The following is a 126,839-nucleotide window of genomic DNA, read 5'->3' on the forward strand; positions in this document are numbered from 1 at the left end:
ATGTGAGGGCACCAGCCCACTGTTTGGTAACCTAGCAACAATAAAGCTTTAGCTTGCGATAGCAAACTGAAAAACACATCATGTTCCTAAAGAATAATGACAGCTTGCAGAAATGGGGCCTGCAAGCATCACAACAGCAATGTTTTTTCTGACATGTCATGTCCTATAAACAAGTAACTTTTCAGGGCCCAGCTAGGGACATGTGTGAGGGCAGAGCGCCCTCTAGGGGACAAGGTTCTGAAAGGATTGGACAATGGGTGTCAAGTGACAAACTACTGACGTTAGTATGTGCAATTTTTAACAGCTCTAAAAAGTCATTTCTTCCCTCTCTGATATAAATTGCTTTTTCTTTGTATTGTTTACTGTAAGTGAGGAAAAAAAGATGCCTTTGAGGAGCCATATTTATACAAGTCAGCTGATTTGAGATAATACATGTAGATATGGTGTTACCCAAATGAAGGAACTCTTTTCAGAGGGCATTTTTGATTCAACATAGAGCACTTGCCAGCCTGTCAAATGTGGCGTGCAGACTTGAGTTCACCCTGCCCCGAGCCAAGCCGCACTGAGTCAGACTGCATTGAGGGAGATGCGCAGCCAGGAGGTCATGTAAGTTGGACTAGAAAGCTCATCACTTTTAGATGTCAACAGGAGTCACACTGAGTCGGATTTATAATAGAGCTGTACTTGCTTGCAATGTGTTTGTTTTCCATCAAGTGTTCATGGTGCTTCACTCCTGTCGGGATGTTTTCTTAGGGGTAGGGCCATGAAAAATGACTGACATCATTTTAGTGAAAGGACCATCAAATATGAATCCTCCCAAAGTAAGCTGATCTTGGTGCTAGTGGGTTACAGGAAATTGAATGGCTGGAAATGCCCATAACCCCTTATGTACAACATACACACTCAGATTCTGCTGATGGAATAATAATCCGGGTTTACTTCATTTTCAAAATGTTTAAAAATTAAGATTCAGAAACATTAAGCTACAGCGAAAGAGCAAAATGAACAAAATGCAGATTCATCCCATCTGCAGTGAGCTCACTTCAAGTGCCCATTTGGTTAATTAAATTTTATGAATCAACCAACTGAAAAGCTAAAAAGGTCATGTTCTCAAAGGGAAGGGTACCCTTGTTCCTCACTGCCACATGAGATATCAGATACCAATTACTGTGCCAACTTCAGTCAACAGGAGTCAATAGCATAATGAGCAAAGAAATTTGTTCATTTTATAAATTTGCTTCTAAATAAAAATGCAATGTGACTGCAATTAGATATTGAGCAGATGAAGTATCTGAAGTGTGCATCATCTCTGAGCAGCATCATTAACCTGCTTCTGCCAGACTGCCAACCAAGAATGTAAATGCTTTCTAAAACATCGCAATGTGTCAAGTTGTCAGCTAAAGCCCCCTTGTGGTATAAAATGGTCACTGCAAAAGTAGGAGTCAAACAAATGTCAACCTTCAGACGTTTTTTTCCCTTTTTTTTTTTTTTCTTCTTCTCGCAGACAGTGATTTTAATTTCAGAAAATCACAAGTTCATACACCTGCCATTTTCACTAGAAGTTATAAGCAAGGGTTTCAGAACAGAACAGGCTTCAACGTCTGTTACATGTCAAAGAGCTGCAGAACAGAAACATATTGGTATTGTGTCAAATACAGATATATATTTATATATATTTATAAAAAAAAAAAATCTCTTACCTTGTGACACTACTTTTAGACTACAGCCACAGTTCAATACTCAGCAATCTGCATGATATTTTAATGAACCTGCTAAACTTTACTAACAACTCAAAAATGTGGCTTCTCTTTGACTAGGTATTAGTTACAGAACATGCCTTCAGACACCCTTCTTTGCCATTTACTTCAGTGATCAGTCATTTGGACATTAAATTAATGGGACTCTGGTACAACCTGTGTGGTATCATGCTTCCCCCTTCAAGCCTACGCAAGCTGGAACAGGTCGAAAATAAAAGTCATTGTCAAACTAAGTTTATTAAAGGCAGATAACTGTGGTCTTGTAGTCAGGACTATCTATTCAGTGTTTAACTGCAGGGACATTTTTCATTTCAATGAGCTAAGTAATAAAGTCCAATCTTGCTCTTGTAGACAATATTGTTGATGTGCGAAGTGAGCCTCTTGATGATTTTACACAATATTTCTAAGAGAGTAAGGTTTAAGACAGAGGGTCGAAACAATCCATTACGATTAAGTGCTGTAGGTTTGTCCTTCTGGTGGTTGTGGAAGCTTCATATTTTCTTTGGACATCATTAGACGCCTTAACTCTTGAAGAACAATTTTAATGCTATAAGAATTCTGCCATTTTGCTAATATTGGTATGCTACGTGAATCCACCTGTGAGACAAAAAAAGGGGGAGAGGGAGAAAAAACAAAATATTGCGTAAGTCACAGAGACAGCACCCCTCAGTGTAGCATTATACTGCTTACATCCAAGCAATATTAAATGTAAAAACTAAATCACTTCTACATAACCTAAATTGTGACCAAACTTACCGTCCCGTTGGAATTATTTATCCCATTCATGCTAATTTTTGTTACAAATCTAACAGTCGGTGCCGTCTCTGGGTATCTAGGTCCACATTCCACTTTCAGACTGTATATCCTGTTCTCGTAATTGGTCTAGGAGTCGGAGAAAACAGCAAAGATAAATAAACGTGGGAGTACATGTGAATGGACATTATTGTCTGTATCAGAATAACATTCCTGATGCTACATTTGCTCTGCTTACTCTTGCTGGTCCAATGATCATGCCTGTCCACCGTGTGAGAGTCATGTCTTCATCATCCTCAAGGCCCCAGCTGACTGTGCCATCACCTTCGCCCTTCTGGCCCTCTTCAAGCTCCTCCAACAAGCGAAAATTGCGTGGAACTTTAACTCCTACAGCAAACAAAATAAAGATGTGCTATAAATGTACCAAATAAATGAGAAAACAAATTAAACCTTTTAAAACAGGCATGATTTGAGAACTCAAAGCTTGACATTTGTTACGGCAATGTGCAATGACATTTATGTGCGAGCAGCATATGGATAAAGCCCACATTTATGTGCCCTAAACAATTTAATATGCTGCTGCAAATACACACAATTAATCCACAATTTACTTCTCTGTGAGACCATCTGATAAAATCTTTATTTCTTATGTTTGTTTTTAAAGATTCATACCAATCAATCAATGACAGATGAAGGGTACAGTATTGATCAGTTCATTATAATGCAATCCTGTGTGAAAATCTCTAGCTCATTATTTAGTCCCTTTCTGATTCTGACATTCATCACTTATCCTACAAGCCTTAAAAATCAAATATGCCTTTTCTCTTTTATGCTCCAATAGACTGACAAAACACCAGGTAGCTCAATTTGATAAGTACATGAATCTGAAATCAAGAGCTCATAAAAAGTAAATCAGATATTATGGGAATCTTTTTATTCAATTATATCAATATCCAGAAAAGTAAAACTCGAGAAATAACTTGTTATTGCAGAGCTCTAACTGTGCAATTACAGAGTCAGAAACTCAATGCATTACCAGCTGTGTTTCCATTGTCAAGGACCAACTGTGCAAAACCTAAATATTGCAACAAACACCATTACACAAAAGTGTAATGGAAACACTTTTCTTGCATTTACGCATCACCGGATGTGATGTAGCTCATGCGACCATTTCATTTCAAGTAAAGATGGCGCCATATGGATGGATGAATGGAGTTCACAAATCTTTTCAAATAATTGGAAAAAAACATATCTGCCACCCTTGAGATAAAAAAAAAAACAGCTAAATGTGGGGTTTTACAATGAATAAGAAAATTAAATTAAGGAGAAAGTCTAAAAAAAAAATCTATGAGAATTTCTGTAGCAAGTACAAAACCTCAAAACAATAGTTTGTGGCAACCTGGCACACGCCGCAATTCTAACATCTCTTCCCACTTACAAAATCGTAGCACTGCGGCTAATGAGCTAAACCCCATTCAATAGAAACACCTGCAAATCGCAATTGTACTTTGTGGAAATGTTAGGAATATTGCTTTTATTTTGCAAAAAACTGTCACGGAAATGTAGATTATGAGAGCTCAAGAATGTCTAACATGTGAAAACAGGCCTGGTACAAGAAATTACATGACCGAATCCAGGAACAGACCACAGAACACATCTTGTATATGCTGCCAGCTGTGGGACCGCATCAAATTTGATACGTTATTCACAAGACAGTAACTTTATCTGTTGGTGTTTAACAGAGGAACTAGGCAGAAACCTGCACACTAACAACTGTTTGGAAACTATCTTGAGATTAGAAACATGTGAATCTGCACTGCTGATTTCTTACAAATGATTCAGTCACACACATTCAACTTGTAGCCAGTGTCGTAATAACCGATTTGGTAATGTTGTTCCAACCTACTCAAATGTTCAAGAACTGGGAAAAACTAAGTGAAAATAGTCGACACTGGCGTCAAAACAGAGGACATTGAAGAGTAAAATACTATAGTAAAACTAGCGCTATTAACAAGTATGATCCTGACAAACTCATAAAAAGGGAAATGAAAAATCTAAAAAAGTGTATAAGAAAAATTAAATTTACCATAACATTATTACCTATTACACATCATTAGACTTCAGTCAATCAGATTTCACAAATCAGTTCTTCATGTCTGCTTGTCATCGAAGGGCAAATTGCATACTATTTGCAATGACTACTTTAAAAGACTTCTCTGTTCTTGGTAAGCATTACAAACACCTTTAAAAAAAAAAAAAAAAAAAATATATATATATATATATATATATATATATATATATATATATATATATATATATATATATATATTAACGGTCAATTTAGCTCATTTCAGTAATGCTCCTTACAGCATATTTCAGATGCCAAGCCACAAGAGACTGCAGAAGAGAAAATGTTTCGGATAACAGGGCTGTAACTTCACAATTCCTCAGGTTGTACATTAATCTGCTCATAAGATTCTCTTCTCATCTACCAAACATTTCATGAGCTAAAAAGACAGTCTAAAAAGGCCTTTTTGAAGTGTAATTGTCAACAATCCAAATTTTCCACATAGTTACACTTACCTGACTTTTAGTTTGAGAACTGACAAAGTTAAGTGATAAATTAAGAAAAATTCTTATAATTAAAGTATTTTCTTCATGTTTTCAGCCTACATGTTAATCTAGGTCACAACTCAGCCTTCAGGAAAATGCCTCACTGATTTAGTTTGAGTGATAACAAGCAGACTGCTATTCTCCATGAGCACATTCAGTAGTCAAAATCCTTTGCCATTCTTTTTGTACATATTAAGTGGTTAAATTTTCCTCTTTCCCGCTGGTCTATACAGTTTTCTTCCATACCGTAGTTCTTTAACTGTGAGGAAAATAAGGCTACCCATTTTTAAGACAAACGTCTTTCAAGCTCCAGATGTGCAACACATTTTAGATCCCAGTGTAGTAACACAGAAGTTGCAACGGTTGGGTTAACTTATGTTTATATTTGATTTAAAGGTCAAATCAATAATCCATTTAACACAAATGCTTCACAGCCACACCTTGACAGAAAGATTTACAGAGCTATGCAGTAGACTGAAGTATTTCTGTTAAAACCGACTAGACTGGTCTCACTAACTTCAAGTATGGCTTGAAGTGGTTTCGGTTGAGGTAACTTCCTAGTTGTACTACTTTGCTGTAATATCCCCTGATCGTATGTGATTTTACAGATTTATGCAAAGTCAGCTCACATACTTTTAGATTAAAAAAAAAAAGAAAAAAAAAAGGGGGGAACCATTTTTAATCAACAATTTAAACACATTGCGAACAATTTTGCAAACCACGTTTCCTGTTAAGCGCTAAAGCAGATGTGGGTTCCGACTATATCCTGAAACGATACGTGCCATCTGCAGTAGCGCTAACATTTCAGCCATCTAAAGCGTTTCTACATCCCCCTTCCGCCCAACACCGGCAAACATCTGCCTCGTGGAAAGACGTGGCGGTGTCTCCATAATCTTTCCCTAGCGTTAAAGAATGAAAACCCTGATTATTGTTGTGGTAACACAAGCAAGAGAAGTGCTAATGAACGCAGGAGCGGGTCTCGTCTCTACATAAACATTTCCGTCAACGTTACGTTAATAGCAGCATGCGGTCGCAGAGAGAATATTTGAGTTTATATATTATATTGATAACTTTTATTTCCAGTTCAGTTAACCGATTATAATAGGTCGTGAAACGTTTAGCTGTTTATACTGCGCAACTTAGTCGGATAAAGGGAGTATCTGGTCGGACACGAGTTCGCCATTCACCGCCGCGCAGTGCTGGAATATTCTAGTCGCTATTAAGCTAAACTAGCCAGTGCAGTCTGCGGGTGTTTACTATGTTCATTAATAGAAATTTACACAAGTTCTTGACTACACATCACTAACCAAAGAGTTTTCTTGAGATAAAGCTATCCAGTATAAAAACTACACACGTCGATTGTTCACATCTGGTGCTCTTTGAGCAAACTCACGGGGATAGCTATTCACTGGCCTTTTAGCTAGTTTAGCACCACGACATAGACGGCTCCCGTAAAGATCAGCACTAAAGCATTAGGATACGTTAACCAGGAAAATATAGATAAAATGCCTTTATAATCGCTTCACGTCACCAAATCCTCTCGTTTACCACTTGTTAAAACAGCCCAGCCCAAGCTTTAGCCGCACTTAGCGCTTCTGTAGGCGTTAGTTTGAGAGCACACGAACCTGAGGAGGCCGCCATCTTCTTCAGCCGAGTCCAGAAGCACGGAGAGGTGTGACGTCACAGCGGTTAAAGCAGAGCGAGCAGAGGCGTCACGCCGGCGGACCGTCGCGCTGCAATGCAAGCTGCACTGCACTGCAAGCTGCACTTCATGCGCCTCACCACTCTCTAAAACATTTAGTCAGACTCCCAAGTTTCACAGAGCTATCTTTAAATTAATATTCAACCATCTTTAAGCTTAAAACAGATCAATGGGGATTGATGTATTCAGATCAGGAGCTGCATTGCGTTTAAAGTCTAAGTAAAAGAAAATAGCTAATTGTAATTCAAAACCACCCCTATTCTAAAACTTTATGCATTATGTATTTAGATGCCTAGTGGTAGAAAGAGCTCATTATTTGATACACGCTACTTTATCTAATACCTGCTACTTATATTCTCACTTTAAAACATTTAGGTATTTAACTTTCTTTGCAATATTACCATTTTGACAAACGTATAATATCTTTTGTGTTAATTTGCATTTACTTAAGACAGGGGTGTCCAGCTAGGGTTCTCAAAGGGCCACAACCTGCAGGTTTTCCATGCATCTCTGCTCCAACACACCTGATTCAAATTAATCAGTCATCATGCAGAACTTCATTGGCTGTTGGATCCATTTAATGTAAGCCAGGTGTGTTGGAACAGGGTTACATGGTAAACCTGCAGGACAGCGGCCCTTGAGTACAGACTTTGGACATCCCTGAGTAAGGATGGTATGTTGCCTGTTGCTCAGAAATGGGTCAATATAAAGCTTGTCATTAAACTTACTTTAACTGCTCAAGTCATATTTTGGCTAAATTGCGATACAAGTAGTTGTGCTCTCCTAATATTGCTGGTTGACTGTGCATCACTGCTGATCAAACCTTGAAACACGATTTCAGTTATTACACACCAGAATTCAAAAACTGAAAAAAAGTTACAAGTATTTTTCAGTGAACATTTTATTTTTCTTTTACCAGTCTATGCAAGCTACACTGCAGCAACAACAAAGACCGAAGAGGAACAACACACACCAAAGCAACATTAACAGAGCAAAATGATACTTAGGACATGGATAGCAAACAAAAGGAATATACTTTTAAATATCAGCTCAATTACTCGCCGCTTTGTGAGTTTACCCCACCTTTTCAAACAGACAGGACACAGACCAACTCTTTAGTGAGTCATTAAGTAATTCTTCATGTCTAAATCTGAGGATAATATACCTAAGGGAACATTTGCTTATTCAATTATACAAACTTTTTTTATTTATTTATCTGGCAAAAAGTAGATGGACCAAGGACTTAAAATGAAGAACTGTACATAATTGCAGGGCACGCCTCAAGCAAGCAGCCGAACAGTTTTTCCAGTCACTGTCAAGTAATCCTCATCGGCCAAGGCTCGCAGCGCTTCATCAAACAGCTCCTTAGTGATCGCCTGCAAACAGACATGAGTTATTACAATAAGAGAGACAAGTGTTTTAAAGACAACTATGACTGAATTTCATTATAATTGCCACTGCAGGAGTTAGTTTATAATTTGGTTCACATGAATCCATTTAAGTTCAAATTATTTGCGAAGTAATAAATGTATTCCTTTTCAGGTAATAGCATTCTACATTAAAGCATTTACTCTAATCTATCAATTAAAAGTGGTGAGTGTTCTACATATCTTACTACATATGGTAAGATTGTTCTACATATAGAAAATATTGGTTTAAAATTGAGGCACTAAAACCCAGTAAAACCCGTACAGTTTCAGACTGTCCTCTGAGATCATCAAGCAGCTGCTGGTATTTCATGGCTGGGGTCTTTCCTTTGGCCTGGATCAGCTTCTTCAGGGCTTGGGCAACTTCTTCCTTGCGCTTGCGAGCTGTGGCACTCATACCTGTAAACCAGCAAAATAATTGTGAAATACACTTTTCTTGTGATATAAAATATTTAAGATTGGCTTCATTTCTGCTCAGTTTTGATTTAGCAATATGAAAAAAAAAGAAAAATGTCATTCCATCATGGAGAATTAACCTACATTTCTTGTGTCCAATAAAAAGTCACAGTAGCAGAAAGTTAATATTTGACACTCAAAAGGAAAGTTGGAGAAATGTCCCTTTAATAGCTCAAGATGCTCAGTGCCTGTTGGAGAAAGAAAGTCTTCATGCTGCATGCATACCTGTTGTCAAAATAGAGATGTCAACAAATCCTGTCCTGGGGTCAGTGGCTGACTGTTTGAGGGCCTCTCGGTGCAGCCGCTTGGCCTCCTCCACGTCGATGGTCTCCACCTTCTCTGAAAAGCGGACTTTGGCGTGAGCTTCAGCCAAGCGGATCAGTGACTCGAGCTGTCTGGGATAGGCAGACACCATCCCATGGCCACTGCCGATCTTCCTCATGTCAACATAAGCCTGAGGAAAACAAGGACCAAGTTAGCTGCAGTCAAAAAAAAAAAAATATATATATATATATATATATATATATATATATATATATATATAAAGAAAAAAAAAGCCAAAGCTGGTTGGAATCTTTCCCAAACAAATATATAAAAAGATAAAACAAACCTCAATAAGGGCCTGGCTGGCTTCCTCGCTCAGTCTAGGATTAATGTATGTCCGTGCATACGCGATGTAGTCCTTCAACACGGCCATGTCAAGGAACTCTTCCTCCATCTGCTCCTCACTCTGGTAGTACAGAGACACCAGGTGGTGAGCCAGCCTGCGGTCATAGGCTTCATCCTGGGGATCCAGCATCAGGAAGATGAGGTCGAATCTGATGGAGTGAGATATGTATTGCTGAAAGTGGCGGCACCATTTTTTGCATCAGAAAAGCTATAAGCATTAAACTGTTAAGTACACCCTTTATATTTGCACCACACCACTCAGCACTAAATTAAGAAAAAATGCCAGATACTACAGGTGTGGGGTGCAAGGTCTTAGGGGGATCACGGGGAGAAGAGTGGGCGGGTCGTGAATGCAGGCAGAAATGGTAAAATGACATAACTCATTGGACACTAGCAAGATGGAGAGATATAGATCAAAAAAGCAGCTACACCACAGAGTGGTCTTTGAGGTGGCAGACTGTTTCCCTCTTCAATCCCTTCAGAAATACAACGCAGTGGTGGCAGAACAAAGGTGGTCCTGAATCATACAGGTCAGAACCATTAGCGCTGTTGGACTGGCATGGGACAGCAGCCCCAACAGGGTCTGGTGGGAAGTTCCACTGATATGACTTCACTTTGCTGTCCAACACCAGATGAGGATCAGCAGGTAAACAATAAAGTCCGGTTATATTTTTACACCCCTCAAAAGCACAAAACTAATCCCATTGCAGCAATATTTTAATAAAACGGTCTGTAAAAGTCAAAGTCTGAAACTGGTGAAGCTATTACAAGTTCCCATGCGTACAAATGCATGGGTGAGCATCATTTCTACACCTGCATGATGGAAAAATTGCCTTTTTTGCATCTAGAGGGAGCGGTCTGAGAGTTTTTTCAAATAATTTTGTGATGTAGAGGAGCACCAAGTTGACATCTACATCCTGAAAACAAACCTGGTTGTACCCTGTAGAGGGCCTTGAGTTATTTTTGCCCCAGAAAATTGACATCACAATTAATACGTTGTTTACAGCTCAAAACACACATTTTGAGCTCTTCACCTGGAAAGCAGTGTGTGAGGGAGCTGGATGTTCTCAATAGTTGTCTTTTTGGGGTTCCACTGAGATTCTACAGGGTTTGCAGCTGCCAGCACAGCGGTGCGAGCGTTCAGCTGGCAAATGATCCCGGCCTGCAGGAAAAGACAAAAAAAAGAGAGAGAACCCATAGCTAAATTCATTTTGTGGGTAAACCATACATGTTTGACTTGCATATGCTCCAAAAATTGATAAAAAAACGCATTTAAAAAAAAAAAATCTGTCAATCATACCTTGGCAATGGAGAGGGTCTGCTGCTCCATAACCTCGTGCAGCACCGAGCGCGTGTTGTCACTCATCTTGTCAAATTCATCGATGCAGCAGATGCCGTTGTCACTCAGCACCAGGGCTCCAGTCTGAAGGACCAGCTGCCTTGTTTCTGGATCCTTCATAACGTAGGCGGTGAGACCCACGGCACTGGAGCCCTTCCCTGAGGTGTACTGGCCGCGGGGCACCAGGTTGTACACATACTGCAGCAGCTGAGACTTGCTGGTGCCAGGATCGCCGCAGAGGAGGATGTTCACCTCTGCACGGAAGTTTCCCCGACCCGTCTGACTGAAGTCCTTGCGAGTGCCGCCAAACAACTGCAGCAGGATGCCCTGGAAACAGAGAGAGGAGGACATGTTTGAAACAACAAAGTAAAGCACGAACAAGAAGAATGTTTCCCCCCCCCCCCCCCCCCCCCCATGGTGGCACAGCCACGCTGAGATTATATATATATATATATATATATATATATAAATAAAATCTATCAAGGTCAAATTAATGTCTAACAAAATAAGCAAGGAGAAGCATTTATTTCAGTTTGGTTAATTTTTTTTTTTGTCTTGTCCTGTTGTTCTGGCTTCAACGTTGTAGTGCACAACTGTTATATAAAAAATAATATACCAAAAATAAGCAAGAATATGAAAGGATTTTGTGTTAAATTTGCTGAATAAAATCAGAATAAAATGCCAGAATTACAGGGAAAACAATAGAAGAGCTGAGAGCAAGGGTGCAGCTTATATTGCATATTCCAACCCATGTTTACACCTCTGTGGGGAGGGGATGGTCAGGCGGTACCGCCTTAACATTCTTCCATGGTGGAGGAGAAAAAGAAAAGCCTTCACAAATATAGACAGTCTATGTATATGTTTAGGGGAAGGGAATTTTTGAAAGTGGTTACAGAGCAAAAAGGAATAAAGGAGGGGAATGTTTTTTAAAAGGTTGAGGTTGGCTAGCAGGTTTATACCAGTATTCAACGTCCTGCAACTCAAAATAAGCTCCAACTGGCTGGACCGGTTTGCTGAGCGTTTTTTTTTAGTTGCAAAGTATACAACCTCAACCACAAAGCCACCAGTTTACCTCCATTTTTGGGAAAGCTAACATTTCTCCTTTTTAAATATAGACGAGCTAACGGTGACGAACTGCAGGGATATTATTAGATAATCCCTGACCAGCTGGTACGAACATATGTTAAAGTGGAGTGACCACGACCATTAACCGCAGATATACTTATACTCCCACCTTTATCTCCAGCATACCCGATTTAAAGGTTTTCAACTAGATCCCAACACACAACAGCAGAAAAACACAAGACAACAAGCAAAATAAATGAGACGTTAAATTGGGCCTCAGTATCGCAGGAATAACCCGACACACCTACTTCACCATGGTCACAAAGAAATGCAATCACAGTAGTGAACTGCTCCCATTCTCATCCCACCACCCACCTTTTTGATGTCCTCGTGTTCGTAGATACTTGGTGCGAGGGTGGAGGAGAGGCGTTCGTAGACATCTGGCTTGGCTGCCAGCTCCTTCAGAGTCTGCACTCGGTCCTCGGTGAACAGCTTCTGTTCGGCCTCTTCATCCAAGCCGTGCAGGCGCTTTTCGTCCGTCTTGCGGAAGTGGATGGCGTCAATATGGGTCTTGTAGACCGACTTCACATTGCTCTGACGGGGGTTAACGCGCATAGGGACAGCTCTGTAGATGCCTGTGTGGACAGGGTTAGGGTTACAAACCGGTGGAAATATGAAAAGGGAATGGCGGATTAATCTGGTTGCATTCTTTCAGGGAGGATTTAGGAGATCTTACCAGTGATGTTCACTCTGTCTCCTGGCTGCACTTTATCAACTAGATCATTATGAGCATACACAATAGTGGTGTGAGGTGTCTGGCCAGCTGGCATGTCTTCAGGAGACTCCTGAATTTTGACCTGTTTCAAAGAGACATCGATTTAAAAAATAAATAAATAAATAAATTTAAAAAAAAAAACAGATGCCACGACACGCCGCTAATTACCACCTGACACATTCTGAGATTAGGCGTCAATGAGAAGTAACGTGCCCCAAAAATCAGCCCCACCAAACTCTCACCATCTGTTTGTCTGAAAAGACCGAGCGGTTGTGAACCAGTGCCAGGCTGTGGGTGGTGTTACAGTGGCGACACACAGCCGGCTCAGCGATGCGGCCGCGATCCACCTCCACGCGGGTGCTGAAAGCGCACACCTGGCACTGGAAGAAAGCCTCCTGCATCTCTGGGATGAGTTGTGAGGTGCGGATCACCATGCCACTGATGGTGATCAGCTGATCGATGTCTGTGGACCCAGAAGGAACAGAAGCTTTAGCATCAAGCTGATACTTTGCCGTTCACAGGAATCCCACAGGAAATATGGGACGGAATATTTTTTCACATGCATTCATCTGGTGACACAGTCTGGATTGGCGAACAAACGCATGCACCTACCTTCTGGGTTCAAGCTCCTCATGTTTCTAGTTTTTAGGGCGTTGTAGGGGCGGACTTGGATCTGGTACTCAAGGATTGAGTCAGGGAAACGCTCAAAGAAAAGCTCATTGACAGCCATATCGAAGGTTGGAATGACTTCCTGCAAAGTAAACAAGGAACTTATTTATGACCATCACTATGCTGCAATTTGTTAGTTGGTCATGTTTTAATTGTAAAGAGTCTAATTACAGCTTTAGCATTTAGGTTTGTCTTTTTTTTTTTTTTATGTGAAATTTTACTTTGAGGTTGTGTGAAAACCAAAAGGAGATGAAGACCACTATAAAAATGAATAAATTATCACTTTATATCTTCGGTTAAAATTTGATTTTGGATGTGATTTTGGATGTGACAACTCATAACATATTTGATATTTCACCTGTGGGTAGCAGATGAGCTGCCTGTACAGCTCTGCATCAAAGGCCTGCACATGCTGACAGTTCACATTCAGCACTGGATCGCCGACAACACTGATCTGAGAGATGCAGAGAGAAACAGCAATAACGTTGAAGATATCTAAAATATAAAAATGTTCTACTATAAGAAGAATTTAAAAAAATTTAAAAAAGCATTAAAATTAGCATTTTGGTGTAAATCTACACGGACATTTAGAGCAACAGATCAGGAAGTGAATGAAGTGAAAACTACACTACCTCTTCCAGTTTCTGCATGTACAAAGGCTCGTTCAGGTCCAGACCGGCATTTTCATCCTCTGTGGAGGTTGGGTCAACGAACCTCTGCAGAAACCTCTGGAGGCACAGAATATAACGCTCTTACAAAACTAAGAGGAGACACCTAAAGACAGCAGACGTCATGACTTATTTCATACCTGGAACTTCTCTTTACAAGTCCCGACATTGACATCAGTCCCCCAGATCACCAGTCTCTGAGCTGCATTTGGTTCACTGGCAACAGCACCGTCTGCACTTGGCTGGGAGAAGATGGTGAACAGTTAACCTTGAGATTTAAGCTTCACCAAAGTAAAATAAAACAAAAAAAAAAAAAGAGAGACCAGCACCGTAGCGCCGACTCCTCCACTGACCGGCTCAGAATGAAGATCAACTTGTGGAGCTTTCCTGACTGATCCCAGATCAGGGCGTTGCCTGGCTGGTGTGCCACGCACTCCACTGCGGGGGGTCCCTTCAACCCTTGAGCTGGGGGTCCCATACATAAGAGGAGAGCTCATGTCCACTTCATTTGGCAGGACTGTAAGAGTTACATTAGAAAGATGAATACAACTGCCAATGAATTGTCTTCTCATACAGGCCGCAATTAAAGCAGAGGTACCTGAGGGACGAGGGCTGGAGAACAGGGAAGTGTCTTGTGGCGCTGCAGGACTGAGTATGTCAGTAGCCGGGGAGGTTGGCATTGGCATTAGGTCCCCAGTGGAGGAGTCCTGGCCTCTGCGTCGTTGAGAAGGAGGCGAGGTGGGATCCTCGCTACTTGCTGAGGTCACACAAGACAAAACCAACAAAATGAAAACCAGAGACAACAGCACATTTCATCAGGAGTATCGAAAGGGAGGAGAGTTAACTGAACGTACGTGTGGGCGGATTGGTGTTCCTTCCACGTTTGCGACCAGGAGTCGAACTTGGAGAAGACATTCTGCAGAGATTTCTGTCGAGAAAAGACATTTGAGTGACTTGGCTGTTTTAAAAGGTCACGTACAGAAAACTGAATGTGTATACATGCATTTTATCTTCATTTTCCTACCATCCCTGTTTACATTTATGTGCATTGAGTGCGTAAACACTCAAATGTGTATATACACACACAAACATAATGCTAAGTAATCGCAAATAGTGATAGAAGCGAAGGGGACAGGAATTCCACTTTTCCAGTATTTTACTCGTCTGACTACACTCTGGATGTGTGTAAGGAAATTAAATACTTAGCTAGTGTCATAATGTCATATCTCACTAGAGGGATGACAAAGACATCCATCCTAACAGATGTAAACTCTATGCTAAAGCGAACATGCGGACATGAAAATTGTCTATGTGCCCTGATTCTGTGAACAACTCCCTGTTCAGAACCTGTCACACAGTTTTATACTGATCAACTATGATCAAACTACAGGAAAATTAGTATGCTGAGGTTTAAGGTAGCCTACAATGATGCAATGATGTTGCAACTCTGCTGCTTGGTTACCAAGCTTATGATGTTTCTATTGTAAATGGGCATATAACAGGAGAGATTGTCTTCATCATGCTCCTTTTCACCCATGTAATACTCTAACTCCATGTAAGACTATACTTATTAAAGCATTAACATGGATTTATATGGAACCACTGCAGCCAAACTGCAGTTTTAGGTCAATTGGGAGTTGAATGGTTTTGTCAATAACTCAACTAAGTTATTTAGAAACTGAACAATCAAAATTAAACTTATACATGTTAACTGTGTAACTAAGACGTATTTTTTCTAATGTAAATAGTCTTAAATGTGTCTTCTTTAGTGAATTCAGTAATAAAATACACTCCGGTCCACCATTTGACATGTGGCTGCAGGGAGACAATGACATTTCACGCGCAGTTTTTAATCTACTTCGCCTGCTTTAAAGTGAGCAAATATAAAGCAAACCCGCCTCGTGCACGTTAAAGGAAACCCTTCCAACAAACCACAGTGTGTTTACATTTCAGGGGCAAGCCGTTTTTAATATTAGCGGAGAAAGAAACGTTTCCCTTACCTCTTCTTTACGACCTCGTCTGAGTTGTTGCAGAACTGGCGCGAAACTCGGCGTGACGCATTTTTCGCGGGGAACTTTACACCAATAAAAAGCCAGGACCCGCCAGGACTGTCCTCCTCTTTCCGGAAGACTCTTTGAATTAAAAGGGGACCACTGTTGCCGTTTTATTACTATAGCTGCCATTAAACGTACAAGACTGCTTTGAATCATATATAAATTAAACAAATATAGTAGTAAATCACTATATATTCATGTTTATGTACTTCGAATTATATTACAATTTTCAACACAAAGTCTTGTGCCAATCAACACCCACTCTGATTTTGGTTTGATCCAAAATTGTTTTTTCTTTCCTTCTTTTTCTTCTTGTTTGGTTTGATCCAACCATGCAGAATACAACCTCTTCAGTTTCAGTTCACAACGAAAATCAATGTTTAGATTGAGAAGACTTATCCGTGTGATTTCTGTTGCACACTTCAACTGGTAAAATGTGTTTTTCTGGTTACTCTAAAAACAATAATCGACCCATAATTCCACCCATAATCGATAATGTTTATTTATTTACCTTTATCATAATTTCCTCCTATATATTGTTAAAGTAAATTTTGTTTGTTCAGCGTAAGATCAGCCGTAAGTCAGCTGGACTCACCTGTTCTCTCATTATAGGAACCATTTCCCATAGTTTACTTAGAGGTTCAATGTGGTTAGGTGATGTTTTAGTCTTCCTCTACTGTCACATAGATAACCTCTCCCCACTCAAACCACTTGAGGGAGGGCAAGGGAAATTTATTTGAGCAGCATTTTTAATACATAAGGCAACTGTGTATCATTAAGATGACAGAAAAAAGCCTGATGAGTTTGCTCTCCTGTGATCCAGTTAGGGTTTCCTAATGAGGAGCTCATTCCAGGCCTTGTGGCACTAAGTAAGTGTGAAGTTGGATGGAACTTTAAGATGAAGCAGGACCTTTCTGGTAGTGTGTCTGTTTTGGAAAAATACAAGTGTTTGCTATTTGTTTAAACTGTTCCTGAGTTTCTCAGATGCCTCAGGCACATGAGATGACAACACATTCCCTTTTCTTTTACATACAGATCCTTTGAGGAGACTTCTCTATTTAAGATTTATTTTTTAACCCAGGTTTTACTGTGCTTGAGCATATTTTGTTTGTTTGGCACTTTTTCATGAGTGTTGGGAGAGGAAAGGCAGTTTGTGAAATTTGTTAAAATAAATCTGAAAATGAATGGATGCTTTGTAGTACATAAAACATACCAGTGAAACTCTCCAAGAGAGCCAGAAAATCTTCTGTTGACCATTTTAAAGGGCAAGTCTAAGTTTACAGAAAGCAGTTATGGGTGATAAATGGAGTGTTAAGCTGGATTTTAGAGCAAGTTAGATGACTTGACATTAGTTTGACACATCTCATGAACATGTATAGAAGATGGCGTGAAAGGGACAGATTTAAGGAATAAATGGAGAAATAAGTTTTAATCCAGCATCTACACATGTATATGGGAACATCTATACCACGTTCCTGTGTCCAGCTGGGAGAATAAAAAGGCTAGGATCCCGTGGGACGTCCTTATCCAGACTGATGCAGTGATAGATGTACCGATCCTGAACAGCAGCAACTTCAATAAGGGACACAAGAAGCTTTAAAATAACAAAGTTGAAGGAAGTTGGAAAAAAGATGAAGAGTGAATACAACTGTGGTGCCAGTGATAATCTGAGGACTCAGGGCTGTGAACTACAACTAGTAGAAACAATCCAACAGACCACTGAAAGGCCAGAAATGTCCTGCTGGCCAGGAGCACCATCAGAGATGTTTGTCCAGAAGAGCACAGTCCAGGTAGTAGTTAGGATACTGCAAAGAACCCTCACATTCTTGGGCCTCTGGTGGAGTATCCAATCTTGAAAGAATGGCAGCCATCCACTCGAAGAGTTTTTCTATTTTTATCAATCCATTAAAATATTTATATATCAGATGTTGTCTTATAGTGTATTGTAATAACCTTTATTAGCTCTTTTAAGATAATTATGGGAACCATAATAGGTCATTTCCCCAGATAAAACACAGTAGTCTTGAAAAAATAACGTGCAGATACGCACTCTGACCACCTTGTGGTGCAGTTTCCATGTCACAGGGGAGTATGAGAGGAAAAGTACTGTGAACTTCCAAGGTGGAAAATGCTGGAAACATTTCCAAGAAGTGTCAGTGCACATGTGTGATTTAAGGGAGCCTCTTAAAGACACCACCAGTAATAAAAGAACACTAGAAATATACCACTCATGTTCAATGTCTACTAGCATGCAAATATTTAAAACCAAATTGAACATCCTTATACTTTGTAATTCAACATACATGAGTTTTGTTGACACCACTATGACACAATTTATCTGGCAAATAAAGCTACTTTCTACTTTAAAAACTACTTTGACAAAAAGGTGATTGATTTTCAAATTTCTAAAGGCAAAAGTAATAATGTACCACATGGAATATTTTTAGATGACATCCACAGTTTTCTAAATTTGTGGGCTATTTCTTCACATTCTTTCCCCAAATGCTCTCATTTTAAACTTTTAGCTTTAGTGCTACTTTTTCAGCAACGTCCGCGTCAGACGCTCAAGTCTCATGGATAAATTAATGATCATCCCGAAAACGCTGGAGCACATCCTGCTCCATGTAAACAACTCTGAACCATTCATACAATCATAGTAAAAAGTTGGTGGCATGAGCGCCACGCCCCCTTTCCCCCAAATGGGAAGTTAAGCCACACCACGTGACCTCCTTTCACACTTGGACTGGTTCGTGAGAGGGCGGCGTGTGTGACGTCTGCGGGGAAACGATACAAAACACTGCGCGAAATTAGTGCTGCTTCAGAGAAGTGACAACCCTCAGTGTTTTCTGTGACAGCCACCTGACAGGTAAAGCCCAAAAGGACATTTTAAAAAGGAAGAAAGGCGCCTGCGCAGGAGCGGGGAAATTAACCTGCGGGCTTACGGTGCAATAGTTGCAACACCTGTGGGTTGTTTGTTTTTTTTTTTGTTTGTTTTCTTTTTAAAAAGGTAATTTTCTTTCTCTACCACGTGGAAAAATCAGCAGGGTTCATGTGTGACATATACAGCCTGGACTCTCATTGCGTGTCTCCACAATGCAACATGAGTTGGGCGATGGAGCCTGCTAACTTCTACGAGAGCACCAAGCTGGGCGGCCCACAGCAGGGGCTCTGCAAGCCGGGCGGCAGGATCGACGGCGCGGTTGAGGACAGCACCATGGTGGAGCTGAGCACCACATCTGCCATATACGACGATGAGAGTGCCATCGACTTCAGCCAGTACATAGAGTCCATGACAGCCGTGCCAAACCTGGAGCTGTGCAACGACGAGCTCTTCCTCGACCTGTTCAATACTGTGAAGCAGGAGAAAGCGGATTTCTTCAATATGCAGACATCCGTGCCTCCCGGTGGCATGCAACAGCCGTCAGCCTCGTACACATCAGAGAGGAAGCTGGAGGGCTCGCTGGAAAAGGGGGCGTTCAGTGCGCCCATCAAGCAGGAGCCCGACTGGAGTGACAGCGACATGTCTTCATCCTTACCGTCTCAGATTGAGACCTGCGCACAGACCTCTGTCAGCCTTCCAACGGGACAACCCACTCCCCCGACAACCCCGGAGCCCGTCTCTGCTGTCAGCTCCGCCAAATCCTCTCCGAGGAAGATGAGCAGGGAAAAGGGGAAGAAAATCGTCGACAGGTTCAGCGTGGAGTATCGACAGAGGCGAGAGAGGAATAACATTGCAGTGAGGAAAAGCAGGGACAAAGCCAAAAGGCGCAACTTGGAGATGCAGCAAAAGATGATAGAACTGAGTGCTGAAAACGACAAGCTTCACAAAACCATCGAGCAGCTAACCAGAGAGCTCACTGGGCTCAGAGATTTCTTCAAGCAGATGCCCAACTCCTCCTTTGTGGGCTCCACGAGCGCAAATAGTCGGTGACAAAAATCAATCTTCTGTGAACTGAGCGTTTAGCAGACATACCTCAACAGACACTTTTAACCATCTGTAACAGATGTATTAAGCTTACCATAATGGCACTGGAAAATATGTTGTTGTTGCTGCCATATTTTTGTGGGATTTTTTTTCTCAATTTAAATTATTTTACCACTGCATTTACATGATATACCTGATATGGTACGTTTTTATAATTCCAAACTTTGTATAAGAGCCAGAGCATGATCTTTTTATATAGTTTGTATGAAACCTTGAAAACATCTTGTTCATTGAATCTCTAATAAAGTTGCTGAAAAAGTGCAGAGCTATCTGGTCTTATGAGTAGTCTTTGCATGTGTCATGATTCATGTTGAGGGAACAACTTCACACAAGAAGTGCAACAGGAAATGGAAAGCAAAGTCAGCAAAAAATAAACTTTTTATTCACAGCATCAGTAATGTCAAATACAGAATCAAATGGGTTGGAAAACAAGTTTTTCTTTAAAATAACCCCAAAAAGTGTGGGCCAGGTCAGAGTCACATCTAAGTTAATAAACCACGTGGGTTGATGTGACTGACTGCATGCCACTGGCCTACCCTTGGGTTGTCAGCTCTTGCTGCACAGGATCACATATTAACATAAACAAGACCTTGTCTTCTTCAGCGCAGCCTCAAGCTGTCAGTGAGGCCTTCAGAGGGGGAAGAGAAGGATAAACTGGCTCAGACCAAGGTCCAGTATGCAGATCTTTAGGGGCAGCTGGAGCCTCACAGACATACTTCTTCCAGGCCAATCCAGAGGGCTGGCTTTCTGGTGACGACTCGAACATAAACAGGGATGGGACCCACCTCTTTTCCCAGGACACTCTCCACATCGCAGCCTTGGAACTGAACCAGGCATTTAACAAAGACAATCATATGTGTTGCAGAGTTTCGCACTACATCTCTTATTTAGATCATTTCTGCTTACAAATTGAAGATTACTTTTCTAATTTCAAAAGCAAGAAGTGTTGGCCTGCAGTCTGACATTTTATCTGAATGCAGCTAACACCCTGACCTTCGCCCTGTTCACACTGACCAGCAGTAATTCTGGTGATTAAGAATTATCCTGCACCCATGGGGGAGCAAAAGAAAACATTAATGCTGCACTAAAACTACAATGCATTTGATTGATTAAGAAAAACTCCACCACCTGCAGATTATGTAAGCCATGAACAAGAACAACCCAGCATAAACACTGCATGCAAAATTTAAACACACACAACCACTTAATACAAGAGAGGGTGGAGAATTATGTCATGATTCTGGCAGCACATTTTCAGCATATTTTTTTTTTATTTTAGTTTTATTTATTTTTCTCTCTCTCTTTTGTGTTGAGAAAGGACTTTATCACAGCGACATGAAACAAAAGGCAGGACATATTGACAGATCAATGCAACTTTAGAGTTGAGCCCCGAACTTACGTAACAATGTGATAAAAGTAAAAAAAACGTACCTCATCACCTTGCAGTGCTGTGGTGTTAAGGACAGACATGATCGTCTTTTGCTGCAGCTGTCGGGAAGATTAAAAGATGTAGAGTCAGTAATGCCTTTTTAATTATCACCTTGGTGTTGTAAATGAAAACCCAATGCCGCACCAAGAGATTCTCCTCTCTACTGAGTAACATCTGGAGAGGGTTCAAATATGAGCAGGCAGATAAGAACACAGATAAACTTTATCAGTTTGGCTCACTTCGATTTGTAATTACAGCCAGAGAAGGTTTTCTGGAATCAAATACCTTCATGCAGCCATGCGTTATCATTTCTTCACCCTTTAACAGTGCAGAATATAAACTCTATCTTTATGAGTGCCCTTTACAAAGAAGCATCCAGGAAACATGAGATAACTCAGTATAACACTCATGGATCCTTCTATAGGTCTTTGTCTTCAAGCAGGCTTGAGGGAACTGATTACTCCCCCTCCCACCCCCTTCTCCTTTTAGTATGATCATACACTAAAACTAAAACCACTTATATGCGGTTTTTTGAGCTTTACAGGAGATGATTGATACCATTGTCATGTTTATTTTACAATATGAAACAAAAAACTCAGTTTGCCTAGCTTAGCATAAATGCTACAAACAGATGGTAACAGTGAGCAGACTTTTCCAGAGTAACACTGAATGTTACTGCCTGAATGTTTAAGTCTGACTGCTCAACACATCTTTACATATTGTTTGTTTATTCTGTGCACACACCAAAATGCAAAATGAGCTTTTTAAGCACATTTAAAGTGGCCGAATGATGAAGAGAGACAATGATGTTTGCAGGATATCTTTCTAACTTCCTTGCTGCATTTCATAATTAGTTCTGAAAATATAATTATCAATTGTTCAACTTGATTTGGACAAATCATTGGCATTGCACTTTTTTTGTTTTAAATGCCATCATAAAACAATGTAATGTCTAATTGTAAAATTACACATGGAAGTCACTGAGGAGGTACAGAAGTTAGATTTAAAGCTCAATAGTTTAATATTCACAATTAAAATCAGTATAGTTGATAAAATAGTGAGTAAAGTCGATGCTTTATGGGGGCTGAACAAAACAACCTAAACAGAGTCTTCATGGTCGTAACACTCAACAGACATTGATAACATATTTTCTATTTTAATAAGTGGGTTAACATCTGTACAAACATAACTGCTTATCTGCTATTTCCTGCCATGTTCCTTGAAGACTTGCAGATACACTGTGTTGAACAACTTGCAGGTAGTTAGAAACATTTTTTTTTATTGGTCCTGGCTAAGAAATGGTCCACACAGGACTGTATGCACAATGTAATTTCTATTTTTCCACAAATCCTGTTTATATAGGGTAAAATATTTTGGGTATAATACTGATTTAGTTTCCTTTTGGATTAAGTAAGAATCACATTTTTTCTGTCTTTAAGCTAAGCCAAGCTGTTTGCCTGCTACATCTGGTCTTGCAGAAAATAAGTGGAATTGATCCTGTTTATTTCTCGGTATTTTTAACTGAACACAAAGTAATACTTGAATAAATCTAAACCATTTAGGATTAGTGAAATTCAGGTGATGCATAGCCTGATATGTTCTCACCTTGACCTTTATGGTGCAGCTGCTTAATGAGGAAGATGTGAGGAACACCTCTAGCTGGACCTTTGTGTCTGGTTTGTCCACCACTGATTTACAAGAAGCACAGTGGAAGTTTTGACTGAAAAGAACAAGTAAACATATAAGTATTTACACTCACATGATGCTTTTACTTTTTTTTTTTTTTTAAATAAATAATAACCATACTGGTAACTTACAGCCATTCATTTGACAATTCTAAGTTGTCACTTCCACAAAAACTGCAGGCAGGCCAAGAATATGCGGTGTTCTCATCCACACCAACTATAACTCCTACAGACAGAAAAAAAGTTACAAAATAAAAAAAAAATTAGCCTAACAAGAAGGAACACTGATAAATGATCTACACACTGGTTTCAGAGTATGTTTCTCAGAGGGTGTCAGAGATAAATGGATCCCCTTCCTTTTTATCTGAGATTGGAGTGATAAATGCAGCAGAGATGAACTCCCTACCAAAACATCTCAATTCATCTAATCTCACTTGACAATCACAGTTGCTGCCCTACAAATGGAAACACTGCACCAACAACAACATACTGAATCCCTAACCTAACTTTTTGGTAATTTTAGGTTCGAGTCTTTCTTTCTACACTGATGATTTGCAGGGAGTACTGTTGGTGCGCACGTGCAAAAGAGTTTGGCTGTGCATGTTTGGTCAGGTGGCTGAATGAAAATAAAACAGAGGACAGAGCCAACGGGGTTCACAGTTTGATCTTCACCCTCAAATATGATGTGAAGTCAGCAGATGCAGATTATTATGTTTAAGCTGCTATACTACATCGGCATAATAAGAAAGAATCAACAAAAGCTTCACAACAAGGAATTTGAACTAAATCTTGAAGCAAATGTGGTTAATAATTGCAGAAAGTTAGTTTACCATAGTTTCAAACAAACCTACTTGAGAGGGTTTTTTTCCCCATGTTGAAGCAATTGCAGTAAGGGGTAACCATGACTGATTTTTGTAAACATTTAAATAAAAAAAAAAAAGAAAAAGAAAAGAGAAGATTAAAGGGATAATGAAAAAGTGCCCTATTAACAGTTCATGTCATTAAATCGTCCTCAACAGAAAGCCTCATGGGGAGGAATCCTGTTTCATTGTGCTGCAAAATGACATGACAGTGGACATAAATCCAAGAAAAGTTCATGTGTTTTTATTTCATAGTCCCAAACAATGACAGCCTGATGACACAAGGCTGAACAACAAACAGCAGAACCCAGTTTCTGGAAGCAACATCAAAGTGTTTTGTTGTGCTGTAAACTTTTATAAAGAAAAATCAAGTGGTTTTCTTCCCCTGAGACAAAGAAAAGATTTGGCCTGTTCTGCAGGAGTCTGAGCAGAAGAATCGCATGAAAGGCCACAGGACTCAGTGAAAGACAATGAGACAAACCTGTGAGAGTGCAGAGTGAGTTGGGTGTGGTCTCCAGACTCAGGGGATCCAGTCTCACTGGTCGTGGCATGGTCTCTTCCTGGGGCTCCGTCACAGGCAGCAAGAGTAAGTCTGGCCTTGTTGTGGACTCTGAGCTTTTAGTTTCCTCTGGATGAATGGAGCACACCTCGACAACAGACTGTTCCACACAGAGCAGAAGCTCTAGAAGGGGGGGGGGGGGGGGGGGGGGGGGGAGGATAATAAAAATGAAAGTTTGGTTACAATGTGACGAACAGTTTAACTTAACAAATGTACCAGTAACAACAAAAGCACCTAATCAGATTTACCACAGCTTCCTTTGGAGTAAGAAAAGGCATTCTTTAGCTTTTAAAGAGATGCGGGGAACTCTCCCAAAAACCTGAATAACACTGATATGGTCAACTGTTAATTTCTCAGAGATGTGCGAGACAGGCACAGGTTGAAAATATGTCGAAATTACTGGTTATTTCTTCATTTTATAAGCTTACCATATGTTTTCTGCTACATAATTTAGTTAAGTCCTAAAAAATATTTTAACTTCACTCAGTTGTACAAAATTGGGGTAATGTGGAATTGCACAGGTTGGTTTATTAGCCGGCAGTAGTCACAGCTCCCTGAAGCTTGACACCATGAAACACACGATGTGAAGTTTAGCACTGACAATGATCAAAATGCACACAAAAATTAGCCACTTGGAAAAACCACTGTGAAAACTGCATTATGGCTCTCCATAAGTTACTAACTAAACCTATTGCTCTGAAATCCATTTGTGCATGACTGGCTTTATGTGCTAGTACTATGTACCTTTGCATTGTGCATGGGTTTGTTATGGGGCTTCCGGGCAGTAAGTCTAAAAGGTCAAGAAAACTTTGTGCTCTGACAGACATGGTGGCATTGATGTGAGCAAGAAGTTGCAAGTTAAAAACAAAATGTTTTACAGAAAGTCACAGAGAGCCAACATTGTTTTTAAGTGACTTCAACTGACAGACAATGTGTTGGATTTAGTTTTCTGTATGTCCAGTTTAAACTTTTCCATCCTTTGTAGCATGCAAGTGCTTTGAGTCTCTTGTAAAACACATCAATATGTGAAAGAACCCCCCCCCCCCCCCCACCAGATCAATCATCCAAGAAGCACTTTACTATGCAGCCCTTGGGTGGGGCTCCGTCCTTCGGTCGGGAACAATTGGACTCAAGTACCTGACCTGATATAAAGTACAAACTCCACCTCAACCAGCTACAGCAGTGAAAATCTTCTTACACATTCCTGCTGCAGCTTAAACACAGAGCACATCTTACTAGTCTGATACTGATATAAAGCTGATCATTCTGATGCAGGAATCTAAACGCACAACTTTAACTTTCCCTCGGGGGCTGCAGAGTCACTGATAAACACAATTCTACCGGATAAAACGCAGATAACGATTCAGTGGTCACTGCAAAGCTCTACCATGTTCTTTGATGGCATCTCTGAAAGACATGTGACAGACAGCAGGGGAATTCAGTGCTTCGAGGACGGAGGAAGTGAGCACACAGGAAGTGTTCACACACACAGTCACTGTTCGCTTGCATGGCCTCTCGAGCTGCTCCTGTTGAAGGCTGGAGTCTGTAAGCACCAACCACATCTCACCCAGGCCTACATCAGTACTCTGAAGTCAGAAGAGACACACAAAGTGAATGCAGAGTGAGAATTACTTAAAAATTAACCTAAAAAGCAGAGATCATTTACATTTAAATATCACATCAACAGAATTTTACAAAGAATATATAAGATTGCTTCTGCTATGCATCAAAGAATCTGTCATAAAGTGCTTTAACTAGATTACCTATTCAAAATGCTCCACACAATGCTGGTTTACAAGTACCATAATATTTAAAAGTGGTGTGAGTGTGTGGCAAAGTCCACCCCTGTGATCTAAGCTGCTATCTCATCTTTGTCAAAGTTTAAAGGTCTCGCCAATCAATGACGAGAAACAGCAGGGCACAGATTGTCATACACAGAGCAGCAAGCGTACTGATCGCTACGTCAAAGCTCAGGCTTATCAGCTTTGTTGGTTTAAATGATCTCGCAAGATGAATGAGGAGCTCTAGAGGCCTAATATTTACCGTGTTCTGTCACTGAAGAGATTAAATCAATGTTAAAAGTGGCAAGAAACTGAAGACTGAAATACCTGCATTCTCTTGTATAAAACAGTGGCAACAAAACTGCAGCGGCAAGTTTTCGTCTCACTCTGAAAAAAAGAAAAAAAAAAGACATTCAAATGGAACTGTAGAATGAAAATGACTCTGTGTGTGCGCACTGTGAGAAACAGCTCACCTCCAGTATGTCTCGTAAGGTTTGGTTTGTGGGGTGCAGGTAGAGCCCTGACACAGTTTGACCCTCAATTGGCTCAACTGAACTCTGCAGACCTGACAGCAGGTAACAGAAACTTGGAGCTGGACCTGGAGGTCTGCTTTCCTGTAAACCCAGGATACACTTGAGTTTTGCATGTTAAAGAGAAAATCCACATTCTTATTTTATTTAGATTAATCTCACACTATTCCCTAAAATCTGTTATGTTCGGCTTTTTGAGTGATTTTATATTTGCTTCTGTTTAGTCTGCAGCATGTCTTGAGAACTTCTGCACGTTCCAAATGAGTCAAAGCACATTTATTTTTTATGAAAGCTATGTACAAACTTTACAGACTTTACAGCAGACTTTTTTTTTTTGCCTCTGAATGCTCAGTTAAGGTTTATTTAAACCAAATAAACATTTCTGAGGTACAAGGGTATTTTAGGGCAGAGATTCTCAAGGTATTTTCTTTGAGGACCCCTTTAATGCAACTATCATTTATGCTTTCTTTATAGCAATGTGACCGACACATTGCCAGTTACCGTAACCATTGGTTGAAGGTAATGTTACTGCAGGGGGCACAACCAGTTCTTAGGTTCAGCATTAAATCATCATTTGAAAACTGCATCTTGTTTTTACTTGGGTTATGTTTAATATTAAAATTTGTGTGATGTCTGACACATTTAAGTGTGATAAATTTGCTAAATAGTAAGAAATCAGGAAGTGGGAAAACACTTTTTCACAGCCCTATATGTGTCAACCCCAACACAGGACTGTCAAAGCCCATCACACACAGACAAACATGATCCACTGGCAGACTGGACTTTAACGTTAAATCAGAAGATAAACAACCTTCCAACAGAGCTGTCAAAAGCTGTAAATGTATTTATTTTAGTTTTAGACTTTGGGTTATAGCAGGACCAGACCGTATAATTAGACTACTGCCCTTCAAACTAATTATTTAACAAAATTGTTGCAGAAGAAGTCATTAGAACTCCTTGTTTTCCAAACACATGTACCTTTAGTTGTCCCAGGCAATAAAAATTAACATGAAATTTTGGTAAAGAAGGGTGGTTCAATATTTTTTTTTTACAACTTTATGCCCAACTCCACTATGATAGTTGCCAGTTCACCCTTTTATGGATATAGATCAAAACAGTTGGATGCAGACTGGAACCACGTTGAGCGGAGAACTAGACATTTTGGAAGTGTTGTACGCCTTATATTTTCCCTTCTTTTTTCTTCAGTAAGATGATTATTTTCCCTTTATATGATTCTACTTCTTGTTCAAGAAGGTTTATTTTGTCACTTCTGGGTCAAAACTTGGGATTTTAACTTCCAGGCCCAGTTTGAGTCCAATCCCACATACATGCAGGAGAAACCTCACTTCCGACCAGACCACCCAGTGAAGGTCTTAGTATAACTGTGGAAATTTGATTTAGTTTGATTTAATTTGAATTAGATTTTTTTTTCTCGACTTTCATGAAAATAAACAGTCTAATGGCCTTTTACTCTGACACATTATTCTAACACATGACAGATTAAAAAAACCCAAAAACAAATAAGCAGGTTAACTGATAATTAAATCAAGAGGTAGTTTCATCACCAGTTAATTCAGTTTCATTAGCTGGGAGTGTTGCACTATTAACACTATGGCGAGAACTTACACTGGGAATACTGAGTGAGTTTCCATGAACTTGAAGAGGCACTGCTGGGGGCCACAAGCTGTCTATCAAGCTGAAAAGCCTGGAGCGCCTGAAAGTGAGACAAAAAAAAAAAGGGGGGGGGAAGATAGAGTGAGGAGGGGCACTGTAGAGGGGGAAATGAGGAGAAACCACTGAATAAAGGACTTAAATGAGGAGACTGAGAGCTTTCACAGCCGGTTTCACTTCCAATGACATGTGAATTTGTAAAGACAGAACTTGTTTTTGCATCACCTACAATCAACAGAAAGCGTGCTGGGGCTGGCAGAGCAGAGGTGCTACAGGAATAGCTTTGACAAGTGGGTCTTAAAAGACTGAAAAGTTCACACCCAATGTAAATTATTTTATCACTGTGATACAAAAACAACAAGGTTTAAAAAAAACAAAAAAAAAACAAGTGATTTTAGATGTCTCTAATCACTGATGTGGACATCAGCCTTCCTTCAACATATTACTCATCCCACTTATGACAAACCGATATTAGATTGAAGTTCCTGTACTTTCATGTTTCACTGACGTCAAACTAATCCTGAAAATACGGATTAAAATGAAAAGGGGAAACATCAGGTAGCAATTTAACAGTGATTCAGTCCCTTTTCTAAGAATGTGTTCTGTTCAAGTCACGGCTGCTCATTCATCTGTAGGTGTGCATTCATGTCAGCTAGTGGTTAACAACCTGTTAGTCAGCCTCTAATCACAGTGTTTCTTTGTATGGAACTGGTTCTACAGCTCAGTCGAGTCCAGTAAGGTCTGCTCATGGATGAGCAATGTCAAACAAACATGGCTAAAACAACACACTGAGATTTTAACCCTCAATTTATATCATTTATGTTTAGGGTAAATCTCTTGTGACCGCTTTAAGGTGCGCCTAGAGTTTGTAGTTTCTTTATATACGCTGTACATTTGTCGTATCGAGCTGCACGGTTTATCACCGTCTCCAAGTAGAACTTTTTTTTTTTTTTTTTTTTTTTAAACTGGCTCACACCCAGAAATGTGCTTCTTACTTCCTGTGAAGATCATGGTGATGATTTAAGCCAAAATAATCAAATCTGTTGTGCCAACCTCACACCTCTCACAGGCTTATGATGTTACAAAGTATTTCAACATTTGGGGAAATTTTAGTAGATTAATTAGCCTGCTCTCAGAAGGCTTTAAGGTTTCTCTGAGCTGTAAGTTCAGTTTCTTCAGTGTTCGTTTTAAATGATTTCAGTCTTTTTTCCTTACTTCAAACAAGTTTTCTTAACTGCAGCCTTGATGCCAAGTTAAATTAAACTCAACATCTCATGTCTGAAGCTTTTATATTTTCCAGACAGATATTTATCTGGAAAAAGTGCTTTAGACTTTTTTTTATACGACTTTAAAGAAAAAAGTGATAAAGAAAAATGACTTCTTCACAATGAAGATTTCTCAAATCTAAATCCTGTAGAAATAGATTTGCTCCTAATTTAACCACAAAACCCCATGTGTATTTCCACATGAGCTAATAAGATGGTCCATGTTGAAAGCACTACATATAGACCATCCCTCGCAGTTTGACCACAGGCAACTACCAAAAAAAAAATCATAGGCAGTGGTAGCAGTGAAAATATTAAGGACATAAACATACCACAGACCAGTCTCTGAATGTTCCCATGTCAATTCTCCTAACTGCTGCTAATCTGGGATCTTGACTATGGAAACTCATGAGGAACACAGAGCATGCGCCTCAGTATCACTTTACATGTAAACACAGTTGCACTGCTGGCAGGACAGCATAATCGGGTTCATGTGAACGGCAAACATAAAATTCTCATTGTGTTATAAATGCAGGCGTTTATGTTAGGCGGGATTTGTGCTCTGGGGGAAGAATTAGCACTAAAACCTATATGAATGTGTGTAATGTGTAGGATTATTTCATGCTTATCAGGTTGTCCCAGTCTCCCACCAATCTAACAACAGAAACACACTTCCCAAATTGTTGCTATTTCTTATTCAAAAGATGTTTTATGTGGTCCTACCTTTCTCGAGTGACCCGCTGCACCACTTTGATGCTTTTCAGCACACATGTCCTCCCCTGCCACATCTGGCAGCACTGGTGGAGCTCGTCACTGCAGGGCAGGGGATGGAGCTGGACCACGCTGAACGTCCCGTAGGCATCCTGGACTAGCACACATAACCTGAGAGAAAAGAACACAAAACAAACACGCTGTATATGTTTCCTTACATACAGAAAACGGATTCTTTTTATGTGAATAAAAAAGCTTTTCTTTGCTGGGTTTCTTGATATTTTGTCAATTACATTATTTCTATACATTTATTTGTTCTCATTTCAATAGGCACATCAACTTGATTTATCAGAATAAATTAATTTATTAAATAATTTGTACAAATGTACTGTGAAGGTAAACACTTTTGGTAAGGAAAGTCATGTTCTGCACATCTTATTCAGGCAAAGCTGTCCGTTTTAAGTCAAAATGGAAAAAATTCTCAAAAATCTTAATAAATAATAGAAGATTTACACATTTATGGGTAGGAAAGTCAGAGGAAATAAATGTTTTTAATGCGTTGAAGGTGGACACAATAAAATTAATCACACTCAGTAAATAAAGGAACTACTGAACTAAAAGAATTCATGCTTAGTCATTATCTTTGTTTTACAGTGTCAGATGATCTGCTTCCGCTTAAATAAAACGCATTATTATCTCATTAAATGAAACTAACATTTTTATTTAAGGCAACGTGTTGCTGCTTGCAGAGGCACCCTAACAGCATACAGCTGAAGCTTAATCCTGACATTTGTGAGTATTACTGTCAGTGGCTGGTTTGACAGGCTGCCGATGACAGAAAGGACCTTTGGCCTACAAACTTGCGAGGCAGTTAACTGCTGCGTATTCCTGCACTCTGCTGCTCCCAGTGAGTTAAAAGCCACTGCTAAAGGCTCCAGTATCAGTGAGTCAAGCCCAGACACAGCCCTGTACAAGCCCTAAGAGTAAACAGCAGAGTTCATGTCCCCTAGTTAGGACAAGCAACGGCCAGAAATTAAGAAGAGGAGGAAGAAGGGGAAAAAAAAAAAAAAAACAGCAGAGGGAGGAGGACTGTCCACCATGCATGTGCATGCATACACATATCCCAGACATACAGGAACGTTTTGAGGTTGTTTCCAACCACCTGATTGGGGCTCTGAATGTTTTCTGTTGCTAAAGTGGGGTTTTGTTTGACTTGAGAGATGTGGAAATAAATATCTAAACAAGATTCCTGACATGACTTTTAGTGGTGTAAAACCAACATTTTACCCAAGTTTATACTCAGTTTAACTAATACACAAGTCAGTCATACACATTTTGTCATAGACATGTGTTATGTTTGACATAAATCCTCTGCAGGTTTAATGCTTATGAAGATGAAAATATAAGCACAGAAGTTTAAGGTGCAAAGTGGAACAAACTGGTCTCTGCCTCTTTTACAAGGCTGGTATCTCTCTCTCTGGAAGAACCAACAAACAAGACAAACATACCTGACAAAGTGACAAACTGGACACAATATCCAGTCAAATGAGAATATGCATCTAAAGTGTTAATTACTTACAACTGTATTGACTTTAATTCAGAATTTCAATGCAATACTAACTAACGGTCGTCCCCCATCAAGACAGTTTTGGCGTGAAAACATTGACTATGAAACTATAAACTTGTGTAGAGTGCAGTCAGCTTTGCAGCCATCTGCTGGGGTAGTAGCATCAGAACCAGTGAGTTGAAGAGAATCAACAAACTGATCAAGAAAGCTGGTTCTGTGCTTGGAGTACCTCTGGACCCTCTCCACAACACAGTGAAGAAACAACAGCGTGTTCAGTGAGAGGCTTCTTCAGGTCCACTGTAAGACTGAAAGATACAGAAGATCTTTCCTGCCAGCAACCATCAGCCTCCGGAACAAGACCTCCTCAAGTTAATTATATACTACAATATTGAATTTCCCTTTGGGGATTAATAAAGTATTTTAATTTCATTTCATAAAATCGTTTTTGTCTTGGAATGAGGAAACTGTGCATGCAGTGGATCAATAAATGTCTAATTTCCCAAATTAGGATTTAGTTGTGCTTCATACTAGGCTAACAAGAAGAGATTGTACAGTGGTGAGGGTTGGGACTTTCCATAGATGTTGCACCCTTGAACCAGACGACTACATCTTTGTGTTGGCAACTTAATTCTCCCAGTCCCAGTGGTGAAAATGCCAATACAATTATCCCAGTAGAAGAAATTATCCTTGACAAGAAGAACTGAAATGTATTTGCTTGCCCAAAATAATTTTCAAAAAATCTATTTTGCTGCAATATTTCTAGGCCACAACATTTGCATACATGTAAATATAAATAATATAAAAACATGAAAATATTTACTATAAAAATATAAATTTTTATAGTAAAAAGTATGACGTTATAATGTTATACGTTTCACTTTTTTTTTTTTTTTTTTTAAACCATAAAACTGTGATAACATCCCTTTTTTTTTTTTTTAAAAATTTGGTTGACACCTCCATGCTTCCATACACTGCATATGCTCTCTTTTCACTGGGAACAACTGGAAAATGTAACAATAGATCATGAGTCATGATCTATGATTTCATGGTTTTATAACTTGTTGTTTAGTTTAGAAATGCTTTTCTAAAAGACGTAAAAAGACGTAGAGAAGAAAGAAGATATCCAGATTTAAACAGCTGAAACCAGCAATTTGTGTAAAAAGATTAATTGTATTTCATAATAATCTGTTCTATTTAATCTCTTACTGTATGCTTTTTCCAAAAGGGAGTTCAAATTGGTGGGAAAAAGGAGATGTTTCAAATCAACCAGCTCACTTGGATTTTAAGATATTTTAGCATTATAATAATGTTGTAAAGAACAAAATGACCTAGATGAAATTTAAAAATGGCCGGATGTGAGTGATACATATTTATTTTTGGTTATGAAACTCAAGAAACTTCCAAGAGACATCCTATAAAACTTCATCTTTAAATCTGAAACACAAATGAGAACATATGTTACTCAAATGGGAGTAATTTTTTTTTTTCAAACTTCAGATTATAGACATTTTGTGTTTTGAGAGTATTTCATTAAGCGCATGTGTTACTGACCAAAAAAAGAAAATAAAAAGAAAAATGTCACCCAGCTGGACATAGTTTATGTAAAACAACAAGGGTTTAATGTCTAAATGGAATAAGCCATGTCAGACTCCAACATGTTGGGTTGGATTTTTCATAGTTACTTATGGAGGATGTTCAGAGTATCAATTTTTACATTGACAATAAACAGTGCAACTTAATTAAAATAAACAATAAAAAACAGTTAAGCTGTGTGTTAAAATGTTTGACTCTTCCAAAAATGGGAAATTGTCACAGAATGAAAGCCAACAGCCAAAAGCAATAATACCAAAACCTTCAAACATGTAAAACAAAGCCGAATTATGCCTAACATGATGCCAACAAACAGTATCAGAACTCTGTATCAAAAGACTGCAGGGCAGTGAGACACTACATGTCCAGAAATCACAGACAGAAGAAACTAAATAACCTGTTGGATTCACCTGAATAGGTGATTATTTGTCAAATTAACCAGCCACTGCTGTAGGTCTGTCCCTTAATGTCACTGTAGTGGTTCGGACTTGTGCTGTGTTGAAACTACTTCTAGGTGGCCACGACCTCCTGGATGTATGGCTGCCTGACAAACAGACCATAGTTTGTGAGACTGAAAAGTTTTCTGTGTGAGAAGGTGGTCAGCAGTAGAGGGGGACCACAAGGAACTGCACTCTCACCATTTACTGTTTACCTTAGACCTTCAGTTCGACTCATGAGTTTTGTCATCTGCAGAAATGCTCTTCTAATTCTGCGGTTCTCTTAATAAAGCAGCGGATTTGTCTGCTGTGATATCACTGAAGCTCAGATGTAAGTAATACAAAACACAATTACAAACAAAACAATTACTTTGAAATTGCATGCTGTTTAACAAAAGCTAAATTATATAAATGATAACAGTATAAAGGTGAAAATATTTTAATATTTTCACACCTTTATTTGTCCCTTTAAAATGTACAATAAAAAAGTAGAAAACATTTTAGAGATATTTACCATTTATTACCATGTGACATGTTCAAATTATTATAGTGCTATCTTCTGCTTTCTGGTATCCATTAAGGGGCAGAAGACAAAACTCGGGTTGTGTTCCACAGGAGCAAAGTTTGTACCATAATACAATGCCAAATGTCTCAGTAACTGTATGTATCATATATGTCACACTGGGTTCTAATGGGTTAAAGTCAGATGAAACAGGCTGCAATGAAACCAGTTGCTCACGTTTAACAAAATGTCATCAAATGTACTTGTATGCATCAATTTGTATGAGATCAATCAAGTGTTACCTCTACTGTTGTGATCACAAGGAATTATGGGACAGAATTACCTTCTTTAAAAAAGTCTCTTATGTTTACAAAGCTAAAGGAAATCAGAAAAAATGCAATGGATCTTGTTTCCTTCCATTTAAAGAATTCCAGCAGCTCTTATTATGGTTAGCTCTGATACTTCAAGCAAATTTTACAGCAGCAAAATAAATAAATATAACAAGAAATAAATTAATTAGTTTTGTCAAAAGTAATTTAACCATACTTATATTAGCACTGTGTAGTAGGGTTACATGTAAGAGCTGTTTGTCAGAGCTGGCTGACCATTTCCCATTAGACAATATATGCACCGTTTTACAATAAGACAGTTAAAAACTGCAGGACAGCAGTAATATGGACCGCTTGGACTGGCCCACATTACCAGGTCTTGATCTAACATCTGTGGAGTATTGTGGAGCAACAAATAAAAAACTGCTTCCCAACCCTTCTGCTATTATCTCTGAAAGAGCTGGAACTGATCAACATTTCTAAAGCCACTGTCCAAAACTTGTTTAACTAGGTTCTTTTTTTTTTTACTACTTAAAAAAAGCAAGCATTGCTGTCCACAGATGACCAACATAATATTTAATAGTTATTCAATATGATAGACATTTTTTTGTCAAAACCCCTGCTTAATCAGGAAATCAATATTTGATCTTTCCTAAAACACAAATAGAGCTGCTTGAGTTTTTCTTTTGGATTTTTGGGAATATATACTGTATATATACAGAGACTTTCACTTTTAGTGCAATATGTGGCAAGTTGAATCCCCCCTGCATGATATGCAAGGGGGGATTCAAGTCTGACAGACAGCAAAAAAAAAAACAGGTTATGAGGCTTGTCATGTACCAGCTTGACATAAACATCTAGCTCCCTGTTTAGTCCCTCCTTTGAAGCACTCGCAGCCCCACTTCCTCAAACACCGACCCCACACTCCCAGAAAGTCCCTCCCATTGGCTGCCCTCAGTCACTGCGCCGTTGTCAGGAATTTGTTATTGTGAACGATCACAGAATTCTCAGCAACTCCAGTTTTCTTCCAGGAAGTACGATACACTGAGTCTGTGCAAACACATGGTCTTTAACACACACAGTCACTGTGTAAGCGCATGTAAGCCAGGACACATTCACAAGACTTGGCAACACACTAAGTCAGCGACCCACACATTAAGACTACAGCAGAGAGGCCTCATTGGTGGGGGGGCAGACAGGCGGGATTCCTTCCTATGTGTTGTCCACCAATCGTTGCAGGCAGAGTGATAAACACGGTTGTAACAGGATCCCTGCAGCACATTGTGTTCCTTCTCCACCAGAAAAAAAAATCCTTGCCTCTCCACACTTCCTGCAAACAGTTAATCTTACTGTTTATACTTTTCCAAAGTTACGGGAACTTCACATCTTCTTCAGGCATAAATATCATACTGGCTTGACTCCCCTGTGTGTTAACATGCAGGCTAAACAACAAAAGGACCAAACAAGTACCCTGACCAGGGAATGAGTCAGAGGCTGGGGACACAACATGAGGGGTACAAAGTGTCCCTGCCTTTAAACAGAACGGGGCCACTAGGCTGCAAAGTAAACTACTAAGAGAGCCGACAAGGATCCTGGAAAAGTACAAATGCTATCTTTGTTTTTAATATATATATATATTAAAAACAAAGAAAGCATTTGTACTTTTCCAGGATCCTTTCCAGGTGTGTGTGTGTGTGTGTGTGTGTGTGTGTGTGTGTGTGTGTGTGTGTGTGTGTGTGTATACAAAACAAAGTTATTAAACATCTGAAAACTTTGAATTTGGCATTATCCAAGCTAATTTTGGGGATATAAGCACTTTATTCATGTAAATTCCAACAGTTTTCCAGCTTTATGTATAGAGGATGGCTGCAAGGAGGTCCATTTGACATATACATTTTATCAGTCAATCATCACATGGGTGTGGGGGTGGTGAAATCTACTGTATGTAATCTTGGGGGTTGTGGCTCAGTAAAACCACTGCTTTAACTAACAGCTCTGGGTTTTCTCTGAGAGTCCACAACATTACAGTTACAGTACTGTTAACTTTTTCTTTTTTTTTTACAGTGTGCGTCCACACTCTTCAGTAAATGAGCATTAATGTCTGACAGATGGAATCATCAAGTGACAACAATGTGTGTTGCTTACACCTCTAGAAGAGGTGATCATCTCCTGCTCTGAGTGCAGCTGTGAGCGCTTTAACAGAAGGGGTGCCTGTGTCAGCACCCACTGCTCACTGAGAAGAGAAAACTATGTGCACTGTCATGTCAGTCGTTATTTAGCAGATGCTTTTATCCAAAGGGACTTATATATAAGAGTAAGAACAACATAAGCAAGAAATCAACAGTAAAGGACATCATAGGTTGGTAGGCTAGTTCAGTTGGGTGCAGGTGTTGCCATGTAGTGCTATAGGCTTGTTTTTGTATTTTTCCCCCTCCCCACAGTTTTCCCTATGTTAAAATATAAAGCATGAATCCCAACTAAATTTGTTGCAAAGAACGGGGCCAAGTTCTCCAACTCCTCTGTCAAACAGAGTTAAACTAAGCTCTGAAGAGCTCCTTGAAGAGCTGAGTCTTCAGCTTGCTCCCAAAAGTTCATAAAACTTTCAGAAAATACTTGAGTGCAGAAATTGCCTCAAAGCATCCTTCTACAACATCTTTGTTTAGAAGTAACATAAGCTATAATAGTTTAGTATATGTTTGCTTTTTATTTTTTAAATATTTTTATTGAACCGTATTTAGAAGCAATGTCAGAATTCTTATGCCATTTTTATTTATTGCTTTTGTCAATTTAAACTTATTTCAGTGTAAGCTGTTTTGTCCTTTAATGGGAGGGATCATCATATATATATATATATATATATATATATATATATATATATATATATATATACATATACACACACACACACACACACACACACACACACACACATATATGTATGTATTAAAAAACTCCTCTCTCACCAACCCCTCCCATCTCCCAATCTCCCAGGGTAGGGTGGCTGGCTGTTCGCTTGGGTTCTCTATCAGAGTCCTGGGAGCTTGAGGGTCCTACACGGTATCTTAGCTGTTCCTAGGACTGCACCTTTCTGGATGGAGATGTCTGATGTTTCACCAGGTATCTGTTGGAGCAACTTCTCCAGTGTGGGGGACATGGCCCCCAATGCTCTGATCACTATGGGTACTTCCACAACTCCAGCTCTTCTCCAGTTCTTCCTTGAGGCCTTGGTACTGCTCCAGTTTTTCATGCTCCTTTTTCCTGGTATTTCCATCATTGGGGATGGATACATCGATCAATACGGCTTTCCTCTGCTGCTTATCCATGATCACTATGTCCAGTTGGTTGGCCACCACCATTTTATCTGTCTGGATCTGGAAGTCCCAGAGGATCTTAGCCCTCTCATTCTCCACCACCTTGGGGGGAGTTTCCCACTGGGACTTAGGGGTCTCCAGTCTATATTCTGCACAGATGTTTCTGTACACTATGCCGGCTACTTGGTTATGGCGCCCCATGTATTCTTTGCCTGCCAGTATCTTGCACCCTGCTATGAGGTGCTGGAATGTTTCAGGGGCTTCTTTGCGTAGTCTGCACCTGGGATCCTGCCTGGTATGGTAGATCTTGGTCTCGATCGCTCTGATGCTCAGGGCCTGCTCCTGTGCTGTCATGGTTAGTGCCTATGTGCTGTCCTTCAGTCCAGCCCAGTCCAGCCATTGATCGGACTTGTTTATATCGGCCACTTCAGCGATATGCCAGTGGTACATCCCATGCAGGGGCTTTTCCTCCCATGATGGTTCTTCCATCTCTTGTTCCTCCAGACTCCATTGTCTGAGACATTCACGAAGTGCTTCATCCCTGGGTAAATGTGTTATATATGATTCTGGAGGGGCTAGATGGAAAAGATGGGCAAATGGGCAACGTTGCCACTTGATAAATCCATCTTGGCTTTCTGTCAGACATTATTACTGATTATTCATTCATTCATTCATTTTCTGAACCGCTTAATCCAATTCAGGGTCGCGGGGAAGCTGGAGCCTATCCCAGCTGGCTTTGGGCGACAGGCAGGATACACCCTGGAAAAGCTTGCCAGTCCATTGCAGTTATTACTGATTATGGAAAACAAAACTCTTAGAAAACAGCTATAGCTGTTATTTGAAATACTAAAATTAACACTTAAACTTTAGATTGTTCAAATAATTGCAAAAAGGAAAAAAGTTGAAAGTGGGCTTGTTGTTGGCAACTTTTCACTCCCTCAAAACAAGTACCAACAACAATCCAGATACCCTGAACCTACAGACTTACAGTCACCTCCTAACCTCTGCCCCACCTATCCCTTCACAACACAGAGGCAGCTGAATCTGGCTGAGCTAGAAAGAAACAGAGGGAAGGGTAGGAGTGTTTGTCGGTCAGAAGGCGGTGTTTGTTTACCAGCCACAGAAGCAGCATGGCAAGCGCGTCATATTACAACCGCTGCTGGTTTAGTCAGTTTGTCAGCTGACCGGAGCTCTCCTCCCTACACCACAGAATGCCCCTTGAGCAACTCCACTTTTAGAGAAACCAATACTTTTATTTTATTACTCAGCAAAGTACAAAAACAAAAAGCCTGGGGAGGGCCAGGCAACCATAGGTCATGGATTTGCTTCAAAAAGCACATTCACATATCAAGTATAAGACCAGATGTAATCCTGAGATGAAGATTTGCAACACAAGAATTTTTTTCTTACATGAAACTGATAAATTGTGATAACTGAAGATACACTAAAATAGTTTAATATAATTCTAAAATAATTCCATGTCATGTGTCAAACATCTCTTGCAGCGGGAAAATCCATATTTATGACACAAGTCTACAGAGTTCAACATCATAAGTGCGAAAATTTTGCCATTACAAAACCAACAACTTAACTGTTTTGGTTGACGTTTGTTGCTTTTATCTGTGTTGTTGCTGCAACCCACTTGCAAGCCACGTGCATTACGCAGTTTCAGAACTAAATATTTACAGTAGATGTTTTTAGAACCAAAAAGTATCATGGCATGTCCGGGCCAATGTATAAAAGACAAAATAAACTGATGAAAACAAAAAAAATCTCCACATAGATTACAATTTCACAACAAAAGCACTTAAAAAAATTGTGATATGTGTCAAGATAATTTTGTCACTTCACTTTAGAAGGCTGGATCTATGTCTTCAATAGTATTATGCCTGTTACGCCATCGCAATGACTGAAAAGTCTTACAGGTTCAGAGAAAGCAAAGACTTCTGGCCAAAATAGGAGCTTTCATTTCATTAACCATTATTAAGAACTTCCAAACATGTGATCAGACCATTTTAGATAAATAAGTAATTTTTTTGTCAGCTAACTGAATGAACAGAACAAGACAATTGACCTGATAAAGCAGCTACTGCCAAAGTCCAGGATAAAACATGCTGGGGTTGTCATTAATGAAGAAATATTGAGGTCTTTGCAACTTTAGCTGCTTTTGACCAATTATGGACTACTTGTTAACTGATTTAATTTTGTATTGAGAGTTAAATCAGCAATTTGATGTTCGTCAAACATCTTCAAAGCATAATTAAAACAGGATAAAATCTGCCAACAAGCAAGTGATACAAACCAGAGCTCAATAATAAAAACATTACTAAATTTGCTTTCTGCTTCTCATCTTTTCAGTTGTAAGATGGAAAACTACATAATAAGTACCAGCTTTGCCATTATTTTGTTATAATTTTGAAGTACCAGCTTGACACAAGCATACTGCTTCACTTTTTTCAGCAACGGAGAAGGAGAAAGAAAATAGACTACCGAAGACAGGAGGCAAAACAACGCAGGGAATATGTGTGTCATCGGTACAGGACAAGGTAACAAGCATGTGCAGAACAATCAGAATTAGCTTAGACCAATAACTAAGATTTTCATGACAGAGGAAAATAATCACTTTGGCTCTAAAATGCGAATAAACCAGTTTACTTACAATTAAGTTTAATTCTGAGCTGACTTTTGTATTTGGAATTAGGTGTTTACATGGTCATTTTTTGTCAGTTTAAAGCAGAGTTAACTTTTATTCAAAATTAAAACGTCCATGTAAACGTGACTATTGTCCTTTTTAATCACATATCAACACATGAACTTTAATCAACAAACGGCCGAAGCACAAAAATGACTGTTTCCAACATTTCTCATATATATTTACTGTTTTTACTTTACTTTGTACTGATGTATTTTATTTGACCAATTATGTGCATTTTACTTTTTGCCATCTGAAGAATTTGAGGTAAGTAGGATTTCAAATGTTACACATATATTAAACCTTTAAAAAATATATATTTATATAAATATATTATATATATCTTTTTGCTCTACTCTGAGAACAATAAAAAAAAAAAGAAAAAAAAAAGAAAGAACTATGACTTGGGACTTAAGGTTCCACAGGAAGTGTAAACTCATGATAAGAGAGGGTCAGATTCTTTCAATTCTGAGGGAAGGAACATCAGCTCTTCCTTTGTAATCTCAACACAGGATACGCTGGACCATCCTTTTCCAAAGGAAAAAAGATATCACCATCCCACAACATTCAAGTCAACTTACTTTCGTGGAGACTTACTGATTGATGTTGACATGACGATGAAGAATTCTTGATTTAACAGAGTTTTTTGTGAGCTGTACTTATTTCTTTTTGGTTTGACAGCTTTTTTTTTTTTAAATGGGGCATGTTTACATCGCCAGCATGAAACAAATAGGATAAACTATCCGTCATTCCTGTAGCTGATCTGTAGTTTCACATCACATGTATACACAGCTCGGTAAATGTGTCATCACGCCATCTTTGCGGTGGGGGGTTGTCTTCTACTCAGTTCCTATGAATTCTACTTTGCCTCTATGCTGCCTCTGTGAACTGATTCAGATAAGGGGATGGAATGATCAGTTTGTTACTTGATTTGCAAAATAAAGTGTTGAAAACATCTGATACAGTTCGTGTAGTTGTTTGTGTGAATGTAATTATTCAGGGCTCAAGAGTCCAAAACCAAAAACTTAAATAAACAGAGTTCAGTTTATGGTCCTAAATGATATGTAAAAGCTCTGAGCTGTGAACACGGAAGGAGGTGAAATTTAGGAAATATTTCCCCATTTTCACTAATTTCTACTTTAACAACCAAAAAGGCAACTCCATCTACATTCTACGGTTGTACATTTTTTTAAAAACTAAAGATGTCCTCTACATTCCCACAGAAAACACTTGTAGTTTTCTTTAGAGGACACTTAAAGGAAAAAAAAAACTGCTGCTGCGGTTTGAGTGGGCACTGATTCAACTCTGGCTTGCTGGTGCACAAACATCACGCTGTCTTTCTTGAGAATTGGCCACGATCACTCGCAGAGGGGCTGGATTCAATTAGAAATGTTTGTGTCCTTTGTCAAGCAATGCCATATGGCTGGAGACAGTGTGAGCACTCTGTGGGGCCTGTTGCTCTGTGAACAATAGAACGACCACTGGGACACATCATGCCACCAAGGAGAAGCATACAAGGCCAGAGACCCAGGAAAACAGCATGCAACTCCAACAAAAAGAATAACTTATATTGTGGCAGAGTATGCACAGAAGATAAAACATGAATTATTTTCCCAGTCTTTTTTTGGCATCAAGTGATAAACCAAAAGCCCCATTGGGCCACAAATTATCTGCCTGTCCAACAGTACCTGGTTTTGCCTTTCTCTGCAGGAGGAGGAGCTGTGGAGGATGGCTGGGGAATTTTATGTTTGAGGATGGACACAGGAGAGCAGTCAGTCAAAGGGATGGAGTAAACTCTCTGGACAACCACTTCCACATCCTGTTCCACGGAGCCAGCCTGGCCAAGTCCTTCAATAGCTTCCAGCAGAGAGATACAGTGTCTCGTCAAAACCCCCGAACCTCCAAATCTGCACTGACCATCAGAGGCAGCAACCTGTAGAAAAATAGCAGCAAAATCACACAAATGCTTACTAATATGTACTGCTCCTATGAGATGAGTTATCAGTTCAGGCTGTTGATCACCAGAAGGCTAATCAGAAGCATCTTTAAAAGCAAATCATCCTTTTAGAGCTCATTTTAAAGTAAAAACACTCAGTTTAAACTTACCGTATATTCTCTGACACAAATAGCTTATTATTTCTCATATTAATTAAAAACAGAAGACTAATTTTGAGGTTAGAACAATTAGCTGGACAGGATAATACATTTCAATATGGCAACCCCAATCTATGAATTAGTGTTTTTCTTTCGTATGATGTCTTTTCGGGCAATGTTCTACAGATCAGCAGTGATAGCTACATTCTCATAGTTCACACTGAAAGTAGACTCAGCTCTGTTGAGACCGATTCGTGACTGAACAACCTTATCTCTCATAGTATGCAAGTCAAGACAGAGCTGCAACGTTCAATGCTAAAAATAGTTACTGTTTTTGAATAAACTGCCATTATGATGGTTTTTATACGTAAAAAGGGCAAATTAGTTTGATTTTCAGATGGAATACAACAGAAATACAGTAGTTCCACACAAACAATTTCATTTATTAATCACATTATTTGATAAAAATGTTATAATCTAAAGGCAATAACACTTCAATTTCCATGTTGTTTAATAGCAGTAAGCAACCACATTGGCCAATAATCAATCTCTTTTGAATCAATAATTAAAGCCTGTTTTAAAGAGTGTCAGTGAGAATTCTTTCAAGTTTCTTGACAGCCGTCATGTCATATTTCTTTAAAAAAATTAAACAATCATGCATACACCGACACCTATGGAGCTCTAAAGAGGGGACTGAAAGATTGAACACAACTAATTACTGTTGGTTAGACCTTCTTCTGAAACTGTTTATTGTTCTTTGAGCCTATGATTAATATCAAGTTACCGAGATTAACCCTGTGGCAAAACCTGCTGTCAGCAAAGCTGCACCTGTGATTTAATAAACGCAATCACAGAATGAACACTGACAAGACTGTTCTGAAGCTTTGTTGTTCTACGCGTTAACTAAACTGGAGCAGAACTTCATGGCTCACAGCCAAACCCCACAACATACTGGTGCTGTTATTACACGCTTATCTGCTGATCTTTTGGACTCATGACATCTATCTGTTTCACTGACTGAAAAGGAGTTAAAGCTGAACTGGCAAATGAGTGTAAAATTTCCATTTCTGAGAAAATAAAAACACAAAAAATAAAAGCAATGATTTCTAAATCACATAAAAATATGTTAAGCAGATATTAAAATTTAAAAAAAAAAATGAAATGTCAAAAGTAAATAGAAAAATTACAAATCACATTCAAAAACACCTAACCCTAAATTTGGTGGCAGCACTTTGTTTCACAAAAGCTGTGACAGAAGCAATAAAGGGCGAGAAAAGTAAATGGCGCTAAGCAAGAAACAGCTGGAAGAATGTGGCAATTAATTAGGTTGCTTGGCAACAGGCTAGTAATATAAATGTGTACTTCAAAAAAAGAGCACCTAAGAGAGGTAGTCTATTAAAAGTAAAGCTGCCCAGAGGTTGAACAATCCAATAAAAAGTTGTGAAGCAAATTTCAGAACAATGTCAACATAAAACTGCAAAGACTTTAAGAATTCTATAGTCTACATCAGACCTACATAATATCAACAAAAGGCAATCAACTATGCAAGCAACATGGTCAAAAATCATATTGCATACCTGTGATCTGTAGGCCCCCAGGAGACACTGCATTCAAAACCAGCATAGAAATGATTGGAGTCAAACACTGAGCACACTGTACCAGCCACTAAAGTAGCTTAAAACTATTTCATAATAAGAAAACACTTCCATCATGTCAGGACTAAAGTTCTTTAAAATGGTCTGAGGCAAAAGGGAAAACTGCTCTGTTGTTGAAAATAGATTAGGAAATTGTGAATTTTATACCCTCTGGATAAAGAGAAAGAACAGGCTGTCACATCTGGAAAGCCAAAGCTAAAAACTGTATTCAGACTTTAGAGGACCATAAGCCTCTATCCAGATTACGTCCTGGGTGTCTTGGACTCCTGCATTGGTCGGTTTGCCCTCCAGACCTTTTATATGGCAAATACAACAAAAAATACCCAATACTGTGGAGCAGCTAGCATCATGTATCACTAATGATTTGTACATTTCTTTCTTGAAAATCCAGCTGTTAGACTTCTCACCTACCTCCCACGTGTAGATAGACAGTCATTCATGTGAGATTTTACTAAGTACTAAACACACAGCCTACTTGTTCCCACATTTTTTTTTACACTTGTTGATGCCATAAAATTCAAGAGAAGTCAATATATAGAAACTGTCATGTGTCTCATTTAAAACGTTCTGCTTCTATGTTCAATTGTGAACCAACTTTTCATTTTTTTCACTTAAAATTCGGTTTATAGGACTCTTAATCCGACTTACGCTAATTATACACACCTGCTTGGCCGTGCAATCAGCTTTGGTCCTGGACTCATCAAGCAGTCCAAATATTTTAGCCAAATGATACGGCATGCACCTCTCCAGAGAGAGCCGGACTCTTGGAAAAGATGCGTTGGCTGGTTTGGAAACAGAGTGGACTTTCTGACTGAAGTGTGTGTTCAGTATGACAGGGTATCTGAAGCCCTCTATAGACAGACTTTGCCTAAAAAAAGAGAAGAAGTGTATTATTATACATAAAATTGCATTCGGATGAAGAATCTGTTTAATTCTCATTTTTAACTCTGCAAGTTTTTAATTCACAACTTAAAAATGAGAAAGTTTGTGAACTGAATCCAACATAAATTCAAAGACCTTCTGTATCAATTATGACAATATGACAAAAGCTTTTGTCATAATCATTCAAATTAATTATGCAAGGCAAAACGCATCAATCAAATTAGAAAGGTTGTTGTATAAATTGAAGAGTTGCTGATATCTAAAGACTATTTGAATATCAAATACAGATAAGACACCAGCTGCTGCCACAAGTCAGTTCACCATATGTCAGTCCCATTCAACTCCAAACATTAAACTCATCAAAAGGCACATAGCAAACACAACAAATCGATATATCCTTTCCTGGTAAGACAGCTGATAAATGCATATGTAACTGAGGTTTTAAACAGTCAATAATTCACAGTGCTTTAAAGCAAAATTTTAAAACAGTTTGCAAATGTGATGCCATCTGTGGAAAAATACTTCAACACTTGTCACAATACACATGCTGAGTTTGTGGATGAAAACAATAAATCAATCGAGGCCCTCAAAAAAATCAAAGTGCTCTGGTGCTAATCCTTACTTTTCTTTAACTAGCTTAAATTTCAGTCAGTTATACAATGTGACGTAGGGAAAGCTAAGCCTCTCCTTATTCCAGTCCACCAAGGTAATAAGACACCTGGGTGGCACGGAGCATAAAAGAAACTCAATAACAACCAGACAATTTCACAGCAAGCTGTGTGTGCCAAGTTTGAATAATGGCTTGATTTCTCCCACATGTAAAAATGGCTGAAACGTGGGATGATGGCTTATAACTGACTCAGTTCCTAGTGCACTCTTTGACTGGAACTGTCGTACATGTCACAGCTCGTTTCAGACCTGCTCCCACAACAGAGATGAGAAGATAGCAGATAATTGAGGAAAAATTCTACATTAATCTAAAACATGATGAGAACTGTTTCAATGACACACTTGCCAGGTTGAGAAACATATTTATTACTTATTACTTAGTCAATCATTTTATTTTGAAGATAGCATGTTAGACTGTACCTTTTGTCCACCCAATCAATACATCTCTTTTCTGGACGATAATATGAAAGAGGCATTTCTAATAATTGATTCAATATCATAAAAATAAATAAAAGTGAAAATACTGTATCCATTTCACAAATTCGCGCATATAGTTATCAAATGTAATCATTTTACATAATACAATCTTGCATTACAATTTAAAACAAATATTTGGACTGATGGCAAGAAAAACTTAATATCCTTTGGGTTTTTTTTACAATGTCAATAAAAACATTTAATTTTACTTAATTATTTTGATGTTATGGATCCTGACCACATTATATAGTACCAACAGTAACCAGCCTAACTTCCATCACAGTATACATTCAAGCAAGCTCATTAATTACAACAACCATCATAATTATTCACAATGTAACACACCAAAGGTTTAGACAGTGGCCTTTATGTGTGATGTTTGCATGTTCTCCCCATATATGTGTGGGTTCTCTCCGGGTACTCCGGCTTCCTCCCACCGTCCAAAGACATGCATGTTAGGTTAATTGGTTACTCTAAATTGCCCATAGGAGTGAGTGTGAGTGGTTTTGTCTCTGTGTGGCCCTGCGATGGACTGGCGACCTGTCCAGGGTGTACCCTGCCTCTCACCCAAAGACTGCTGGGATAGGTACTCAAGCTTCCCTGCAAGCCTTCATGGGCCTAAGCGATTGGATAATGAATGAATGTATATTATATTATACGTATTCACCGCTATATTATATTATATATATATATATATATATATATATATATATATATATATATATATATATATATATATATATATATATATATGTATACACTGTTACTTGTTGCTCCTACTGTCATTTAGCATTTGTTGAGAAACACTTTAACCACTGTATTGTTTTATCAGAGACTTTCTTTTGCCCATATAAATGCCCAAAACACACACTTATGCTCCAATGAATCCTAAAAGTGATGTTTATCAGGCCAAGATCTGCACAAGAGATCAGTCATCATAAAAGCCTATAATCTTTTCAGTGCAGAACATGCTGTTCATGAGAACCAGCACATCACTCACACAGGAAGTGTGGCCCCGTTGTCAACAGGTGAATGGGCAGCTGTCATCAGACAGGTAGCCAGGTTAAGGAGTGGCGCTGGCTGCTGCCGTCACTGTTTGTAAGTGAATAGTCCCTAAAGGTATTTCCGCTCAGGCTTCGGCACATTCACAACAAGGCGTGGGAGGTGGGAGGAGACAACCTACTCTGCAGAAATTACGTGGGAGGTTAACACCCCCCCCCCCCTCAGTGTCACACAGGAAACTGATAAGAGGAATTTTACCAGACGTGCTGAATTCTGTGTTTTTCCACTAAGACTTGTAAGGTAACTGTCTAAGTTAGATAAACCATACCTCGTCAGGGGACACCAAACTTGTCAGTTTTTTTTTTAACATGATTGTGATGCTAAAAAACAACTATTTTCCAAATAAGGTTGAATATTTATTTATTCAAATTTCTTGTGACAGAAAGGATGTTTTTTTCCTTTTATAAACACAGATTTTAGGAGAAATTAATATCAATGTATTTTGCTGCCAGAACTTTTTCACATGAACAGAATATAACAGCTCAGTTGGGGCGGTAAAGCTACAGTTTCTCTCAAACTGCCAGATGTTTTCAATCTAAGTCCTCTGGCTCCCTCCACTCTCTACTCCCAAATGCTCCAGAAAATAATCCTACTGTGTTTTTTCCTCAGTTTTCTGGAAATGACCTAACCACTGCCAGGAAGAGGAATGCGAAGCATTCCCTGGAGCTGTCCGTGACGTCAGAGAACTGAAGAGGCCCCTGCGTTTCCGCCAGCCTGGATGTTCCAGCACATACTTAACCAAAACTTCCAACAGCTGGAATTAACTGCTGTCTTAATTCTAAGGCGGTCACAACACGTACATACCCCCCACCTCATGTGAGGAACTCATCCTTGCACGTGAATATTTAGTGTATGCTGAACCTTAAAGCATCATCTTGTTACACTTCCAACATACAGTTAAGAGTTAACATGAACAGCATTCTTTTCTGAGCATTTTCTCTTTTTTTCTACATGCCGTGCATCAGCCTTTTTTATGCAACTGGCTCAAACAATGTCTTCTCTTGTATATTTTTTTTTATTACCAACCAAACCACGATATAAACAGAAAAAAAAACAATACAAAAAAAAACAAAAACCAAGCAACAATAATAACAAAAAAAGCCAAACAAAACAAGAACAGAGAAATCTTGATAACATTTTCATTAAACAACTTGGGTTGTTAAACTTGTCAGTCAGGCCATTTACACGGTTGAAATAAGTATCTATCAAGTATGGGTAAACATGTTTGGAAAAAAAATTACCGGTAACTGCAATTTTTCAGACCAATATTGTGGTTTGGTTGGTGCTACACTTAACAATTGAAAAATGCAAATTGTTTCCAAAATACTGAAGCCTGGGACCTCATTTATCAACCGTGCATACACACAGAAGTGTGTGTAATGTGTGTGTGCGAACATTCCAGCTTGTACTTGTGCATCATGTGTAAATTTAGGCACATTTCCTCATAAACCTAGTGGTGGAAAACAGGAACTCCATCCTTTTGCACGGGTCAGCGATCTATTCTTTATTTCGTCACAACATCACAGGACAGAAATACAACAGGTGGAAGTTCTGATCTCCTCCAGCTGCAGACACAACCCGCCTGTGTGCTCTGACACTTTCTACAACGGTTTTAGTTCACTGTTTTTATAGTTTGATATTAGATGAATGAATAATTTCTCCTTGTAAAAGAAAATGACAAAGATACCTCCTAGATCACGAATTATTTACTGTTCTTGTTTCTTTCTACAGCATTTATTTATTAGTTCAACCTTTTCACAGAATATATTGTTAACTGAACTAAACAGATGTTTGGTTGGCTTCCAACTCAGCAGAAATGTATTCGCTTTCTGTCTCTTCATCACTGAGGCGAAACGCAGGCAATTTTCGCACGACTTCAAAACAGGATGTGTTATTTCTATATATGCTTAATTAAGGCCTTTCTGAATGCAAATGACCATTAACATGCATGAGCTAAGTTATGTAGAAAACGTGGGATTTATTAACTTACTGGTGTGTGTGTATACAAGTTTGATAAATCAGGATATTTTCTGTACTTAACAAATTTCGTTCCTACACAAGAATTAGGAACATTTTCCACACACTGTTGATAAATGAGAACCCTTGTTATTTCAGGTTACATTTCCTCTATTAGCACAAACTGTTTGATGTTAAGAATCCCTGTGTACTTTTAAGAGCAAGCTGAAGACTCAGCTCTTCAAGGAGCACTTCAACACCTAGTACAGCTATATTTATTGGAAAGTCCGAAAACTTAGCTCAGTTCTTTGCAATAAACTCTATGGTATTAATTCTTTGAATTATAACATAGGTGGTATTATGGGGTGGGAAGGGAGTAAACAAAAAAAAAAAAAGACAAAAACAAACAAAAGAAAAAAAAAAAAGGCTGTAGCACTTCAAGGAAGGACCTGCGTCTAACTGGACAGTCCACTAGTACCTTCCTATGATGCCCTATACTGTTTGATTTCGTGCTTGTGTCGTTCTCACTCATATGCAAGTCGCTTTGGATAAAGTGTCTGCTAAATGACTGTAGAATAGAATAGAATAATTAATTTAACATTGTTGTTTATTTATACCACAGCATGTTATTTCTCTTTACATGCTTTCTGTATTGCACACAGAGAAGTGAATTACAGAATACAATGCACACACGCAGACCTCCACCAGCTCAGTTTAGCTCAGTTGGGCCACATTGTGGTGATCTTATAGCAAAGCCAACCAATGCCAGTCCACATTGGTCTCCTTTTCCATCTTCAGTATTTAAACTTTGCTGCAGACTAGAGAAAGAGTTTGCTTTGTTTTTTCCCCCCATACTTTGTAACTCCACATGATTGTTTGAGGTTAACGGTTTTGTTTCACTCCTATTTTTCACATCATATCATAGCCCAAGCTTTGTTGATCACAAATATGGCTGCAGCGTAACTTTGTCAACAGTGATGTTAATGATTTCTGCTACTGTTTCCAAGCACTTAACACCTCCCACCGTCAAAGCCACAGGTCGCTTTTACTGTACAGATGTCACACAAACTTTTGCAAGTTTATCGCAGAGTTACCAAGTATGATTAGTAGCACGGGTGTGCTATGACTTTATCTTTTTAAGTTGTGTAGTGGAAAACACAGTGAGGGAGAGTGACTTGACTACTAAAAGTTGTCCATAGTCAAACACATCACAATTAACTCCCCAACAACGGAAAACAACCTAAAAAAAATAATTTTCATAAAGCATTGACACAGATTTTCTAAAACAAATGTAAATCTTCTTGACCAACACATTTCGAACACTGAAGGCCAAAACAATATGTATGTGGAAAGTTTAAAGTGTGACACAAGCTGCATCCCCTCACCATGGTGGATATATATGGATAATATCTCCAGGGGCAGCAATCAGCTGGGCTGCTGTCTCTCTGTTGAATAACACCAACATAAGAGTTCTCTCCGTGGAGACAGGGTTGCTGTGCTGGTGGTCGTCTCCGGGGGGCTGATGGTGCTCACAGTGCGCCAGTTGCAAGCTGCACTCTTCATGGACCTCCAGCACCTCCAGCACCAGCACCCCAGGTTTATCCACTGGAGAGCAAAACAACAACACAGATGTTGAGAGTCTGGCGAGTGGCCTGCATGTGCTTGTGTTTCTGTGTCCTGAGTGTACTTGTGCTCTAATGGACTACTGCTCTCTGTGAAAGTCATTATTCCTCACAAGACTAATTCACTTTTTGAATTCAAAGCTGTGCAGGCTATAAAACTTTATATATCCAACTGGGTGACAATGCAAATGTCTGGATATTCACCATAATACTGAGTGTGCTTTTAACCTTAAACATAGCTTACAGAGATAATAAAACAAAGGAAACTGTGATGATGCTCACCAGATATAAATCAATCTGATAGAAGAGAGCAATGCAGCAGCATGTAAAATTGATGTGTAAACTTGACAGCACTAAGTTTTTAAAATTACAGCATAAGAAGGCAGAATCAATGCATTTCATTGTCTGTTTATATTACTGGCCAGAGGGTACATTTCAATGTGATAAGAGTAAATCATATCCAGTGGATCACTAAGGGAGCTATTAAGTTTTAACTTGCATTTGTCCAAACATGACTTTCAAGTGCTTCTTTTCTGTTCTGTGTATTCATGTCTCACATTGCAAAATTCTACCAACAATAATATATTTGAGTCCTTTTCTTCAGCATTAATGACAAGATGCGGACAACAAAATATGTCAAGAAACTATTCAGTTTCATACACGTGCATATGTGAGCGTTCTTACATCACACAAGAAAATGTGTAAAAATGAAAAGAGCAAGTGCCTTCTTGCAACATGACCTAGTCAGGCAACACTGTTATTGTTCAGCACGTCAGGCAGTGTGACAGAAGAAAATAAACAAGCTTATATGGATTTTATTATACATTCAAAAATTGTGATGTTATCTAGGTCTGCAACTGTCTTGTGGAAGAATCCATGACACAAAAAAAAAACAATCATATGTTGACAAGATTTAAAAATGAGGTCAGGTTAGTATAAACCTCCAAACCATCACCCTCCATTTAGGTCTTGACTTATGCTGATCAAACCATTGACTGCCCACAAGCTGAGCAGAGTTGGGTGGGCGTTTTTTTTTTTTTTTTCCGTCATCAACTGTCACCTTTTGAGTATGCTCATGTCCTATAGTAAGGAGATACTTAACAACCAGAGAGCATAAGTGGTTTAGTACACCGCAGAAAGGAAAAAGGAAAAAGAAAAAAAAAGTTCTAGGCAAGCAATCTAGTTCCTGTCACCTAGATTGTGAGTTCACAGTTCAGTCACAGTGATCAAACTGCAGCCAATACTGCGTCAGTACAGCCCCTCCATATTATCACTTTTGTTAGAAGGGAAAAAAAAGAAAAAAAAAGAAGCGTGCTTCATCCCACACATACGTATCAAAGTATGCTTTTAAGCCAGAGATATATGTGATCAAGATCCCGATTAAATCCGAAATATGCAACTTTGTGTGATGCAGTTCACCTGCTGGGGTTGTAGCTGCCGAGGTCTCAGAGATGGACTCATGTCTCCAGAAACTTATGGCTGACCTCTGTCTGCATTGGAGTCGACTCAGCCTCTCTGCAAGACCTCCACTGTGGAACAAATACACACCCAGAGGGAGATGATGTAATGTGATAAACTCACAGAGCACATATGACCTAACACTTGAGCAGAACAGTTTCAAAGGAAAATAAAAAGATTTTCTGATGCAGAAAAAAAGGAGTCGGAGACTGCAGACTGCCATCTGTCAGATTTGGTGGGCTTAAATGACATTTAGCAGCCACATTATGACACCAGGTGTCTCTTTTATCATCACTTCTTGTGTGGAAACATTGCAATCAAAATCACAAAGATTGTCACCTGGAAGAAAGCTATATTGTCTCATGTTTCTAAGTTGACTTTGCTCGTTCTCATCATGATGCAATCCACTATAACACATTCTGCATAATGTGCCATTTTATGAGACATGTCTACTATATGCAACAGCTGTGTAAAAGGTTCTTTCTACATGAAAAGTGTTAACTTTATGAAAAGTCTACTATTTATTTATTTTTTAAAACCTACTCAGAAGCAGAGGTGTATAAAGTAGAAAGTAGAAGTCCTGTCCGGCAGCTCTTTCCAACCAGTCACTAAACCAGATGAATTTAATTATCTCAGCTCCACTGCAGGTAGATGACCTTGTTAGTGAAAACACCTGTTCTGAACGCATCAGTAAATCCAAAAACATGGCAGGACTTCTGCTTTATTTTTACTTCTACTTCCACTTTATAAACCTCTGCTCAGAAGTTACCAGCAACTGGTAGAGTTGTGGCATTAAACTAAAACTATTTTGGTGTATTGCAGATAACTGGTTGGTGGATGCCTAAAGCTGGATTTATACTGGTGCAGAGCCTGCGTACGGTAGAGCCGGCATTGCTGACGAGCTCTTATCGTACATTCAAGCATATGGTTATGTCTTGTTGCAGTTTTTCTTCTGTGTTAACGGCTTCAGCAAGAAGCTTCAAAAATCTGGAGACACATAATCACAAACTAACCAATCACAAGTGCTTCTACCTAACTGCACTGCAAGCAGAGGTGCACGACAGGTCTGGAAGAGGTGCGAAGACCTATGTGGAGCATACGGCGGTGACACTGTAACCAACCTTACGCAGACGCTGCAGGAGTATAAATCCAGCCTAACAAAGCTTATCAATGACATGATTCAAACCTCTGAAACTTTCTTTTCTTTTTGGCGGAGTCTTCTGGGGTCTTGGCTTGTCTATCAACCAGTTTTTGAGGGGTCTGAAGCATCGCCTGAGCAGACTTCACCCAGTCACTAAGTGACCTTTTGCTGCCCTCACCAGTTTGAAGAGGAAAGCTATCAGAGTCCAGTTTGTGTGTGGTTAGTGTGCTGCCAATATCCTCTCCATCAGACACATAACCTGAGATCTCTAACTCTTTCACCTAGAAGAAAAGTAAAAATTATTATTTATACACAGTGGAGGGGTGGTGGGATGCTCTGTTAATGAAATTTGTCTTTTTAAAACCAACATATTAAAGTGTTGAAAGACTGTTAAATGTGATTTTAACACCTAAAATGACACATTAATCAGGAATAATTCAATTAAAATAAACAAATTCAATAATAATGGGTGGATATGGTACACAGACAGTGTGTAGAATGATTAATCTACAAAGCATGGTAACAAAACAAACTTTTTTTTTTTTTTTTGCTGTATCATTGCTCACTACACCTGAGGGAAATCTGTTCACATGGAAAAATCCACAAGAAACTTGAGTGTCTGTCATGTGCAGACAAGACCAGCATACCAGGCCTCGTCAGCCAATCTGCTCTCTTATTTGAATCAACTTGACCCTGCAAGGCAGGCTGCCAGGAGACGTCACACTCTAACCAGCTACAGAGAAAAAGGAACACTATGTTCCTGGCTTGGACTCAAAAATGTTTTCACCCAGCACTGAAAGCATTGTAAGTACACAGCCCTATGCAGGCTGATCCATTCTCAGGTTTTCCTGAGCAAACAGTAGTAAAACTGTGTTTATATTCTCTCCTTCCACTCTGATGAGCAAAGGTCACTGACCCCTTTAAGCACGTATGTTACGGGAGTTAGACAGAGCAACACACTGCATCTGGAAACCGGCCATCCTCTTTGGCCTTGAAATGCAAAGTTGCCTTCATAGCTCCGCCCGTCCACTTTCACCAGCTAGTACAAAAACACAGAAATCTGGCAGACGAACAGCTATTGAGTCAGCCACACATTTATCAGGAGTAATAAACTTTGCCTTGTATTAGGATCTTCCCCTTCTGTGTCCTGCTAGATCCGGTTTGATTTACAGCCGCCAATGTGTAAGCACTCTTTCCGAGCATCAAATAAAAAGTCCACCTAGGCTAGTACATTCGCCTGACGTTAAAATCCATATTTAGTGAACGCAAAATAAAGCGATGTGCCGAAGCATAATAATAAAGAGCTTCAGCTAATAACTTGACTTTATCTTTATAGTTTGTAATATACATTGAAAAACTCTATATTTGAAAGCTAGGACCCCTAAAGCGCCATCAATTCATGAGTTCTGACCAAAAGCCCTAAATGTAAAAGATCGTCAGACCCCAGAAAGCTGATGGTAGCAAATTAAGTTGTGACAAAAGGAAGTAGCTGGGTCTGCCAGAGTGATGTTGATCTGTTGACAGACTTCCTCTAAACATGAAGACTCCAAGCTCAAACAGTTTCATCACAAGTCACTGGTCACATGTATTCATCTTGAGGTTTACAGTATGTAGAATGGAGTTTAACAAGCAGATACTTGAAGGAGGACACAAGTGCCTGCTGGGACTTTTTAATCAAATGCCATTTAAACAAAAAAAAAAACAAAAAAAAACAAAACACATGAACTCAGCAATAATTGATTCATTTAGCCACATCTGGCTGATAAATTATGTGTATGTCCTGTCAAGTCTAGATGCTGTGTGTGGGCTTGAAGATGAGCAAAGCACTTTCACCACTCCCTGTACATTCTCTCCATGCCAGCCCTGCCTTTAACAAACACTGCTGGGGAATGATTTCCGAGTACGAAAGTCAGTCAAGATCTTATTCTAGATACATGAGGTTGCAAAAATTATTCATTCTAGTGTTAACTGGGTCTAGGAGATTTGAGAGAATATTTGTCTAACCACAGATTAAGTACTGGACTACGTTATCATTTTTGATTAATTGCCTTATGATTTTTCTCTTAAAAATTACCCACAAAAATGCTGTCTTTAAGGAAGTACACATACACATGCAAAAAAAAAAAAAGCATCACCAAAATGGAAGATAAGATAAAATAAAAAGAACCTGCACATCTGTAAGCTGACACATCTTTTACTAAAAATGTTGCTCTAAAAAGATGCAACATAGCATCTACTAAGGACAGACATTTTAGGTGATTTTTGAAGTTGATTAGTCAGGCTTGTCAAAAAATCAAATAGTTGTGATGTCATTATGACATTGTCAATTATTAAATAAAAATGATATCTCCAAAAGAAAATTGTAGAACATGTGTGAGATGTTATTTGGATGTGTATACCACACGTGTCTTTGTTTTGTTGTGGTTTTGTCATGTTTTGTTGTTTTTTTTCCCTTTTTTTTTACATTCTGTGAGTAGGGTTAGTAGTACTAGTGCCCTTGAGTGGGAAAAAGCAAGTCAGGGAGACGTCAGGATTGAATCTAGGCTGGGAGTATTTATGTTGCAGCTGCTATGCTAGATGAACTAGACACAACTAGACATGAATCAACAGGCGCTTTCAGCAACAACAAAACCAGTTTTTTTCCCCTCATTTTTCTGTCCGGTGTTTTTGCAGCTGAAGAACAACATTTCTGTGTGGACTTTCTAACTGCTGCTCTGATTTGTTGCCATCACCATGTGTAAAAACTCAAACAGAAAACAACTGTTAAACTTTTTTGTTTTTGCCTCTAAAGCGAGGCTGGGAGGCGGGAGGTGAGGTGAATACTCCTAGCTGAAGCTGCAGCTAGCTTCACGATGAATTCTCTTTATTTTACCCAGCAGTGGTGAAGCAGACATGGGACTCTGTTGTAACTAGAGGAGCTGTGTGGTGATTTTTTTTTTTAAAGCTTGTAGCAAAATATTCACGGTTAAACAGGCAGTTCTCACAACTGACTTTCTCTGCTCCAACATCACAACGCACTGCCTGTGTTTCAAGTCAGCTGACATGCTGTACCTTTCTCTCTACTCCGCTACCTTAAAAAGGGGCTACAATGTTCTTTTAACACAGCACTGCAAACAGCACAATGTCTCTGCGTAATTAGACAAAATTGTTATCCAAACAAAACCGCTGAATTTTTAAAAACCTTTTGACTATTCAATTTGCCGTGCACATCCCTCGTATCTAGAATGTTTGGAGTTCTATACAGACCTGTCACTGGCCTGTCACTGTAGCAAATTTTTCCATGCAACTCTCACAAATTATTGTGATAGACGGTAATATTGCGCTAAGCGATTATTGTTGTCTTTTTGAGACCATTTTCAACTAAAATAATAATGCCATAGTAATGCAAGTACACCCTTTCAAAGATCAACATACTTTAATTTCGAAAGAAGATTTAGTGCGATGTGAAGATTAGTTCATCCTTATCCAGACCCCAGTCTGCTAAAACAGATCAGAATTTCCCTTGGGGTTTTGGCAACGTGGTTATCTGGAACATATTGTCTCTAAACACTATGTAACGCAGTTTATTAGTCCTTTGGTCAAGCTCATATAAGAGGATGTGTTTGGACTTGACCATAGGTGGAATGGTAAAATTGAATGTCTTTGACTGCCTTCAGTATGTCATTTTTCATGTCATTATAAAGTTGTGGAATTGCTGTTTGTAACATGTATGTTCATCCAGGCAATTCATACTGGCTGTGAAATGTTTGCAACATTTTTCAAAATGTTGCCTTTTTAACAACATTAAAGGGTAGCATGGCTTTACCAACCACGCTGTCTGAGTGCACACCATTTTGCACTGCCCTGTTTGTATTTAATCTGTCGGTTAAACACCCCAGTGATCGTGGACTGTCGGGAAAATGGAGAAAGCCTGTTTGTTCAGGACTTTTTTTCCCAGTTGGGAAAACTGCAGTTGATTGTGTTTTAATTGCAGATGGAAGCTTGTTGTATTGCCATGTTTAGTTAATATTGTCTTAAATATTATAGAGGGTAAAATCAACTACTTGAATCTTTACAACAGAAAAAGTTGAATTTCATACACATTAAGCATGAAAATAAAATCTGCTTAGACAACTTAGTTGCCAGCATATCTTTTCCATTTAAACTAAAAGTTTTACTGCTACCTCATACAATGAAACCTCATAACAGAGAGGGCTTTTTGCAATACCTGCCAGGGCCTCTAAGGATTTCAATGCATGACTGCTTTGCACTCCGCCTAGTGGTTACCAGATAAACATAAAATCACAGCCAATTTAAACCACAATAACTAAAGTAGCACTGGTCTAACTACAACACTGAAGCAAAACTAGTGTACAAACTCAAATGCAAGTTTTCATGCAGTGCGCCCTGCTGACAAAACCGAGATTTTGGTTTAACTATTTAACTCTTTAATCTCAATTAATCATGCAGCAATATAATTATGATTCATAATAATTAACTTACATAAAAGCAGCTGTATAGTGTGACAGGAAGCTAAAAGTTCATGTCACGTTGACGCATCGGTTTGTCTCAACAAAGATTCCAGTAAGCTAGCAGCTAGCCTTGCAGCTACTATTACAGATTGTGAGACTTACTCATCGAGTTAGAAGGCTAGCTATGAAAACATTTTATTTTTAATGCACATGAGAACAGACAAGACCTGGACAATGTTGACTCCATATGTAAGTTTGTTTTGGTTTTTTTTTTTTTTTTTTTACAATCAAAATAAAAATCTAATAGTAATACTGCAAACAAGGGAATAGAGCTCCATTCCCAGCTCAGGTTAGACAGAATGTTGTTGTTCTGAGGTATTGCCAACACATTTTTTCCTGAAGAGTCCTGGGAAACATTTAAAGAAAACATCAAAAATATGTTTTATGTGTTGGATTCATTTATGGTTCCACATAAATAGAATGAGCTGCAAGGTTGCGTGGTGGTTAACACTGCAGCCTTGCTGGTTCAAGCCTTGGCTGGGGGGAGATTTGAACAGTGTCCTTTCTGTGTCTGCATGTACTACAGGTACTCCAGCTTCCTCCCACCATCCAAAGACACTCACGTTAGGTTAACAGATCACCCTTTTTTTTCAACTAGGAATGAATGTGAGTGTGAGTGGTTGTTTGTCTCCATGTGGGACCATGTGTTGGCCCTGTGATGGACTGGCGACCTGTTCATTGCTGGGATAGGCTGCAAATTCCCCGCAACCCTTAACTCAACTAAGCGGTTCAGAAAATGACATAAATGAAAGACAGCAGAGATACATTTGTTTGGTTAATTGAATTATTGAATGAAGTATAAAGCAGTATAAATGTAGCCACGGAATGAGAAAAAAAAAAAAAAACATTCAATCTGGAAAAAAGATTGAAGAAAAATACTGATAATTGTTTAATGATCTAATTATTGCATCTTGAATCTAAATTGAATCGTAATGGACATATAAGAATAAATGTGCAAATCTGTAACTGAAATAGCCAACAACTAATATCAGCATCTAATTATTTCATCTAAAAAATTAAATCCAACAACAATCGTGGGTATACTGCAACATAGAAATGCCAATCTGTCAACAACTTGTCATGTGTTAGAAGTCACATAGGTCTTGAGATATATCAAAATATGATCACGATGAACAGAGTTGTTTAAATCCAAGCTACCATTCATTGGTTTATTCATGCTTCAGATAATTATTGTGGTTTTTAAGTTTTTTTTGTTTAGCTTTTTTGCAGGAGGAGGGTAGATCACCTTAATAGACAACAGCATATTCTATAATAATTACTTAAACTCTGAACAACAATTACTAATTTTCAGTGATTTTTTTTTTATCAATTTTGTTGGTGCGGACAATATAATCAAAGCAAAATGTGGATAGATTGGAGTTATAGCTCCACCTAGTGACCTTTTACATTAATTACACCCTTGTTTACAACAATTTCTTTTCAGTGAACTTCAACCAGAAGTATTACAGACTAGTATATTTTTGAATCGGTATAAAAAACCATCTAGATTCATGAGTACAAATTTATGTTACTCTGGTAATAGTTTTTCTCTAAATGCAGTTCACTTACCTCTGCAGATTTAGGAGGGAAGACTTTGGGTTTTTCATCAGAAGAGTCTGACTCACAGTCTGAGATTTGTTGCCCACTGTCCTTTTCAACATCCTTCCCAGATTCATCCAGATCACTGTCTGTGTCTATTACAGGAAGTTCATCTAACAAAGAAAAGAAGGGAGTAAAAAGTTAGTAAATGTAATCTATAGCACAAGTGTTTTTTTTATTGTTTTGGTTTGGTTTTTTTTTTAAATTGGATACACTTATCACTTGGGGCGTTTGGAGAAAGCAAGGTAGAAGCAGAGAAAGAGGGATAACTTATTCTGTCTTTTTATCATTCTGACATAATGGATTTGACTTCAGTTGTAATATGAGGCAAGTTAGTCCACCTATGTGGAAATCCACTCATATGTAGATTTAGGATAACTTACAGATCTTAAGAGGTTAGACTAACCACAATGTGAAATGCTGAATTTTTCCACTTTCCGAAACCTGGGTTTCTAGATTCATTGCAATCTGGAAGCTGTAATGAATAGTAAATATATAAAAATGTAAAAGTATGCCCAAAAAAAGTTTTAAAAATTAGACAGATAAAATATAAAATAGAAATGTAAATGTGTATAACTGAGTATATTTAATATTTAAAGCTAATAAAATTTATTAAATATTTTAGACATGGACTTTTCATTACAAATAGGTTATTATGCTGTAATTTTACTGGTCTGACCCATTGGAAATCAGACTGAACTACATGTGGCCTGTTAAGCAAAATATAAATTGATAACCCTGGTTTAAGGGGGTGCTTTGTTGAAAAATGATTTTACATGAGGTATATTGTTGAAATAAAGTTGAGAACCATTGTTGTAGCGTATTGATCTAAGACAAAAAATGTTAACACAGTGATGCTTTCAAGAAACTTTGGTGCGTTCAGTTCTAACCCTAACCCAGTAGTTCAAGAGAATATTTGGACAAGAAGAGGAACAATTCGTCTCACATTTTCCATTTCTAGTTGATCAGTTAATAAATTATATCTCATTTAATTGTTGTGTGTAAAACAAAAAAAAACCTTGAAAAAAAAAAAAACCAATCACATAAGTAAAAGGCTTCAGAAAAGCAGAATTATGCCCTGACACAGTGAGCCAGATCATACATGAATTTTACCTGCAGTAGGGATGAGCATGCTCAGTGCACTGGTGTAAGACTGAATGGGAGCTGTGGGTTTCCCCATTTTTTGAGGATGCTGTGATACAGCTTTGGATGGATGCTGTTCCTGGGTGTCATTGTCAGATTGTTCACCGTCACTGGAACTCCATGCAATATGTACTGGGTCATCATTACGGCAAGGACCACTGCTCTGCTCTGAAAAACACAAACAGAAGGGGAAAGAGACCCAAATCCAAAAAGATTTAGTAGTCTCACCAATTTTCAGAAAAACATGACCATCATTCTGAAATCCAGGACCTTAATATTTCATCACATTCATTCGTTCATTCATAGTGAGGGAGGGAGGGAGGGAGGGACAGAGGGATGGATGGTTGGATGGATGGATTGTTCATTTCAGCACTAGAAATACATTGCTCAAAGCTAGTTAAAATACATAATATTAATAAATTACCTAAAGCAGGTGACTGAGTCAGCTTCCTAATGGCAGACAGCTTTCTCCCTGATGACTGGAGATTCTAAAACAAAACCAAATGTACCAACGTCAATGTATTATTGATCAAAGAGGTAACAACACCATTATATGAATGTCCATCACTTCATAATGTTTTGACTGAACCTTTATCACAGGAGCGACCAAAAAACCATCTCCACACTTCTCCCAGCACCTGGCTGAAGAAATAGATGAACGTGATAAAGACTCCCTCCGCCCTTTCTGGAGACTGTTTTGGACGCCATCCGGGAAAATTACACACTTTATATCCTTAGAGTGTCTTTTACGCTAACAAAGATTGAAAAAAAAGAAGTCAGCAACACAACCTGTACGTTCATTACGTAGGCTAAATGTTTGTTTTTTTTTAAATCTATTTGGGTTTACATGTAGAGCTCAGTCACAGTGTTAAAAGTGTATTTGTGCAATTAACCATTACAGATGTCCTGAACTAGACAAGCAGGTGAAGTCCACTCATGTGGGCGGGCAAAGGTGGCTAACATGGTTTGCTAAAGCGAATTAGCTTGTGTAGTTAGCTTTCATTGATTAGCAATGTCAGCTTTCTTACCTTTCTAGAAGACATAGAGAAAACCGGTTAAAGTTGCTGTAAGGATTGTAGTGAATGGGCGCGCTTTCCCAGCGTCATGTAAAAAAGAGAATTGTTTTAACTCATTTTGGAAAGTTTACCGGTGTTTGCTGCTCTGTGGTTTTGCAAAGTAGCTAACAGGAGGTGGAGATTAAAATAGAAAAAAAAAAACTTGTTGCGTTCACTGTTACTAAATAAGGGCGTGTTTCATTTAACAATAGCGCGTGTCCGAGGCGGGCGGGGTGGGTTGTGTATGCAATTGTTACAAAATCACACAGTTGGAAATATACCATGTTCCCTTTTTAGTGTTGTATATAAACGTTAGGTTTATGCCTCTTTAAATGTCATCTTATATGTTTTTGAGCTGAAACGACAAAAGTTATTGTGGTACAGTGAAATTACAGATATCCAGCAGTATAAAAGCGGAATTTCACCATTGTTTAGCTACAAAAAGAAGTGTAATTAAGATGTTAAACATCTACATAAAAACGACTTGTTTAAGTAATTACAACTAATTCCAAGAATGAAAAAGAAACCTGAATTATATACTATCATTTAGATGACCATGTATCAAAGTGGACCAGTGGCAGATCAAGAAAATTTTATATGGGTAAAGGTTGTCTAGACAGGGTGGCATTAGTGTTGTTCAGATGGAAAAACTTTTGAACATTTACGCTGCATAAAATGTATCATATAAAGTCATCAATCAGATCAGCTTCTATCAGAATTTATTTTCTATCCAAACCTGTGTGATGGTTTAAAAACGCTCCATGATCTGGTCAACAATCCAGTGGCTGGATTCCTGCATTTCATTCCAGTCTGCAGAGGCCTGATAACAGGCAATTCATTTTGACTCAGGCATGATGGAGAAGGGTTGCATCTAAAATTTACAGGCAGCTGAAATGAGTTTCCTCTGCAGGGTAGCCTGGCTCTCCCTTAGAGATAGGGTGAGGAGTTCGGCCATCCGGGAGGGGCTCAGAGTAGAGCCGCTGCTCCTCCGCATCGAGAGGAGCCAGTTGAGGTGGCTCAGGTATCTGGTCAGGATGCCTCCTGATGAGGTGTTCCGGGCACGTCTCTCCGGAAGGAGACCCAGGACATGCTGGAGGGATTATATGTCTAGGCTGGGAACATCTTGGGATGTAGAGTTGGCAAATGTGACCGGGGAGACGGAAGTCTGGACTTCCCTGCTTAGGCTGCTACCCCCGTGAGTTGACCCCGGATAAGCGGCAGAAAATGGATGGATGTATGGGTGGATGATTAGATGAAGTTGAAAGGATGTTGATCCCTTTATAGATGCTGTCTGCACACTGTTATTGAATACCCTATTTCACACTTTAGTCATCAGGTAGAGATATCACACCTATTGTTTTGAATATTGTTGTGACATCGCAAAACTTGGATCACTTCATAGATGAGTTTCTCAGAACAAAACACCTACTGAGTTAGATCAGTGTGCAGATACCTCTGAGTTTTGAGCAGTTGTGGTATAAGTATAAAAACGCAGGATGACAGGACTAGCCAGGTAGTTGGTCATACTGATGATTATCTTTAAGATCACCATTTGATTTATCAGAGAGATATGCCTTTAGCGTGTTTAGGCCGATGTTATGTTTTATGCAACATGTAACAATGTTCAGTTGATTTATTTTATTTTTAAAAAATAAAGATTTTAAATAATTTCTGAGCATCCCACAGGCTGGTACAGAAGACATAATGGGTCCATCACTTCATCTGCCTGTCTTTTTTACCCTGACACTCCCATCTCTCTGAAACAGGATAAATCTGACCTCATCAGACAACAGAATCTTCCATTGCTCCAGACCAGTCCAATCTTTATGCTCTCTAGTAAACTGGAGCATTTTTTCCCCAGTTAACCTCACTGATTAGGCCCTGCAGTGGACTGATGACCTGTCCAGGGTGTACCCTGCTCCTCACATTCGGTTCACATCTTCTTGTCTTCTGTATTTGTACTGAAAGTGAACTCTTTGCAAGATAAATTTACTCTACCAACATTATGTTGGTCTGTCGTTCCCATGTTTAATTTTTTTTTTTTTTTTTTAAATTCAACACCACTGTTGTCTTTGATTTGATTTGATCTGATGTTTAAGTTTTCACCCATCACACTCAATGAAAATGTTTTTTCAACTACATTTATTTGAAGATGATGATTCCCCACTATCCATCCACTTTTTTAATAATGTGCCGGGACACTTCTAACCCCAATCTTAGCAGTTTCTGCAATCTCCACAGATGTTTTCTCTCATCTTTTTGACTCTCGCTTGATGTGTGCTGATGATTTCATCCTTTCTGAACAGACCACAACCATTAGATGCGTCTTTCCAATAGTTAACTGAGAAGCTAGCTGAAGATAAATCATCCATGCAAAAATTATCCAACAGTATAAAAAAAAAAACCTATGAACTCAAAATGTAATTTTATTACATCAAATTCTCCTAACCTCAACATTTTTTTCCCCAAAAAGCTTAAACATACAAAAGCTCACTTAACATGTCTGGTTTTTTTTTTTTTTTTTTGTTTTTTTTTTATTAAATATGTAAAAAGCAGGTCAAGTTATTCACAAATAAAATGCAAACATGCAACACGATTTTTTGGGGAATGCATGAGTGGGACAAGAAAAAAAACACTTACCATTCATTAATTATTTGACAGTACATGTTTACATTCCTTTTTCATTTACACAATAATATATAACTAAAGCATTGTGGTGCACTGCCCAGTTCAATATTAGTAAATGCAATATTAAGAATAGGTATACAATGTACGTACTGGAATATAGTGAGGCAACTGCTCAGTGAACTGACTCATCTCCCTAAGACCTGTGGTTTAAAACATAAAATGCGCTTCAAGGGAAAAAGAAAAGGTACAAAATTGAACAGAGCACAAGTTCCAGCAGAAGTTTAAAAATTAAAATGCTGTTTGTCATAAAACTAGACTAGCCCACAATAATCATTTGTCCTTTCCTATGCTTTATGGCAAGTAAACCTCTACCACTAAACCAAGTAGTATGGAGCAATACACTGATCAATATACTGGTTTTCTATAATCTTGTATTTGTTAGGACTCGTGTAAACTAGTCATAAGTTGGCATTTTACTAAATTTCATTCAAAATTTCTTGACTGTATTGTCCAAATTCCCAAGGATGTGTAGATTTCCACACTACTTGTAAGGCTTAATAACAATAATAAATATGATAAGAATCAGTGGACAGATTGTCCAATACAGAGTCAATGTCAGTGCAACATATGGAAGGAGGTTAAATAAGAGCTACTGTGAGCCCTTTCAGGGCTTTTGCTTATTGCCTTCATGGGATTACTACTGATTTGCCAAAAAAAAAAAAAAAAGACAAAAGCTTGAAGATTAACACTTGCGCTGACAGGTAACAGATACCTCTCTTAACTTCAGCATTTCACCACGTCTGCTGTGGGATTTGATTTGACTTTCCAGCTACACAGTCCTTGGAAACTTCATGATGGTCTGAGCTCATCTGCCAGTGGTGGTCATCACCACAAACCTGCCACAGCAGTTCACCAAAAGTCACAAAAAACATTGAACGGTGAGCAGAGCAGAGGGATTCAAAGGAGAAAAAAAAAAGCTTGCGGCGGTATTTCTATTCAGGAGGCTGCTTCGTGTGCTCAGTCTTAGAGAGAATAATAATAAAAAAACATGAGGAAAAAATAAAAAAAGTCCTTCCAAAGTTCTCACAGATTAAAAAGAGGGGTGTAACTGCAGTGAGGGATGATGGCAGTCAGTATTCATCCTGTTCCTCCTGCTGATCATCTGGAGCCTCCTCGTGGGCTTGTTGGTCCACTTCCTGTCCGTCACCCTCCGCCAGTTCAGCGCGATCCTTATTAAAAAAAAAAAAAAAAAAAAAAGACTTTATAGCATGTGATTTAAAACACACAAAGAAATTCTTATCTCCATCAACCACACAATGAATCCCACAAATCCCACCAGCAAAAATTCCAACAAGAATCTGAGTCACAGGCTGACCTGTTCGTCTGAGGCATAAAGAACTTCCATTAGCCGCTCAACAAATGGGGCATTTTCTTCACCCTGTTCTTGGCACAGCAGCTCCACTTCCCGCAGCTTGCTGAAGTAGTAGTCTCGCTCCTTCTCCACTCCTTCCAGTGCCAACTTTAATGTGTTCACCTAAAAAGAAGAGCAGAGAACCACTTGAAGCATCAAACATGCAAAGCACTTTGAATGTTGGTCACAGTCAGAAAACATTTGCTAAGTCGCCATAAGATCAGTTGGACAACAGGTGAACAAGAAGCACAGATTGGCTCTTCTTCTGTCAGTTTATCCAAAGTCATGAAGGACCAAAAAGTTGACTTTGTAGTTAATAGACTAGAGATTTGGAAAAAGAGGAAAAACAGTCCAAATAATCTGTTTATTCTGTTGTAAAACTATCCCATATTGCTGCTCCACAAAAAGTTAGAATCATTATAAAATGTAAAACTGCTGATTAGCATTATGTTTTCTGACTGGTGATGTCGCTGCACAACAAACTCCGGCTGACCTTGTTTAGTCCTTGGTTAGGATTTTAGGCGATCTGCTCTAATTAAATGCAGTCAGGAATACAGTTAAACATCTCTACGGTGGACTTAAGGATGTATGTGCATTTTTAAATCTAACCAAACATATAGTACAACTTACAGGCTTGAAATATATATTTATACACATTAGAGCCATCCATATTGAATTACAGTGCATATTTGCAAGGCTTTCTCACAATCAAAAGCAAAAAAAAGAAACAAAAATATGTGAATAAAAGGTTTATTATAAACCTTGCTGTATGGATTTCTCATGGTTTCCAGTTAAAAGATGGAAATCTGGATTGCATCTGAATCATTTCATTACAAGAAGGAATAATTTCAGCCCCAACAGAAAGATCTAGATATCCGATCCAGCTTTATAATAACTTCAAATCTGTATGATTTCAGTCAGACGAATATGTTCACCTCCTCATTTTCTTCAGATATGTGTGATTGTAACACATCTTGGCATCGTTCAAAACCATCTAAATGATTGGTTTTGGAACTGTTTTTTCCTGATGTCACAGCTTTCATCTCTTTTCTACTAAAAATAACAAACAGGAAAAAACTAGTATAATGCAATGAAACCAACTTGAATAATTTATGTCACATGAGTTCTGATAATCAAGCAGTGGTTAGCTTTGTTTTTGTTTTGTTTTTTTTGTTCGAGAAAACTTTTTGAATTCAGCCAAATTATGTTGAATTCCACATTTTGAAAGCTCCTTTTGTTGTTTTTTGTATTCATTTGTTTCTATAGTTTCGATTTTGTGATACGATCATTTAACTGTGATCAGACAACACATCACCGGTGCTGCGAGTTCAGCAGGTTTGCAGTGAAATGTTTCAGACCAGCTCCCTCTGTTTCTGGAAGAATCACTCCACCTCCTGTGCTTTGAAAGCTAAATCCATAATATAGAGTGGAGAGATAATCATGTACTCACGAGGGTTATTAATGCATTAAGCATTTTTTTAAACATACCTGCTCAGTAAGATGTGTGACCTGTGCTTCCAGTTCTTTCTCTCCTTTAGCAGGAGTTGATACAGGGATCTTTTTGGCTGATGAGGGTCTTGATGTTGGTGTTGAAGACTTAGGAGTAACAGAGCTTGACCTCGATGCCCCTGTAAGACATGAAAAGTTTGTTTTATTTATTTGAGCCAAATAACATTTAGATATTTTCAGGATTTGATATAAACTTACATTAAAGTTAAAAATGTGCCAAAAGAAATTCCAATTATCAACATATTTCAGTGGCAAACCTCCTTTTCTAGCAACTGAAGCTTACCTGCAGTAGGGGAGCTGGCTGCATGGTGAGACTTTTTTGGCAGATTGAAGATTTGCTCACCAGGGTCAGGTGGAGGAATGGCATCCTGACCCTGTCTGGCTTCAACAGGATCATACTCTTTACCATCATAATTGGCATCAAAGAATTTCTTAAACCATTGAATGAAATCAAGATTGTCTTGAAATCTGCCTTTAACCAGTTTCTCCACAGGAATAATCTGAGCAAAAAAGACGAAGAAAAGAAAAATAAATATAAAATCCACAAGAAGCAAGCATCAGTTCAGATAAAAGTTACATTAAGGAGACTCACCTTGTCCACATTCATCCTTTTAAAAGATGCCTGCAACAATTTGAAATTGTGAATGTACTCATGCTCCAATTTAGCTTGAAACTTGACCTTTTTGAGACTGATGCAGCCTGGGAAGAGCAAATCCATGAACTGGCAGTAGGCAGCTCCTGGAGAAATAATAATAAGTACCTGAGTCTGGCTGTAGTCTGATATTTATCATGCCTGCTTATAAAATGACACAAAGACTTTTTTCCACATCTACTCATCAACTTGCCTAGAAAAATATTCATGGACAATTTTTGCACACCTAATATTAAGTGAGGCCAAGTTCCACATTTATCTGTTTTCAAAAGAACAAAGCGATCCAATTTAAGACAAATCCCATGTAAACCCAACAAAGGAGCACTTAAGAAGTGATCAAACAATTAGCACGCATGTTAAGAAAAGGAAGGCCGTGTGCATGTGTGTGTGATTATGCAGGCAACGAGAGATTGAAATTGGATTACTTGGTCACAGCAGAGGAACACGGCAGGCTAGGAGTTTATTTATAGACACCACTCTGCCAAGGAGAGGTAAGCATGTTTCCACAGGTTGCTTTTACTGCCAGCTTACACAGAAAATAATTTGCAACACTTTACAGGGTAGAAATGTCATCTAATGCAAGATTTTCATCTCAACAGATGAAGCAAAGGAAGAAGAAACTGAGAGAGACTAGAGCAGCGGTTTTTTTTTCCCTCTTAAAGGGTCAATCTGTTCTCACCTGAAGAGAGCTGCTCCACTTTCGTATAGTTTAGACAGAGAATATCGTTAACCCAGGCAGTTATGTCATGCCTGCTCATAGTTTCCTGGGTTATTGAGGTAGAATATACGTTGACCGCCATCCCCCAACTGTAACAGAAAAAAACATCATTCAGTAACAAAAACAATACAGCTACAACAAATGTCATATTTCCTACTCTTGAAGGTAGTTGCTACAAAGCAGCCTACAACTGAGATAAAGTAAGATGTCTGAGAGCAGCAACTATTCTTTCAGGAAAAAATTATCTATCCATTCCAAGTAGTCATTAATAGCAGTGTCACAATAGATCTGCAAAGTCCATGTGCAAAAGTTAAAGGCCATCCCTGCTGTATGGAAGTAGTACAGACCACCATTGTAAGTCACCAGGTTCCGCTCGTTGTGTTTACAGAAGTTAATTAAAAAAATTTTCACGAGTGCAAACAGAGTAAAGCAAAAGTTTTATTCGTTCAAATTCATTTAAATATTAGAAATACAGTTTTAAGGCATCTGATAAAACGAACATTTCACAGCATGTTCAACACTGTTAAATTATCATTGTAACAAATTACCTTTATTAACTATATTTGGTTCAAATCATACACCCACAGCACAAAACTATGGTCTAATGGTAAAGAAATTACCAAGACCAAATACCATTTTTGAACTGTTACAAGCAAATCACTTTTAAAGCAATAACTACAAATACCTGAAATAAATAATAAAATAAATAAAATACTGAAATAAATAATAAAGTGAGCCATTTTTACGTCTGAGAAAAAACTATTTCAAAACCATCTTTGCAGCTTGTATTATTTTGTTTCTCTCATATGCTAAACAGAAACTGTTGATAGTTTAAGGGATAAACTCCAATCTTCAAATGGGCCTCAGCAACCCCTCCCAACGTTTAAACCTCCATACTGAAAGCATGTAATGTGCCAATAATATATTAAGAAACTCAAACTTTGCTCCTTAAGCCACTGATTAGCCAGTTACACAAAATGTCCACATAACCCAACAAATACCCAACAAATGCTTCAAAATTAATATTTCATCATAGAAACTAGTGAATGGGGGCTTTATTCAAAAGCGTGTTCAACACATTTTCCAAGATAACTTAAATAACAAAAACGAAACATTTAAACAACTTGATATTTGACAAAAACAAACCCTTGGACTCTGTTTTAAAAAGGGACAGAATATCATTCTTCCCAAAAAAGGCCTATTGTTTGGTCCAAAATCTTCCACATGCATTAACTGAGTTGACATATAACTAATATAAGGGCCATAACATTGCAACGTTGACAAAAAAAGAACAATTTTGCATCAATTTAAGTCTGATCCCTCTTTAAAAAAAACAAATAAAAACCCTGACAAAAATTAAATTATCACACATTATCTTGCTTTGGTTGTCTGTTAGCACGCATGTCTTCTTTGCTTCCTTTTAACCATAAAGAGGGGATATAATGTGTTTAGTTTAGGAAATCAGTTCTTTAATGCCCAATCTGTACCTGTTCAAACATCACAGGTGACATTACAAGGTAATGGACAAAATTAGGTAGAGATCAGTACCCATCTTCATACACATAAGGTGTGAGGTTTTCCATAATCCCTCTGCAAACAAATTATTTCAGACACCAACACAGTAGCTGCATGAACACACCCCTTTGATCGTTTTATAGTAGCGCATAAAATACATCAAATCATGATTATAATGATCATCAACGTCTACAACGACACATGGATGTGAGCCATAACAGGCTTTCTGTACTAAATTTGGTTTTTACAGCTCTGCAGGAGCGGAGCCTTGACTGATCCTCCGGGAAGGAAGGAAGGAAGGAAACTGGGCCAACCCATCTCATGTCAACAAAGCGGATGTATGTGGTGCTGTTAGCACGCTTTGTTAGCCCGGCAGGGGTAGCCAGCCAGCAGCCGGGCTGGGCTGATGCCTAAATCCAGGCAGGGAAAAATCGGGCTTGTGCAGCAGGTAGTGTGTTTCACACACTTAAACATCGCAAGGTGGCCTTTAATGTTCACAGAGGGGAATGTTGCGTAGCTGCAGAGTGTCACATCACGAAATGGGAATGTTCTAGCAGCAGCCGCTGTTTCTGTATTCCTGTCATTTGACAAGCTGCTCCATATCGACCCACCCCCCTAAATATGTCCCTGTGCAACTGCGCACCCATACAATTAATACTTCACTGCTCCCAGCTGAAACTGGGAGTCTTATATACCAGGAGATGGTTCAAAGCTAACTTGAGGGGCAATTTGCGGCGTCGTGTCGTATCCGCTGAGCTAACGTGACATGACTCTGGGAGACAGCAGGGAAAAACCAGCGGATCACTGCAAAGCAAGAGACGTCGAGGAGAAGGCCAGAATACACGTTTCTCTTTGCAGCAGCGGGTGCCTTATGGTCTTTCTCTTCTAGTAAATGAAATGCGGCATTACACTAGTTTACCTGTAGGCGCGCTCTCCCCGCACTGTATTTTTCCTGTAAGGAATGATGTTGGTTCCGTTGTCCGGGACGATGTCGTTGTTATTCTCTCCATTTGGGGAAAGGGCTTGGGTGGGACCGGGCATTTGGGTCTCTAAAATGTAGAACAGATACTCTGTTCTCTGTCTGAGCGGGAAAAAATACAGCAGGTACGATGCGAATGGTTACAAAGTGCCGCACCTTCGGGGCTCTTTGCTTCTGTCTGCTTATTCCTCACAAATCTCTACCCTGATGACGTCGCTGCACCCTGTGCCACGTGACCGATGGGGTTGGCTAGTTGTTCCTGATGGTGGGCTATTTCAGTGCACCAATTTACATTGATCTTTTTTGACTGCTAAAAAAGCATAATCGCAATCTGAATCAATGCATAATCAATGTCTGATTGACATGCTGATCGACTTTGTCATTAAAAGGGTTATCCAAATGTTCAGAGACAAAGTCAGATAAAAAGAAAGAAGAATTGAATGAAAATGCAGTCAGCCCAGTCTTACCCCCAAATCTGTGTGGGTAACCATTTAGTAAATCAATAAAACTTATATGGGTAGCAATGAAAAACGCATGATAGTGGTGTGCTGATGGAAATCAGGACCAGTTATGGTGTGTCACAGCATACAGTGGATTACTAACCATATGAATAAAATAAACAAAATATGCCTGGGTCTTCCTGCTTATAATTTAGTTTTCACCAATCAAACAACGCTTGGTCAGGTTGAGATCAGGTGATTGCATACGGTTGCATAATACTCCACTTATTCACCTTCTAATACTTCTCAGTGGCTTTACAAGTTCATTTTAAATGGCTGCTTTTCTAAATCTTTTAGAGTTACAATCCTTCAGAAAAACCTAGCTCCGCGTTGCAAACTGACACTCACAAACGGCTCAATGAAATTTATTCAACACAAACTACTTCACTGCTACAGGTGGTACAATGACTAAACCACTATGTGGTCCGAAAAGGATTTTTAAAAAAAATTTTTTAAATTTTTTTTATGATTATTCCATTTTCCCCATACCCAGGTTGAGAATCACTCTTTAAAATCATTCTCAGTCTTGATCATAAAACTCTATTCAGTTTTGCTTTAGTTGGAATAATTTTGCAAGACAGTACAGCCCTATAGATGTAATTTAGGCTTCTAAGCTCCACTACATAATCAATACACACTACAGCCCAAGTGCTAGTAGAAGTCATGCATGTCAATATGATTGCAGTAGCATCGTATGTATTAAAGAGCAGTGCTGTGGTTTTAAAAACCGAAAGACACATCTTATGCAGCAACACTACTTTTGTGTTGCTTTGCTTGGTGTTGAACAACTACTAATGGGATGGAGGAAAGTTTTCATAACTACTAAAGAATAACTGTATCAATGGGAAACAAGTTCTTTCTTCGATGTCCACAAAAATTAAATTCAGAAATGATTAAATATGCATCTATGACCAAACATTAAAATATGTAGAACATACCTGTCTGACAAACATATGGTTAGTAATCAACAATGGGAAGCTAGTATATATGGACCGCCATGTCACAGTGCTTAGCAGGCATGATGGAAAATGCTTCTAAAAAGGCCAAACTACCCACAATAAAACACAAATATGATGTTCTTAATGCAGGAATTTTATCCAGGAAGCATGTGTAGTCACTCTTACAGCTTCCAGCATTACTCATGTGGTATAGGCTTTAAGACATGGCTATTGTCCCACTTGCTTTGACTGCCTTGACTTCTTTCTTGCAATTTTCTTTGTGATTGTTTGTTGCTTCCTCAACTAAAAGCCTCTATATATCCTTGGATCGATACAGCAATCCATCACACCACTGCCAGTCTAAAGGTCAAGTCATAATTTCAGCTGTAACACTGAAACTTTATCACAAGTCACTTTGTTTTTCAAGTTTAGTGGGTCAAAATATTAACCTTCTTATAATATCAACAAATAACAAGTTGTTGGGATTTTTTTTTTTTTTATTTCATAAAACTTAAGAACATGCCAAATTAAGTGACAAAATAAAAGTTGTCATTTACTTTTATTACATCTTAGAAATGAATTGAAAGGTAAACATTTTGGGGAAACTGTCAGCAGTCTCTGGTCATACTTGAAACTCTACTGCCCCCATCAGGCCAGAGTTAGGGGAACGTTTTGGCCTAAAACCAGAGTTCTTACCAGGAGTGGGCAACTCCTGTGTGCAGTCCTGCAAGTTTCCCTGCTGCAACACGCCTGACATACATCAGACTTAAATAGCAGACCTAACACACTGCTTTAAATCACTGGCTGATCAGCAGACTTGAGCAGAGTTTGATGTCAAGCTCTGCACAAGTCTGCTGATTAAATTTAATGTGTGTCAGGTGTGTTGCAGCTGGGAAACTTGGAACACTTTTAGGACTGCGGCACTTGAGGACCAGAGTTGGCCACCCCTGGTCTATACTTTTGAACCTTTTGAATCTCATCTCATGTGAAGATAAGTTAAATATAACAACAAGAAAACAGAAAACTGGACCTTAAAAAAAAAAAAAAAAAAAAAAAATGCTTCCGTAAAGATTTCTACCTAAGTTTGAATTTTGTCACTTTTGTGATGCTTTGTAAAGCAGCACATAATTAGGAAATCTACATTTTCCCCTCATTACTAATTATTCTGAAGTATTATTTTGTGCCACATATGTCTGTTTTTCCAGAATAATGATCACTTTAAAGCTGCATACCTATTATTCTTAATGACAACATGACGGTGAAGCTAAACTGAACCCTCAGCTTTAACCAATAATCTATTCTTATTCTGAAACATACAGTGAAACCATTTGTTCAGGTTTTTTTCCCCCTTTGTTCTCCCCTCTTTGTTTCTTTCTTTCCCAAAAACAGAAAGAAATCAAGGCAGTGTGAAAAATATGTAACACTTATCTTTAGCTTTGGAAGACTGTTGGGACGTTCATGATGAGAAATACAATTAGTGCAATCCCTTTTAATCTACTGGGTCAAAAGTCTTCTTCAGAAAAATTCCTGCAGTGCCAAACACAATGCAGAATCTACAACTGATCTCATCAAATAACCACTACAGATGTCTCCACTGAGAATTAGAAGCCAGGCCATATCTTTTATAAAAGTAATGCTAAAGGCTCGTTCAGACTGGTAAATGTCAGAGGCAGTCACAACATGAACTTTGCTACTGGCAAAACAAAGCTAACTACATCTCTTCATACTGTCACGGCTAGGTGGAAGGCAATCATCACAAGGCTGCTAATGAAACTTAACACTTCCCAATCTGAGGAGCCTGAAATGTCATTACAGAGATGGAACATGCAAAGCCTTAAAAAAAAAAAAAAAAAAAGCCTGAGCATTAAATATATTCATATAAACAGAAGAATGACATGCATCCTTTTAGCTTATTAATGTTTACATCAACTGTTACTGTTGTCCTCCTCGCAGCGCTGGACAAAGGTAAAAAACAAAACAAAACAAATAAGGGCAGTTATATTGTAACCATTTACACAATAACCACTATGAGGCTCTTGAAGATAATTTTATAAAAGGCAAATCAGAAAAGGGTGAACAAAAGTTTGGTGTCACTCATTGTTGTAATTTGCCTTATCAAAAAGGACAGTGATTTAAAGCCCTACACTATGCTGCTGACAGCCTGTTGTGTCAGACTAAAGTACAACCAAAGTCCAGGGGACAAACATGAATACTTAAGGCTTAAGTGATCCAGAACGTACACAGATAATTTAAGTAAGGAATTTAAGCGTGGAACTTAACCTGAGGGTAAAAAGGTACAAGAGGCAAAATTTGTTCACTTGACAAATGCTGCAAGTAGAAACCTTGTATAAACCCCAAGATGAAACAAGTCATAAATAAACTGACTAATGTTGCAGTTATTTACAACAATAAGATTCACAAATCATTTTAACATCACTTCCAGGATGATGGACATCTAACATGTATTGGTATTTGTCATGAAATGTCACTAAAGGGGACCACTGCACCAAAGAGCACATAGCTGACAGCTGCAATGTTTTGCATTTCTGATCATGCAACATAGGGTGGGGTAACGTGTTACTGTTCAGCTAGAATGTGATGCTGTACTGAAATCATTAAGTCTATATGGTAGCCTGCAGTGAATCATTAGGCTGTTGTACAAAAGCTAATTTTACATCTTTCCTGTGCAGTGTTGTTTGATGGGGGAAAGGTTGCAGCTCCACCCTGTACATTAAAATTAATAACAAGGAAGCCTCATTTATCCAGATTGGAGAGTTTATTATGTGAACGTAGTGGATTAGATTGAGGCTCAATGTGCAAAATTAAGTAAGAGATAAGAAGGGAGTAGTAACCTGCCACGTCTGTACAGCTAATGCTTTAAAAACAGCAAGTATGGGGAGAAAAGTTTTCAATAACCATTTGACATGCCAGTTCTGCGTCTAACACAAAGACCAGTTTAGTCAGTGGTCCCCTCCTTATTTCTTATTGGTACCAGTGGTGCACGGCACTCCTTTGATAGCATTTAGCTGCCTTTGTCGAAGAGAGAAATCACGATTCACTATCGCGAAATAACATCATTTTAAAAGCAAAATGGTAACGGATCGGCTAGCTAGGAGTCGCGTGAATGAAGCTAACTCCGCTTCGTGTAAGAAACAGTGATTGAAAAGACTGCCAATACACAGTAAAACAATGGAAAATGAAGATTAAGAATCTTTTATCAAAGCAGTGGTTAGTTAGAAAAATAGTGATGAATGTTGTTCAGCTACCCGCCAAGTTACCGTATGCTAATTTCGCCCTAACATTCTGTCAGTGACAGTCAACATATGCCCTGACCCTGAGCAACATCACTACACGAACCAGCAACAACCGCGTTACCACGCTCTTTTTTTCCCACTCATCGTTTAGCAAGTAAAAAAATAAAATGAAAAAATCTTTACCAAAACTAGCCAGACTTACCAGTGAACTCCGATCCTCAGGTTACAAGGTGTTAAAAAAGCTGTGTTCCGGCTGAGTCACCCCACCCTCAATCGCTCGTTCTCGTAAAACGATGAACTGCGACCTGGTACCTGATTGGATAATCTCTCATCGGTGTTGCAGCTAATTGGCTCCGGGGTGACATGTGTCATGCAATTGTCCTATCGTGTCTTGGTGCGTTGATCAGTCACAACACCATACAGCTTTTTGTGCAGAGGCTCCGTGTCACTTTCGCTCCAGACAAAATAGTACACAAGGTTTGACAAAAGCTAAACTAGTTTGAAATGACACAAGCAGAATTCGTTAAATAAAAACAAAGATAAAGGTTATTTAATCAAGCAAACGTTGCTCATGAGGTTTGGTTTAAGCTTCTCCTTATATTTTTAAATTGATTATTTTTTCAAATATATATGTTGTTTTGAACTCTTAATGGACCATTATTATTATTATTATTATTAATATTATTATTATTATTATTAATAATAATAATAATAATAACAATAATAATAAATTTTCCAGATTATTTTGTGTAGATCACAATCTCAAGTTAACGGTAATTTCAGTTTTGATTAGGAAAAAAGACCACAAAGTTTGCAGTTTTGATTAAACAATTTTCATTTTCACCGCTGGAGCTACACTTCTCCTAGTCCAACACCAGGTGGCAGTAATTCACTTGATAATGAGCAAAACTCACCTAGGTGCAAAATTAATCGTTTTACCAGTTAGACTACTATTTTAATAAAGTTTTTAAAAAATCGCATAATTTAAAAAAATGCAGCCATGTCACATTTTCAGAAATCTTTATACAAAGATTTGTGATGGATGCTGTGGATGTTTGGTAAAATAATTTTTCATTTGACTGTACTGAAGTCTGAAATAAGCCGAGAATATAAGAAAAACGACCAAATTCCAATAACAGATGCATTCATTTTGGCCTAAATTAAAGAACAAAAATCTCTTTAATATGCTATGAGATTCGGTGCTGGGTGGCTGCTTTTATGTTATCACAGCTTGTGAATCTCTGTGATGAATTATAGACAATAGGTTGAGGGCAGTCAACAGTGCATTTATGACAGGTAATAAATGTGCACTGCCAGATCGAGCCAATTGAAGTGTGCTGTTTTGGAACAGAAAAATAAATAAAGGAAAAGAAGTTCATAGGTGAAAATTGTGATATTGTGTCAACACTTTATTATGCATCACCACCATGCAAAATCACTGCTATGAACTTGCTAAAAAAATAAAAAAAAATAAAAAATCAAACTTGATATATTTCACAACTTTATAATTTGAGATTGGCTTGCCACTTTTACCAAAGTGACTGGGTAAAATTTTGGACACACAAAGCATCAATAATATGCATGTGATGGTGTGCACATCGAAGATTTGTATAAAACTCAAACAATCCTAAATGATCTATGATTGAACCTTAATTCATAAACCACTGACAGTAAACACAGTTTCTTCAATGCCCTTGCCAGTGTAAATCTTTGAATCTGACAATGTGGATGTTTCTGTGTTGCTTTTTTTACATTCATTTTAAAACACCTCCAGACATTAAAACTACTCATTTATATCTAAAACCTTCTACACGTTTTTGCCCTCCCATCATCATTTTCAAAGATTTTAACCTGGCTGAAGACACCCATCATTGTTGCAGGTGTGTTTTGTTGTAAGCTACATGCTTCACTGACAGGTAGAATGAACTGCAATAAGAAGTCATCCAGTCAGCTAAGGCAATGTGCATTATTATTACTAACATATCAAATTAAATAAATGCATTTGATTGGCCTGTTCTCAATAAAATAAAATTACTAAACAAAAAGAGGAAAAAAAGCTGAACAAAATGAATATAAAAGCAACTTAACATCAGCAGTAAGAAATATATGAAATAATGTTAAATTTCATGTATCCTGGCCACAGAAACACATATATATTTTAAATTTCATCGTTTTATAACTTCAGCTGTAATGACACGCCAGGTTTGTTATGAAAAATTACGAGACAATAAACACTTAAACCTGGTTCACTTTGTTCACAACCTCAAGACTTTAAAAGAAGGTGGTTCACCACCCATCACTAACAGTGTATTTGCTTGACAACTCATATAAAAAGAATAAAATTAAGAAATAATTACCCCAAATTATGTGTTTTGTATGGCACCTGTGGTATAGACAGCTCAGTAATTAATCTCTTTACATCAGCTCACAGTATTACCTTAAATATGTGCTTGGTTAAAAAATATATCTTTACATAAATGTATTCTATGGTTGGATTTAGCGAAAATCAAGTTTTCCACGTCTTCAGTGCTCTTTTACTGTTGTCTCCTCCAGTGTCTTCTACTATTGTTGCTTTACATGTAGTTCACCTGTGAAAAAATAAAAATTGTGTTACAAAAACGAGGCCACTGAAGTTCTCTACAGAAAGAATATTCTGGATATATGAAAAACACATGATAATAGTTTCTATAAAATCATCTGATATTAGGTTTTTGAAATATCCCACTGACAACTTTTAATACTTTATTTATCCCACATGGAAATTTCAAAAGGTAAAGTGCCAGCATCATACTTTTAAACCTGTATTCTGTATTTTTAGGAACCCAACATGAGCATTCAGAAAACCTAGAATTTGATCGGCACATAACTGTTGACATATATCAAAATCGAGATTCTGGTGCCAGTTGTGATCTTATATCTCTAAAATCTGAGCCCTAACGCCATCATTCAGGATGTCAACTTTCTCCCTGACACAGCCAGAACCATCACAGAGTAGCTCCAGAATTGGAGAGGATGGATGACCTGCTGTGAGTCCAGACCTCGATCCTACTGAACACTTGTGGGATCAGCTTGAGTGTGCTATATTTGCCAAAGTGACCAGCACAAACCATGCTGGTTGACCTTCAATTGCTCCTGGATGAGAGGATGCCATCCCACAGCAAAATGTAGCCAGGCTGGTAACCAGCATGAGGCGGAGGTGCCAATCTATTGTGGTTGCTTATCGCGCTCCTACATGCCACTGACAATCCTGACAGTGTTAAGCGAGCAAAACATACAAATTGTCAAATTGTGTTGGTTTTCCATTAATACTCTGGGAGAATGCAACCATCCAACCCACCAAGAAACTGAAAATAAGAGTGAATGCATACAGCAGAATATTGAAGGGGTTTTGGCACACTTTTCAGGGGCAGAACCTACATGTTTAGCTGTGTTACTCATTCCACAGACACATAACCCTTACAAGTTATCCCTCGTTGTAAAGGTGACTAAAAAGGCTTTCCAGCAATTTATAATGCAACACCATTTAGTATTAATAAAGGACAAAAGTAACCAATCAAAGAGAGATTTTCTTACTTTTTCTGCTAAGTGTATATTAACTGCCTTCATCTTCAGTTGCTGAATTTGACTTTATAGTTGTCAAACTGACTACAGAAGGCTGACATGCAAGCAGTCACTAATCTGAGATGACATATTGGTTCTGTATGGTAAATAACACAAGTAATCACACTTTAAGAAAGCAAATAAGTGTACAACTAAGACATGACACATCATTTACTGTTTCTACCTGCAAAAAAATTGTTTTTGATAGTAAGAAATTCTATAATTCTTAATTATCCAAACATGCAGACATATACACTATGTAAGCTTTGGTTAGATGTTATAAAACTGAAAAAGTTATAAGTTATCTTAACTTAACTTAATAAAGTTATAAGACTGAAAGATACAGAAGATCATTCCTGCCAGCAGCCATCAGCCTCCGGAACAAAACCTCCTCAAATTAAATATTATATACTACAATATTGAATTTCCCTTTGGGGATTTCTAAAGTATTTTCCATTTCAATTCATTTCATAATCCATCAATTTTCTTAACTGTTTAGTCTAATTCAGGATCACCGGAAGCTGAAGCCTATTCCAGCAATCATTGGGTGGGAGGCAGGGTACACCCTGGTCAGGTCACCAGTCCATCACAGCATCCACACACACTCACACAGCATAAGAGTTGATCAAATACTATTTCCTAAACAACTGAAAGACAAAGGGAACCTACCAGTCACTTGGACATCTATAGTCACTGCTGCAGGGTGACCTGTACAACAGCGTCGAAACCACAGCAACACAAACAGCAGGTTAGAACAGAAGTTATTTTATTGTCCACAGCACACAGTCAATATTAACGTTCACCTTTCATTCTGGTTTCAGAAAGCAGTAACTCACCATACATGTTTTATCCGTCTCCCGCCTGTGCTTTACCAGTTCTTCGAGCTGGAGTTCGTCCTCCAGCTGCTTCTCCAGGTTGTTCTCAAAGCATTCGTCCTCTGCAGAACTAGCAGGCCTGATGAAGTTCAAAACGAGACAAGAGAGGAAAAAGAAAAAAAGCCCAAAAAATCTCTATGAGTTTATAAAACTGCTGTGTCTCAATCATTTCCAACACAAAGCTGCTACTTGTGAATGAATGCATCAATATGACCTACCTAATAATGTATACATCTGCAATAATGTATGAGCAACAGAGAGACTGCTTTGCATTGATTGCAATATGTGTTCATGCTGCATACACGTAGATAAATACCTTGTTTTGTAAGTGAAGAAAGGATCTGAAGAGGTTGTGGCAAATAGGTCACAACGTCCATAGTCAGAGTCCACAATGCTTTCAGTCTCACTTCCACCTTCTGTGGAAAAAACAGTCAGCTCGAACCAAATGTATAAACAAGCACAACATTAATTTATGAAAAGAAAATATGTAAGCCTCATATATTTTTGAGACTATGTGTACCCACACTGTCTGAGCAACTTACAGAACAATTTGTGAAGGAGAAACATTAAAAGATAGAAAAATTAAAAAAAAGATTACTAATTTTTATTAAAAACTTATGTTGTTCATTGTCTTTTCAATTTAGATGTATCATAAACTATGTTTTTATATGCAAATAGTTTAGATTGGTTAAAAAAAGCTAATATTCCCATGGGGAAATTGTAAAAAGGGAGGTAGATGTCAGGATTGTACTACAATGAGATTCATTAAAGAGATGGCCTCTAATATTTAGAAAGACAGTCAGCAAACACAAGATTTTTACCTGAATTGAGTTCTTTAACCAGCGATGACATTGTGTTTGTGATGGAGTCAGCAGCAATGAGTAGGTCATTTCTCAAATTTCTCCTAGGACCTATAGAATTAATAAATAGGTGAGTAGATATTAATAAAATCATTTGCTACAAAGATAAGTAAATAAAAAAAAGTGACAACATACAGATTCCAGCAAGGAAATAAACATGTGTCATAGTGTTACCCTGAGCGAACGCCTCTTGAACGTCCCCTCCCACGCCCATGAGCGAGTCCTGAGGTGTGTGAGTTGGAGTGGTGCCAGCTGAGTCCGAGTGGATCGGTGTTGGGATCGGCCGGCCGATGGCGTGGCTGGGGGAAGAACGTGGAGAGCCGGGACCCTGAGTCTGAAGAACAAGCAAACCTTTCAACGTTAACAGTGTTGCTGTGCAGAGGGAAGACTACGGCTTAATGACAAGACTGCTTGTAGGAAAAACTCTTTTAGCAACAACACTGCAAAAAACGTGTCACTGTTTAATTAGTTGTATTATTTTAAGCTAACACAAAAGCTGGTTTAAGTTTTATAAGAAACAAAATCAGCAATTCAACGATACACCACATGCCATTAAAACGCATGTCGCACCACAGAAAACAGCAGTTTGACACACATGCATCCAGGTCTCAGTTTCCACACTCACAGCTTGTTTCCATTCTTCTTCCAGCTGAAAAACAATATTTTACAGCTTATAAAATAATAACCACGTTTTGAAGATAATCCAATCAGTGTTCCCACAAAGACAAGGCAAGCATGTGGCTTCCTCATGCAAGTTTAATGGATTAGCATTGATCCTTTTTAAGCTAATTAGATTGATATCCTCCCCACTTAAGCCAGTATGGTAAGCTTCTAACATGGGCTTTGAGGAACTCCCATCCCCTTGTTGAGGAAAAAAAAACAAAACGACAGTTTTCCTGGCCAAATTTCATCCATGCTAAAAGATATTAGGCATGTTGCCTCAATGTGCTGCTCTCACATATCTTTATGCCTCAATTTGAACTCCTGTACAGCAATATGGGCATAGCATAACAACTAACAGAGATATACAATAGAAAAGAATTGATTCTTGTTCCTGTAGTTGTTAAAGAAATGCCAAATAAATTCAAAGCTGGTGCCTGCTTCAGCTTTAAAATCGATTAAGAGTATTTCAACAGGATCAACAGAAAAACAACAACAAAATAACGACTTGTGTTTGCACTGATGAATGCAAACACCAGAATGAAACTGACTAACAGGCCACTGCTATAAAATGAAAACAATGCAAGCCATTGGGTTCCCGAATTTCAAAGAAAATAAGTGGAAAGCGTGTGTGAAAATAAAATTGTAGTACAGTGAAAATATATTATTTGGCCATTCTGTTTAACACCTGCACTGAAAATAATTATAAAAAAAAGCAAGCTAGAGTGCACACACCCATGTTTTGTTATGTAAGCATCCAAACTGCAGTAGAACTCATTCTATTCTTGCACCAAATTGGGACGAAAATGTAAATGTGATTGCTCCAAACGGGAAACAGAATGTTTGTTTCCTCCAGTGATCATGAAGACATGTAAACTGTATGTTGTATTAGAGCAGAGCGCCCTGTACTCAGGCAGATGAAAGGCACATCTGTGGTACCTTGAGAAGCATCATTAGCTGCTCCAGCTGCACCATGAGTTCCCTGCGACTCTCCTGCAGAGTCGACATTCTTTGTTCAAGCTCATCTTTGCGTTGCCTACAAAAATAGAGCAGATGTCCACACAAATTGTTTATGTTCATGTAATCTACAGCAACGTCAGCAGAACCAGCTCTCTGCATTCGTCTGGAGAATTAAAGAAGCGGAAGTTACCTGAGAAGTCGTAGCTCAGTGAGCAGGGTTGGGTTCTGCTGACCCTTGTCAGGTGGTGGCTGGGATGCCTCCTCATGCTGAAGACGCAGCCGCTGGATTTCCTGTAGGATTTCCCTGTGATGAGCACAAATGTGAAAACATCACATTATATTGTATTTCTGGCATAACACAAAACATGTAATGTGAATTTTGTCATAAGTGTCAGAACAACCTCTCAGACAATAATTAAAGTGTTTACATCTGAAAAGTATGTCTTTTTACACTAGGGGGCAGCAGTAACATGCTGTAAACATTGAATTATGTTGGTTACTGGCCTTGTAGGTAATGTACTTTTTCAAAAAATTTTTTCATCTTCCACAGTCTTTTCAGCTAAACAAACAGCTGTTGATGTAAACATGGTGGAAGTGGACCAAAATGGTTGTGTTCCAGGCTAAACCAGTGAGCTGAGACATAGTTTCCAGTGGTCTGACTTGTTACAGCAAGAGTAGCGGACAGATGTGTCAGTGCATCAGAATTCACAGGATCAGTGTCCTGCAAATAAAACAGCTAAAAAATCCACGTGATAATTTAGCGTGAAACAACATTGGATCATAATGTATCAGTGAAAAGAAGCTAAGTTTACAAATCACAACTGCTTTTATACCAACTAGTTTATGTACTTGTAATTCCACCTTGAATCCACTTTGGTCGGATTATCTAATATTCCAGTTTAAATTTTCATGGACTTTGCTGAATCCTATACTGCTTTAGTCTTATTATTTCTGAGTACTAATTTTAAAGCTTTGAATTTCACATAAAAAGCGCCTTAAATATGTCTGATTTTGCTTTACTTTGCCTTCTTTTAATTGGCTTACATTTTATTTATGCACATTGTGACCATCTGAAGAATCATATTATCATCTGGATCATAATTAAACAATAATCACAACAGCAATTTCTTCCATTGACTGCTTTCTAAGACTGACTTCAGGATCCTTTTTATTGTTACAGTTTATTTCGACAGAAACAAACTGAAAAAGCTTATGGAGGTGGTCATCGCTAACCTGTTCTTGCTCTCCAGCTCAGCAATCAGCTGCCTTTGCTGCTTGTTGGCATCCAGAGAACAGGGAAAGTCTGTGGGGACCCTCTGGTGTTGAGCCTGTTGATGAAACCAAGCAAGAGGCATCACGTGAGCTGCTTTTACCTCTGGGTGATGTCATCCACAAGATTGTCTCATATCTCACGGGAGGCAACAAAGCAGTTAAGTCTCCAGCCATCCATCAAGACCCGATGGGAGCATGAACTGCCGTACAGCTCTGCTTAAAAATGATCACCACCTTGATGGCAAATGTGGAGTAACGTATGTTAAATCCTTTATGTCATCAAAAGACAGGTTTGTGGCGCTGGGCGACAGCATAAGATGCTCTGATATCTATGTGCAATAAATGTCTCATAAACTGTATATCTCACCGCAGCATCAGCAGCCAGTCTAGCAGCATAGCGGGCGATGAGACTGTGCTCCTCGTCTTGATGGTTACTGCTCTCCAACAGACTGATCGGGAGGAAAACAGACATGGGAATCACAACATGACACCATTAAGAGAGCAAATCTCTACACATGCTGAATATGTAAAAGGGATAGCAAAAACAATGTCTGATTAGTTTGTTAGAACACCTTCACCTCAGAAACCATAAAATGGTTCTCAGCTAGTTGAAACCACAAAAGAATTAATGAATGTCTGTGGTGTGAAAGTGATGGTGAAAAGATAAATTGCTTTGTTTTTGCAAATCCAACCTTTTCATCAGCACAGAGAAGAAATGTAGGTGTGTAAATGCACGCGAAAATGCAGCAGATAAAGTCACAAAAGAAGAAATGATGTTAGCCGCATCAGCATGGAATCCCTTAAACATCACACTGTATGCACTTTCAGCTTGAACATCAGCATTACTGAGCACTGAAACAACGGGAGAACACGGCAAACTCATTTCTGATTAAATCTGTCATAATCATTTGATGATATACTAAACAGCTTAAATCTGCCTGCCTTTGTTTTTCAAAATTATATTCAAAATTATATTTATTCAACAACAATTCCACAAATATAAGAACATTTAAATTTAATACTTGTGTCTGAGACTTCACTGAATGAAAATAATGAGTTGACAGAAATATCAAAGGTCATGGAGACTAGCCTGTATGCTATTGGACAGCATGCAGTGTTAAGACTGTAGCACACTCAGATGTATTCAAGGTTAGGGCACAGGCCATGAGGTGGCGGTTCAGCAGAGGACATAGTTTCTGCTGGTCTTTGACAAACACGGCAGCTCACCAACTAACCATGTTTTGGGGTTGTTTTGAAGCAGATTCACATAGAGACCAATGAGAACATGTTCGTCTGCAAGTCTATCAGCAACATCGAGGTTGTACTTCAACCTGGAACAGCGCAGGGTTTCACAGAACACAAGACATTACATTACACAGGTAGACAACAGAGGGACAGTCGGGGAAGAGGGGATGGGAAACTGAGGAAGAAAAGGACAAAACAAAAGAGAAGAGGAGGAGAGTGGCTGAAAAGCAGCTTTTCATGGGTGACTAGAGTGAAACAAGGCCATACTATGTTTGGGAGAGGGACCGCTGATAAAGGCTAGGAGCATAACTGAAGACAATCCTAGTAAAAAAAAACAAAAAAAAACTATAAACTACACTGCTTAAATCTTGCAGAGATCACTTGGTCTCTGGTTTATAATTAAACTACAGAAAGTCATTATGTGTAATTCAATGAATCAACGCAGAAGCATGCAGACTCCTTTCTTGTATAGCTCCAGCAAACTTAAACGTTAAACAAATCCAGAAACTATGCGAGGTGCCATTACAAAGCATTACAACACAAGATGAGAGTAAGTGTATTTTATATGAAAAGAAAAGGTAAACGTATTATAAACCCAGTTTCCATTTCATCACCAATTAAATTCTATGGCTCAATTTAAAGCCAGTTGTATACATGAAGCTGAAAATTGTGGCTACAGTATGTGCTAACAACAAGCTAATAATAATTAACAAAGCTGATACTGACCTAAACGTGAGGCCTTTTAGATACAGAGAAATAACTAAATTTCAGCTATAGATGAACTTCGATAAAATACTAGTTAAATGTCTCATAAGGGCGATAAACAATTTTACAGTTATACTACTGTATTTAAAGGAAATATAACTCTATTATTTGTAAACTATGTGCCATGGGGGTCTTAAATATGTGTGTTCGAGTGACAATTTTGAGTGTTCTGTGTCAAATTTAAAAAATGTTATTGTGCTGTCAATTCTCATAGTTTCTCATTCAAATCAAGGTATGTATGAAATAGACAGCTAGCATAGGAGAACACAGTACTTTATCTCTAGCAACAACCAATTAGAGACTATACTTGCTTTTTAACCTCACATTCGCATGATCAACCACCTTTCTGAGTGTAATGGTTCTCTTGATCAGGTGCTGTACTTATTACCGAATGATTCCACTAGGGGGCATAAGAGAGCTCATGCTGTTATTTGTGTGAACGTGCAAACGACTTTTCACACAAATGCGAAATACATAAGGCATTCATTATAATTGTGCACACATAATTAAAACAAGTATATTAGTAAGTATGGTAAATGTCAAAACTGGATTTTCATGGTCAGTTGGATGGCTCATTCCCAAAACTGAATTGGCCAACTACATACCGAAAATAAACAGCGTTACCAAGAAGATTATAGTTTTTTTTTTCATTACAGAATGATGACTGTGTATAATCTTGAATTACTGTTTACACATCTCCTCAGAGCCCCTTACTATATAAACTTGTCAGCCTGTAAAAATAGCCTTTTGCAATGTCAAATATTCTGGCACGTATGTAAAGACCAACCTAAGGAACACCAGTCACTCATCACATTGCATGTGTGCTTTTCTACAAGGCTGCCATGAAAGGCAGTACTGTTCCATAAAGAAACACAGTCTCAGGTGCAGGTACAAAGAAGCTGAAACACTTTTCATTAGAAAACTCAACAAAACCCTTTTCTCCCAAAATATAACATTCATCGCAGCTAAAGAACAAGTTAATCCTATTTCATCCAGTTGTTTGTCAATTCACAAACATTGTTTACAATGTGCCTGGGAGTTTACTGTTGACTTTTGAACACTGCAGACACTAAATGTAGCATTCAATGACACATACTGTATATTAGGAGCTGTGAGTTAGTGTATATGGAATCTTGTTAGAGACACTCCAAACTAATGGCAAATAATCCCCATGAAAAACCTCTATAAGAAAGCAGCTTTTTTTTTTATTAGTTTTCTGAGGACAATAAGCAATCTGGTCCATACTCAGTGATTGTTATCTATATTAGCTCCCATGCATTTGCAGTGGAAAGACATTCTCATGGGAACACCTGTGTCACTTACCCTTTCCCTTTCAATAGATGTGGAGCAGCCCCAGTCAGGGGCTTTCTTTGCCCAACATCATTATTCTTGCTGTAAGGCAAGCCATTTAGATTCAGCTCAAAAAGCCATAAAAATGGTTATCCACAAATGGTTATTCTTGTTCGCACACATCAACACACACACTGTGGGTAATAAAGGGAAGAAAATAAAAGCCAGAGTGGTTCACAGGGTGCAGAGCCTTTAGGGAATATGGCACACTAAAAAGATCTGTTGTGAAATCCAGGACATCCGTAATTAGAGTAGCTGTACTCACTTTTTGGTGGAGTAAGGGTTCCCTGATGTAGGCATGGAGTGGGAGAATGAGTAGTCGTTGGTGAGATTCACAGGTCTTGGTGGCCTGAATGGGAAATAAATGTTATTTTCAATCCAAATAGACAGGTAGCTTTATGCACTGAAGAGCCAATGCCTGTGTTTCTTTCTTTTATATTTCTGTTTTGTGGGTTTCCTTTAGCTGTATAACCTGATTTTTCACATCAGTAGATAATACATGTATTAGAATATGAAAACAAATATAATTAGTTACGTGTCACGTATGAAGACATGGTAGACTAAATGAATGAATGAATGAGTAAATTAACAAACACAGCAGGTGCCAAGACAGAAGTTCACAACAGCGACTCTACATGACAACATATGGCTGATTATATTGTTAAAAATGTATTCAAAACTACAAAAAATGTAAACAAAGCAAACTCACCACGTGTCTCTATTTTCATGAAAGTAAAGAACAAGGAAAAGAATACTTTATTACTGTCCGTTCAGCAGTTTAAGACAAGGTTACAGCGCATGACATTTACAGCATAAAAAGGTAATAAAACACATTTTTTAAAATAATTTCATGAAAATATTTTGCTGGGAAATAAGTCCAAATTAATTCAGTAGATATTACTTTACAGAAAATATATGGTGTATTAGTACTGTGTTTTAGTTCAAATCTGTAAAGTTCCTGTAAACAACAGTGAAATGGTGCAGTTTATGCTCTCCAGCACAAGCAAACTAACACAAAATGGCAACTAAATTTCCAACTTTTCCTCTACTAAATAACATACATTTAGTTAAAGAGTCTTACAAGAGGCATTTGATCTGAGTCAAACTGGTCATTTTACCAAATGCAGATATTGAACTGGACAGTTTACACTACCTTTTGGCTGGATTTGTATTGCATTGCTGCTGCTAATATTAGTTTTAAAAGGTTAAAAGGTTACACATAACCCCTTTTAAGTCCCCCTCCAAAAAAGTCCAGTCTGCTTTGATCAATCAGGCAATGTTAGATTTGCAAGATACCCCCCTTTTTTCTTTTTGTTTTTCTATACAAATTAACAAGTTGTTAGACATTTTTGCTCATAGCAAAACTTAGCCCCGAGTCCAACTACTCATTTGAATTAAAAAAACAAGTAAATGGGGAAATTACATCACAATGAATTAATACCTAATTGGTATTATTTGTTTTGGTCAGTGCTTGATCGGAGCAGCCAGAGGGTTGCACTGGAAGTATATTTCGGCATGATAACAAGCTGAAGACAACCACAATCGTTAGTTTAGTAGTTATGGAAGAGGCTGTAGCCATGAGACAATCAGAAGGACACTCCAGGAAAGCAAAAAACTTAATGATACGAGTCTTTAGATTCATTATGTTTATCAAATTTGTTGATATATATCTATAATAAAGTATTACATGTCATAATGTGTCATTAATTTATGTGGTTTAGTCTATTGAAAGGTTGTTAAACTACTTGGAATATAAAAGATGAAGTTTGGAATAAAGGGAAAACATCATACGGAGTACATGAAGAATGAAATAAAATCTGTGCTTAAATGCTTTGCAATTGCGTCATTATTTAACAGCAAACAAGAGGCAACTCAAGGAAGACATAGTAGCACTTTTGCAGATTACCGCCATTACCGGGACTACAATTAAACTTCATTGATCAGCTGACCCGAGAGATTGATTGGAATCCCTTCAGACTTTGAGATGGCTACAGGATCATGATCAGCTGAGAGAGAAAATCTGAAGTTGAAGACAACTCCCAGACTGCACGACAGGTACCTCACTTTTGCCATCGTAAAGGGTAAAAAAGACAGAAGATGAACTTACACAATATGAGCTAGGTTAAGAGGCTTCTCTGGCATTTCAGGAAACATGGGGTGAAGAGGCTCTCTGCTAGACGCACAGCTCAGTGACTTACTGAGGACATGGGATAACTTCTTAGCAGGGGATTTCTAGGGGGAATACAAAGGTGTCAAGCCAGTTGTAAGGACACTGATGTCTTGTCAAAACACATGAATATGGTAATACTGTTACCTGCATAGAATATGCAGTATTCCTATATGGTGGTGAAGCAGAACAAAAATAGCCACATTGACTGGTCCAATGCAGACACACCTCTTTTAGCCTGCACCTCCCCACCCCTCCTCCCCTCTCCTCTCCTTACCCATGACGTATACTCCTTCATTTGGTGCTGGTTGCTATGGGAACCACTGGCATGCCCCCTCCAGAAGCAGTCCTGACAGAGCTGGTAATTATGACATTGCTGGCAGCGGTAGCGGAAGCCCATCATACTCTCAGTATGGCAGTAGGAGCACTCGACCGGGTGAAAGACTGCAGGGAGGAGGGGAGGGGCCAGGCAAATCCACACACAAACACACACACACACGCATGTACATACATGTACAAACACATAAACACAAACAGATGTGATCATAAAAACAGACATTTTGCACATTGCAGAGAGGACATGATTCATTTACGTTCAGTCAGGGACCGATGTGCATGTTCAACGACACGTTGTTGACGACACTCGTCTCAGTTTCAACAAAAACACACAAAAGAGTTCAGGATGAGCTGTATTTGTGCGTGTACATGTGACAGAGCATCTTCTGCTCATATGGAGGTTGTTTGTGATGACTGCATCGCAGATGCGCACAAGCATGCACACTCATAGACAGTGTGTGAGCTCCCCGCAGTTCACCTTCACCGCTAGTGTGTGTGTGCGTGTGTTTCATGGTGTGTATGTCTGCTTGACTAATTGTGTGATTATGATGCAAAGCTGAACTTTACATCCTCCCAGGCCCACAAGCTTTCCCGTTAAATATTCTGTGTGGTCTCTTACCGTTCTCCACATTGGCGAGCCGATGCATGAGCGGTAACCACACCAAACACTGAGGTGGGGGGTCTGACATCAACGTATCGAGGAATGTGTTGAGGGAGACGGTTTTCTGTTGAGGTTTGGTACAGAGGAGAGTGAAATTCATGCACAACATCAATGCTAATACGATTGCTGGTATTATGCTCAGTGGTTAATGAGGCCTCACCTGCTGCGCAAAGCATGCCCGTGCTGCTTGTTCGGTGTAGCCAAAGGAAGGTCCCTCAAAAACGGCCATAGGTAATTTGAGAACTTCCCGAAGAAACTGGTCAAACTGGGAGTGTACCATTATTCCAGCAGAGTCTGATATCTGGGAAAAGACATCTGCAAACCAATGAAAGAAGACGAAATACAAATTAATCAAACTAATTGTCAGTTTGCACCACAGTTGGTTAATTACAAAATTGCACAATTATGCCACTTGTTTGTAAAAACAAATCCAAATAAAGCAGCTTTAATGATCAGTTTTATCAACACATGAGCCTTCCTCTTTTGCCCGTACAAGCTGCTACTCCCACAGATTTTGTACATTATGTAATAAGCCTTCATGTAATGAATAATGACTTTTCTTGGCCATGAGGAGCAACTGTGCTGCTGCTTTGTCAAAAAAGAAAAAGAAAAAAAACAACAAGCAAAAAAAAGAAACAGACAATAGATCAGAAAATACAGATAATAATAGATTTGTATTATAAGCTGTATTGTAATACTTTCCTTAGACTGGAAACTGTGAAGTCCACAGAGGCAATAAGTTGATTTATTACAAAGAAAATTGGTGATCGTCCTGTTATTTCTCACAATTAAAAATGTAGGATAAAGGTTTCGGTGTCTCTTACATCTTAATTTATCAAGAATTTTCCCTCCGCAGATGGTTGCAAGCGCCATCTTAACAACAAAGATGATCATCTTGCCGTGACCCTCCCTAAAATGAACAACAAACAAGAAATGTCACATTTTGATTAAAGTTTGTTTTAAATGGGACTGTAAAAAAAAAATTTATGAAATGTTTTAATAAAAGGCACATTTGAATAATCTTTCACAGAAATTTTAATTAAAAAAAAAAAAAACCCTTCAGTGGAAACCCACATGTTGTGACATTATTGAGGCAAAAAAAGAGGTATATTTTGCCCTCCTCTTTGGCTGACACTTCACATTCATATGTCATGCTTCATTAAGTCACGTCAAAACCTGCAACATGAAAGTACACCAACGGCCGCCAACTGTCATGTGACACGTTACTTACGGGTCATATGCTGCCAGCAGGAAGTTGAGCAGCAGGCTGATAGACTGCTCTACGTTGATCTGGTGGGTAGTGGGCATGCGCTTGTTCAGCTGGTAAAAGACAGTGGACAGCACCACTTCTAGACGAGCTACAGAGAGCTCAGCGTTTAGGTCCATGGTGTTGAGGCCATTTTCCCGGAAAGCCTCAATGACGTTCCAAATATCAACCAAATGCACTGGAAACAGGGAGAGTATGAGACCTTAAACGTGGAACAAACATGAATCCATGATGTAGATAAATGTAGACTGTAAACTCACGGTTGCATTTCTTCTGCACAAATCTGAGTTTGCAGGCTGTTCTGTAAGTTGACAAACGTATGGAATCCAAATCTTGAGCCCCTGAGGAAGATTTACTCATTAATTAACTCTGGAAAGGTGAGATGACAGGACATCTAAAACTCCAAAATGCTTAAGAGCAGATGTAACCTGTCTGTGCCTTTGTGTGTGTATCTGTGTTTGTATCCTTTTTCAGAGCAGAAACGTTGGCATTATCCTTTAAAGCTTGTTGCAGCCACAGCTCATGATTTGCAAGACACATGACAATAAACGATGAGAGATTAAGCTCTCAGTCTTTAATTATTTTGTTTACACAATTATTTGCAGATTTTTATTGATATCAGCTTTTGATATTTTCATTTTAGTTTTTGCATTTTATGTTTTTCTATCATTTAATTTAGCTTCTTTTCTACTGCAAATAGCATAAAAGGCACTCTCAAAATCTTTGTTGGATTGTGGCACAATGTATGCTCCAACCTGTCAATGACTGAAAATTGCAATGTAGTCTGGTTAAAGCCCACCTGTCACCAACTATTAGACAGGTTCAACAGAGGTAGAGCAAATAAATGAAACTACAATAAAAACAAGCTGCATTAAACTTTGACTGCAAGAAGAGGACATATAAAGGTTCATTGTGCTATCATGATTTAAATTTTAAAAATGTGTGTGCCCTCTTCACATAGTGGGAAAAACACAGCCCTGCATGTGTCAGCATTTAAAATCAATCAGGTTGATGTCAGTGAAGATACTTGATCTTCATGATATTTGCTTTACATGAAACTTTTAAAGAAGAATTTGTCATTTTTATAGACAGTGAATGAAATGGTCCAGCATACATCACGCTGAGCTGTGGCCCTGAGCACTTACTCATCTCGACATACAGTTGCCTTCTATCTGCCATGTTGTCACCCCTCTGCCCGCAGTCTTCAATCATTCTGATCAAGAAGAGAGAAAATAATGTCAGAGCCTGTGAGCCTCAGCGTTTAGCTTCAATCTGGCATTGTTCAGTCACAGAGTGGGCTATTCCTATTTCTTTATTATGAATAAATTTACCCCTAAACTAAACTACTTTCTGAGGTATCACCGCCCATTTCTTAAAGATCTGTTTAGAACTCATATCTCAAATACTTACCGTTGGGCTAATGTAGTTCACATAGTTAAATTCTCCATCTGAAACACATTTTCAGTAGAAATACAAGTTTCTAGTCTCTCAGCTCATCTGGAATAGATAAATATGATTGAGGCTATTTTATTTAATCTTTTTTTGAATAGAGATTTTTTATAGGAATTAATAGAATATGTTACAGTAATATTTAAGCGTTGCTCTTACATTTGTTAACAAATGTAGCTTTAGACAACTCTCAACTAGCCACATACTCTAAGATTTCATCAGCTGTCGCTCGATAGAAAATTAAGATGATTTTGGCCTATGAGTCAAATGAAACTGATGCTTTCTGAGTACTTTTTCAGGCTTGTCCTTAACAGATACATTTATCTGATGGAACATTTGCATGATCCGGTGGTGAGACTGGTACAAAAGCTGCAAAGCTGCGACGCCCAAGGGAAATTCAGCCAATGATTCAAAAGACAGAGAATTAAAAATGTTCTTCTACTGCAGAGTAGATCCAGTAACTCTGAATCTTACAAGTATTTTCTGAAATTTGACACCATCCAGTCTCTTCTGACTGGCATAGACAGACACTGATTCATGCACAATGTTATCCAGAAAATGAATGTTTTTTGTTACTTTATTATACACTTTGGATTTGGAAATGATTACACTTCCAGGTGATATGGATAAAGTCACTGTGACATCACTTATTAATTAATGGAAAATTTCTGAGGCCTTGAGTTTGGCATTTTGTTACTGTCATCTTTATTTTTGGAGGCAGGAAGAAGCATGTTTGGGCAAGAAGGTGGAGCACCTGAGCACATCATGCACACCCATCAAGTAGCAAGCTAACAAATGCTTAATGGGATTGTAATTTACTAAATGAGCATCAAACTTTATTAAAAACAAACTTGAGATTACTGATTGACTATATAAACTGTATGATGATGTAATTCATTTTGGCTGGCACACATGTACTTGCAATTAATCATTTTAATCTAAAGGTAAGGACATGTGAATGGAAAATTGATACAGTAATAATTTAAAAATGCTAAGACTTGCTTTTACTGAAGTCTTAATGTTAAACTGTCTCTGCACATCAAAACACAAGTGAAAAAGCCTGTGTGTGCCTCTGGGTAAAGGGACAGGAGCAAGTCTTACTGCTATCTTCCTTTTGAATGGAGCCATTTCTTCCCCAAAGAAAGCAGTTAAAGGGTTGAATCTTAAAATTTGCTGTAGATCTTTCTACTGTCTCATCATGTCAAACAATGGAGAAGGCTGTAGAACTGCATCCATTCTGAGAGCTGAACTCTCTGTGGAGAAAGACTGGTGCTAGGAAAGCAAAAGTATCCACCCACCTTATCCCTTTCGCTGCAGGGGAAGAAGCATAAGTGGGCTTGTGAGGACTCCTCTGCAGCCAGGTGGCCACTTTGTTCTCTAAATCTTAGTCCAATCTAACTGAAGGTTATTAGATGGAGACACTCACTTCTCTAGTCTATTGTGTTTGTTTTTCTAATCAAAGCTTCCTTTTTTTTTTTTTTACAGTTTTCTTCACTTCACTGTCCCTGCATGTCACCCATCTGCAACAAACTGTGTTTTATAAAGTGTTATCTGTTTGCATTATATTTAAAGAACACTTCAGCTTGTTACATACTCCACGAGAAGCGAGAATTTTTTTGTTGTTCTCGAGACCCCGAGAAGAAAATGACGTCATTTTGTTCTCGCGAACGCATTTGAAGACAGCTCTCGACACATTGAGCTGGCAGAACTTTTTTCTTGCGGGGCTCCGAGAAGTACCGTGTGATTGGTCGGATATTTGAGGTGGGCGTTGTTAACACGGAAAAAGCGGAGTTGCTGTTTCCGTGTTTTTGCTGTTGCAGGTAAATCAGATTGTTTTGATAAAACAGCTGATTGAGGTGGTGAGAAAGTGAACATTTTTACATGTGCCGTTAAAACACTCGGACCCAGTTGCTTGTTAAATACGAAACTAGAAAAGCACTCAGAGACCGGAAACCTCCACCGAGCACAATGTTAAAAAAATCCTTTTAAAAAATTCCTGGATCCAGATCACCACCAAAATGTAATCAGTTCTTCATTTTCACATTTCCAACAACTCTTGAAATTTTTATAAAAATTCGTCTGTAACCTTTTGAGTTATCTTGAACACAAAGACGCCAGGAGGAGGTAACAACCGGGTTCATTGCACATAAAAGCAAACATCGCCCCCCGCAGTGATCCCTCCCTGCTGCAGACGTGCTTCTCGTGTAGTATGTATTGACCTGACGAAAAATATGTTTTTTCTTGTTCTTGCAGCCTTGAGAAGCAGTTCTTGCTTCTCGTGGAGTACGTAACAAGCTTTAACCATGTGTAGATCACTTAGATTGACTGAATGACAAGACATCTCTCTGCAAACAAAGTAGTAATATGAGTTTAAATTTATAACCTGTATGTAACTATAGCACAAGCACACATCACAATCTCAGTTCTGAAAAAATATGTGAATTTGGCCATGAACTCATTAAGAAAATGTTTACTATAGTCATTCTTTTTTTTAAAAATAGAACCACCTTATTGGCTTCACTTTTCAGACCCAGATACTAAATCAATCTTAGATAAATAGCTAACACTGTAAGCTCCTGCACTATTTAGACAGACATAATAACAATAGAGCTAAAAGACACATGATTTACTACAGTCCCAATAATCTGCCCTTGTGTTTTTATGTTTGCAGAGATCACAAAAAAGCAGCCAAACTAAAAAGACTGCCAATGAACACATCACCATAATATATATATCATGGAAATAACTGGCTGGAGTTTCTAAAACTTCGACTTTTACAAGAAAGGGGCTAAAAGGGGCCCACAATTTATTCTACCCTATAGTGCCATACTGCAAATTATCCAGTCCTCACTACTCACACTCTGACCCCACTTTTCAGAGAATTTTAAGGAAGATTGCAACCTGAATCAGTCACACCCCACTGGTTATCAAAAATGTTTAAGTAAAACTTAAGGTGGACAATGACAAGACTTTGAAAGGGGCAGAGCTGCAGAAAGAATGCTCACACCATGGCTCACTGCACACTGTCCGAGGCAATCTAATACACCTAGTCATGTGGTTTGTTGCCATGGCAGCAAAGATCCCAGCCACTCCATTTGTAAGAAACACACACACACACACACATACAACACCTCCCACTACATACAAGCAAAGTTTTTCGAGAAAAGTTTTTTCACTAGTAAATATCTTTCATGAGATAATGCTCTGTGGGCTGATAGTTGAGTGCACAGTTACACTTCTTGGGCGAGTGGCTCGAAAACACTTTTCTGCAAGATGACCATTCAAGCATGCTATTTTAAATTACTCTGACAGTAATTGGTAGACCTAAATATTCTGCTGCAAAGACCCACAGTGCAGAAAAAAAGAATTCAATCTGTTGTTAAAACATAAACAAGAGCGAATTCTGTTTCCTTTCAATTAGTCTTGCCAGTGCAGGAACCAGTATGGTTGTGGGAACCTTTGAAATTCATTAGATAAAAAAGAGATAAAGCTAATAATCAAGAATCACAGAACTAAGTGTTCTGTTTTAGTAAATGACTGCACATGACAGCAATTCAGACACACAGCAGAATAAAAAAGGATCGAATTATTAAATGCAACTTCTGCAGAAGAGTAAAATGTTTTTCTTTTTCATAGTTTGTTTTATGAATAGATGATAACAACTGTGCAGCAGCACAACTAATAAATAGGCATCTAATCAGTTATAAAGCAATGATGAATGAAGCTGGAAGAGTAAATAGCAATGTCAGACCACTGCAGGCAGCTCATAGTCCAATGTCATCTTGAAAGTAATAGATACACTGGCCCATTTATCACTCAAATTAATGTAAACGTGTACAAATATACACAGTTTTACAGATAAACATTGATATCCTGTACTGCATCAAAAGCATCCTAAGTGCCAGCTATGTGACCTTCTGCCATCTGTTTCCAGTGATGGAAACAACTGAGACTGATACAATCTATTGAAAAGCCGATATTATACCTCACAGCCAATACAACTTGTACATCTATGAAGGAAAAAGATAATCTGTGTACCTTTCATAAAGCACCATAGTTGTGTTGTTTTCCCTGGTCCGAGCTGAGTTATTACAAAGCCGAGCCGTCCACGGTGAAACAGCAGTCCATAACGCAACCTTTCAGACAAGCAACACAACAAAATCTGCCCATGTGGATGTCCCTTACTGAAGATATCTGAAATTAGAACTTGTAAGCCAGGATACAGTGTGTGTGCGGTCGCTATCTTTAACTACAAATGAGAAGGCCCCACATTCTTGAACAGCTTTTCTGGCTCTCTAGTTGCAGACCCCAAACCTCTTTCCTGGCATCTACCCAGCAAACATTGCTCTTTTCTGTTCTCTTCGCTGTGGCACTGTCACTCCCAGTATTAGAAAATAACTGCCCTTAAAAGAGCAAATCATTTCATGCCATCATGAGTACAGATGAACTAGTAGGGCTAAACACCGCCAAGGGTCTCACAGGAATGACTCATAGTATCTGTAAATGCAGCATTTGTGTGGGCCAAAAATCCGGTCAAACAACCACAACAAAAATGCATTTTTAGTCAAGTATTTACATTTAAACTCTATTTCTGTTGCAGCTCACTAAAACATAGAGGACAGTGCTGTTAATTTACGTCCTCCTCAGTGAACAAAATGACCAAACACAACTTACTTGAGTTACAGTGCAGTCTTCCTGGCTAGCTCGAGAGTTCATCACAGCTGTTGCCACTGATTGCTCAGAATTATTTTTACATCACAAGACTGTAAACTGCACTGGCATCCAAATCCTGTCCCCCTGACAGGAATAATGAAGACTTAAGGTTAATTAGATGCTGTACTTTGATGCTGTAGCAGCGGCTACGCAGCTAATGACAGAAGTTTTCTCTGCCTGCCTGGCACCAGCCTGTCACGTCTGCTAGAGGGCTCTCGTCTGCTGTCAACCCCTGATGATCACCATGGATTCAGCTGCAAATAGGCAAAAACTTCAGGACCCTGACAGCAGCTACAAATTTATGGTTGCTGGGGCTGTGATTTAGTTTACGACACTGTTATTGAGTTTTTGGCTTAAACAAAAAGGAGCGCACTGTGTGAAGTCACAAAAATAGAAAAAACTGTAGTGCATATATAATAGTGTGTCTTTGCTTGTCCAACTGGGATAGCCAACATGATCATATGCAATTTAAGCTTCTGCTTAAAAGGAAATTGATTGTTGATGGATTGTGTGTGTGTGTATATATATATATATATATATATATATATATATATATATATATATATATATATATATATATATATATATATATATATATATATATACACACACACACACACAATCCATCAACAGGAGTTCATATATATATATATATATATATATATATATATATATATATATATATGTATATATATATATATATATATATATATATATATCTTGTCAAACTCCCCACATTAATGTAGGACATAAGTAGCAGGACAGTGGGAACACGGCAACAGGCACCTGCAACATGCATGCCCTGCTCATGCATCACCTGTCTCGCAAGAGAAGCCTATTTGGACGTGAGACAAAGGTTTTTCTGTTACAAAAACATGTACCTGCATTAACAACGCGTTCTCTGTACGTTTTTCCCCAACACATCTCTGTTTGATCGCAACAAACTTGACAAACTCATTTCTCTCGGAGTGACAAAGTAGGTTAAGGTCGCTCTTCTGCTGCCTGCCTGCCTGCCTGCCTCCAGTGGCTGCAGCAGCGCACTGGCACAAGACTTACCAGAATTTATTTCGAGGCATGTCATACAACATCACTGCTTTCCAACCAGGAATCCGTCGTGTCCTGCGGTCAGGGTTTCTTTGGTGTTGGCTGCTGCATCACTGCACGAAACGGCCGTTCTTGCGCCGCTCTCCCGCAAAGCTTGTGTTGTGGAAATTTACGTGCAGCTCACTGGCTGGCCAGAACAAGGCAGCGGCTGCCTCCAATATGTGGCCTCCGCGATGACGTAATGCGGAATCTCTTCACATGCGCCAGTGTGACGGCACTGTTTGAAAGTTTGATGCATTAAAAAAGACAAAAAAGAAGAAAAAATATAACTTACGGGGTCATACTACGAACAGTCATATATGTATAAATATATAAGTGTATGTCATATTTGGATGGCATCATGTAGGCCAGACAATCACGATTTGTCATAATTATGATTTAATCTACATTAAACCCTTGCATAGTGTGCATTTTCTTTATTTTATTTTCTTTATTTATTTTACTTTATTTTATTTTTGTCAAAGGAAAATAATACAATAAATCTTACTTTGAAAGTTTGGTTTCTTATCATAACGGATCAAGATGGCTGATGCTTATCTCACAGATTCTTGCAACAGATTTGCGACAAAAGAAGTTTTTGATGATTATATAGAGGAAGACGTTTCACAACATGGTTATCACATCTCTGAAAATAACTGAGAGTGACTTTAAAGAAGTTGAGATTGAGTGCTACTTCCAAAACCAAGGCAAACCAGAATAAGCCCATCAGCAGCTAGCAAGTAAAATAATAAGTTAAAAAAAAAAACAAAAACAAAAACCTGTGAAATCAAATGGTCTTCTTTCCCATTACATGATGAACACTTCATGACAGTTTAGTGAAGACCAATGATGATGCAGTCAGGTCCAATTACTCGTGTGAGTATCAATGAGTCTTCTTTTGAACTTTTCATTTCAGATTTTACTCCAAAAATCCTTCTGGATTTTGAATTTAGAAGGAAGGCCAGTTTTTGGACAGAGAAAGAAGATTTAATCCATTTACATGCCTACACTGGAGTTCTTTGCAGGAGTTTTCAGATCTAAAGTAAAATCAACAAAATCTCTGAAGCTGGCAGAGAATTTTTTTTCTGTACAAGAACCAATGAGGTGAACGATGCTGCTGTGGTGTATGTTTGATATAAGTCTTGCAAAAACTAGTGTTGTGAACTCCTGATCTTTTGAACATCTTTGTTTCCGGCAGCCACTAGAAGAAACACCATAAAGTTTGTGGACAAAAAATGGAAAGTACAACACAACATCAAGTGCATAACGTAGCAACATGAAATACAATGTTAACTCTGCCCTATGTGTTGGATCAGGTTGTATGGTAATATAAGGTAGTATTTCTAATTAAATTAGAATTAACAAGTCAGTACTTACAAAAGCATTTTCTTAATTTCTAAATTTTTAGAATTTTCTTTCCACTCAAGTCCTAATTAGCGTATAACTGATTTGTTAAATTACATTTACATTACACAAACGCCAAACAAACAAAAATGAGTTGCACTTAAACTCATAAATGTAACGTAAGAAAAGTAGATGGCAAATTTAAACCAAATTATGTTTATATTCCTTGTAATATGGATGCAGTAAACATTTATTTAGAGTTTTAACAGAAAATGATTTGATATGTTGAATTTAAAACCCATTAACTAACAAAAACTGAAACTCACACTGAGGTTAACGTTTTGAAACTTTTAATGTAAAAGAATTTAGGAATATAAGATAACAAACTCTATAATGCAAACACTTTTTAACATCTGTAATAATATTGTGGTAGATTTACGGCAATAAACTAAAATCAGTATTCTCCTCTTTAATCTAATGTTACTTATAAGTGGAGAATAAATATACACAGTTTATGGGTATATCTCTGAGCACCAGGAGATATGCTTTTGGATACGCTGAAATGTATAAGTTGTTCTGCGGTAATTTTCTGTAAATAAAGCTATAATTCATGAAAAGATGAAAAGGGATGCAATCCAACTTAAATACTTTTGGAATACTTTTTCATTGTGTAAAACAGTAATACATTTTCTAAAGAATTTCCATTTCCACAGCTCATTCTGCATTGTGTTAATTTTCATTCTCAAAATTTAACACCTGTTCAGATGAACAACTAATCAGCCAGAACGACTTGCTGAAATGGAAACCCAGCATCAGAATGGGGGGAAAAAAAGTCATTTAATTTACTTTGAAAAGCAGCCCACATTATTGGTGCCAGACAAGGTCTGAGTATTCCAAAAACTGCTGATCTACAGATCATCTGCAGGGTTTACGTCTGCAGAGCATGGTCTGAAAAAGAAAAACATATATCCAGTGAGTGTCTGAGGAGAATGTACAGACTAATTTGAGATGATAAAAAGTATAGTTACTCATTCACATTACACACATTACATTCACTTATGCAGAATACCATCTGCATATTATTATTATTATTATTATTATTATTATTATTATTATTATTTAGTAAATGTGCTTAACTTTAAACGATTTGGGATTCACCTCAATGATGTTGAACAAGTGCTCTTGAACGTAGCTTACCCTTTTCAAGCGCACCCCTTGTTGCTAAGCAACTCCACAGAAGATTGACAGGAACTTCAGTGGGTCGTTCAGAAAAAACTTTGCTAAAAGACAACTATTTACGGTGTGGCAGCTGTATTGTCACACACTGGGACAGTAAGTCAACAAGCAGATACTGGCAGCAAAAAAGTGTATCAATGCAGGTAAGGTGATAGCCAGCCATTTTTCGCTTTCACTTTCTACCATGACAACGACCCCCCTCAGCTCATTAATTTGTTATTAGCTGAGTTAATGAAATGCTAACTTAACGTAACCTAACAGAGCAACAACCCGAAGGTGTCAGTTGTAAGTTCAGCTAATGTCAGCTAATTTTGTTTTTGTCTATTCTTCTTTTTTCTTTTTTTTTTTACTTTTCTTTTTTCTTTTCAGTTCCTAGGTAAATCGATGTGATCTAATGAGGAACAAGCCGTCTTTTCTTTCAACTATCTGGTTTCTATTGGACTTGAATGACTGAATAATTTCGTTTTTCAACAGGATGGTGAAACTAGACAAGCAATGCCAGACGTGGAGCCCCCCGGGTTTCCATCTAGGGAAGGAAGACCCAGTCAACAAGGTGAGCTGTAAGAATAAGGCTACCTTTTCATTACTTTGAAAATACCATGGAAATATATTAAAGTTGTGTGTTAAATCACCAAAATAGTATTTAAAACTAGAACAAGAAACTTAAAAGACACGTTTTAATTTTAGAGGCAATTGTGATTCCTTAGGCACATTAAAATAAGCAAATTAAAGTAGTAAAACTACTAAACCCTTGCAAGTAATGAATAAAGTACTTTAATCTAATTGTCTTTTATTAAGAAAGCAGTTTGTCTCTTTAAGAGCAGACTTCATTGTTATTATTTCAACTTATCTGTATTAACAAACAAAACAGTAACTTACTTAGAGAAACTATTTTATTTAACTTAATCCTGGCTTTTTCCCCTCCCCAAAATAAGAGTTTAATTATGTTTTTTTTATATGTCTTTTAAAAATATCAGATGTCATTAGGTTTGTACCATCATAACTGCGTAGTTAAACTTCAAAGAGTTACATCCATTTTTATGACTTTAACCTTTCCTCATGGTGTAAGTTTCAATCTCGTTTGTGTTGTCTGCAACACCAAGTAAAGGTACTTCTTTCAAATCTCAGTTAAGGTTAATGTCCTGATAAGTCATACCTTTGGTGAGTCATTGAAATAGCTTTTTTTTTTTTTAATTTTTTTTTTTTTTTTTTGCCAAATATTGGTATACTGCTTCTTCATAAATTCAGTTTGACAAATGCAGATGTCTTATACTTGAGCTCCAAGTCATGATTTTGCTCTCAGACTTGCTCTGTTTTCTCACACAACTTTTGCTCTTGGACTTTTTTCGCCATGCTCTTGGGTTGTTGTGAAATTAGCCTGATAAAATTAATCCAGAATGCCAGATATGAAGCTGACCAATTACATCACCACCGCCTCCTTGTGAGTGCAGTCCTTTTATTTTAGTGCATACTACAGAAAAAAGCTAGCTATCATGGAAAAGTAAAATGGCTAGAAATACGACTACTGAGCAGATGCAAGTTGTTTCTTCCGAAGCAGCTACTTATCCAACCAATGATAAACTTGCACCCATAACCGAGCAGCTGGCAAATGAAAAGGTGACTACTCCTTCCTCTTTGGCTTTTATTTCTGCATCTATCACACCCCCAATATGGGGTTTCAGGCTGCGGTCTCAGAACCTTCATATTCAATACCACTTTTGTCACTAATCAAGTCACCAAGATTGTTGATATCTGATGCATGAAAAGTACCAGAAGTGGTATTTGCTATTAGGGTCCTAAAAGTGCTGGCAAACCCATATTCTTTTTATTTTAATTAATTCATTTTCTTTAAGTATTTCAAACAAACAAAACAAAAAAGATGAAAAAACAAAACAAAACAATGAAACCAACAGAAAAATCGAATGCAACACCATGTTGGGATGGTTGCAATAGATTCAAACAACTGCCTTCTTATTTGCCACTGCCAGCCTCTCATTTACCAATACAGATCTATCAATAATCAGATCAGTAGCTTGGCTTCAGGATGGATGTAACCTTCTGCTGCAAGCATGTAGCCCTTTTACTGCATCATGGAAATTTTCAATGTAAAAGACAAAAACAAATGAACAATTAATGAACAGCCTTGGGCTGGAGGGAGTGAAAGTGGTTAACTAGCCGTCTATTGGACTGCACCGCACAGTAAAACAAGTGCATTTGCAGCAAGAGTTGTTGAAGGCATATATATATATATATGTATATATATATATATATATATATATATATATATATATATATATATATATATATATATATATATATATATATATATATATATATATGAAGATAATAAAGGGGGGGAAACTGAAATAAAAGCAAATCCATTGAAATATTGTATAATTGAATAAAATCAATAAATAAAGATAAATGATTACATAAAAATAAAATCACAAGTAAGAATGTGTAAATTCAAATAATTAAATAAAATAAATCACTTTGACAAAAAGTTAAAGTCCATCATTTTCCAATCACAGCATGGTTTAAATATTCATGTTTTTTCCCCTCCAACGGAAATTCATCATTACTTATTTATTTATATTATTTATTATCATTACTTATGATATTTATAACACATTGGTTTCCATTCGCTGATTCGCTGATTAGTCATCATTCAAGCAGTGTAGCCACCTTGAGTTAATAAACCAGGGATTTCTGTTGTCTGCCTGATCCAGTTGATAAAGCAATTAAAATTGTGAGTATTGCAAAATTTAACATCTGTTGAAGACAAGTGTCATCAAATATCACTGGCTTAGTGGCAGCTGATTGGCCCTCAGGCTCACATGGACCTGCTCTGTGGCAGTAATAATCCCGCCAGCATGATTTAGAGCAATTTCAACCCACCACTGACATATTGCCTTGCCACCCTCCTACCCCATGTGATTCTTTCAGGGTGTATTATTCATCTGAGCGGTTCAGCAGCAGCTGTTCTTTATTGTAGTTTTCCCTTCAGTTCCTCTGGCTCTTGTTCTTGGTCTGAGTCAACACACACACTAGTAGTTGTACCAATTAAGGGAGGTTTATTGAAAAACAACCTGTCAATCAGATGGAAAAAGTTGTAAATATTCAGGTTTTCAGAAAGCAGAGCAGAAACATTTGAGGTTGGTGCTCTGTAAAGAACTTGTTCCCTTTATCAAAGGCAGTTTTGCCCTCATACTACAAAGTTGATTGTACACAGAGCATGGGAAACGCAATCGTGGCAATGTTTTACATCAGTGTTTTGACCATCTGCATCGCTTACATTTTCCGAAAATCAAATGAACAAGTGATTAGATTTATTACTGACTGGATTTAGGAATTTTTTCAAAGGATTTTTTACAGGTGCAGGGCACATACAAGAATCCAGGAATATGTGTGAACATTGTTACATCTGGGCCTGTCTTCGGTGAAAACACAAGGTTGCTTAAGTGTAACACCATTAGATTTTCAGTGTCAATGCTCATTGAGTTTCTTTTGAATGTGCCAAAAATTTACACTGTGGTTGGCTGCCATAAACATAGTTGTTCCACAGACAACAAGAGATTGTTCTTTGAGCTGAAATAATGACAAAACCCAAAAGCCCAGAAAGTGAGAATGTGACAACTGGCCAGCGGCTGTCAAGAGAGTCAATTCTGACAGTACATCTTAAAATTATTAGAAATATTTGTGAATTTGTCCAGATTATTTTGTGACTGGGGAGGAAAATGTTTATTATGATAATACTGTCTAAGCTGACGGTTGTTTTTTTATTGATACCAAAAATACCATGAAATGGCTGGTTATAGTCACAATAACAAATGTTTTTAGGTGTTACTGTGAAGTTCTCAAAGTTTCTTGTCAGCATCTTTCAAAATGTGACGGCAGACACAAGGACATTTGTTCAGTCCTACTGCCACTAGCATTGCCTCCATTCTTTTTCAATCTAAATAAGCTTATGGTTCATTATATGTAAAAAACAAACAAACAAACAAACAAGCAAAAAACTGGATGTAACTAAAAATTATGACAACAAGTTGCACACTTTTCTTTTTATTCAACAGTGGTTTATGGTCATGTGACGACTGGGTTGAGATGTAGGCTTGAGTATGCTCATAGGGTGATAGGAAAAATCTTGTTGTTAGAGTTACCGGCTCAAGTGTTAATGCCCACAAAAAAAAGACAAGGAGGTCTGTGTTCTCTGAGTGTTGGCATGTTACGTCCAGAACAACAGTCAAAGCAAACTGAATAGTTGAAATAATGCTAAACTGAAAATTTTGTTATTGTCTAACTCCTTTACACTTATAGCCATATATATCAGAATATAAGAACATTTTAAGTTTTCTAAAGTTCACTGTAGTCTTAGGTAATAGCTGAAGAAAGAGTTAAGATTCATTTTACCATACGATATAACCAAATTAATTTAGCTCTATCAAATGATAATTTGTTCCAGACCTTCAATGTTATTAACAAGGCTACATATTAGATGTCTGAGTATGCATATAATACACATGATTATGCAAAATGCTATGCTTGTGTAGCAGTTGCTTCTAGTACAAATCCCTTTATAAAGTCTGGATTTACTGAAGGGCCCAATGACATCACATCCATATTTGATGTAAAATTTTCTGTACTTTCTAAAACTTAATGGATAGTTTTTTCATAAAATTGTTTTTATTCTATTCTGTTTATGGTCTTTGTTGATTTTAACTTATTTAAGGAATTACAAGAGTAAATCCAATTTTTGTTTTCATTTATTTTTAAGGTTGTGCCGCATCAGTTATGTTTTGCATGGTTTTCCAGCCAGATGGCGCTCTATCCCCACTAAGAAATGCACCCTTGAGTTTTACTTGAACCTTAAATTAGTCATCTATGTTCTCTCACTGATGCTTCCAGTATTTTGAAGGCAGCACCACAAGAACCAAAGTGCAAATAAAGAACCACAGATCACATTTCACAGGCAAAAATGTTTCTGTAATTACTTTTCAAAGTAACATTAATGAAACTGAGTTAGTGTTTGCTACAACCAAACCCACCCCAAGCTTTTTTTTTTTTTTTTTCATTTGGAAATGTTTCAACAATGTGTTATCTTTTATTAAGAGGAATTTGCTGTTGGTTTAAGATTATAGCTCACTTTGCCTTTGCATGAATTACATGATGTACTTGAAAAAATAAAATTATCCAGTCACAGCTTTTTTCAAATTTCTTTATACTCTGTCTTTCTCAAGATCAAGCAGACCTTCAAGCTCTCTGCTCGGATAGAAATCGCACCTGTGCTTTGCTCAACAATCCCTCACCATGTGTCAACAGTGCTATTTACCATATTCAAGAGATGAAGAAAACAATGGAAAACTGGTGTCAACAAGTAAGTGAACACCATGTTTGATTAGAGTCGTGACATCTTGTTGTACCTCTATCCTTAGAAGACTAAAAACACTTAAAAAATGTTTATCTTGATGTTTTGTCTTGCATCATTCTGGAAACTAAAAATCACAAATTGATCAGGGGAAACAACATTACAGCAAAACATCAAGGTGATTTTTTTATTTTTTTATTGCTTACTTTTTCTTTTTTGTGTATTCAGTTTAAAATACAACAAAAGCTTTACTGTTTTTTTTTGTTTTTTTTTTTAACAGATTTCAGTCAAGAGATTCAGATACTGACTCTGTGAGATCTACAGATTTGTATGTTGAAGGCACAGCAATTAGTGCAAGAGGTGAATACATTCAGTTTCTGTAATATATATTCATTCTCAATGTACGCCTCCTTTCATGGTGTTAACCATGCACCAACTTCTTCAGTGAAGTGATTTTGCTCATGTAAAATTTGAACATGTCATAAAATATTCACTTGTGCTAAAAACATCCCATACACAATCCGTAGTGCAACAAACATATGTGAAAGTGAAATTTTCCTACTTCCAGAAAGTTGTACATTGCCACCACTACAGAAGAAAATAAATGATATCCTTTCTGAGGTTATGGATCTTATTGAGCGTTTGGAGGCTGATCACCAGAATGTACAGAAATGTCTCCACAAAGAAAAGCAGAGAAAAAGGCTTTTGACAAGCAAAGTTGAGAGTATTGCACTTCGAGAACAACTAGAGCACTCCTTTGCTGTCCAACAAGGTTGGTGACTGGAAGGTGTCACGTCCTCAGAAATCTATTAGTTTCTTGTGACATGGGATGATTCCATTGTTCCTGAATCCAATGTCTAAAACTGTTATTAATTTATCATCATTGCCTTTTCCAGAGCAGGAAGCTTGCTTGAGAGACATCACTGAACTGAAGCGTCATCTTAAACTGGAAACAGCAAAACTCGACAAGGTCCAGGAAAAATTGTCAGACGCGCAGCTGTTGAACCAGTGCTTACAGGATGACATCAGTTCTGCCAAGAAACAAATTCCCACTGCAAGTGAAAACCTGGACCTTCAGAAAAGCATCATAAATTCAATTAAGACTGCACAAGCAGAGGTTGGTCCACATTTGATTTATTTTATGACCATGATGTAATTTTCCAAAGTCACCGAAGCTGTCAGTTTTGAAGACAAAGTGGCAAGGCCAAGAAATGTTCTGGCATTTTTTCCAATTGTTATCTCACTGACATTTAATAGCTTTTGAATGCATTTTAAGCACTGTCCATGAGTCAAATTACATTTTAACTTAGGTTCAGTTGTATTCTAAAGTTGAACCATATCTAATTTAGAGATTTTTGATTATGTGCTATAAAGTTACAGAGTCAGAACTTTCTGAAAAAGTTCTCCCTGCAACTTGGTTTTTTGCAAATGCATTGCCACAGAGTTATTTGCTTTGTTATTAACTATAATAACAATTTGTACCTGATCAGGTAAAAACAATATCCACATTTGACCTTCAAAATTAGTTAAGCGTCTTTTTTTGTCCAGCTCTGTAACCTGCATGTAAGATTACTGGGAACATTCAAAGCCCTACGGGTGGGGAAATCGAATCGAAAAATTGAACATCTGAATTTTTTGCTTCACATTTTTAAAATCGATTTTTTTGTTTAAAAAAAATCCTATAATTTTTTTTCAATTAAATAAAAATAATTTACAATGAATTTTTTGTCATTTTTATTCTTTTTATTGATCTTTTTACTTGTCTTCTTGGGCATTATAGCAGCAGAAAGATTTGGCTACTGTATACTTTATTCCTTATTTAAATCAAGAAAAATCACTTGTACATTTTTTGTTTTTAATCTACAGAAATCAGCAATATCGAAGAATTGTGAGAATCGCAATTTAAATCGAATCGGCATCCAAAAAATCAGAATCAAATTGATTTGGGACAAAATCATATCATCACAGCCCTACTAAGCACTCTATCTAAATGAAACATCAGATAAACACAATCAAAAAAGGAACCAATGGACTGTTTTATTTGATCAAAATCTCAGTACTGTGCTGGCTGTTCTGATATTACTCCTTAGTAAACTTGTTCTTACTAGTTTGCCACAGGTTTTTGTGAAGACTGGTCTTTAGTTAAGAAAAGTTCAAATCCCTTTAAGAGTCTGTTTCTTACTGCAGGAATGGGTTCAGAATATTTACAGCCTAGATAGTTTTCTCAATAACACGATAATGTATGTTTCTATGTATTGATAACACCATATTTTTTAGGCCAATGAAGTTTGCTCAAAAACACGAAGTGATCTCCTACTGGCTCAGAGAGAGTTTAGAAAGACAGAGCTTGATGCCAACAAAGAAAAGATGTCATTGGACCACATGCTGCTGGTGATGAAGAATCGACTGACAGAGAGATTGTAAGTAACAATAATAATAAGGTAGACAAAAAATAATTACCATTGTATATGTAAGCACATGGTTCTACAAAAACATTTTAGGTGTCAAACAAAAGGAGAGAAACATGACTGACAAACTGACTGACTGACTGAATGAATGAATGATGAATTCATTATTGTTATCACATAATGTTGTGATTGAAGATTCCAATATATGTAATTCTTTTTTGCTTAAACATATTTCAACTTGTCCAGGTAAATTTCTTGAACTACATGTAACCATAGCAACACTACTTCTCATTGATGCAGACCACACAATTCCTGTCACTGTTAATGGCCCTAACCATGTAATTATTGACTATAAGCAAGTATTGTAAAATCAGATTAAAATATTTGAATATGGGTTTAACCCCAAGTTAATAAAAATGCAAAGCAGTGTTTTTCTTTCTTTCTATGTTTTTTTTTTTTTTGTTTTTAGGGAAGAAGTAAACCAGTTGAAGATGGATGAGAAAGCTCTTCTATCTGAGATACAGAATGCTAAAGACGCTGTAGTTTATACAGAAAAGAAGTGCACACTCATAAATCAGAAAATTCCTGAAATTTTAGAGCTTGAGAAAACTGAAGAAAACAAGGTAAGACACACATTTCAATAACATTTAAGTAAAAAAAAAAAATCATATTATTGTCCTATTTCATCACAGATTACACAACTGAATCTACAAACTGAAAAAGAAATGCAAAAGAATAGGACGCTGGAAGAAAAGCTGCTTTTGTTGTCACAAAATACTGAAAAAACAGTAAGTGATGTCACAACAGTGTTTTAAAACGTCAGATGTTAAACTCCTGAAGATCTTTCCAGTTTCGTTGTGCTTTTGTGTGCGATGGTTGATCGGATTTAGTATTCTGTAAGGCCACTGTTAAGCGCTGACCGGACTTACAAATAATAATGATATTTGAAGTGTTCTCATCCAAGTTGTTCAGGATATTCATTGGGTATGTAATGCAATCCACAGAAAATGAAAGGGGAAGCTGAGGTTTCCTGCTTGAAGGAGCAACTCCAAACAAAAAATGAAGCTTATGCAGCTCTCTGTAAAGAAAACATGGCGTATGAACAAAATGTAGAGGACTACAAGCTGAAAATTCTTGAGAGGTGCAATGTTCAAGCCAGAATATTGAAGAAATATTATCACCCATTTATTTCCTCTGTTGTTTATTCTCTGTTGTGTGCCACTTATGTGTGTTAATCCCATCTGTGTATTTTATTCTATTATTTTGCTAGTGAGAAAGCTGTGAAGCAGATGCAAGAGGAGATGAAGCAGATGCGCAAGAAAATCACTGACAATGATGAGCAGTGGGAAAAGGCCTTGGAGGAACTGACCCAAGTTGTAGCTCAGCACGGTGATGTCCAGGCTAAGCTCGAAGAACAGGAGCAACTCACCTTCATGGAAGAACAGAGAGCCAGGGTCAGTGACAGCATATGTTCATTTTCTATGTTCTTCACTTCAACATACAAAAATGTTGCTTCCTTCAGTGTTGCTTGGTTTTCTTCTGTTTTATAGACAGAGATTGAAATGTTGAAGAAGGATCTGGCTGGTCACAGGACAACAATCGAAATTCTAAAGGTAAATTTGCACTTCCCATTCTTCCCACTGGCTATTATGATATAACTTAGTATGAAAAAGGGTGGGTGGAATTACTGATTAAGCAATAAAGTAAAAGTTTGAATCATAAGTTTGAAATAATCGGAAAATCTAAGTGCACTACAGTAGACTTTGCAGCTTGCATGGAAAGTTATTCATTAACCTCAAAGTTGCATGAGGAAACTTGACAAAGCTCCTCCAAGAATCAAAGCACAAAGAATAAATTCTAACAACTTGATAAATGTGGGTTAATTGAAAGTTACTCGTTCTAGTTTGTTAAACTCATTGTATACTTTCATCTCTTGTGATTATTTTTACTTGTGTGTGTTTTTTTTACCTGATGTATGTCTGTTTTAAGAGTTAAGCACAATGACATTCTGCCTTGTAATTTTTGTTTCCATCAGACTGAGTATTCAGCTCTCAAAGACGAACTAAAGAAGCAACAAACAAGTTCAGAGCAAACCAATCAGCAACTTCAGAAAGAATTAAAAGATGCAACCTTAGTAACAAACGCTCTGGAGGCAAACGTTGAGGCAAGACTTGAACATAGTTCCTCATTACCTGAGGGTTTCATCTGAATTAAGTTAACTTTTCAATATTTTAATACAATCTTTCGTTTTGGTTTGTACAGAGAATCAAGAGACTGACAGAGAATTTGGAAATGGTGCAGTGTGAACACAAGGAGACTTTAATAAAGCTGGAGAAGGAGAAGAAACTCACACGTGACAAGCTAAAAGCTGCTCAGGTAAATATGGGAAGTTGCACTGAATCATTTGTCCTGAGTAATATAACAATATGTGAGAAGATTTATTCTGAACTCATTGAGCACAGAGACAATCATAGCTATTTATCATGATTTCTTTTTTTGGACAATGTTATTTGTTGGACTAAACTCTTAACAAGACAGGATAAGAGACTTCTTTTTAACCGTTTCCTTTCTTTACAGGATTTGCATTGTGCTACCATAAAGAAATATGACAATGCTGTGGGTAGGATCACAGAGCTAACAACTAGAACTGAAGAATTCCAAGATGCTTCAGATAAAATCGAAAAAAACATTGAAAAAATGCCAGAAGTCATAGCACAACTGCAGTAAGTTTCAGGACACACTCAGATTAAGCAAAGGAATCATATTTTGGGGAAAATTCTCAAATTTTCCAAATAAAAGCTAATATTACCAATTTTAATGAGACAGAAAACTTGCTTTTGACCTTTACAAACATCCTGAAGGAAAAATAGCAGTGACATTCATTCAGAAGCATTGTAAAGATTTCATTTTTGCTTCTTGCAGATGTGATTTGAATTTGTTGGAGTTCAAGAACAAATCAGCTGCTCATATAATGAGCACCTTGCAGTCTGATATTAATAACTGGAAACAACGAACACAGCGATCCATGCAGACACACACGTCTCTTGTTACAACAAGAAAAAAGCAAATGGAAGACACCAAGGTAAAACAGAAATAATAATAACGCTCACACTAACCCTTTGTAAATACATGACTTTTTTGTGTCAAAATACTGTGAATCCACAGATGAGCTGCAAAAAACATCTCATTGTTTATTTGTTTTTGGATTAGTGTCAGCACATTGCTTGTCACAGTACTTCCCTTAAGATACGCAGAAAAGAGTAGTGTGCAATTAAAATTACAAGCCGTGGTCAATCTCGTTTAAGTGCTTTTGCCACAAATGACAACTTGCTGTTGTTGTAGTATTTTTGTCTGGACGAATCTGATGATGCATGCAGCGATGAGATCCTGTGCTTATTTTCTTACCTGTAGGTCAACAATAGCATCAATGTAAATGCACAAATCACCATATAAAATAAGTATACCATCTTTTAGGTTTATAATATGAAACATACTTCCGGAAACATGAATCTTCTCTGCACAAAATGGCATGCATTTGAACACTCCTTTGTAAGAGAAACCCCCTATTTATTGCAAGGTTTTCATCTGCAGGATTATCAGCCCCAGCCAGAGCCTCTTTGCTGATGGGGGTTTCACATGGCTTATCTAATGTGAAATCGCCATGTGGTATATAGTTTCATTAAACGGTGATCAAGAAGGCATTAGTTCAAAACAAGAAAAGGCAATGGAGCTTAAGCTGCCATGCATCCAAGTGCAGCAACTTTAAAGAAGTTGTTGGCGTGAGACAATTTAAGAATTAGAAGTCTTCCTCATAGACACAACTCCCATTAGCTAGATAAAAGTTAGCCATGCAAAAAAGGGTTTAGTCTTTTTCACTTGACAAAATAAGATGATATAAAAACAATACTTCTCTCTAAATAAAAGAGAGAGTCTCAGGTTCCTAGGAAATTGGTCACTTTAATCACTGAGACCAATATAAAGAACACATAATGTCTATATTAGCATAACATAATAAGCAGAGTGTGCATTCGGAAATCACGGTGCATGAAGCAGAATGATTAGACACCTTCAAATATGAGAATTCTTCTAAATATGCTGACCACAGCGCCTCTGTTTTACACAAACTGTTACAGGTCCTGCTGGAACCATAAATGTAGCAGTATTTTGTTATTATTCTGTATTTGGTATTATCAGATAGATAGTGCTACAAGGTATATCCTGGGAAAATAGATTGATTTGTTAGGGATTTTGCTTTTTTATTAAATTCATAAATATGAGAAAGTTGTTCAGTTTTCAAAGATGCACCTGTGTTCTGATTTGATCATGGCTTGTCGTTTGGCGAGGACAAAGTAAACAATGCAAACTGCCGACGCTATCAGTTTCTTATGGGCAATGAAGTGTAATTTGTTCCATTTACACTTCACAACAGCATCAGATGGGCTTTGTCAGTGCTGCATGGAGTAATTAAACCTGAAATCAATAGCAGGCATTTGTCATGTTTACAGCCCCTCTTCCTGCTGGGTTAAACTCATCACTTTAGTGCTGTTCTGTTTTACTGCAGAGACACACTTCATTATGTCTGCAGGTACAGCTGAGATATTCACACATCCCCTTGTCCAGTACTCAAGAAACATTGTTCAAATGAAAAGAGGACGTCCACAGAGTCTTTCTCACTGTGATTTATTTGCTTGATTTCACAAAGAACTGTCCATTTTTCTATGCTTGTTGTTTATGGTTCTTGCACAGCACATATACTATGCTGTGTACAAGTATTGTATCACAGATGCAAACAGCAGATCAGTGTTAAAGCTAAAATGTGTCTTGGTGTTGTTACTATATAGTAAACACATCATATTGAATTTTAGTTTTTAGGATATTCACAAAGCTTATTTTGAGTTATGAAAACATTGATCTGTGTATTTTACATCGGCAGAAAATCATTATGCCTCAGCTATTGTTCTTCCTATTTGATCATTGCTGTCAAACATTACAGTATTACTATCGTAGTAAACAAACCAATACAAAGACATTACTGAGCTGTTATTGTGTCACTTGTTAAGTTTAATTTTTACATGTGAAACCTCCCTGGTTTCTGGTATTTGAGTGAATGAGTGAATAAATGACTAAGACTGCAGTTGGGGTTCATCATCCTTATCATTTATCATCATAGTTGGTGTCTGCGTCAATACTAGCCTTGTCAAACCTTATCTCTTCTATTTTAACCATAGCAAAACAGATCCTGATTAAATATGGCTTCTAAGTATACAGACAGAATTATGTTTTCCCAAAATCAGCCTCATTCATTCTTGCACTGAGGACTGCAACTTTTTCTTCTCTAGTTTTAAAGACCACAACAATCATTGGTCTCAGAATAGCTTATAAACTAAACCTGAGAGTTCTGTGGAGTAAAGTATGCAAGCTTAAATTTGAGCAAAAACAGAAACTAGTTTTAGTATTGATACAAACTCTTCAGTGTATTTCCATCAGTAATGCAAATATGTCACCATTGGAGTAGCTACTTTACTGGTCTGCAGCCAACTTTGCATTTGGAGGGCCCTTGTTGTTTTTAAAAATAGTCAGTTTAATAATGTGTTTACTGAACATTTAACCGGAACCCCTTTTCCCTTGTATAGAAAGGACTAAAAAATGCACTGGAGGAGAACAAACAGCTGGCACAAAAGTACGAAAGTCTCCAGAATATCCTCATCGATGTCAAAGAGGAGTCACTGTCTGCTCTAAGTGAAAGAAGCCATATATATGAGTCTTTTCACTACTATACACAGGTACAGTTTATATAAACTTTGATTAAATCTTCCGTCTCTTACCCTCCATCTCTTTTTAATTATGTTTGATGACTTATGATCTTTACTGTTGTCTTGTGCTCCCTGATCCTTGTGCTATTTGTCTTTGCATTCTCAGTCAGTTTAAAGTTTTCATTTTGCATCTAGTTAGGATCCAGTGTAATAACGATTAGATAACTTGAGTGGAGGAGGATGATGAATGTGGCATAATGTAATGATAGCCATGTATTTGGCTTCAAGGGCAGTAAAGCGAGAGGTCAATGGTACATGCACATACAATAACATCTACACTTTCCTATTCATTGCTTTGCAAGGTGGTCAGAGGTGAACTGTTTTATTGTTGCATTACAAATTTTCTTCTGTTCATGGCATCCATTGGTGACGGATCAAAAGGAAACAAGTTGAACATGCTCTCAGTGTTAAAATAGTACCAGAGATCATGACTAGTTGAGGGAGACAACTCGACTGCATTTTAGGTTTAATCTTTATAGTTTTTGACATTTTTTAACCAGAATAGAATTACCCATGACAACTGTAACACAAGGAAGAAGCCACACTGTTCCAGCACAGAAAAAAATACATATTATTTGTTCCAAAAATGACTAATACCTTTACTTGAGCAATTCCTCATCTAACTGCATGAATGTTATCAAGTGAAAAATGCATGCAAAAATAAAATCCTGTGGACAGGATTTTCCACGCTCATGATCAAAGCCTGATTTTCTTTTACTCTGGATTCAGCCTTCACCATTTTTGTTTGTTTCAAGTCTGCACTCCTACAACACCAGCCTCTCAGCTTGTGCTTTATGTCTAATTTTAGCTTTGTAACAAGCTTATAATCAACAATGTATCAGAGATATAGACGTTGACCTATCACATTTTATCAGGTTTACGCACACACATTCAATCACACTTCTTTCCTGTTTTAAATGTTCAATTATCCTCATAATGTTTGCAAATTATGTTCCAGTTAGCACATACATTACACAATTTGATTGCCCTTAATTGATTTGTTTATAACTGGAAGCAACAAGGTAAATACATTTAGTGCTGCCAGTTAATTTGTGTCAGAAAAGAGCATAATCTCATGTTAAATTAATCTGTGGGACATAATGAAATCCATCTTGTAAATGTATCCTACTTCACAATGTAAACACTTTAAATTCACATGTATATGTATGAGAAGTGTACTTTCCAAGTCTAACTTTGCAAGTTATTACTGTGTTAAAATACATTTAATTAATTCTTGAACAGTTTATTCACATATGTGTCAGCACAACAACCTTATCCAAAATTGAAACAGTAGTTTGTAACTAAGTAAGTGAAACATCTACTGTCAGTCTTAAATAACAGGCAGTGTGGCAGAATGCAACCTAATACATGTAACACTTGTATGCTACAAGCTTCTGGCAGTTAAATGAGATTTCTCTCTCTTTCTCTCTCTTCACACATACATACAGACATACACACGTACATACACACACACACACACACACACACACACACACACACATATATATATATATATATATATATATATATATATATATACATAAAATATAATGTGCGTGTGTATACGACCATCTGTGCCTTTAAATGTTAATTACACAAAATAATCATTCACTAGTAGGAAATATACTAATTTAACTCTCAAGGAACAATTCTATCCTCCATAGGTGGTTTCTACCTTAATGTCAGTGACATTTCCAAATGAGTCAGGTTCTAAAAACATTGTCGACCATGAAATAAAATTTTTGTCTAGTTGTAGAATTAATGGTATGAAAAACAGTATACTGTAAATCAGTTATATTGATTCCCATTGTCATGCAGGCTGAGTGTAATCAAACAGCAGATATCAAGACTTTTTTTTGCTGAAAATGGACAGCTACATGAGATAGTAAAGTTACAAAGGAGGACTCTGTACCTCACGTTACTTTAACATTGATACCTATTTTACATATATGTCTCAGATACAGGTACTTAATGTAACAGTTCCGTTCAGTAAAACATCTCACAGTGTGGCACATTCAGAATGCATGTACTAAATAGATATACTAAATTCTCCCTTGCAAATTAAAATGTCCATAATTAATTAGCATCTGGGTTCATTTGCCATTTGCTTCATTTCCCATCAAAATCTTTTTGAATATACTGTACATGTAAGCATTACTCTGTTTAAGCAGAGCCTTTCAACTCTTAGGTTTTTACAGGGTACGCCATAAAGAGCATTCTTGTTATTGTCTTTCCTTCAGGAGCTGATGACTGAGCTAATTCGCTTTAGTTTTCAATGCACTGGGGAACACATTGCCAAGCAATGATAAGCTTTGTAGGAAGAGTAGAGAGATGGAGGGGAAGAAAAGCAATGGCATCTATCAGAATTTAAACCTCTTTGCTTGAAACTGTGTTCAAATAATAAAGCAAGCAGCATGTCTTTCCAAGAGACTAGGAATAATTTCTGGTTTCAGTGGGGGGTTCATGACTTTGTGTGTATGTGTAAAATATGTCTTGAGGGGATTGGTATAAAGTTAAACTGGGTGAAGTAGAAATATTTTACTCATCAGCTTTGCAGTCACAGAGTTTGCCTCGGCTAGAACAAAACTGCTGAAGCATTTAGAGAAAATTAACCCCCCATCCTGGCAGCCAGATGTGACTGGATTCTGATGAGTGCACACGAGTGGGCAGAGAAACCAAGAGACTGTGAAATTCCTGTCAGGCCCGTGTACTGCAGAATGGGCTATTGACTGCTTTCTCTATTCCCCTCCATCATTCTTCTTGAACACTGCCATTAATTTCCTCTCCTGCCTTACCAATTCCTTTTCTCTGCCGTCTCTCCCCCTAGCTTTCTTTGTTGCAAAAGAGGATGCACAAAGCTTTGGAAAAATACTTCGAACAACGCAACCTCTACAGCCAGGCTGAACTGGACCGGTGCCAGGCTCTTTCCCAAGAGAACGACCGGAAAATAAAAGCAGCCGAGGTATTTGTACATATACATGTAAAACACGCTGGAAACCTGCACCAACTGCCACCATTCAAGTAAACAGCAAATCCCTTTAGTCAACTTTCATCCCAGTGCAGGTATTCTACTGGATGGTAGCATATTCCTTTGCATACTACAGTAACTCCCTGTTATGCTTGGCATTGTTTGAGTCTCATATGGTTAGTCAGTTGCCTTGTGTCTTCTTTGCCAGGCAAGAGCAGCCAGGCAAACATCCACTAAGGCTTCATGCCTCAATGCTGTGGTGAAGTTGAAGACGCCACTCTTACATTACGTTCTTATACATTCAGTCATCAGATTGTGGACTGATGTGATGGATGAGGTGTGTGCTAGACTGCCTGTCGAGTGACCCTGTGTCTAAGGCTGGGTCTGCCTCTCTAAATAACTCTATATACACACATCATATCTGGTCACAATGTATTCACATCTCAGCTGGTTTTCTGTTTGTCAGAGATATTCTTGACTTTATGGCTAATTTACAGTTCATCAGATGGACGATTTCCATATGTTACAGCTTCCTTTTCTTTGTGAATATGATAACCTTCTGCCTGTCTTGCACAAGAGAAAGAGCATATTGTGCAAGGTTGAAAAGTAAGGATCCTCAATTAGAGGATAATCGGTGTGTAATCTGTGCTCTGATGTGCGATGAGGTCAAAACGGACAGAGGGACAGTGATGAATCTTTATGAAATTTCCTGTCTAGATTTACCACAGAGTCAGGTGGTGTGCAACCATTCTGTAAAGTACTTATACTTTTTCTTTAAACTTAACTGAACAGTAGCATATACCAGGTCTTTAAATACCTTAAATTTATCACACGCAGTCACTGATTTTTATTTGAGTGTAAAATCCTATTTTGGAGTGCCTGGTGAAAATGCCATTAAGTGGTTTCCTTCTCAGTTACTTCTTCTCTTCTGACTGCTGACATGTTTTTTTGATGGGTCTGGTCCAGACATTACAGGGAGCAGCCATGTCTCAGCAGCCCAGCCTCAAAAGGCCCCAGCAGATCGCAGCTCAAGGCAGGGAGGAGTGGGGCACAGGGGGAGGAGCTATCAGAGCGCTGCAGAGTGTGAAGGACAAAAGAGCTGGTGTATTCAAGCGCACCACATCGTCAACTGTCACAGCTCTGCACAGGGTCCATCAGAGCAGGCAGCACTTACTTTAACTTTAAACAGGCTCCTGAAGAAGAGTCCAGCACAAGGTCTATCGTTCAATATGCACACAAGGAGAAATAGCCACTATTAGTGTAAGAAAAACCCTTTCGGAGTTTATGAACAGGCATCAGTAGAAAGTCTGCATCATTATGTAATACTAAGACCTTGACAGTGGGGGTAAATCAACACACAAAGACTTTGAATAGTTTCATAAAACACAGATTAAGATCTGTTGTCAGTTTATAAGAAAGAAATGAAGAAATCAATAGAAGTGATACTGAATGTAACTGGAGTTAAACCAGGCTGAATCCTGATGAGGCCTGTACTAATCCATCATGTCCACTTAACCCCACAAGCAGAACATAAGAAAGGTCAGGTTAGCACTTTCACAGCTAAAGCACTCCATTCAGATGCCAAATGGCAGTTTTCTCAACCTAGCTTGAGGGAAGGGAGGCTGGGGAACCCTAGGGTGGGTGGGTGGGAATGGGTGGGGGAGGAGTTGGGGGGTAGTGGGCTGTCATCCTGTTACACTGTTGCCAGAGCTGGCAGTTCAGCTTTGTGTTCTGTGAGTTTACACTAGGGATGGCATAATTGACAATGGCTAACAGCAGAGAGCAGTGCAGAGCCTTGTTGAATGGCCAGTAATGATTGGAGCAGACGCCCACTGCCCCAGTCCCAGGGGACAGTAATCCAAGATTCTGTTTCTGATATAATTGTTAGTCAGAGAATTTCTGCATGGCCAGGCTGGTTCAGATTCCCAAGCTGGTTGACACTGCCAGGCAGTTTAATAGAAAAACTGGATGCTGAGGTTTTTAAAACAGAGGAGCAGTGAACCTGGACACGGTTCACCAGGAGTGTCGTTCTACTTCCCCACAAAAATAAGAACAAGATGGTAACTTTACTCTCTCTGGTAGACTCATCAGCTACGTGTGAAATGCACACAGTAAGGATTTGGTATTTATGCTATTTACATATTAACCTGTTTTCTTTTATGCTGTGTGTTCCTTGTTGAAACAGGTGGTGTTGTCAGAAGAAATTCAGCTCATCTCAGCATTCCTACAATCCCTGCAAGATGACTCTACTGCCACTGATGATGCTGGGGTTAACAAACAAGCCAGTCCAGATGCTGCTGGATCGAATGAGTAGATGCCATCAGTTCAAACAGCAGTGTAATTGGACATTCACCTGTACCAGACAACTTACTTACCCTAGCACGCTTCACTATTCCCCCCTTCTTTACTTGCAGCAAATCCATAACAATGAAACAGGTGACTTTCATGCTGCTGTCAGGACTGATCTAATTTTAGCTGGGTGAATGATTGCAATTGGCTTTGCCTCATCAGATAATTAATCTATGTCACCATTAATTGGAAAAGAGAATAATTACAGGCAGTGTTGACAGAAATTCTACGCTTCTCCAGATTTCAAGATCTAATTACAACTAGTGAAACCCCATGACCTTAACTAGCACTTAGTACACCCTGACCACCTTGACCATGCCCATGTGTAGACCACTGTCTCTGAAGAGTCCCTGTTTTTGTTGCGGCACCCCACACTCTTTCTTTTTCTTCACTTACCGAAAGCTGTCTCCCTCAATCACTTTTCAATATTCAATCTTAATTTTGTGGAAGTTTAGCATTTTCAATGAGCTGGAGATGAATGATTAATGCATAAATTTAAATGCTTCATTTTGTCCATGGATCATTAGTTAAGTCCTTTGTGGGAAGGACCTGAGAAAGGAGTGAAAATTATTGAGACATTAGCCTGGAGCAATCCAGGGGTAAATAGTGTGCACAAAAGGATGTTGTGTGCGCACTATCCACTGGCTTTCTAAAGAACCCTGGGGAAATGCTGTTTTCAATTTGAAATCTTAACTGAATCACATTTACTTCTTGTAGAAAATTGATTTTTGTTTCATAGTGCTTAAACTGTGTCACTCTAATGATACACAAAATCTGTACACATACATTTAAAAGTTAACTTTAAGTGTTCTTAGGTATATATATACATAAAGGCTATATAGTGACATATACAGCATGCATATATATATATATATATATATATATATATATATATATATATATATATATCTTCATATATATATATATATATATATATATATATATATATATATATATATATATATATATGAAGAGATATATATATATATATATATATATGAAGAGAGAGAGAGAGAGAGAGATATGACACTACCTGTCAAAAGTTTGGACACAGTTTTTCATGAAATCCCATCGGAAAGTGTGCCTAAACTTTTGACTGGTAGTTTATATATAAAAGAAACCTAAATAGTTATGCATCTTCCTTATCATTCTCATAGAAATGGGAACAAATAAACAGGGATTGATCATCCTGAAAAGTAACGATGTTGCATGGAAATGCTGTTGTTGATGTTAATAATATTTTTGGTAGTATTCATGGTGCTTTCAGCCTGCCTAAAAACACTGTATGTGATCCTCTACTTCTGTCTGTGTCGATACAGATGCTGTTGTTCTATTAGCCGGATGCCTCTCAACCAATGGAGACAGAAGGGGGCAGTATGAACACAACAATACTGGAAACATAATTTGTACACATAGTGCTGTCTGTTGTAAATATGTGGCATTTATTTTTTAAAGAAGCCTGAAATATTCAGTCATGTGGCTTATTATCACAATAATTTTTTATTATAACCCTACTCAATTATTTAAAAAACAAAGGGTTTTTTTGGGTAGCGTTTCAGTAGTTTTCTTGGATTTTTTTTTTTTTTTTTAATTTTACTTGAAAATATACTTTGTTATACTTCCAAAATGCAGAAAATCAAGCACACAGAGACTAATAACTACTTAGAGCAATTACTTTTTCTCCCAAAAAGCAACTTAGAGAAAAATATTCATTTTCACCCCAAATTTTATGATTTAGATATTTTTTGTCCATTGATGATTACTGTTGTTCTTTGTAATACATCAGTGCTGGAATTGAGGATTTCTGTAGTTTTAGGTAAAAAGGCACTATGTGTAAGAGGCATGTTAGGAAAATCTGATTTACTGGAAGCCTGATTGTGAATTTCAGCCTGCACCACCATGCAGACAGTGGGTCCGTTTCATCTGGTTTCACTTCAGTAATCACTTTTGATCACCGAAGTGAAGCTGCGCGAATCAGAGCAACGTTCCGTCTCCTCAAGCTAAACAAAATTCTGCTTAGAGTTCCCTTTCAATAACAGCAAAATGGAGGTGTCCTCTGAAACCGTCCTGTCTTTGTTCATGAGAAAGTGGAGAGTTGAGCCATGGAGCTGATGGAGTCAAGGAAAGAATGTGAGCTGAGAGAGGTGCCACTGTGTCTAAAATATCAATGAGGGAGATGCTGCCAAGTTTTGGAGTACACAAGGGGAAAAAGGTTTTCTGTTAACATAGGGATGTCCCAGGCGGTAAACTGTGACATTTGGTTGTTGCTGATATCTTTTTTGCTTTATGTTATTTTTAATTAATCACTTGAAACATTCATATTCAGTCATACTGCTCATTCAGTACAGCATTTATGTAGATCAGCAGGTTTTTATGGAGTATATTTCTTCATTTTAAGTAACTACAGCACCTGTCAGTCCGTCATCACGCACAACTTAACAATACAGTGGAACTATGGGTTTGCCCAGGTGAGTCTTTCATGTGGAGCTCTGCAGAAAACATGACAAACAAATTAATCAGTATAACAATACATGTTCCTTGTGTTTCCACACTCGTTTGATTTCAAAGATATTTATCTTAAGAGGATAATAATTTGTGAAAGTCTCTGACATTTGTGGCTAGCTAGCATGATAATAAATCCATGGCTTGGAACATTTTTTAGTTAATTAGAGTCAATCAATCCAAACTTTGCTCACTTACCGGTGTGAAACCGGAGTATAATGAGCAGAAATCAGCATGGTGATTGGAAAACACAAATTACAGCTGTTAAAGAGAAACTCATCCACTTTTCTTCTGTTGAAGCCAATGCCTGCTGCGAGGATTTAAAATTAGCAAGGCATTCTTTTAATGGATGTTGGGGAATGTGCTCCTCTATAATTAAAAAAAACCTTTTAATATCCTCATAGGCAGAAATCGGAGGTGTTAGTATGATTGCATAGTAGCTCTTTTAAAATAAAGCATTGGTCAGCTGTCCTAATAAAAGTATATATTGCAAATTCTTTTTTAAAAATAATTTCTTGTTCCCACTTTTCATAACACTACTCAAATGATATATGAGTAACATTTTTTCTGTTTATCTGTATTATGAGCAACTGAAGTAATACTACATAATGGTGTGTGACCATACAGTTGCAGTGAGGTGGTCAGCACCGCTGCATCAGTAAAAGCATGTGGCATGTTAATGAACTTCCCCTGATATACGAGGCAGTCTTTGCTGTTAAAGGGTGTGTATATCTCAATGGTCAGGGCTACATTCATATATTCTTGACATATTCCATGCACCTTACATTCATGGTGTAATGATGTGAGTAATGACCTTGTGATGTTAACAGCACCTTACAATAGAATCTTTATCTGATCTGCGCTTACCAGACAGCAATATGACACGGCCTGGCTGCCGGTGACCACAATGTATATGACCTCACCGCTGGATGTGATTTTCTCTCAAGAGCTCTTGGAAAGAGAGAGCTTATGTTGTTGAGCTCATGTCGTCAAGGCTGGTAACAGCAGCTTGCTATTGTATTAATTATTGTCAGGGAATCCAAGGGGTGTAGATAATACAGAATGCACTGGTTGGTCCCATTTGTTTCACTTGTCAGTGGAGTGAATAATTGGGAGTGCTGACCATATTAGACACAGAGAATTTCTAAAAGATACGACTTAAACATTTGCAACACAAAAGTAGGGCTTGGAAATTAAAAAGCTTAATGTTGGAGAATTTCAAATCAGTATGTAATAATTTGCTTGCTTCTCACTGCCAAAGGAATTTACTGAAGTTTAACTCTTCACAGTGACAATAATTCTGATTCACAGTAAAAGCAACACAATGCTCTTTCTTACTGAAACTGTTTATTATTTATGTGTTCAAGATAAAAGAGTTCTTAGTATCGCTACAGAATATTTTATTTTATTAAAACCTACTAAGTATCAGGTGTTTGCACCCTGTCTTGTTTCTTGAAAGGCTTGAGAACATTGATTCTGCTTTAGTAGAAGGGGGTTGCTAATACAATGGGGCTCATCTTGCAATTCTCCCAAGGAATAACTATCAGTCCTGCTACAGCAGCTTCAGCGTCCCTTGGTGACCGCGCCACTGAGCCCATGCTCGCTCCATCGCACCCCACTCCACGCCTGCTGCCACCCTGAAGGTAGATGCATCACGCAGGGGAGACTGCGCAACAGCAGCCCCCTTTTCTCCCTCCTGCCCCCAAACCTTCTCCACAGTGCAGTGGCCTCCTGCAGCCCCCTGAACAACTTTGGGTCTCAACTATACAGCCCCAGTCCCAACAGACCAGACTCTCCCTCAGGTGAGTTTCCACACACCTCCATGTGTCCTCCCACCTGAACTGCACAACTGGTATCCTATTGTCATTTGAGAATGGCACACACACACATGCATACTCATATGCTCACTCTGGAGGGGACACCGCCTGTTCCTTTCTGCTCACCTCCCGGCTGCTGGCTGACTCTCTGAGCCGTGTCTGTGGTGGCTACGCATGTGTGGGGGATCTAGGGGTTTAAAACAGCAGGCCTCCCATACTCCCTGAATGGCAAATATATGTGCTTCCAGTTTATTAGACAGTGGATGTTTAAATAAATCATCTCTGACTAACTTTTATCTAAAATGACAAGCACGTGCTAATCAGTCCCAATTTTAAAACACAGTTTATGGTTAAACAAACAAACATAAGACTACTAAGACTGTAATAATATTGTATTTTCAAATAACTCAGGATAAACTGAATTACAACTAGATATCAACCCTTCAGACTATTTTGCTCACTAAAAATATGTTCTTTTCAGGTCAAAGCTACTTTGAAGAGATTATAAACTGGTGCTTTTGCTTGCATAGAGCAGAGGTATTCGTACAGGGGCTCCTAATCGTAACTCCTAACAGTGCTCTTAAACATCTTTTTATGTATTCATAAGGAGTCCTATCACAGTATAATATAAATGAAAGCAAAGCGTGAACAGTTCTTGATCTGGTAAAGCGGTGGAGGAAAAGGGTTGCATTAAATGTAATCGATAATATAATATAAAAGTAACTGCTAAAATCCCCATAGTTAGTATTTACTATAATGTGCAGGCATCCACACAGGTTTTGTTTTTTTTTATGGAGGCTCCCTTCAGCATGTTCTCCTCCTTCCTTAATATTTTCTTTTCCTTATCGTGAATAAAATCCTTTTAAACTATAACACTTCACAAATTACAACTTTCACTTTATAGGTTGCCATACCACACTACACTTAGTTAACAAAATATTTTACAAACAAGATGATATCACCCCTCCATGATTATTAATATGATATGTTCTCTGATCTGTAAACAGCTGGTTATCTTTGCTTTTCCATGATAAGAGAAAGTGCTGAGGATTTACGCTTGGTGAGCACATTTGGGCTGAATCTTTCACACGTCACAAATTGCAGATGGGAAGCAGTGATCTTGAACAGCCGATCACATTTCCGTGACCATCTGACACCTTCCATTTAGGAAAATAATACTTTCTATCTTAGCATACCCCCCCTGCAACAGCCAGCTAAAGGAATTATGCCTGGTAGACTTTGCTATTCACAACTTTGAAGCTTCTCCCTTTGTTTCATGGCACAGATTAGATTAAATGCTTACTCTTTATTCAGTTACTTAAAGACAAAATAGTCCTAAAGGTTTATTTAGTATATTATGGCATAACATTGCTCTGCCATAATAAAACAGAAATGATTATTATTTACAAAGTAAGACTGAAAGTTCAGCCCTGAAGGCTAAATAATGAATTTAATAACATTTCATTGAACAAAGTAGTTGGTCAACAGCTTGAAT

The 126,839-nt window shown here is 38.0% G+C and overlaps 7 protein-coding genes across 13 annotated transcripts; 2 read left to right on the forward strand and 5 right to left on the reverse strand.

Annotated features, from left to right (window-relative positions):
• Positions 1 to 1,975: 1,975 nt before the first annotated feature.
• Positions 1,976 to 6,797, reverse strand: ube2v2 (ubiquitin-conjugating enzyme E2 variant 2). The gene is made up of 4 exons (XM_079243661.1): positions 6,749 to 6,797; positions 2,749 to 2,897; positions 2,514 to 2,639; positions 1,976 to 2,354 (listed from the first exon to the last, which is right to left on the reverse strand). The coding sequence occupies exons 1-4, from the start codon at positions 6,762 to 6,764 to the stop codon at positions 2,208 to 2,210; spliced, it is 438 nt and encodes a 145-aa protein (XP_079099787.1). The 5' UTR covers positions 6,765 to 6,797; the 3' UTR covers positions 1,976 to 2,207.
• Positions 6,798 to 7,818: 1,021 nt separating this feature from the next.
• mcm4 (minichromosome maintenance complex component 4) lies at positions 7,819 to 15,916 on the reverse strand. Of its 2 annotated transcripts, XM_079244237.1 has the most exons (17): positions 15,894 to 15,916; positions 14,748 to 14,821; positions 14,492 to 14,650; positions 14,247 to 14,410; positions 14,034 to 14,135; positions 13,858 to 13,953; positions 13,584 to 13,679; positions 13,169 to 13,307; positions 12,799 to 13,019; positions 12,518 to 12,638; positions 12,157 to 12,416; positions 10,678 to 11,043; positions 10,412 to 10,539; positions 9,319 to 9,526; positions 8,934 to 9,162; positions 8,518 to 8,651; positions 7,819 to 8,201 (listed from the first exon to the last, which is right to left on the reverse strand). In XM_079244237.1, the coding sequence occupies exons 2-17, from the start codon at positions 14,806 to 14,808 to the stop codon at positions 8,106 to 8,108; spliced, it is 2,580 nt and encodes an 859-aa protein (XP_079100363.1). In that variant the 5' UTR covers positions 14,809 to 14,821; positions 15,894 to 15,916; the 3' UTR covers positions 7,819 to 8,105. The 2 variants fall into 2 exon arrangements, with proteins under 2 accessions (XP_079100363.1, XP_079100362.1); XM_079244236.1 differs by having other exon boundaries at positions 14,247 to 14,650.
• Positions 15,917 to 18,782: 2,866 nt separating this feature from the next.
• On the forward strand, positions 18,783 to 20,197 carry cebpd (CCAAT enhancer binding protein delta). Its single transcript, XM_079244380.1, has one exon. The coding sequence runs from the start codon at positions 18,997 to 18,999 to the stop codon at positions 19,876 to 19,878; it is 882 nt and encodes a 293-aa protein (XP_079100506.1). The 5' UTR covers positions 18,783 to 18,996; the 3' UTR covers positions 19,879 to 20,197.
• A 95-nt stretch (positions 20,198 to 20,292) lies between these two features.
• On the reverse strand, positions 20,293 to 62,282 carry spidr (scaffold protein involved in DNA repair). The gene is made up of 20 exons (XM_079243208.1): positions 62,149 to 62,282; positions 61,710 to 61,871; positions 61,545 to 61,608; positions 61,091 to 61,288; positions 59,948 to 60,090; positions 53,913 to 54,148; positions 52,688 to 52,797; positions 51,032 to 51,251; positions 45,264 to 45,468; positions 42,540 to 42,784; positions 30,436 to 30,594; positions 28,403 to 28,490; positions 26,720 to 26,860; positions 26,574 to 26,633; positions 25,853 to 26,051; positions 24,388 to 24,588; positions 23,179 to 23,272; positions 22,967 to 23,081; positions 21,364 to 21,420; positions 20,293 to 20,756 (listed from the first exon to the last, which is right to left on the reverse strand). Exons 1-20 carry the CDS (start codon positions 62,161 to 62,163, stop codon positions 20,637 to 20,639), a joined length of 2,832 nt encoding a protein of 943 aa, XP_079099334.1. The 5' UTR covers positions 62,164 to 62,282; the 3' UTR covers positions 20,293 to 20,636.
• A 2,429-nt stretch (positions 62,283 to 64,711) lies between these two features.
• On the reverse strand, positions 64,712 to 76,536 carry mapre2 (microtubule-associated protein, RP/EB family, member 2). Of its 2 annotated transcripts, none has more exons than XM_079243645.1 (7): positions 76,482 to 76,536; positions 69,055 to 69,182; positions 68,316 to 68,461; positions 68,007 to 68,223; positions 67,703 to 67,842; positions 66,179 to 66,337; positions 64,712 to 66,032 (listed from the first exon to the last, which is right to left on the reverse strand). In XM_079243645.1, the coding sequence occupies exons 2-7, from the start codon at positions 69,173 to 69,175 to the stop codon at positions 65,934 to 65,936; spliced, it is 882 nt and encodes a 293-aa protein (XP_079099771.1). In that variant the 5' UTR covers positions 69,176 to 69,182; positions 76,482 to 76,536; the 3' UTR covers positions 64,712 to 65,933. The 2 variants fall into 2 exon arrangements, with proteins under 2 accessions (XP_079099771.1, XP_079099770.1); XM_079243644.1 differs by lacking the exon at positions 76,482 to 76,536 and adding an exon at positions 71,528 to 71,836.
• A 1,125-nt stretch (positions 76,537 to 77,661) lies between these two features.
• dtna (dystrobrevin, alpha) lies at positions 77,662 to 99,651 on the reverse strand. Of its 5 annotated transcripts, none has more exons than XM_079243518.1 (23): positions 99,516 to 99,651; positions 93,443 to 93,510; positions 92,558 to 92,638; positions 92,262 to 92,475; positions 91,855 to 91,940; positions 91,191 to 91,345; positions 90,989 to 91,094; positions 90,311 to 90,477; positions 89,974 to 90,098; positions 88,132 to 88,215; positions 87,840 to 87,908; positions 85,742 to 85,837; positions 84,874 to 84,955; positions 84,468 to 84,562; positions 83,425 to 83,538; positions 83,214 to 83,310; positions 82,240 to 82,263; positions 81,789 to 81,948; positions 81,576 to 81,665; positions 81,071 to 81,170; positions 80,716 to 80,833; positions 80,549 to 80,587; positions 77,662 to 78,867 (listed from the first exon to the last, which is right to left on the reverse strand). In XM_079243518.1, the coding sequence occupies exons 2-22, from the start codon at positions 93,507 to 93,509 to the stop codon at positions 80,570 to 80,572; spliced, it is 2,148 nt and encodes a 715-aa protein (XP_079099644.1). In that variant the 5' UTR covers position 93,510; positions 99,516 to 99,651; the 3' UTR covers positions 77,662 to 78,867; positions 80,549 to 80,569. The 5 variants fall into 5 exon arrangements, 4 of the variants coding, with proteins under 4 accessions (XP_079099644.1, XP_079099642.1, XP_079099645.1 ...); XM_079243516.1 differs by lacking the exon at positions 99,516 to 99,651 and adding an exon at positions 97,785 to 97,908; XM_079243519.1 differs by lacking the exons at positions 82,240 to 82,263; positions 99,516 to 99,651 and adding an exon at positions 97,785 to 97,908.
• Positions 99,652 to 102,617: 2,966 nt separating this feature from the next.
• ccdc178 (coiled-coil domain containing 178) lies at positions 102,618 to 119,855 on the forward strand (the record flags this gene model as incomplete). The annotated part of the gene is made up of 18 exons (XM_079243788.1): positions 102,618 to 102,675; positions 107,360 to 107,496; positions 107,637 to 107,665; positions 107,768 to 107,847; positions 108,056 to 108,259; positions 108,384 to 108,604; positions 109,765 to 109,907; positions 110,365 to 110,518; positions 110,900 to 111,036; positions 111,166 to 111,349; positions 111,446 to 111,508; positions 111,931 to 112,059; positions 112,158 to 112,271; positions 112,473 to 112,618; positions 112,818 to 112,977; positions 115,529 to 115,678; positions 118,536 to 118,670; positions 119,643 to 119,855. The coding sequence occupies 18 exons, from the start codon at positions 102,618 to 102,620 to the stop codon at positions 119,853 to 119,855; spliced, it is 2,457 nt and encodes an 818-aa protein (XP_079099914.1).
• Positions 119,856 to 126,839: the final 6,984 nt, after the last annotated feature.

The sequence above is a fragment of the Telmatherina bonti genome, assembly GCF_933228915.1.
Source record: "Telmatherina bonti genome assembly, chromosome: 7".
Taxonomy (NCBI): Eukaryota; Metazoa; Chordata; class Actinopteri; order Atheriniformes; family Telmatherinidae; genus Telmatherina; species Telmatherina bonti.

Bases quoted from the DNA above. Each gene is read 5' to 3' on its own strand.
- spidr (XM_079243208.1), bottom strand. The intron at 61,609-61,709 runs GTTCAGTCAAAA...GTTTTGTTTTAG, and splicing joins TGGTCGCTCCTGTGATAAAG to AATCTCCAGTCATCAGGGAG. The intron at 23,082-23,178 runs GTAAGTTACCAG...TGTTCTTTTCAG, and splicing joins GAATTGTCAAATGAATGGCT to TCAAAACTTCCACTGTGCTT.
- dtna (XM_079243516.1), bottom strand. The intron at 81,949-82,239 runs GTGAGTGTGGAA...CTTGTTCTTCAG, and splicing joins AAGAAGAATGGAAACAAGCT to ACTCAGGGTCCCGGCTCTCC. The intron at 81,666-81,788 runs GTAACACTATGA...TTAATTCTATAG, and splicing joins TCAAGAGGCGTTCGCTCAGG to GTCCTAGGAGAAATTTGAGA.
- cebpd (XM_079244380.1), top strand. From the start codon at position 18,997: ATGTGTGACATATACAGCCTGGACTCTCATTGCGTGTCTCCACAATGC.
- mcm4 (XM_079244236.1), bottom strand. From the start codon at position 14,808: ATGTCTTCTCCAAGTTCGACTCCTGGTCGCAAACGTGGAAGGAACACC. The intron at 12,417-12,517 runs GTAAGATCTCCT...CTGTCCACACAG, and splicing joins AGACAGAGTGAACATCACTG to GCATCTACAGAGCTGTCCCT. The intron at 8,652-8,933 runs GTATGCATGCAG...GCTGGTTTACAG, and splicing joins CATCTCTATTTTGACAACAG to GTATGAGTGCCACAGCTCGC.
- mapre2 (XM_079243644.1), bottom strand. From the start codon at position 71,649: ATGCCCGGTCCCACCCAAGCCCTTTCCCCAAATGGAGAGAATAACAAC. The intron at 69,183-71,527 runs GTAAACTAGTGT...TTTCTGTTACAG, and splicing joins CGGGGAGAGCGCGCCTACAG to TTGGGGGATGGCGGTCAACG. The intron at 66,338-67,702 runs GTATGTTTAAAA...TCTTCTTTTTAG, and splicing joins TCACACATCTTACTGAGCAG to GTGAACACATTAAAGTTGGC.
- ube2v2 (XM_079243661.1), bottom strand. The intron at 2,640-2,748 runs GTAAGCAGAGCA...TCCGACTCCTAG, and splicing joins TGATCATTGGACCAGCAAGA to ACCAATTACGAGAACAGGAT. The intron at 2,355-2,513 runs GTAAGTTTGGTC...TTTGTCTCACAG, and splicing joins TAAATAATTCCAACGGGACG to GTGGATTCACGTAGCATACC.